This window comes from Carex rostrata, chromosome 17 (assembly GCF_964058835.1).
Source record: "Carex rostrata chromosome 17, lpCarRost1.2, whole genome shotgun sequence".
Classification (NCBI taxonomy): Eukaryota; Viridiplantae; Streptophyta; class Magnoliopsida; order Poales; family Cyperaceae; genus Carex; species Carex rostrata.
Genome location: NC_135934.1, coordinates 4,689,721 through 4,833,564, shown reverse-complemented (window position 1 = coordinate 4,833,564; position 143,844 = coordinate 4,689,721). Strand labels below are relative to the sequence as shown.

At 34.6% G+C, this 143,844-nt stretch overlaps 13 protein-coding genes, 1 long non-coding RNA gene, 1 other non-coding gene and 2 pseudogenes across 17 annotated transcripts; 6 read left to right on the top strand and 11 right to left on the bottom strand.

The window, feature by feature from the left end:
* Positions 1-9,239: 9,239 nt before the first annotated feature.
* Positions 9,240-10,463, bottom strand: LOC144568705 (uncharacterized). The gene has a single exon (XM_078319073.1). The coding sequence runs from the start codon at positions 10,461-10,463 to the stop codon at positions 9,240-9,242; it is 1,224 nt and encodes a 407-aa protein (XP_078175199.1).
* Positions 10,464-17,158: 6,695 nt separating this feature from the next.
* LOC144568704 (serine/threonine-protein phosphatase 7 long form homolog) lies at positions 17,159-18,188 on the top strand. The gene is made up of 4 exons (XM_078319071.1): positions 17,159-17,233; positions 17,320-17,521; positions 17,622-17,877; positions 17,957-18,188. The coding sequence occupies exons 1-4, from the start codon at positions 17,159-17,161 to the stop codon at positions 18,186-18,188; spliced, it is 765 nt and encodes a 254-aa protein (XP_078175197.1).
* A 12,342-nt stretch (positions 18,189-30,530) lies between these two features.
* Positions 30,531-33,543, top strand: LOC144568192 (E3 ubiquitin-protein ligase SINAT5-like). Its single transcript, XM_078318464.1, has 3 exons — positions 30,531-30,991; positions 31,925-32,311; positions 32,901-33,543. Exons 1-3 carry the CDS (start codon positions 30,734-30,736, stop codon positions 33,261-33,263), a joined length of 1,008 nt encoding a protein of 335 aa, XP_078174590.1. The 5' UTR covers positions 30,531-30,733; the 3' UTR covers positions 33,264-33,543.
* A 2,905-nt stretch (positions 33,544-36,448) lies between these two features.
* LOC144568061 (phosphatidylinositol 4-kinase gamma 4-like) lies at positions 36,449-39,225 on the top strand. Its single transcript, XM_078318292.1, has 3 exons — positions 36,449-36,610; positions 36,976-38,402; positions 38,632-39,225. Exons 2-3 carry the CDS (start codon positions 37,137-37,139, stop codon positions 39,007-39,009), a joined length of 1,644 nt encoding a protein of 547 aa, XP_078174418.1. The 5' UTR covers positions 36,449-36,610; positions 36,976-37,136; the 3' UTR covers positions 39,010-39,225.
* A 4,069-nt stretch (positions 39,226-43,294) lies between these two features.
* Positions 43,295-49,823, top strand: MCM6 (minichromosome maintenance (MCM2/3/5) family protein). The gene is made up of 18 exons (XM_078318423.1): positions 43,295-43,477; positions 43,587-43,739; positions 44,064-44,201; positions 44,379-44,541; positions 44,906-45,099; positions 45,374-45,569; positions 45,761-45,838; positions 46,320-46,549; positions 46,652-46,766; positions 46,857-46,931; positions 47,029-47,169; positions 47,630-47,833; positions 48,179-48,340; positions 48,427-48,482; positions 48,617-48,738; positions 48,990-49,121; positions 49,208-49,338; positions 49,452-49,823. Exons 1-18 carry the CDS (start codon positions 43,401-43,403, stop codon positions 49,596-49,598), a joined length of 2,514 nt encoding a protein of 837 aa, XP_078174549.1. The 5' UTR covers positions 43,295-43,400; the 3' UTR covers positions 49,599-49,823.
* Positions 49,824-50,337: 514 nt separating this feature from the next.
* Positions 50,338-51,812, bottom strand: LOC144568703 (peroxidase 45-like). Its single transcript, XM_078319070.1, has 4 exons — positions 51,414-51,812; positions 51,083-51,280; positions 50,833-50,992; positions 50,338-50,726 (listed from the first exon to the last, which is right to left on the bottom strand). Exons 1-4 carry the CDS (start codon positions 51,810-51,812, stop codon positions 50,338-50,340), a joined length of 1,146 nt encoding a protein of 381 aa, XP_078175196.1.
* Positions 51,813-56,790: 4,978 nt separating this feature from the next.
* Positions 56,791-58,333, bottom strand: LOC144568740 (peroxidase 45-like). Its single transcript, XM_078319115.1, has 3 exons — positions 57,894-58,333; positions 57,316-57,760; positions 56,791-57,204 (listed from the first exon to the last, which is right to left on the bottom strand). Exons 1-2 carry the CDS (start codon positions 58,317-58,319, stop codon positions 57,515-57,517), a joined length of 672 nt encoding a protein of 223 aa, XP_078175241.1. The 5' UTR covers positions 58,320-58,333; the 3' UTR covers positions 56,791-57,204; positions 57,316-57,514.
* LOC144568702 (peroxidase 12 pseudogene) lies at positions 56,816-57,370 on the bottom strand (annotated as a pseudogene).
* Positions 58,334-62,330: 3,997 nt separating the features above from the next.
* Positions 62,331-62,924, top strand: LOC144568700 (uncharacterized). Its single transcript, XM_078319069.1, has one exon. The coding sequence runs from the start codon at positions 62,331-62,333 to the stop codon at positions 62,922-62,924; it is 594 nt and encodes a 197-aa protein (XP_078175195.1).
* Positions 62,582-62,692, bottom strand: LOC144569017 (small nucleolar RNA R71). The gene has a single exon (XR_013515930.1). It is a non-coding gene; the product is annotated as a small nucleolar RNA R71 (small nucleolar RNA).
* A 5,791-nt stretch (positions 62,925-68,715) lies between the features above and the next one.
* LOC144568699 (peroxidase 12 pseudogene) lies at positions 68,716-69,271 on the bottom strand (annotated as a pseudogene).
* Positions 69,272-69,304: 33 nt separating this feature from the next.
* On the bottom strand, positions 69,305-70,194 carry LOC144568698 (peroxidase 45-like). Its single transcript, XM_078319067.1, has 2 exons — positions 69,796-70,194; positions 69,305-69,663 (listed from the first exon to the last, which is right to left on the bottom strand). Exons 1-2 carry the CDS (start codon positions 70,192-70,194, stop codon positions 69,430-69,432), a joined length of 633 nt encoding a protein of 210 aa, XP_078175193.1. The 3' UTR covers positions 69,305-69,429.
* A 2,817-nt stretch (positions 70,195-73,011) lies between these two features.
* On the bottom strand, positions 73,012-75,080 carry LOC144568523 (uncharacterized). The gene is made up of 3 exons (XR_013515677.1): positions 74,754-75,080; positions 74,485-74,552; positions 73,012-74,346 (listed from the first exon to the last, which is right to left on the bottom strand). It is a non-coding gene; the product is annotated as an uncharacterized LOC144568523 (long non-coding RNA).
* Positions 75,081-79,610: 4,530 nt separating this feature from the next.
* LOC144568697 (peroxidase 45-like) lies at positions 79,611-81,127 on the bottom strand. Its single transcript, XM_078319066.1, has 4 exons — positions 80,694-81,127; positions 80,360-80,557; positions 80,110-80,269; positions 79,611-79,999 (listed from the first exon to the last, which is right to left on the bottom strand). The coding sequence occupies exons 1-4, from the start codon at positions 81,117-81,119 to the stop codon at positions 79,611-79,613; spliced, it is 1,173 nt and encodes a 390-aa protein (XP_078175192.1). The 5' UTR covers positions 81,120-81,127.
* Positions 81,128-95,419: 14,292 nt separating this feature from the next.
* Positions 95,420-96,897, bottom strand: LOC144568696 (peroxidase 45-like). Its single transcript, XM_078319065.1, has 4 exons — positions 96,499-96,897; positions 96,169-96,366; positions 95,919-96,078; positions 95,420-95,808 (listed from the first exon to the last, which is right to left on the bottom strand). Exons 1-4 carry the CDS (start codon positions 96,895-96,897, stop codon positions 95,420-95,422), a joined length of 1,146 nt encoding a protein of 381 aa, XP_078175191.1.
* A 4,839-nt stretch (positions 96,898-101,736) lies between these two features.
* On the top strand, positions 101,737-110,823 carry LOC144568821 (pre-mRNA-processing factor 39-2-like). Of its 3 annotated transcripts, XM_078319216.1 has the most exons (15): positions 101,737-101,940; positions 102,275-102,342; positions 102,629-102,781; positions 103,358-103,455; positions 104,123-104,352; positions 104,917-105,084; positions 105,470-105,827; positions 106,380-106,523; positions 106,904-107,056; positions 107,450-107,566; positions 107,811-107,888; positions 107,968-108,117; positions 108,616-109,140; positions 109,658-109,990; positions 110,606-110,823. In XM_078319216.1, exons 3-15 carry the CDS (start codon positions 102,721-102,723, stop codon positions 110,651-110,653), a joined length of 2,463 nt encoding a protein of 820 aa, XP_078175342.1. In that variant the 5' UTR covers positions 101,737-101,940; positions 102,275-102,342; positions 102,629-102,720; the 3' UTR covers positions 110,654-110,823. The 3 variants fall into 3 exon arrangements, with proteins under 3 accessions (XP_078175342.1, XP_078175343.1, XP_078175344.1); XM_078319217.1 differs by lacking the exon at positions 102,275-102,342; XM_078319218.1 differs by lacking the exons at positions 102,275-102,342; positions 102,629-102,781.
* Positions 110,824-130,341: 19,518 nt separating this feature from the next.
* On the bottom strand, positions 130,342-133,022 carry PCAP1 (plasma-membrane associated cation-binding protein 1). The gene is made up of 5 exons (XM_078319219.1): positions 132,748-133,022; positions 132,071-132,226; positions 131,496-131,585; positions 131,101-131,188; positions 130,342-130,984 (listed from the first exon to the last, which is right to left on the bottom strand). Exons 2-5 carry the CDS (start codon positions 132,173-132,175, stop codon positions 130,665-130,667), a joined length of 603 nt encoding a protein of 200 aa, XP_078175345.1. The 5' UTR covers positions 132,176-132,226; positions 132,748-133,022; the 3' UTR covers positions 130,342-130,664.
* Positions 133,023-143,844: the final 10,822 nt, after the last annotated feature.

The following is a 143,844-nucleotide window of genomic DNA, read 5'->3' as shown; positions in this document are numbered from 1 at the left end:
TTGTTTTGAATTTGTTAGTTGTTGTAAATCAGATAATAATTTTGACACAGCAGTTGTTTCTTAAGGTTCGGTTGTAACAATTTTTAAAATTTTGATTTTTTTTTCAAATTTGGTTATGTTATCAGTTGAATATTTATTTATTAATTGGAATCTCAGTTTTTACATTAATTTTTAAAAAGATATGTATAGCGTATATCCGACTTCCATGATTAGTTCACTTAATATATATTTTTTAAATTTAATAATGCATCTTTTTTTTGCTCGTGTTGTTACTATGTAATAATCTAGAAATCAATAATACGATAATTTTATTATATATATTTTGTTCATGAATTGAATGATTAATAAAATGTCATTTTGTTGTCTTGTGTATTATTGTATTCAAGAATTATTTCTAGTTCATGACTGAAATTGTGAAAATTCATGATATAAATGACATATACTCTTAAAAGTCTCTAACCGAGATAATTAGTAGGAACACTAATTAACCGCTATAAGGTTAGTATGTGAATTAAAATATGGTAATGTTTTACAGATCATAGACAAGAGATGTCATTTTAATTACATAGATACATGTTACATAAATATAATATTTGACAGATCCGAATGAAACATTAAATGAAATTGTGTGCGTGTCATTAATAATTTTATTTAATATTAACTTCTAAAGTATATATTCTTCCCATCAAGCATAATCCAATTAGTGCTTGGCAAACTGAGATTTGGAGCATCGGAAGAGCATCTCCAGGTTGGCGCTGGCAGGGAGCCGTTTCTTCTCTGTTTAATTTGTTTGTTATGAGAAGGAAGATGCTATTGAATCGCATACACATGGAACATCATGAGCTGTGAGACTGCCCATTACTCGGTCTATATGAGCCGTGTGTACAACTTAGAGGCAACGCTATTCGCATGAGGCGCTTCCCATTTGAATTCAGCGATCCTATCCATTAGTTGAAGCAACAGGGGCCCAGCTGTCGGTTTAATGAGAGATATAGCTGCGCAGCCTTCACCTTTAACATTGCCGAAGCAATGATCAATTATTTAGTTCGGCCCATTAATAAAGCCCATTTCAATTTCAATTGATTTTATTTCCTTTCAAAGACAGGCAGTGTTTTAAAATGCGGCCGCATATATGTATGCGGTCAGCAGCCGTGTTCAGAATGTCCATGCGGTTTTTTCATGCGGTTTTTTCATTCGGCAGCATATGCGGTCCGAATATGCGATCATGCGGATTAAAAATGCGGTCATGCGGTCCGAATATACGGCCATGCAGTCTGAATATGCGGCCATGCGGACTGAAATATGGGGCCATGCGGTCTTCCCATGCGGTTTTGATAATTTGATTGTATTTTAATTAAAATTTATATTAAAAAATTGAAAAAATTTATTGTTGGTTATGTTATTATGTAAAAATAAATTCAAATATATGAATATATATATATATATAAAGAGTTAGGCTGGCGTGCTATGGATAGCATAGTGGCCTCTATGCTACGGCTCAATATTCAAGTTTTCAAAATCCAAACGGTCGATCTGAACCGTTCATCTTATTCTCCATAGCACCAAATTTTATAATTTTCTGAAATTTTTTACTATTTATTAAGCCACTTTGAAAATCGCTAATCCAACGGTTTTACTGTTTTGTGCAGCCACCGTTGTATCAACAATTTTGTAAAATACTTAATAAATAGTAAAAAAATTCAGAAAAATGTAAAATTTGGTCTCCAAGCAGATATTAATATGGAGAATAAGATGAACGGTTCGGATCGACCGTTTGAATTTTGAAAACTCGAATATTGACCCGTAGCATAGAGGCCACTATGCTATCCATAGCACCCCAGCCTAACTCTATATATATATATATATATATACGTGAATTTTTATTTTCAAATCCGCATGAAATTCCACATATGCGGTATGCAGTGGCCTTCCGCATGCATTAACAAAACCGCATTTTAAAACACTGAAAGACGTGAGTCTCCCTTATGATTTAAATATATGTATATTCTCAATTTCAAGCATAATGGATACATCCATTTCGTCATTTTATTTATTCTAAATGAACTCCAATGTTAAGGATCCTCAAACTTGTGCACCTAGCAGTTCATATTAAATGCTATGAGCACACTATGCCATGTGGCACCAATCAGAATTTACCGTTTCATCATAACTCTTCAACCATATTGAGTTAGAATATGTATAATATATCAAAATTCACGGTTTCACATGTAGAATATTACCATGAATTTTAAGATGCCATTATCAATTTATCTTAGAGAGCCTTAATGCATTTTTGGCATTTTTTCAAGCATTTTAACATTGTCAATTTCCATTTGTTTAATCCTGGCAACAATTTAGGGTACAACACTTCGGCAATTAGATCTATTATGTATGTTATGCTTTGTACACGTCCCGATGTTTCTTATGCTTTGAGTGCCACGAGAAGATACCATTCAGATCCAAATGAGGGTCACTGGACTAAGGATGTATTACATGTTTTCGGAGGTGAGAAAGCGCTTGTTGTATCTAGTTACACATATGCAAGCTTTCAAACTGATAGAGATGATTTCAGATTGCAATCTGCATTTGTATTTTATCTCAATGGAGAAGCTGTTAGTTAGAAGAGTTGCAAGCAGGATACAGTAGTCAATTCTACAACAAAAGCTAGGTATATTGTTGCTTTAGAAGCAGCAAAAGAGGCTGTTTGGATAAGGAAGTTCATTGTTGAACTTGGTGTGATTAAAAGTATTATAAATCCAGTGGATCTCTATTGGGATAATAATAGAGCAATCGCACAGGCTAAGGAGCCAAGACCACACCAAAAATCCAAACACATACTTGTTCGATTGATTGTGAATAGAGGTGATGTTAAAATATGAACGATAGCAACGGATGCAAATGTGGCAGATCCTTTGACTAAACCTCTATTGCAAGTTAAGCATGATATGCATACTGGAGCTATAGATATTAGATACATGAGTGATTGGCTCTAGTGATTATTGTTATGCTACATAGGTTGATGATTTAGATGTTTGTTTGTATATTTATATTTTATGAATAATATATTGTAATGTTCCTTGAATAATTTATTAGTTATTATTCATCATCAATTCGATAGAAAAAAAATAAAAATTAATAATAATAATCTCTAATTAAATAAAAAAAATATACATGTCTGATATGTTTAGTGTTATTTTTTTCAAATTAAGGACTTTGGAGAAAGACCTATTTAAAATTATGTCTAATATATATGTTTGATCAGCATAAAAATTTAGGAGGATCATTTTGATTCATGTGATCTTTTAAATTAATTAAGTTTAAATCTTTTACACAAATCTCAAAGTTGGTTGGACGTTTTTGATCCGATTTTGAATAAAATTGTCCAAAACCCAATTTCTTTGTTTCATGAATGATACAAGTGATAATATATCAAATATTCAAAATGTCAGATTTTAAATAATAACTTATGTTTAGGTTGTTGGTGAAGAATGAATTAATTTTTTAAGTGTTTAAGATTTCATTTGTGACAACAATAGAAGGGCTATTATGAAATTAAAAACTTTAGTGTTATGATTACAGAAGGTTTAAAATAATTCAACGAATAAATATCTTTTATAATTACATTTTTTTTGTCATGAATTCTTCTAATAAAATAAAAGCAGAAGAAAGTTGACATTCCAAAAAGATTTAAGACTTCATTTTACGCAAAAATTAGAGTTCAACATATATATCCACTTATGATTTAATACAATATAGCTAAAAAAATAAATTATTTTTTACAATGATTTGAACAAAACACACAAAAACTATGCACATCTTTATTTCACAATTATACAAATTAAAATTTACACTTTATATGCATATAAATCAACCACATGCATCTTGAGATTTCAACAGTAAAGAGGCCGAGTAATACCGCATTTACCCGGCACTTTTCTGACTTGATCAAAACTAACTCCCAGCCAAGGAAACACAGCATAGTGTCGGATATGACAAAAACATTTGTAATCGGCTCCTCTTGCGGCATGGCAACATTTAGGTGTTGGATGTGGCGGATTGGCACCTCTCACCGATGGCAAACATGCATTGATACCATCACGGTCCATCCCACAAAATATGAACCCCATACTATTATTGACTGTAAAACATAATAGTAATATTGACAAAAAAAACCAGCTTAAATGATGGTTGAAACTCCATATTGTATATTTGAAATTTTCAAATTGGATTCTGCTAGATCGTCTTAGGTTTGAAATTTTAGAATGAACAATATGAATTTATATATACTGCAAATGTTGGATACATGTATGGTGGTTGTAGTGTTGTGATTTTGTTAAAAATTTATAATTGCAATGTGTACATTTGTTACACGAGCGTAGCTAATTTTGTTGAGAAAAAAGTTAAAGACAAGGTTTTATCTTTTATTAATGAACGTACTTAATTTTAATTACAAATTATTTTAGTTCAAAATAATAGATAATATTATATTTTCTAAATTTAGAGTGTACATTTTTGTTCTGAATTTGTTAGTTGTTGTAAATCAGATAATAATTTTGACACAACAATTGTTTCTTAAGGTTCGGTTGTAACAATTTTTAAAATTTTGATTTTTTTTTCAAATTTGGTTATGTTATCAGTTGAATATTTATTTATTAATTGAAATCTCAGTTTTTACATTAATTTTCAAAAAGATATGTATAGCGTATGTCCGACTTCCATGATTAGTTCACTTAATATATATTTTTAAAATTTAATAATACATCTTCTTTTTGCTCGTGTTGTTACTATGTAATAATCTAGAAATCAATAATACGATAATTTTATCATATATATTTTGTTCATTAATTGAATTATTAATAAAATGTCATTTTGTTTTCTTGAGTATTATTGCATTAATGAATCATTTCTAGTTCATGACTGAAATTGTGAAACTTCATAATATAAATGATATATACTCTTGAAAGTCTCTAACCGAGGTAATTAGTATGAACACTAATTAACCGCTATAAGGTTAGTATGTGAATTAAAATATGGTGATGTTTTACAGAACATAAACAAGAGATGTCATTTTAATTACATAGATACATGTTACATAAATATGATATTTGACAAATCCGAATGAAATATTAAATGAAATTGTGTGCGTGTCATTAATAATTTTATTTAGTATTAACTTCTAAAGTATATTCTTCACATCAAGCATAATCCAATTAGTGCTTGACAAACTGAGATTTGGAGCATTGGAAGAGCATCTCCTGGTTGGCGCTGTCAGGGAGCCGTTTCTTCTCTGTTTAATTTGTTTGTTATGACAAGGAAGATGTTATCGAATCGCATAGACATGGAACATCATGAGCTGTGAGGCTGGCCATTACTCGGTCTATATGAACCGTGTGTACAACTTAAAGACAACGCTATTTGCATGAGGCGCTTCCCATTTGAATTCAGCGATCCTATCCGATTGGATGAAGCAACAGGGGCCCAGCTGTCGGTTTAATGAGAGATATAGCTGCGCCTTTAACATTGCCGAAGCTTTGATCAATTATTTAGTTCGGCCCATTAATAAAGCCCATTTCAATTCGAATTGATTTTATTTCCTTTCAAAGACGGGAGTCTCCCTTGTGATTTAAATATATGTATATTCTCCATTTCAAGCATAATGGATAATCCATTTCGTCATTTTATTTATTCTAAATGAACTCCAATGTTAAGGATCCCCAAACTTGTGCACCTAGCAGTTCATATTAAATGCTATGAGCACACTATGCCATGTGGCACCAATCAGAATTTACCGTTTCATCATAACTCTTCAACCATATTGAGTTAGAATATGTATAATATATCAAAATTCACGGTTTCACATGTAGAATATTACCATGAATTTTAAGATGCCATTATCAATTTATCTTAGAGAGCCTTAATGCATTTTTGGCATTTTTTCAAGCATTTTAACATTGTCAATTTCCATTTGTTTAATCCTGGCAACAATTTAGGGTACAACACTTCGGCAATTAGATCTATTATGTATGTTATGCTTTGTACACGTCCCGATGTTTCTTATGCTTTGAGTGCCACGAGAAGATACCATTCAGATCCAAATGAGGGTCACTGGACTAAGGATGTATTACATGTTTTCGGAGGTGAGAAAGCGCTTGTTGTATCTAGTTACACATATGCAAGCTTTCAAACTGATAGAGATGATTTCAGATTGCAATCTGCATTTGTATTTTATCTCAATGGAGAAGCTGTTAGTTAGAAGAGTTGCAAGCAGGATACAGTAGTCAATTCTACAACAAAAGCTAGGTATATTGTTGCTTTAGAAGCAGCAAAAGAGGCTGTTTGGATAAGGAAGTTCATTGTTGAACTTGGTGTGATTAAAAGTATTATAAATCCAGTGGATCTCTATTGGGATAATAATAGAGCAATCGCACAGGCTAAGGAGCCAAGACCACACCAAAAATCCAAACACATACTTGTTCGATTGATTGTGAATAGAGGTGATGTTAAAATATGAACGATAGCAACGGATGCAAATGTGGCAGATCCTTTGACTAAACCTCTATTGCAAGTTAAGCATGATATGCATACTGGAGCTATAGATATTAGATACATGAGTGATTGGCTCTAGTGATTATTGTTATGCTACATAGGTTGATGATTTAGATGTTTGTTTGTATATTTATATTTTATGAATAATATATTGTAATGTTCCTTGAATAATTTATTAGTTATTATTCATCATCAATTCGATAGAAAAAAAATAAAAATTAATAATAATAATCTCTAATTAAATAAAAAAAATATACATGTCTGATATGTTTAGTGTTATTTTTTTCAAATTAAGGACTTTGGAGAAAGACCTATTTAAAATTATGTCTAATATATATGTTTGATCAGCATAAAAATTTAGGAGGATCATTTTGATTCATGTGATCTTTTAAATTAATTAAGTTTAAATCTTTTACACAAATCTCAAAGTTGGTTGGACGTTTTTGATCCGATTTTGAATAAAATTGTCCAAAACCCAATTTCTTTGTTTCATGAATGATACAAGTGATAATATATCAAATATTCAAAATGTCAGATTTTAAATAATAACTTATGTTTAGGTTGTTGGTGAAGAATGAATTAATTTTTTAAGTGTTTAAGATTTCATTTGTGACAACAATAGAAGGGCTATTATGAAATTAAAAACTTTAGTGTTATGATTACAGAAGGTTTAAAATAATTCAACGAATAAATATCTTTTATAATTACATTTTTTTTGTCATGAATTCTTCTAATAAAATAAAAGCAGAAGAAAGTTGACATTCCAAAAAGATTTAAGACTTCATTTTACGCAAAAATTAGAGTTCAACATATATATCCACTTATGATTTAATACAACATAGCTAAAAAAATAAATTATTTTTTACAATGATTTGAACAAAACACACAAAAACTATGCACATCTTTATTTCACAATTATACAAATTAAAATTTACACTTTATATGCATATAAATTAACCACATGCATCTTGAGATTTCAACAGTAAAGAGGCCGAGTAATACCGCATTTACCCGGCACTTTTCTGACTTGATCAAAACTAACTCCCAGCCAAGGAAACACAGCATAGTGTCGGATATGACAAAAACATTTGTAATCGGCTCCTCTTGCGGCATGGCAACATTTAGGTGTTGGATGTGGCGGATTGGCACCTCTCACCGATGGCAAACATGCATTGATACCATCACGGTCCATCCCACAAAATATGAACCCCATACTATTATTGACTGTAAAACATAATAGTAATATTGACAAAAAAACCAGCTTAAATGATGGTTGAAACTCCATATTGTATATTTGAAATTTTCAAATTGGATTTTGCTAGATCGTCTTAGGTTTGGAATTTTAGAATGAGCAATATTTATTTATATATACTGCAAATGTTGGATACATGTATGGTGGTTGTACTGTTGTGAATTTGTTAAAAATTGATAATTGCAATGTGTAAGTTGGTTACATGAGCGTAGCTAATTTTGTTGAGAAAAAAGTTAAAGACATGATTTTATCTTTTATTAATGGATGTACTTAATTTTAATTACAAATTATTTTAGTTCAAAATAATAGAAATAATTATATTTTCTAAATTTAGAGTATGCATTTTTGTTCTGAATTTGTTAGTTGTTGTAAATCAAATAATAATTTTGACACAGCAGTTGTTTCTTAAGATTCGGTTGTAACAATTTTTAAAACTTTGATTTTTTTTTCAAGTTTGGTTATGTTATCAGTTAAATATTTAATTATTAATTGGAATCTCAGTTTTTACATTAATTTTCATAAGGATATGTATAGCGTATATCCAACTTCTATGATTAATTAACTTAATATATATTTTTAAATTTTAATAATACATCTTCTTTGTGCTCGTGTAACCAGTGCCGAGGAAGGTTTCAAGTATCACATAATGCTGTCAACTCCTATCACATATCGCTCGAAGATAGACTAACAATAGAGATAATGGCTGGGGAATGCCTTGATGAACTTTTTAAAAGGTAATATTATTTAATTTCCTTATTTATATCAGACAACTATACAATAGTAATGTAATTATTTTTGTCACAAATTAATTATTACACATCTTTTTAAAAATAAAAATAATATAAGTTCGTTGACCTTTTATCACACAAAAGTATCATACACATCTTTTTATTTTTATGATTTCTTCTCTAATAAATAGGTTCTTCCTAGAAAATCTTATGCCAAGTGTATGTTCACAATATAATTTTGTTTTTAAAATACAGTGAACGAAAGCTTCTTTTCGATGACGGATCTTTCACTTTGTGTTGCCAACAAAAGAAATATAGTAGATACGATTTGATACTAAAACACGGCTCTAGAATAAAATCAAAACTTCTATATTTAGGAAATTGAGGATACAAAATTATAACCTTTTACGTTAGAGCTTAGGATTAAAAAAAAATTAATATTATTCCAAATTCTCAATCAACATATATATGTTCATTATAATATTCCACCTCAAAATCAGTACAATAAAATTACAAAACTTCTTATTTCTGGAATTACCTATAAATTTCATTAATTGCATATTTTAATTTCAGTGCATCTTAATAATCATCACAAATTAATTTTTTTTTTTTTTGCAAAAATTTCACGCCCTTAGGCTTCACATTACCACATATTAATCAGTTACATCCATTACATAGATTTCGTAGATAACCTTTTCATCATAACGACATAATTAAAAATTAAAAGCTGGGTATGAATATCCAGTATAGCCTTCATCAAGTGTACTGCCACCCTTTGCTAAATAGTCAGCCAACCCATTGTGGCTTCGACCAATATGCAAACACTCGAAATCGTTCTCCTTTAATAAACCCCATATTTCCTGAATCTCTTTATAAGCTCTCCAATCTGCATCTAAAGGGGGTTGTTGCGCCATGCTTGTTTGAGCTAAAATTTGATTGTCTGTGAAAAAGGAACATGATTGAAGACCCAACCCTTTTACAAACAGTATAGCTTCCTTTAATGCTACAACCTCAGCTTGCAATGGACAGCAAACTGTACACGGTGCAGCCCTATAGCCTTTGAGCACACCATCCTCCTCCACCACGAAGCCAATTCCTCCCCTCCATGGCGGTTTCCATGAGCCATCGACCATACACCTATACACCTTTAGTGAGCTGCTCACTTGTGCACCTTCCTCTTCCACCCGAGCCCCCTTCTTCAAATGAGCCACTGCAACAATTCTAGCCTCCCTGCTAATCAGATTTAAAATTTGTTGAAATCTTTCAAACGTCGGAACTTTGCCTCCATATACCTTCTCATTACGGCATCTCCAAACAGCCCATGCCGTGTTCGCCATGTCAGTCCATGTCTCCTCTGACGAGTGATCAAATATCCATGTAAAGATCGAGGGAAGGTCACACGACAACCTATCTGTGCGAAGAGCTAAAGGACCACGAAGCCAGCAAGCTCTTGCGAACGGGCACATGAACAGCATGTGCAGCACATCTTCATCGTCATGTTGACACACAACACATGTAGGATCACCCCTCGAAGTTCTTGACGCTAAATTTTTTGCAAGTGGTAATGCTCCGTGCAGCAATTTCCAAATGAAGACTCGTATTCTAGGCAGGATAGAGCCTTTGCGCCACACCAATTTCCAAACCTTACTGCTTTGCATGTTGTGCCTTGGTGAGGTGATGTTCTTATAAGCTTGCTTGACTGAAAAGGCTCCTGTTGAAGAGTCAATAAAAACAAGACGGTCCTCCCCAGCACCATCCCTTGGTGGTTGGATATTTGTCAAAATTTGCAAGCAAACTTGGTGCCCGAAAATCTGAATTAAAAGTTCAGCATTCCAAGTACCTGTCCCCTCTATCACCAGGTCTCTAACGCACATACCTCTATTAGTCACTGTTTGCCGACTACTTTCCACAGCCCGTTCGAACCACGGCTGCACCATAGCATTACATTTCCTACCATCTCCTAAATTTCAAATTAACCTGGGCAACAAATTCTCTCTAGCTGCCATGATCGCTCTCCAACAAGAGGTGCAGTTGTATGTTCTTTTCGCTAGCCACAGTTCCGATCTCGGAATATATTTTGCCCGAGTAATACCAACCCACAAGGCATTATTTCCCGCAGCAATTTTCCAAAGCAATTTCATGATTAAAGCCTCATTCACCTTTGATAAATTTCTTATTCCTAAACCACCAAACTCCAAAGGAAGCTCAATTTTACTCCACGCGACATATGATAAGAATTTATCTTTATCCATTGCACCCCAAAAAAACCGTCTCATTAACCCTGTAATTTGTTTAATAACCGATTCGGGTAACCTATCCGTTGACATAAAATAAACCGGCAATGACTGGAGAACCGATTTTATCAAGATTACTCGACCCGCATGTGATAAAGTACGCCATTTCCATGCTTGCAATCTAGAGGATACCTTCTCAATCAAAAAATCATATGAGGCCCGAGAGGTTTCTACTGGAGCTCCTAGATATTTAATTTCCTCATTCTCTTCGCTCACCTCTAGGATATGTGAGATCTGAATTCTTATCTCATTTGGAGTGCACTCGCTGAACCATATACTACTCTTTTGAGGGCCAACTTTCTGACCCGAAACCAAGGAGAATCGGTCCAGTAGGAGCTTGATAGTCATAGCTTCATCACAAGTTGCTTCCCCAAATAATAAAAGATCATCCGCATAAACACAAGAGGTCAAAACTGTCGCTTGAGGAGCAAGTTTTAGCCCCCTCAGCAAGCCCACAGAAGCCAAGTTTTTAAGGGAGCGACAAAGTAAATCCATACCTAGAATGAAAAGATACGGGGAAAGAGCACAACCCTGTCGCAACCCACATTCTGGTTTGAAAAATCCATCACCAACACCATTCAACACCACCGAGAACTCGGCCGATCTAACACAGCCCATGATCCAGCTTATTAGTTTTTGAGGAAATCCATAAAGAGGCATAATCATTTCCAAATAGTCCCAATCCATTCTGCCAAACGCCTTGGATAAATCCACCTTTAAACAGAACCCTTTCTTATTAAAATTCCTTGATCGAAAAGAATGCAAGACTTCTCGTAATAAAATCACATTATCCGAGATATCCCTTCCCGGAACAAAAGCTGACTGTGCATACGAAATGCAATTACCAATAAACGGTTTTAACCTTGTGCTTATAATCTTGGAAATAACCTTGTAAATCACATTACAAACCGAAATAGGCCTAAAATGACCAACTTCAGTAGGGTCATTAACCTTTGGAATCAAAATTAAATTGGACATTGCAACTTGACTTGACATTATGCCCGAACCAAAGAAATCTTTTACCTCCTTTAGAACTGATGACCCAAAAATCTCCCAGTTATCTTGTAACACTTTAGCATTAAATCCATCAGGCCTGGGGGATTTGTTAGGCCCGAGTGACATTAGGGCCGTGAGAATTTCATGATCTGATGGGTCCGCCACCAATCTCAAATGTGCATCCAATGGTATTTGAGGCAAGGAATTTAACAGATCCTCATCATAAGCTGCTACCACATGTACCCTTTCACCTTTTGTAAAAATTGACCTGAAATGTGAGACAAATAAATTTCGAATTTTTTTTTCATCAGTCAACCAAGTGCCTTGCTCGGATAGTAGGGAATTTATGGTATTTCTTCTCTTCCTAGTTACCGCCGAGGCATGAAAATTTTTTGTGTTGTTGTCACTATATAGCGCCCACTTTAAACGAGAACGTTGATGCCAGTAGAACTCTTGCATGAGGAGGCACCTTTCATGTTGACTTTGTAACTCATTCTCTACTCCAGGCACTAACTGATCCGGTGGCATGGAGTTTAGCTCCAACATTTTCTTCTCACATTCCTTTAACATAGCATCAGGTGTCTTTATTTTTTGAACCCACTGTTTCACTTCACTTTTAAAAGACCGAACTACAACAGTCCAATCATCTCCTTGCCCTTGCACGGCCTTAGAACATACCTCCTTAAAATCATCCCTTACTCCCCACCAGTTCTCACATTTAAAGCCCGGCTTGCTTCTCTTTTTCGAAGGCTTAGTGCGAAGAAGAATCGGCAAATGATCGCTTTGAAACCGAGACAAATGAAACACTAGTGCATCCGGGTATTTCATTGTCCAAGCTAAGTTACCAAGAGCCCTATCCAATCTCTCCGACACATTTTCAAAACCGTCCTTCTTGTTCGACCACGTGTATGCCGGACCACTGTGGCCGAGGTCAATGAGGCCCGCTTGATGAATCCAAGCTCTAAAAGCTCTATTCGGGCACGACAACCGATCAACCCCACCCCATTTTTCTGAAACTGAAACAATTGCATTGAAATCTCCTATCAAACAAACTGGCCCTGCAAATTGAGATACATGTGAATAGAGATCATCCCATATGCGCAGGTTCCCGACCCGAGAAGGGTCACCATAAACCCCAATTAGCAACCATTCTTCAAGAGTACCCTTCTCAACAACTCTAGCAACTATCATATTCTTATTCATTTCAACAGAACTAATTTTAACATCCTCCCCCCACACTAACCATAGTCCACCCGACTGACCAACCGATGGAACCACTAATGCGTTGCACAAAGGAAGTTCTTGAATTCTTTCATTGGCCTTCACAAAATTACACCTTGTCTCAGAGATGAAAGCTATCTGTTCCTTTGTACAATGAAGGTAACGGCTTAACGTGGCTACTGTCGTGCCTCCACTACCCCGACAGTTCCACGACAAAATACTCATATATGGGGTGCCGGCGTGTCGGGCCCCGCCGGCTTAAGCCTTTTGTTTAGAATCGAGTAGTCATCCTCCTTGCCTATATTAACCATGCCTTCATCAATTAGCATCAGCTGATCACTTTTACCAGAGTTTGAGAAACCATCTTTCTCACTATTACTCTTAACAGAATTATTAAATGACCTTTTATGACCAACATTAAGAGCTGCTTTACTTGAGGTCGAACTATTAGGTACTGATTTTCTAGGCATACTCTTTTCAGTTACAAGTGAAGGGTTTAAGATCCACTCTCCCATCCTAGGAGACAAAATATCAACTGATTTAAATATGTTTTCCAAACCCGACCTCTGTGCCAACAACAAAAGCCGAGCATGATCCTTACATCCTGACATTTCATGGCCCAACTTACCACAAAAGAGACAAATTCGTGCTACTTTCTCATAAGAACAGTACACTTTTAGTTGCCCAAGAGTTGGATGTGTCACCTTGACATTATCCTTAACCGGTTCCCCTACCGGAAGTAGGATCTTAATCTTGACAAACCTTTTACCATTCATAAAACCTTTAACCGGTGCCGAAACCGGTGTCCCAATTTTCTCACCCATTATAATCAACCCTTCATCTTTAAAAGCAATAACTGGGAGATTTAAAAATAAAACCCAAACTGCTACCTTCTCAACAAGTTCTGGTTTTAACTCTAGTTCAGATGAAACCTGTCGAAGAGCCACAATATCTCCTCTATATGTCCAAGGCCCCCCTAATAGAGCATTTTGAACTTCTTATTGACTATTAAACTCCACCAGATAGCAATTTTTAACAACTTGACGCATGGATGTGGTTGGGTCAGCCCCCCAAGCAGTAATCATAGACCTTGCAAAAGGACCATCGTAAACTGTCCTGTCAGAGATAATGCGAGCCAATAGGCACAAGCTCCAGTCCGTGCTTGTAGTAGCCTTTTGCGGAATAGCAACCACATCTTTATCTAGGTCCTCTGTGCTAAGACCCACGAATTGTTGGATAAAAGCTTCATCATCCTCGGTGAGTAGAGACATCTCAGGTTTGATAGGAGTTTTCTTTGTATATTTGTGTGGTATATTTTCCTTGTGAACAGAGGAGTGATAGGGGATTAGAAAGGTGGATGGATGGGGTCCCAGAATTGATTTTGAATTCTTATTGGGTTTAGATGCAAAGTTTACAGCCACTCCTGTTTTCTGGGTCAAAATGGAAGAGGCCTTCACGAAATTCAGAGAATATTTCCTTTTCTCCCGCTTAATTTCTGCAACTTTGTGACACCTAAACTTGCCTTTTCTCAGGTCATTTTTTGGTTGAGTACTAGGATGCTCTGCCTTAGATTTAGCGACATGCGATCCACTTACCAAAACCTTCTCATTGCCTATGCCAGAATTCACGCAATTATGATCCTTCTCACAACCTGTGTCAATCTTTTGAGAAGAATTTGCATTGATTTCTTTCCTGATAGACCCCACTTTATTTGCTGACCCATAGAATTCAGAGCAAATGGAGAAAGAAATATCGGTTTCCTTTTTTTGAGAAAGATGCCCATTTTCCATGCAACTGGCTACATGTTTCCTTAAACAACAAATTGGAGAAAATGGTCCTGGTGCATAAATCCCATTTGTGGATCGCTGCTCTGACATAGGATGTGAGCTGCTATACTGTGCTAAGGAGCCAGGGCCGGGGTGAATTGTACTGAAGCGGTGATTGACGGGGGTAAGTAGAGTACCCTGCTTTTCGGTAAAACAGGGGAGGCACTCTGTTGAGAAGAGCACCTCATTGGATAGAAGGGATGGGTAGATAGGTAAAGAGCCTACCACTGATTGAGATAAGATGGGAACTGAACCTACATGTATTAGGCAGCCCTGATAAGATAGAGAAGGGAGGAGGAGCCAGGAGGGGGGCGAAGGGTGGAGCAGGGAGGCCATTTTCGCCTCAAGGTTCACTCATGTCATTCAAAGGACTTCACGTGAGTGCGTGTATCACAAATTAATTTGATCTTTCAGTTTATATAGGAACTAATGACTAGCTAGTTAATATGTATAAAACTTTATAATAATGGCTGCATATTTTTTTAATCAATATATTCGTTAGCGGCATTGCCGTCTAACCCTCAAAAGAAAAGAAAAAAATTCCTTGAGATTCAAAAGAGATAAAAAGAAATGCTGCTGGTGGCAAGTGACCGATTTTTTTATTTTTATCCAAAATTTAAATTAAATTTCAAAAATCAACCGAACCGGCTTCATTTTTCAAATTCTACCCAAACCGGTCAACCGTTAACCGGACCAAATTTCCGGTTAACGGTTAACCGGACTCTTTAAAATGGTCCGGTTAACCGTTAACCGGAAAATTGGTTTCGGTCCGGTTAACGGTTAACCGGTTTCATTGGTTCGGTTAACCGTTTAGCGGAAAGATTGGTTCGGTGAACCGTTAACCGGACCCGGGTTATTTATTTATTTTTTTTAGACGCGTGGGGGTCATGCCGATGGGGTATCGACACGTGGCAGATGGGATGGGTTCGGTGAACCGTTAACCGGACCCGGGTTTTTTTTTTTTTTTTTTTTTTAGACGCGTGGGGGTCATGCGATGTGGTGTCGACACGTGGCATATCCACTGTAGACCCGTGGCTGATGATTTTATAAGGGGGTAAGGTTTGAGAATGTTTTAGCATGGTGTTCGTTTGAGAAGCAGAGCAGAGATCATCCGACATCAGGTTTTTTTTTTTTCATAAGAAATAATTTTTTCAAATTACAGTGTACAATATACCAGGAACTAGTTTAATTAGGAAAGTGTTAAATAAGCCTTATTCCATATAAATAGAAATTAATAATTTTGTCGTTTACAAAAATGAATGATGCTTAATTGCTTATGCTGCTCATTGAATTTGCTTATCTTTTATTTATTTTATTATTAAAATAATAGTGTTGTCTAATGAATGATGTTCTTATTGTTAGTTAAAATAGATTGTGTCGGATTATATTTATGTTTTTGCACGAATATTGCTATGTTCTGAAAAGTTAATTTATGTAATTATTTATTCGGTTAATATTTTATTTAATTTTTAGTTACTAATAATAATTACTTAAGAATTTATATAATATGATATCTTTATTAATGACATCCGTCAAATTTGCAAAATCCCATCACCTGAAAAAAAAATATTAATTCAACATGATTCATCTTGTAAGAAGGTTCTTTGCTGAGCTAATGTCAAACTAATGTACAACCAATGAGCAATCAAGCCTTAAAACAATCAAGAAAGACTTTAATAATTTTGTCCTTTACAAAATAATTTTGTAAGTGCTAATATTTTAATTGTTTTGGTTCTTTTCCTAAAAATTTCATGTATTACTCCATGGAGAAATAATTAGAGATTATCATCAGATGTTGCATGTATTAAACTTGTTAGGTTGAATTTGAAAGATATTCAAAATTCAACCCAATTATCCTTAAAAATTCAACCCAATTAATGTAAAATTCCAAAATGGTGAAAAATAATTTAGAAACTTCCAAAATAGTGTAGAATAATTTAGAAAAGTTCCAAAATAGTTTAGAGTAATTTGTAAAATACCAAAATGGTGAAAAATAAATTAGGAAGTTGTAAAATAGTGTAGAATAATTTAGATAATTTTAAAGTGGTGCCCGAATAATTTAGAAAGTTCCAAAATAGTCGATAATAATTTAGAAAAGTTCAAAAACGGTCTAGAATAATTTAGAAAATTTTAAAATAGTGTAAAATAGTTTAGAAAATTTAGGTAATCCAAATTGGTTTAGAAATAATTAGAAACATCCAAAACGGTTTAGATTAGTTTAAAATTCTTGAAAATAATGAATTAACTTTGAATTAATTTTGTAGCATGGCAGACGAAATCAATGATGAAGTACCTATGGCGCGAGATACTTTTAGTGATCTGTTGTGGATACCTCATACCAGTCACAGGGTGTGTCAGGCTTCTGAGGAGGTAAGCAATTACTTATTTCTTTTTTTCTGACTTGTTCAGAAATATCATCTTGTTTTAATTTTGAATTTTTATTTTCGGTAATGTAGAAAAAGGAGGTTATAAACGTGAAGCACTACCGTTGCATGACCGCGTACCACGCTGCATACGCGCCATTCTTGATTCGATTGGGTTTATACCAGATTGCATGCATGCCTCACAAGAAAATCGATGCGGCGCTGATACACGGACTTGTGGAGCGGTGGCGTCCCGAGACACACACCTTTCATCTTCCCTTCGGAGAGATGACAGGTATTAACTTCGAAACCATTTCGAATAAATCTGTTCTTTGTGATAATTTACTGACAATTCAAATGAAGAAATTTATATTTTTTAATTTGATAAATTACAGTTACTTTGGAGGACGTCAGCTGTTTATGGGGTTTGCCCATTACGGGAGTCCCAGTGACAGGGACTACAGACGGGAGGAATGCAAAAGGCAGGCTCTTCGAATTGTTAGGAATCAAAGAGCATGAGCAGAGTGATCTTTTGAAAAAACGGGGGTCTGAGAGAAATGAAAAAAGCATGGAGTTGACTTTCCTCAAATCTAAGTTTCGTGAACGATTTGAGAATCTACCAGTAGAACGCGACGAGGATACGCTGAAGTGGTAAGTATATATATATATATCAATTTATCCGTTCTTTAGCCTATCAATAATGTACTCACCTTGTCTTGAATTTTGCTAGGTATGTCCGTGCATATATCTTGGACCTGATGTCGTCCAGTTTGTACCCAGACAGTGGCGGGGACGGGATACCGTTGTGGTATCTCGATCTAATTGTGGATTTGGACACGCCGGTACAGTACAATTGGGGTGGTGCAGTTCTTGCATATCTGTATCGGCATCTATGTCTCGCTACCGAGCCCGGGAGAGGATCTATGTATGGTCCGGTGATGCTTCTGCAGCACTGGTCATAGACCCGCTTTCCAGTTCTCCGGCCTGAGCCGCAAACTAAAAATTGGGAACCTATCTGGGGCGCTCCATCGCTTGATACATGCGCATCTTTTGCGTACAAATGGTGTTGTCCGCACAAATACGTGTCATCCTCCCACTTCAAGACCCAGGGTGCACGTATCCCGCGGGGCCAGTTTCAGAGTTTGACGGAGGATCATGTGAATTGGGAGCCGTACGGGAGGGTCTACAGCAAGCTCCCAACAGTGACCCAACAGGGAAGGGTATGTTTCAATCTATTTATTTATTTAGTTATGTGTTACCGTATTTATAAATTATAACTCACATTCTTGCTAAATTTATCAGCCCTACTACTTGTATCGCGGTCCACTGATATTTTATTGGATCATTGAGCATACCTATCCGGATCGCTGCATGCGCCAATTCGGATTGTTTCAAGAGATTCCAGTGCCAGAACCACTGAATAGGCACACGCATGTTGAGTTGCACAAGTAAGGTTTACTCACCGTCATTTTCCTTATTTATGTTACTTACCTTTGGGCGTTAAGTTCTTATAAAATTATGAACAGGTTGATGTTGGGCTCAAAGAAGAATGAGTCCTGGGCCACAAGACACGTGGAATATGTTCAGTTGGCTACTGCATATGAGGCGCAAGTAATCAGAGAAGGTCGCTCGTTTGACCAAAACGACCTTCCGCGTTATCGCAAGTGGTACCAGAAGATATGTATGGCATCTGTCTATCTGTTTAGTCAGCACGTGGAAGGAATGGATCGTACGAATTGGCTCCCCAGAGCAGAGCACGGGCCGAGTGGATACATTCCCAGCGGACCACTTGTCACTCGAACTGTAAATATTTTTAATTGCTATCCTCGTTGATTCAGTTATTTAAGACTCCTAATTGCTAAAATTGAAACTGTTTGTGTATAGGCATTGACTGGGATTGGAGAGTTGGCGCACGGCGTGAAGATGTTCTTTACCAAGGGGTGGCGAAAGCTTGGTAAAAAACTGATGAGAACCGGCTGGCGTCTCTGCTGTGACACAGGTTTCGGTCCACGTGCCCAGCAAATGATGGATGAGGCGGGGATTCCAGAAAACTGGGAAGCGATCCCATCGGACGAGCCTACTCCTATTGGGGCGTATCCATATCCAGAACCGCCTAGATTCGAAGGCCCAGATCCTTTTAAGGGTTGGTTATACGACGTCACCGAATGGAGAAAGTACATCTCACCAGAAGCATTTGCACCGGTAAATCCACCACATCCAGTCGCAGACCCCGGACAGGTAATTTGTAATTTTACTTAAAAAAATTGTCTTTAAACCACAACTTATCAAACTAAATTCTAATTATAGGTATCTCAGGATGAGGGGACGCAAGCTTGGAATCCGGACAGCCTTTTGCAGACGCATGGGCCGAGTTACAGCCTACATCAGAACGTTGATCTCGGGCAGGTATGTTTTTCGTTTTGAACAAGTATTTTTTTATGAATTACAATTATTTTTTTAGGAATTAAAGCTGTGTATGAATTTCAGGTGAATCAGGATCAGAGTGGATGCAATCCGTCTTGGGAGGATTATCAGAGACAAGGAATAGGCACAGGCAACATAGAAGATTTGTTGGATTTGCAGGAGCAGGCGGATATCGACATTGCACGACGAGTATCTATGGAGACTTTGCGGCAAGAGCACCCGAGGAATAGTTGGTTATTTGAAGGGCAACCTATCGATATTGGTGACGCAGGAGCATCCACATCCCATTCACGTCCACCTATAGATACTGTTGACGCAGAGGCATCCACATCCCATTCACGTCCATCCGATGGTACTGCAGGCGAGAGAAGTCCAGAAGAACAACTGGGAAGGGGTCGTAGGCGCCGCCGTGCGACCCGGCGCTTCACGTATGCAGATTATCCCGGCCACATGCCCGGCCTTTGATCTATTTACTTATCTTTTATCTATGTCTGTAAAAGTTATCTATTTTGGTTGTACTGCCCGTTAGATTTGGAACCAGTTGTTCAGCTTTAATTATTTTTATTTCCTTCTGTCTTTTAATTGGTATTCGAAACCATTATCTGTAACTTTAACCATTTCATCGTAACCGCCTCCTCTAAACTAAAATAGTTTTCAACACGTACAAATAAAATAGTTCTTAGCACATACAAATAAAATAGTTGAACTAAACTTAAATTGACAACCTACTTACTAACAATGCTAGCCAGTCTTTTTTATCACTCCCATAGGACGTGCTAGCCAGACCTTTTTATCTACAAAATCATCATCAGATATTTCAAAATAGTTGTTTTTCTTTTCCTCTGTCTTTTCTTTTCTTCGGTCTTGACAGTTATTTTTCTTTTCCTCGGTCTTTTCTCGATTGTTACTGTTCATCTTTATCGTCTACAATTTAAAAATCAGCAAATTAAAATAGTTCTCAACACATACAGAATGAATTAGTTCTAAACACATACAAATAAAATAACACACAAGTTAATTTCTACGACGCAGATTGAAATGTTGTCCGATGGTGCGCCAAACAGTTGTATTTGTTCTTGCCGGTTGCTCTGCCGCTGCTTGTGCCTGTCTTGTTGCATCCTCTACATGTAGTGTAGAGCATGTATTAAATTGTGAATTTAATTAAAACATGTATTTATAGTTGATTGATCAGCTATACCTGCAGCATTCCGATCAATTGTCTCACGATGAGGCTGGTGTCCGAGTCTCCGACCACGCATTCTGTCCATTTCCATCGGTATGCGGTCGTGTCGTCTCCGTCCTTTCTTGATCAGATCCGAATCAGGTATAATTTTTGGGCCATTATATGCAGGCCATTCACATTGGTTGCCTTTCGGTTCCCAATGTCCGCTCCATGTTTGTAACACTATTGACATACGGTACAAGGGGTTGACGTATAAATTTTCGTCATATCTCATTTCGCGGACAACTGCCATGAAATGAGAACATGGTATGCCGGTCAGTTGAGGCTTCTGACATTCACATTCAACCTTGTTGTTGTCCATAACAACAACCCTATAACCGAAATCCCTACGAGTATACTCAAGTCTCGGTTGATTACGCCTTGCTGGTATTTTTTCACCCTTAACCATGACCTCAAAAATACCATGTCTTCCACGATAAGGAATCACAGTCATGTTCCTTCCTTTTTCGATACGCTTTTGCAATAACTGGGTTACCCTTTCGGACCACACCTGACCATGCTGAAATCTCATTTGAGCTTTGCTCCATCGGTCAAAAAACCATTTATTCAACTTATAAAACGTGTCCTCCACGACCGCTGAAACCGGTAATCGCCGACTAATTTTGAACACGGCGTTCAGTGACTCTGACCCATTTGTTGTCATTATCCCCCATCGGTGACCTCCGTCCTCTGCTTGATACAACTTCTCCGGACATGGAAGCTCGTCTTCATCATTAGGGTTCCTCTTACCCACCTTGTTAAGGTAGTCGATAGCCTTCGGACAACCAATTTCAAAGTCTTGTAACATCTCCTGCAACCTCCTAGGTTTGCATTTGTTCACTCCAGCTATGAACCTATCGCTAACCTCTCTCTTACGCCCCACGTGCTTGTAGAGATTTTCGGCAACATGTTGAGAGCAATACCGGTGCACACATTGATCGGTAGTCTCATCCCACCCGAGATTTGGATCCTGGAACACGGCTTTAATTCCCAAATGTCTATCCGATATGACACAAAAGAATCGATTATCTCCAATTACTTCCAGCCTCAACCATCTCATAAAAAAACCCCAGTTGTCAGCACTTTCTTTCTCCACAATTGCAAAAGCCACTGGAAGTAATTGGTTTTCGGCATCGTACATACATGCCATCAGCAGCCTTCCTTGGTACCGTCCCGATATGAAACATGCATCGATACTAATAACTGGTCTGAGGAACGGTATCGTTGCAATACAAGCTCCAAATGCCCATGCCGCTCTGTGGAAAAGCCTGTCAGTTTCTCCATCAATCGGGGTCGAGATCACACAATACTTGGTTCCTGGATTGTTTCTTTTGATGGCTTCTAATAGTGGAATAAGCAAGTTGTACGAGTTCTCCCAACTCCCAAACAGATTTGCAATAGCAAGCTCACGGCCTCTCCATAATTTATTGTACTTGGGGGTTACCTTATTATATTTCTGCATGACGATATCTCGGATATGATTTATAGGAGAGCACACATCCCTTCTAATAGTCTTATCAATTGCAAGGGCAACCATCTCTGCTGTCAGCTGACAATGATCAGTACGTGTTGCTGATACTCTGCACGTATGAGGATACGCTTGTTTGGTAATAATCCAAGATTCTGAAAGACCGTTTTGCTTGGCGCATATCTTAAATTTACAAAAAACATCTCTGCACGCCACCTCGTAACGTCTGGGTTCACTTCTAAGAACCTTGCACTCACAGTTCTTATCGAGATGGAACTCATTGATTGCTATCCTTAGAGCCGTTTTTGACTCATAGACTACGCCCTTAGCCAACAGATTATCGAATGTTTTTTTTGAGCTGCCGAAAAAATCGACATCCGCAGGCCGAAAACCGGATATGTCATTGAAACTATCAACCGGATGTGTCATATTTTCTCGACCAGTTATCGGGTACTGTGATTGACGGGATTGTGTTTGACGAGACTTTGATTGCGACTGGCTGAGTGGTTCAATGTCATCGTCGGAACCCAATGACTCATCTGAGAGCATCTCATCTCCACTTTCCAAACTGTCAGAATCAATTGCATCCACAGGTACATGCGAATAATCACGTACCTGTCTACGGACCCGACTGGTATTGGGTCGGGGTCTAACTGGTAAATCCACAGAGTTTCGACTGGTACTGAGTCCAGGTATAACTGGTTGATCCACAGAGTTGCTAACGATACTGGGTCGGTGTCTCATTGGTACATCCACAGAGTGCCGACCGGTACTGGGTCGGGATCTAACTGGCATTGGGTCAGGATCCACAGGATTTCGACTTGTACTGGGTCGGGATCGAGGTTCAGGAATCTGACTGGTACAGTTCGGTTCCAATTCTACATATAACTCCAGAATTGGTAACCTTTGTGAAAAAGACGACACAACTCCTAACATGAATTCGAACGATTGTTGGTCCATTACCGGTACTAATTGATAGTCACGTTGTCCATCGGTGGACATATTAAACCTGGCTTGAATTTCCAGATTTGCTTGACTAGCATTGTACCCAACAAATTTATAAATCTCATTCTGAAGATAATCAAAATTGTGGTTCACGGTTAGCGGTACTGAGTATTTAGCTCGGGTACTGTAAAAGACCCCGTCATCATTGTATTTGATTTCCCCTCCAATAAAAATTTTCGCACAAATGGTTGTCATTTTTAGTTTCGATTGGTCTGGCAATTTAAAAAATAACAACATATAAGTAATTAAAACTTGTCTGGACCTCTAAAAATTATTCTATATCATTTTACATTATTCTAAATTATTGTAGACCATTTTGGATATTCCTAAATTATTCTACACCGTTTTGGAATGTTCTAAAAAATTATAAATTATTTCGACAATATTCTGAACCGTTTAAAATGAACTAATTAATTATATTATCAATTAAAATAAATAAAAAACAAAAAATACCTGAATCGAAGAGCCGATTGATCAGACAGTCAGAGCTCCGTAAGGATTCCTAAAACAATTCTAAATCATTTTAGAATTTTTTTGTCATATTCTAAACTATTTTGGAACCTTGGTAGCTACTACCAAGTTTTCAAAAAAAAAAGAATCCGTAATTTGTTATTAAATTAAATAATAAGTAACATTATTTCTCCATTACTTTTGATTTATATTTTTTATAACAATAATGAACAATTTGCCAATTTATTTTATTTACCACATGTTGGTCAAAAACAAAATTGCGGTACATATTGAATAACAATAATATATGCAAATATTACGGTTATAATATGTTGTATTTTGGTTGGATATTTTAATTTCTTCTTCTCCAGCAGACGAAATTTCAAAAATCGATAGTTAAAAAATAAACTTATATAATTTACAAATTAATTATAAAAAAAAATTACCTTCTTTTTTCTTCTTTTCTTCGGTTCGTATCTCAAACAGCGGTTTTTTTTTTTTTTCCTTTTCTTCCGTTCGTCTCTCAAACAACAATTTTTTTTTTTTGGTTTCATCTCTCTGTCGGACTTATATTTATAGAGCCGAAGCCATACACTTGGTTCGGTTAACCGTTAACCGAACCCTTGGTCCGCTAAACGGTTAACCGAACCCAAAGCCTTGGTCCGCTAAACGGTTAACCGAACCAAGGGTTCGCTAAACGGTTAACCGAACCAAGGGTTCGCTAAACCGTTAACCGAACCCTTGGTTCGGTTAACCGTTTAGCGGTTTGGGTAGATTTCAAATTTGAAATGCGGTTCGGTTGATTTTTGAAATTAAATTTAAATTTTGGATATAAATAAAAAAATCGGGGCAAGTGATATATACAAGGGAGTATTGTTGAAAATAAGAAATGATCTGAGTCACACATCATTGATAAAGAGACCAAGGATCAATCAAGAAAAACATATTAGTTCCTCTTATTATTTTAGAAATAGGTATAAAGTAGGTAAACAGTAAATACCAAAAACAGGAATAGTACCGTTGGTAAAGTAACGGTACAATAAAAGCTATGTTAGCCTTGTACAATTTAATAGAGCTAGGAATAATGTAAACAGTATAAGATCGAATGAAATATAATTTTCTCCTCATATCTCATAAAATCATCAGTTATATATTTGCAAATTAATAATCCGACATATATACAAATTTTATCAATACCGCATACACAGATTTGTTTGTATATTGAGTGTACAAATTATTTTGTTTAGTATGGTGATTACTGAAAAAAAAATTAACATTTTTTTTGAGAAAAAATATTTAAAATTATACACAGATTTTGTTTAGTATGCTCTGATTATTGGGAAAAAATATTTAAAATTTTAAACATTATTTTGTACAAAAAGCTTCAATTTAAATACAATATTATAGACAATCTATAAAACATAATAAAATTTGATATATGTTTACATCAAGTGACTTAATATTTCAATGGTCTGAAATTAACATTGCTTGATAAATCGCAAAACAATACCTAAATTGCATAAAATTTGACATTAGATTATTTATATGCCCAATAACCCGATTTTTTTATTTATATCCAAAAATTAAATTAAATTTCAAAAAATAACCGAACCGGATGTCAAATTTGAAATCTACCCAAACCGGTTAACCGTTAACCGGACCAAATTTCCGGTTAACGGTTAACCGGACCTTTTCAAAATGGTTCGGTTAACCATTAACCGGACCCAAACCATGGGTCCGGTTAACGGTTAACCGGATTCGTTGGTTCGCTGAACCGTTAACCGAACCCAATTTTTTTTTTTTTTTTTTTTTTTTTTTTTTTTTAAAACAGAAAATTTTAAATGCATATGTATATGTATTTTTTTATTTTATATGTATATGTATATGTGTATGTATATTTTTCTATAATTTTAAATTTCAGATTTGATTTACAAATTTTTTTTGTGTAAATTTGATAAATCTAAATACGAATTTTATTTTATATGTATATGTAGATTATATAGAATATATAGTGTTTAGGGTTTAGGGTTAGTGTATATAGATTATATAGAATATTAATAAAATAAATATTCCGACAGAATATATATAGTTTCTGCAACATCCAATTATTAAGGTCTAAAATAATAATAATAATAATAATAATAATAAGGTCTAAAATTATTTATATGAAAATATATATAATAAATTTCTGCAACAGAAAATTAATTAGGCCGAAAATTATATATGAATTCATATAAAATCATAGAAAATACCAACATAATACAATTTGTGCAACATATACACACATATAGTTTTTTGTACATGCAATCCCATCTTATCCTATCATATAACATATACTCAAGATCCAATACAACACATATAACACATAGTTCGGTCCTTCCCCTTTATTAGCCATGCAATCAACTTTTGGCCAAAATTCAGCAAGTTCGGCCCATTTTGCCAAAACGCATGGCTGTCATTGAGGTTGGACCGAATTTTTGTTCATCTTAAGTTGTATTAGATCCAATATAGCAAAAATAGAGATGCGCATGTGAGGCCTCTTGGGAGGTTAAAGGTCTCCAACTTTTGCATCTCCCATAAATTTTAATAATAGAGAATAATTATGAATTGATTCAAGAATAATAATTCTCAAAATTTATACGAACCAAAGAATTAAATAAAATTAATAATTCTCCGATTAAAATTAGTAATTAATCCCAAAAAAAAATTTACTCTCGGATTAATCCAAAATTCGTCCAAAATGAATTTCTCAGTTTAAATTAGTAACTGTATATTTCAAAAAAAGTAAAAAAAAGTAAAAAAAAAGTAAAAAAAATTGGTAACTGTATATTATTTATGTATATGTATATGTATATGTGTATGTGTATGTGTATGTGTATGTGTATTTTTCTATAATTTTAAATTTCATATTTGATTTACAAAAATTTTTGGTGTAAATTTGATAAATCTAAATACGAATTTTCATGTATATTTTCAATAGAAAAAAAAATTGAAAATTTTCTGTTTTAAAAAAAAGTAAAAAAAAAAAAAAAAAAAAAAAAAATGGGTTCGGTTAACGGTTCAGTGAACCAACGAATCCGGTTAACCGTTAACCGAACCCAAACCCTTGGTCCGCTAAACGGTTAACCGAACCAAGGGTTCGCTAAACGGTTAACCGAACCCTTGGTCCGCTAAACCGTTAACCGAACCTAGGGTCCGGTTAACCGTTTAGCGGTTTGGGTACTTTTAAAATTTGAAATGCGGTTCGGTTGATTTTTGAAATTCAATTTAATTTTTGGATAAAAATAAAAAAATCGGCCCAATAACACATCTACAAATTTATATCTAAATTTCTAGTTTTATTTGAAGTTTTTGAAAATTTATTCATAATTTGCTATGTATAGCATGTACTGCTACTCTTAGTTTATGATTGGCACTAGCTATGAAATAAAGTTGAGATCCAACCGAAATTTTTATTACTATCCAAAGAAAATATGGAATTTCAGAAACTACCCAGTTTTTTGTGTTATTTTGAAATCTACCCAAATTGCCTTTTTTTTTTTTGCTATTTTAGACTAAATTACAGCAAAAAAAAATTGCGGTTTTAGAATGAATTACTGCAAAAAAAATTTACGGTTTTAGAATTCCAAACAGTAAAAAAAAATTGCGGTTTAAAAAAAAACGTTATGATTTTTAGCGGTTTTAATTTGTTTTCGTATTTATCATTTTTTTATTTAAATAGAAGTATTTATAATTTATTTATTTTTTGTATTAAAATATTAGAAACATTTTACATATTTCTTTAAAAATAGATGGAATACTATATAATTTGATTTATTAGAAAGACTGCTACAAATAACTCAGATCAACATTTTCATGCTGAATTTTTTATTGCTATAAGAAAAATTAATATTTCTTTATGAGTTATTGGTAAAAAATAAAAATGATTGGATTATGAGTTATTGATTCTGATTTAAAGTCACTTCTAGGTAATACAGAAAATATTGTGATCCTTCTAGTACATTTAATTTCTAAAAAATTGTATTTATTTTGATAATTCTTTTTGAATAACAATCATTAAATAGCTTAATTTTTTGTTTTTTTTTTCAAAAATAGATACAACTTTTTAGAAATTAAATGTACTAGAAGGATGACAATATTTTTTGTATTTTCTTAGAAATGACTTTTGAACCAGGATCAATAACTCAGAATCCAAGCATTTTTATTATTTTCCAATAACACATAAAGAAATATATTATTTTTTGTTACAACCGCAAAAAATCCGACATGAAAATTTTTGATCCGGATTATTTGTAGTAGTATTTCTAATAAATCAAATTATATAGTATTTCATCTATTTTCAAAGAAATATATAAAATATTTCTAATATTTCAATACAAAAATAAATAAATTATAAATATTTCTATTTAAATAAAAATATAAAAAATGCAAGAATTTATAGTGGGTGTTTTTTTAATTACTGCAAAAAATTCCAAAACCGCCAAAAAGAATTGCGGTTTTAAACTGAATTACAGCAAAAAAAATTTGCGGTTTGGGTAGATTTCAAAAAAATAAAAAAATCTACATAGTTTCTGAAATTTTATATTTTTTTAATATTAATATTTCGGAGAACTATAGATTTATAATTTTTTGTCTTCTTTACATGACAAAGACATTGGTTATAAATTGTTAGATGCGATATTTTTTTTCCTACATGTATATAAAAAATAACACTTTTTACTCTCTTTATATGAATCAATGAGTTGAAAAACTAAACTTTAAAAATCATCCACATGAGTTTATTTTTACAAGTTTTTAATATCAATCAAAATAATTTAATTGAAATGATGTAATCTTTCACATGTGCATTGATCAAATAATATAGATCATATCTAACCGTTTTATTTTGATATTTTAGTTTTAAAACACAAGTTATTAAAGTTTTGAAAATGAAGACGAAGAAGAAACATTTGAACCCTCGTTAATAGTATGTGGACCATTAAATTGTGCTCATTAGTTGGTACCAAATCCGAATCCATTTAGTAATTAAAATAATTTGTAAAATCATATGATGAAAAGTCACTAAATGTTTTGGTACATATTTAAAATTTAGAGTTAGTACGTTTTTTTGTTTGTTTTACATTTATCATAAAGTCACTAAATTTTTACTGTTAAATATTTATATTATTTGATAAAAAGTCAAATCCACTATTAATAAAGAAAGAACACATCTATAATTTTAATTTCTTTACTTTAAATAATATTTTGTTAAGATATCAAAAGTACAAAAAAAGGAAAAATAAAAGAAACAAACGTTTGTTAATTTTTTTTTATTTTTTTATTTCCGGACTGGTTGCGCTCAGTCTAACACTCTGCAAAAGCTGTGCCACATGGGCGGACTCAGCATGTAGCAGGGACAACCGCTTTCGGATTTTGAGTTTTAGTGGTGATCTATTAGTACTGATTGATTTTGCTTCTTTTTTTTCTGAAATTTTTTTTGTACCCTATGAATGTTTGATTTGTTATCCGGGTTAAATTCAATGTTAAAATCAAAATAAATTTCTTGAATTATGATTGGTAATTAGAATTATAAGTTAAAGCATCAAAAATTACAAGTCAGGGCATTGGAAAATACAAGTCAAAGCATTGTTTATTTATCGAGTACCCAATTAGTTAATGGATTTAAATCCAATTAGCTATTTAAACCTTTTGATATTTTTTTACCCCCTGACGAAAATCATGGATCTGCCCCTGAGTGCCCAAGCGGTGGTGAGATAAGAAAAATGATCTGAGGCGATCGGGAAAGAAAAAAAAACTTTGTTTCTATCTTTTCTTGATGGGTATCGGAATAAGGTAACAGATCAGTCACGGGTGCCTTGTCCTCTTCGGTGATGGAAGGGCGAGTGGTCTCCCGTATGTGTATAGTAAGCGTACCTTCTATTTTTAGTTTGATGTTTATATATTGTTTTGAACTGTTTTATTTCTCTTGCTTATCTTTCTTCTTCTCTTTCTATTTAGATGTGACTTTCATGGACTGGTTAATTTAGTTTCCAGTCTGGTTTGATTCAATGCCTTCTCAGCTATGATATGCGTACAGAGGAAACTATCACTAGACTTTATCACTTCAATCAAGTAAGGATAATCAAATTTGTATCCACATGATACATATACCTGTGGTCTTCGGGGTAGGTCCGATGGCCATCGAGCCTACTTTGATTCAATGGGTCTAGTGACTATCCGATTGCATCAAGATTTGTGTACTCCGTATTAAAATTCGTACATGTCTGTATCAATTTCCTTGCACATAGATCTCAATGGTAATCCTAGGGCATTAGAGCTAATTGAACCTAACACTCTGTTTGGATTTGAATTAAGTTGGGTTTTAGTTGGGGCATTATATCAGATGGGGACATTTGAATTCTCGGGTGTTTGGATTAGAATCAACGGCGTTTGAATTCTTAAGGTCTTTTATATATGATTTGAACTGGTTGTGCTCGTATTAAAGCTGGATTTCCATGGGAAGCGAAGGGGTTTCAATTTAAATATGTTACTTAAAAGGAGTGACCAATGAGAAATCAAACATAGATTCATTGAAAAATTTCAAACGAGTAAAGATAAGTCGTAGACCACAAACCATGAAGAATTGGTGCGACTATTTATTGTATTGTCTCCAGTCCGTAAGGCTCCAGTCTTGTAAAAGTCCGTAAATACGAAAAAGGAGATCTGCAGTTTAAAAGAGCTGGAGAAGATTTAGTCAATCGGCCACCCTTCTGTTCGCTATTGCCGGGATACTCGGCCACAAGCAAAGGCCACACAAAATGAAATCTAAATAAGAAAATAAAGAAATTCGAAAAGAAAAGGGGAAAAGCGACTTCCTTCTCTTTTGTTCTACGCTCTCTTCTTTGATCGATCCATCGATCGATCGATCGATCGATCTCTTTCGTGATAGAAAGAAAGAGATGGATATGTTAGACAGCATCGAGTGCGTCTCGTCATCAGATGGGTTAGAGGAGGAGGAGACTTTGACGCACCTGCCACGCCATCCCTACCCCAAGTCAGGCGGCGTCGTGGCTGGAAATGTTGGAGTAAGCGGAGGGGGGAATGGAACCGGCGCTGGAGCAATCGCCGGAGGGCCGATGTTGCCTCCAGCGACCAGCGTGCATGAATTGCTTGAGTGCCCCGTCTGTACCAACTCCATGTACCCCCCGATTCATCAGGTTTGCGATCTTGTTTACACTTTGATTCTCTAATTCATGGCATTGGAAATTATTTAGGTTACGGAGGTTTGGTTTGGAGGAAGAATTTGAATAGCACATTCCAGGGAAAGGATTAGGGAAGGATACGTGTGATTGGCTTGTAATAAGGGGTTAGAGTATTTCCTTGATTTTGGACCATTTATTTTTTGCCTTGTTGGTCCCTTTGGCGTTCCTGTTAGTGTAGTTGTAATTTCATGGGATATTGTGTTTGATTCAAGAAAGCTCAAACCCTGCATCTAAGAAAGTCCCAGTATGGTGATACACAGAAGAGAGATTAAATGCAGGAATCATGAATTGAGGATGCAATGAGCAATGACTTATAATGTGATTATTAGATTTGGTCATTTGTCTGTTTCATGTTCTCTTATCAACAAAACTAAATTAGGTTTATTTGAACTGATAAGTATAGCTCACATTTTGTTCAACTTTCAGCAGCTGATGTTTAGTAATTCATTCTTAGATTCTTGTTATGTGACTACACTTCCTAATTGATTACCTTTTAAGGGGTCTTTCACTGTGCATTTTACTAGTATAGTTACAAATTTGCATTCTTCCATGTATCACATTTCAGAACAATTTATACCTTTATAAGCTACAAATCATTCCTTATTTAAGCTGTGACTGTATTTTGATTAACGAGGCTGTGTTTTGGCAGCTTTCTTTGATAATGCTTCTGCACCTTATATTTGTCAGAATATAGCTTGCTACAACACCCAATTAATTAACACCAGTTGGGATCTTTGAGGGCTCTTTTGAGAAAGAGTATTTCTATGGTAAAGTCATTCTGAGAACTGATATGTGGAATCCTCTGGGTTTGAATTCCCATAAAAAATTGAAAGCTATCTCAGCCATATGCTCAGTCACTGACAATTCAATGCATTCATCAATTCACAGTGCCAAAATGGCCACACTCTCTGTTCGACATGCAAGTCCCGGGTGCACAATCGGTGCCCTACCTGCCGACAGGAGCTTGGTGACATTCGCTGTTTGGCGTTGGAGAAAGTCGCTGAATCCCTGGAGCTTCCATGCAAGTACTACACACTGGGCTGCCCCGAGATATTCCCCTACTACAGCAAGCTGAAGCATGAGTCCCAGTGCAACTTCCGTCCGTACAACTGCCCCTATGCCGGATCTGAGTGCTCCATTATTGGCGACATCCCTTTCCTTGTTGCGCATCTGAGGGATGACCATAAGGTGGATATGCATAGTGGGTGTACATTTAATCATAGATATGTCAAGTCAAACCCGAGGGAGGTGGAGAACGCCACTTGGATGTTGACGGTGAGTTTTTTATTTTTTATTTATTCTCTTCCTGGTCATGTCTTTTCACAATGAACTTAAAGAGTATTTTCATCTGTGCACTGATGGAACTTTGAAACTATTGTGACAATCTCTGTTAAAACTACAAATTAATCATCCGTAGACTCCTGTTTATCCTGGTTTTTCAAATGTGCCTACATTCCAAACTTTCCCTCATTTCCTCATTTTTCACTATATTTTTGTTAAAAAGACGAATTCCCATCTTCTATAACATTGGCATGAGGGCTAAACTTTTTGGGTTTCCATGCTCACGACCACAATATGATTCTGGTTAGTGAGTACTTTTCCCAGGCTTTGCCGTGGCATTTAGTTCTTCAACCATCTAAATTGCGTTAAAAAAAAAAAAGATACACTGTGGTCATGACATTCTTACTTTCAGCAAATTCATAAGCAGACATTTGTAGTCATACTAGCTTACCACTGCCCAGTGTTTTATGTACATAATTTTATTGGAAGGTACATCCTACCAAATGCGAATTACCAGACTTGAAAAGGCAAAAAAAAAAAAAAAAAGAGCTTACACAAAAAGCTAATCTCTCTCTCTCTCTAGGTATTTCACTGCTTCGGTCAATATTTCTGCCTTCACTTTGAGGCCTTCCAGCTGGGCAACGCACCAGTATACATGGCATTCCTGCGTTTCATGGGAGACGAGAATGAGGCACGCAACTACAGCTATAGTCTGGAGGTTGGTGCAAATGGCCGCAAGATGGTCTGGGAGGGCACTCCCCGCAGCATACGCGACAGCCATCGCAAGGTACGGGATAGCCATGACGGCCTCATAATCCAGCGCAACATGGCCCTCTTCTTCTCTGGTGGTGACCGCAAGGAGCTTAAGCTGCGGGTCACGGGTCGGATCTGGAAGGAGCAGCCCAACCCTGATGGCGGCGTTTGCATCCCTAATCTGTGCAGTTGAAATGAAGGGTGTGTGTGTATGTTGTCGGGGGGGGGGGGGGGGGGGGGGGAGGTTTCGTAATGAGTTATTGTTTTCATGGTTGTATGTTGTTTATGTGCTGCTGTGAGTTTAAGGCTTCTGTGATTTTCCAAGATTTAAGTGTGCATCTTTCGGTCTGTTGCTGGGGTACCTGTGGGATTTTGTGCATATATATATGTTAGAGGTCACGTGTAATCAATGAAATATTAGTCCAATGCTGGTTGGTTCTCAGTTCGGGAAGGGAGCATTTTTCTGTATTCTGGTTCTCTCTCTTTTCGGCTTGTTACATTTTTTTTTTTAATTCTCCTGATAAAAACCAATTCAGGAATTGAGTTACCTTCGATGATTTTTTTTTTTTTAGAAAAAACTCAGTAGAGGACGGAGATGTTCCAAGTAAATAAATTACATCCAACTTTGCTCACTAACAAACAACACTCATCTGAAAACATCAATTGGAAAAAATGATGATGGAAAGCGCAACTCTCACCTTCGTTGATCTTAACATCCAATTAAACTCTACACTATAACACGGTGAAGAGTCAATGAGTGATTGCATAAGTATTTCCAAAGTGTCTGTTCCTGTCTTTCCACTTTGACTAAGTTATGATTTAGACGGTCGACGCATGACTTGGAAACAAACTTACAATCAGAAATCCCAACTGCTGTTCAAATTAGTTTGATTACGACGGTATTATAATAAAAGCTTGGATAACTTTTTGATCTAGAATGATCTCAAACGCACGGTCTAGATCCATTCAGTACGATTGCAGAGGATGAAAAATGACCCAAGATTTCATGGCGGTGCCAAACCTTTTACAAGCTAATTAAATTATTAAGTGGCTCTGTTGAGCTGCTCTTTAGTTTTCAAATCATTTGAGGCCCCAGCATCACATGATCATACCACTACCAGTCCTTTTCATTGAAATGTTAGTAAAATAAAAATTTCTCATTTATGGTTCATTAAACAAATCTTTCAAATATGTTACAGATACGTGCCGTACAATATAGTTTAATGTCATGTTTATTTTTTAGTACTTGAAATTTTCTAGAAAGAGGCTTAATTAAATGGAAAAAAAAAAAAAGATGACTCGTAGCATCGGATCCTTACCCTAGTCATATCGAATCAAAGCATCAGTTATAAAATCCAAAAATTCTAAACCGAACGGAGCTTTCTTACGTGTAGCATTTGGTCGGCTAATTATTTTAATAAAAACAATTCTCTTGTACTAAAATAAAAACCGAACTGTGGTTGGTTTTGGTTCCTCCCCTTTTCCCCAATTTCTGCTGGCCCAGGCCCCAGAGGAGCGGAGTGCGTATTCTCTGAGATATCTCATATTTTACGTGACCGACGTGTCCGGTGCCTATTCGGGGGATGACGTGGGGGCAGTATTATTTGAGCTTTGAGATTCGCGCAGAACGTATTGCAACGGTTAAGATTTTCCATAAAGTCAAGCAAAATATGAGATATCTCAGAGGATGCGAATTCAGAGAGTAGGGCGGCCAATGTAATCTGATTCTTTATGAATGCCAAGAAATTCAATGTGTAGTGAGTAATAGTTTCTTTATTTCTGAGATGAGTCTACCGACTCGCTTCAAAAACTAGCATTTTTCGTCTGCCTCATTGAATCCCTTCGATGAGAAAACGCGTGCGCTTTTGTTTTGATTGTTTCTTGTAGAACGGTCATTATCCTGTTCAAAATAGAGCGAAATAAGCCTAGGATTAAAAAAAAAGAGTTTCAAATAATGAAACGGTCAAAACGAGAGAGAGCGTATAGCCAGGGGTAAAACCGTAAAAGAGTAAAACCCGCGGGGCCCAGCTCTCTGGAAAGCAGGAATTGCGATGATACCAAGACTTTGAAGAGTAAATTCCGAGAACCTGCGCACCTGATAAAGATAACGGCGTTAATTAATTAACGGGACACGTCATCGATGTCCTCGTCTCTATCGGCTCTTCTCTCTCTATCATGACACGTCAGTACCTGTTGGTTTGCTCCTCAAGACATTGGAAATTCCAAAAATGTCCTTCGAAGTGGTTTTCCATTTGCAGATTTTGCCACGCATTGTCTGACATTTAAGCAGATTTTATATTGATATTTTAGTTATATTCGTATCTGTATGTGTCTTGATTTAATATTAAATTTGTATCTTTATTTATTTTAATATATGATTCATTATGTACTCCATAAGAAAAGAAATATTTCACACTAATAACAAATATAATTTACAGATAAAATGTCAAATGTGACATGTATGAAATATTGACCGTCATATACATGGTTATTTTAAAGCTTGTAGCAATTATTGTAATGCATGCAAAATATTAAATTTTATTCTCTGTTGCCTAAATTGCTTATTTGAGTTATGGCACTACATCAAATATTTAAGCTTATATCTTAGCTTAATCATCGTAGTCATGTATATTAAATCTAAAAATGCAAATTTTAAATTAAAATTTAACGAAAAAATTAGTCATCTTGTTATGCTTAAATAATACAATTTCAAAAAATCGGTGATGATTGTCACAACTACTAGAATAATTGATCGGAATCAAATTTGAATCGTTTGGTCTTCAATCAAATGCCTATAAAGCTAACTTGTTAATTTTTCAAATGAAGTAATGGATGACCATTTTACAATATGCATATGCAATTTATCTAGATTATAGATGAACATCTACAATTTTATTTTATTTTCAGTAACTATCTAATTATTTGTTATGGGTGTCCTCGTCAATAAATTATTAGCATAATTTATATCAATATAAAATCTTCACCTTTAATAATATACTAGTATTTTCACATGTAAGCAAATACAAACCCATGAAATTAAAAAAAAATGTCTATTGTTCGTATTTTTAAAGGTCAAAAACACCTTTTAATCTGTTTGCACCATTAGTTTGTGTTTTTCATCGGAAAAAAATAACAAAATCCTAAAATTGCGTAAAGGTTTTCCATTAAAAATTTAATTTATTCAATACAACTGTCATTATTAACAAATCAAATCTTATCTCAAATACAGTTTAATAAAAAAAAAAACACGAAATTTACTCGGTCCTATTTATTAGCAATTACTGATAAAGGGCATTTTAGTCATTCACCAATTCAATTGGTTGGGAATTGGACTTTTGTAGGAAACGCCGTTAAACCCAAAATCCCCAATTGGACTATGGTACGCTTATAAAATTAACAGATCTAGTCCATTAATCCCCTTCTGAAATGGTAGAAAGTTCTAGACTTCTAAACAGAAGAAGCAAATGAGAAATTCGATCGAAGAAGAATTCTAATCCCTCATTCCAGCCTTTGTTTATTTTCCGAGGTTACCTCTTGAAGGTGAGATCCTTTTGTTTTTGTTTTTTTTCCTTAATTGTTCAATTCTATGTAAGCAATCAAATTTAGGCAACTGGTTTTCTTGAAGCTTACGTTTAATTTTAGATGGAAATTTCGATTAAGAATATTTGAAGAAGTATTACTGGGGTTATGGATTTTTTATTATTCATCTACTAATTTCTTTACTGAAATTCTTGCTTCGATTGATTTCTGATCATATATCTATTAATTGCGCCATTTTTGAAAAAAAGATATTCTCTCATCTTGCCTAATTGACTGATATTTAATGTTGCAGCGACAATTGCTTTGTGCCTTTGATCTTTAGATAGCAAAAACTAAATATTAACTTAAAGATTTTCTATTTTCAGGTCTTGGTTCTCCTATTAATTTGAAGGAGAATCACATTTTCTTCAAGATGGCTTCAGCAATTTAGTAGAAAAGCTTCAAATTTTAGTTTCCCCTTTTCCTGGGGCTTTCCCAAAGAAAAGGAAAATCTTTGAGAAATTGCTTCCCATTTCAAAATCTAAAAATGTCATCTTCAGGTTTAACTCTGAGTCCCATGCCAATGGACCCAAGCAGATCCACCATTGGGTCTGGTTGTTACGGGTCAAACTGTCCCGAATCCATCTTGATTTTCCTCACTGTACCTGGTGTACGCATTATCCCTCTGCGGGTCCTTGAATCCGATTCAATTGCATCTATTAAGCTCCGCATCCAGAAATACAATGGCCTCTTTGTGAAAAACCAGAAATTAATCTTTGATGGCCGTGAATTGGCACGTAAAAACTGTCTCGTCAGTGAGTATGGTGTGTCAGATGGTGACTTTCTGCATCTTGTAATCCGTGTTTCCGAGTTGCGTGCAATTACGGTGAAGACATTTTCTGGGAGGGAGTTCCAATGTCAAGTGGAGAGAAATCGAAGCATTCGTTACATAAAGCACCAAATATTGAGTCAATTTGAGGGTTTGAATGATGTGGAAAATCATAGACTTGTCATTGATGGAGAAGAATTGGATGATGACAAGTTGGTGACTGACGTTTGCCCAAAAACCGAGGCTGTTATGCATCTATTGGTACGTAAATCTGTGAAGGTATCGACCAAGCCTGTTGAGAGGGATTTTGAACTCTCAGCTGTGGTACCAGAACAAGTTGAATCTGAACCTGCTTTGGTTGAACCTATTTTGGTAGATCCAAACATCAAATCACCTCTGGTTACTGCCATGATTCAGGCTACATATAATGGGTTGGAAAATGGAAATGAACCCGTTTTGTCGGCTGAAGGAACGGGCGGTGCTTATTTTATGAAAGACAGTTCAGGTCATGAGTATGTTGCGATCTTTAAGCCGATGGATGAAGAACCAATGGCCAAGAACAATCCACGAGGCCTTCCCTTATCCAAAGACGGAGAGGGATTAAAGAAAGGTACACGTGTAGGTGAAGGTGCTTTAAGAGAGGTGGCGGCCTATTTACTTGATCACCCTTTTGGAGACCAATTAGGGCTAGGGTTTGCTGGGGTGCCACCCACGACTCTTGTACGATGTGCCAATGTGGGGTTTAGTAGCGGTGGCAAGTCAAAAATTGGGTCTTTGCAAATGTTTGTGAAGAACTCAGGAAGTTGTGAGGATATTGGGCCTGGTTTGTTTCCTGTAGAGGAAGTGCATAAGATAGCTGTTTTGGATATGAGACTCGCTAATGCAGATCGCCATTCGGGTAATATTTTGTTGGTTAGGAAAGGAGGAGACGAAGCAGGTTTTGGGTTAGTTCCGATTGACCATGGCTACTGCTTGCCTGAAAGTGTAAGTACATCTAACTGGATTTTTTTTTTCGTGGAATTAACAGTTTCGGTCCGTGTCACGGATAATCTAGGACATAATTTCAGCATGGTACTATGTTAATACCGTTAGAAACCAAACTTATAATTGAAAACCTCCAAAGGGATGTTCTAGCACCTACAATTTTACTCCTTTATGCAAATAAAAGGAAATTGTTTTAAATTCACGCAACTAACTGATGTTTATACTGCAGTTCGAAGATTGCACATTTGAGTGGCTGTATTGGCCCCAATCACGGCAGGCATTCAGCACCGAAACCCTGAAGTACATAGAATCATTAGATGCCGAACAAGATATAAAGCTGCTGAAGTCTTACGGGTGGGACCTCTCTGTTGAGTGTGCTAGGGTTTTCCGCATCAGCACCATGCTCTTGAAGAAAGGTGCTGAGAGGGGCCTAACCGCATATGACATAGGGAATTTAATGTGTAGACCTACAGTGAAAAGGGTATCCAAAATTGAAGAAATTATCAAAGAGGCAAAGAATGTGGTTTTGCCGGAAAGCAGCGAAGCACTCTTCTTGGAAACGGTTTCGGAGGTCATGGATCAGTACCTTGACAAGATATGTGGGTAGATAGTTCTTTATGGGGAATAGGTTGTAATTAATTTGTAAGCAGCTTCTTATTCTGTTGACTTAGTTTCATGCATCTTGTAACAGGGACATTACTCTTCAGGTTAGTTTTTCTTTTCTTTTGTAGTTAAAAATCTTTAAAAAAAAATCTGCATTCTTTATCTCTGATTGAGAATTTGAGATTTAAACTGACTGTTTAATGAAAATTTGTTAATGTGACTCTTTTCCTTCATTAATCAATGTATTTTTGAACTGAGGCTATGGTGCTACATATAGTGCACATCGATTCATAATTTCATACTATGGATTCATATCATCATTTTTGAATTTCAAATGATGATATGAAATGTTCAATATGAAAATGTACTTGAATGTAAGATTTTAGAATTTTTTTTACTAATTTTTTTAAATTAGTAGAAAATCACTTGGTCTAAATAATGTGGACCGTTCGAAAGTAGTGACTTTTTATCTATTTATAAATATAGTGAATAAATTATAAAAAATATAAAATTTGGCTTCTAAATATATTTTCATATTTAGGACAGTTTGATTTGACTATTTAATCTTAAAAAATAGAGATATATATTAAATAGAGATATAAATATATAGTACATATCAATATGCGCTATGCATAATACTGTGCAGAGCGGTGGGTTAATTGACATTTTATTTTATTTTTCAGTTATTTTGTACTTATACATGATTTATAAAGTAAAATATTATTAAGGAGCATCATAATTGTATCTCAAACAAAATCCCCGAGAGTCCGAGAGTGTCCGTCAAGTAGTTTAACAAAAAAAAAATTTCAATGTTATCTAAATTTCATTTCCAGTGCTAATATTCAAACATTTAAAGCTTTGTTTATAACATTTTACAATGCTACTCGCAAGTATTTAAACTTATGTATGTAAGCATTAAAATTATAAATATATATAGTTTTAACTCCTAAGTCTTAACTATTTTTGTTTTCAAGCAAAAAACAGAAAGATTTCTTTCATCCACTTTTTTTTTTAAATTTTCTCTAATCATTCTCATCTATTTTTTTGACGATCCGTGATGAATTTTGCAAATCTAAAAATATAAACAATTTTTATCTGATTTTCTCTTTCAAATGAGATCCATAAAAAATAACTTTTGAATTATATTTGTTTTGAATTATATTTGTGTCGTAATTTTTCAACTAGTCTGAATTAACAAGTCTCCAAACGGAAGTGCAGAGGAAAGATTGATGCAGGTGAGGGACCGTTGCACGAAGTAGTATAGTACCTCCTCTTTATTAATCTGGAGACGAAATGCCATAGTAATTTCCCAGAAAGGTCGGCCAACTACCCACTCTCCTTTTTTATTTTTATTTTAAGAATGATGTTAGTATCAACTTAAATTTATTAAGATAATTGATAAGCGTAACTTAATTTATTAGATCAACTTCAAACGGCTAATTCAATAATAAATCGTTTTACTCGTGAATTATGTGCTGATATATTAAATTCGTTTATATTTAATTTAAATTTAGTATGAAGTTAGATGGTAAAAAAATAATAAAAGATACATTAAACCAATTTATAAACTTTTAATTTTTAACTGCTTGATTTTCTATTATATTTTGGAAAAAAAAGTTTAAATAATAAGGATCATGATAACAATCCCCGCAGGTCTATTCCTGCAAAAAACCTCGCACAAACTGCCAAAAAAGTCATGGGGGGACCGCTCAAATCATTAATACTCCGCAGAAACTGTTAGTGTTTAACTTGAAGCATCAAAGTATTTATCGTGGATTTGCAAAGTATTAATCCCTATGCAATGATCTCTATTTATAACTAAATAAATCAATCCATTAATTGTCCCCGCACAAAATTTCCTTTTTTTTTAATTGTCCCTGCACAACTGGGGACCATTAAATAAACAATCCCCTCATAAATACTTATCAGTTATCCTCGCACAAAATTTTCTTTTTTTTTAATTGTCCCTCACAACTGGGGACCATTAAATAAACAATCACATCACCCAATGATAAATATTTCTCATACATAATGATAAATACTTTATGTTACATAGATAAAAACTTCTCAGACATAATTGTAATTTTTCAGTAAAACATCAATGATAAATACTCTAAGACATAATGATAAATACTCTATGTTACAAAGATAAATATTTTATGTTATATAGATAAATACTTCTCAAACATAATTTCACTTACAGTAAAACATCAATGATAAATACTTTTAGATATAATGATAAATACTCTCATGTATAATGATAAATATTTTATGTTACATGGATAAATGCTTTATGTTACATAAATAAATACTTCTCAAACATAATTGCAACTTACAGTAAATATCAATGATAAATACTTTATGTTACATGAATAAATATTTCTCAGAAATAACAAATAAACATTTATTAACGGGGATTGTTATTAGATAACAGTATAATTAATGCGGGAATTGTTATTAGAGGAAAGCATAATTAATGCGGGAATTGGTATTAAATGACAGTCTAATTTAATGCGGGAATAAATGAAAATTTTTAGTAAAATAAGTGAGGGGATATATGACAGTTAAGGAAGAGAGAGAGTGCGGAGATAAATAGGAGAATGAGAAAATTAGTATAATTATTTAAATAATAAATATCCAGCTAGTCAATAAGTTTTAAAATTAAACTCATCAATGAGGCTGATGAGTTGCTTTCCAGGAAATGACTCCGCAGTATGCGATGGCTAAAGTGTAACTTGAGGTGATGTTGACTTCTGCCAAATATTAATGTTTTTTTTTTCTCTCTTCGAAAAATGACTCGACAGCGCTTTCCGTTCCATAGGATAGAATTGAAAACAGGTCAGACATTATCCGAATTCAGATTCATATTCAAAAATTAAATTCAGATAGCTGATATCTTAATATTCATATGAATAATATAATTTTAAATTTTAATTATCCGTATCTCAATAGTAAATATATATTATAAAATTTAATATACATATAAAAATATTTATTTATATATTTACGGATATATGATATTCCATCCATATCCGTATATCCGTATGTATATATCTAAAGTCCGATATGTATGAAAAACGATACATGTATAATTTTACCGCTATTCAATCTGTATCCGATCCGTTTTCACCTCTACAGTAGAATATGCGAAATGTTAGGTAACCGATCTTGGTAGGGGTGTCAATGGATACGATACAGGTAGCGTGGAAGCATTTTCATACCCATACTAACTAAGAATGAATTTATTCACATCCTACCCTTACTCATTAAGATTTTACCTTATTCTACCCTACCCTTATCCGTTAAAATTATCGGATAACAAAAATGTAGCAAGTGAATAACGAATAATACTATTATAATAATTAGTTTTATTATATTTTACAATTATAATATCAAAACTCATTTATTTCGTACATATGCAATAATATTACTAATAAAAAATAAAAATAAATATGCAATCAATTTCAACTAAATTGTATTTTTTTATAAAACAAGAGAATTCAAAAATAAAAATATATCTTCCGATAAATTTAATTATTTAATTAAAAAAAATATACAAATAAAAATAATATATTTAATACTTTTCTTACAACAAAAACAATACACTAAATAACAAATGTATTAACTAATTATTGCTTAAACATTATCATAATATTATATTTTATATAATTATCCTAATAGGATAACGGGCACGAAATAGGTTTTACCCGTATCTTTATCCGTTTAGCTAACGAAAAAAAACTCTTACTCATTCTCATACCCATATTCATATCCAATAAGCTAATAATTTTTTTTTTTATCCATATCTGTCTTATCAAATACGTTACGGACCGGATAAACGACTAAAAAGGTATCATTGACACCCCTAGGTCTGGCCGTCTGGGTGTCACGTCGGTAGAGGCATGTAACGGATATCAAATTTTGTTTTCTTAGAGTAAGGACTCTGGGCCTAATCATAACGGGCCTTGAATGGGCCTTCAGTAGGCTTTCTGCTCTATCAGATTCATCTCAGTCGAATAGACCCGTGCAATCATATCACCTAAGGTAACAGAATATTTCTGTTTAGAATTTGGACCATCCGATCAGAACACTCACGAATATTGAAGGACCCCACGCATTCCACTTCCACATCGGATCAGATTGGGCCGGATTTTGATCGGACAGTCCGGATCGAAACAGAAATATTCTGTTACCTCAGAGGATATGGACCGACAGACCCACAGTCATTTTGGCGCTAAAACCCTAGCTTCTTCTCCCGCCAAAATTCTCTCTACCTCAGAATCTCAGATCAAGTCGCCACAGAGAGAGAAAAGAGATAGAGAACGAGAGAGAGAAAGGACGGCCACTGCCAAGCTTTCAAATAAAAGAAGAGAAGAGATAGAGAGAGATTAAGAAATGGATGCCGCGGGCGATTTCTACACTGACGAGAAAGCTACGAGGGTGGAAGGCATCTTCCTAGAGTTTCTCAAAAGGTTCGCTCTTTCTCTAATTTGAGGTTCTTATATGTTTTTGGTTAGATCTGATGCATTTTGTGTGAAACATTCTTAGCTGATTCTTCTTTTCCTTTGAGTTTTGATCTAGATTTAGGCTCGATCCAAATGCATCTGATCCTCATTACGAGGCAGAGGTTGAGAGGATGCGGAACACTGAGTCAAATACCATGTTTATTGACTTTTCGCACGTGATGGAATTCCAAGATGTGCTCCAGAAGGCGATTGCTGAAGAATATCTCAGGTATGTCTTGTTTATTTCTATGTTCTGTTATATCCTATGTTTTGTTATCTGGTAACTCATGAATCCACCTGATATATGTATCAACTGATGGAGAGATTTTTACTTACGCACCTGTAATGTGAAGTCTTGACTTTGAAAGTTCTGTTGCCTGAAACAATCACTGAGATAATGCTAATTATTGTGGAAAAATAGTAATTTTATAAGATTCACGCTCACGCATGTGGTAGATATTATACAATTGGAGATACAGGCAGTTAAAACCAAATCATTTTTAAATTTTTTTCAATCTCAACAACTGTTTTATTTTTATTTTTCTTCAATCAGGTTTGAACCATACCTGCGCAAAGCTTGCAATAGATTCATACTTGGTCTCAAATCGGGTGAAAACCGACCTATCTTCTCAGACGACAGCCCTAATAAGGAGGTCAATGTTGCTTTCTACAACTTCCCATTGCTGAAGAAGTAACACTTCTTTATTTTTTTGATTAAATATAATATGGAAAAAGTTATTTATATCTATTGAGTAAAATTAAATAAGCTTCTTATTACCCTTATTACATTTTTTCTATCATTTTCCTGTACTAGAGTGGTAATCCTTGTCTATAACTAAGAAAGGTTTGCAATTACTTGTGTTGTCAGATTGAGGGAGCTGACAACAGCTGATATAGGGAAGTTGACATCTGTGATGGGAGTGGTGACTCGTACCAGCGAAGTACGACCCGAGCTTCTAGAAGCTACTTTCAAGTGCCTCGACTGTTCACAAACTGTGAAGAATGTTGAGCAGCAATTTAAGTACACAGAAGTATGCTTTCTTTCCATGTTCTTAACTTTTCTTTTTTCTTGCAAAGACGTTACTATTCCTGAGATACATAACTGAGAGAACCTGTCTCCTGATACAATGACTATAGTTCCAGTTATTGCTCTATTTAAGATCACTTTTACGGTTTTACCCAACATATATAGCTTCCCTCAACTGTAAAAATAGTAAGTACCAAGGCCAGTAGAATAAGGCTAGAAATGTTCAAACTTCAAACTTGTACCACTGCTATAGCAGTCAGTTATCTGCTTATACCTGTATTTGATGAGTACTTTTTCTGATTTTCACTCGGGAATATAAGCTCCTTGATATATCTGGCAATGATCTTGGAATCCTGTTTGTAATGCAGCCTATGATATGCATGAATGCGACGTGTCAAAACCGACGCAGGTGGGCCCTTCTGCGTCAGGAAAGCAAGTTCACTGACTGGCAGCGGGTTCATGTTCAAGAGACCTCCAAGGAGATTCCTGGGGGTTCTCTTCCCCGTTCGCTTGATATTATTTTGCGCCATGACATTGTGGAGAAAGCAAGAGCGGGCGACACGTAAGTACAACTAGGCCATATTTTTGATTGTCCAGGTTCATTTTTGTCACTGGATCACTACATTTAACTAGGCCATATTTTTAATATAGTGTTAATCGTGGTAGAGATGCACAATTGAATGTTCCCAATTTTGAGCGTATCTGATAAAGCTTTTTTTTTTCCAAAAAATGGAATGTTAGATGCTCTACAGAATTTTCTAACCACACTCGCACTTCCACCTCTTTTGCTTTTACTGTTAATTCTGAAGGTGTGATTGTTGGATAATATCGTGTAGGGTAATATTCACGGGGTCGGTGGTAGCGGTTCCAGATGTCATGGCATTGACCTCACCAGGAGAGAGGGCTGAGTGCAAGAGAGAGGGCCCACAAAGGAAAAATGCAGCAGGAGGTCAAGAAGGTGTCAGAGGCCTCAAAACTCTTGGGGTCAGAGATCTCTCCTATCGCCTCGCCTTTGTTGCCAACTCTGTTCAGGTAGTTTTGCATGTAGTTAACATTTCATTGTGATCTGTACAATAGTGAACTGAGACGTTACCAGAATGCTCATATAAGATGTAACGTATAAATGTATAATGGCATATTCAGTCAGTGTAATGATTTTGTTCTTTGGTCATATCTTCATTCTGAATATTTTCAGAATACATTTTCTAACATTTTCATGGCAGGTTGCTGACGACAGATCAGATGGTGACATCAGAGGTAGAGACATGGATGAAGATGACAGTGGGAGACCAAAATTCACTGTAAGTTTGAGAAACTGCTATAATAATATATAACTGCACACAAAAGAGGCAATATTTACAATTCAGCCTCAGTGGATAACTGCAAGCTTTAAATTGCTTTATTTGACAATTCTGACAAGATTGAAGGGCGTTTGGATGAACCTGGGGTTAGCGAGGTTAGCAGCTATCCCAAGAGTTAGGAATAGCTGCTAACCCGAGAGAGAGAGAGAGAGAGCATAGGGAGTTTCGGGTTATCGCTATTCCTGGGTTAGTGTTATTCCTCACCCATCCAAAAACAACCTTAGTTTTATTATTTTCGTAATAATTTTTGTCATTTTAAGTAAGTGGGTGAATTGAATGTTCCATTAAACAAAATTAAGTAACTTTTTTTACTTTTGCTCAGCATCAAACTGTTTACCTGCTTTCCCTTTTGTTTTATCCAGAGGATAATCTTAAATTTGATTATAGAGGAAGTTATAATTTGATTGTTAAATTATACCAGGATGAAGAAGAGAACGAAGTTTTGGCCATGAGAGACACCCCTGACTTCTTCAATAAATTAGTTGAGAGCATATGCCCGACTGTTTTTGGACATAAAGATGCAAAAAGAGCCATCCTTCTCATGCTTCTAGGTGGCGTGCACAAGACCACACATGAAGGGATCAACCTTAGGGGAGATATTAATGTTTGCATTGTTGGGGATCCTAGCTGTGCAAAATCCCAATTTTTGAAGTAACAACTCCTCTCCATCCAATGGCCATATATATGTAATTTCTTTCAGTAGTTTAGGATCCTTGAAATTGATGCTTATTTGAATTTGATTCTGTTGAATAGATATGCTGCGAATCTGGTTCCCAGATCTGTTTATACTTCTGGCAAGTCTTCCTCTGCTGCCGGTCTAACAGCGACTGTGGCAAAGGAGCCCGAGACAGGGGAGTTTTGCATTGAGGTGCAAATTTTAACTTAAGAATTTTGGAATGGATTTATCTTTTGAGTTTCTTGTTGGTCATAGTTGATCAGTTAAACTTGATTCTTGTAGGCTGGTGCACTTATGCTTGCTGACAATGGTATTTGTTGTATAGATGAGTTTGACAAGATGGATATAAGAGACCAGGTATCAAGAAAAATATCATATATATAATCTCGATTCTCTTGATGCTGACCCTCAAGTGGCATCTGCGCTAACCTAATTCATGGTTGCAATTCTAAAGGTTGCCATACATGAAGCAATGGAACAGCAAACAATCAGTATTACAAAAGCTGGCATACAAGCCACATTAAATGCGCGCACCTCAATTTTGGCAGCGGCAAATCCAACTGGAGGGCGTTATGACCGGTCAAAGCCTCTTAAAGTAAGCATTTCCTGATTTTAGTAATAGTTCTAATTAATTTCACTTGAAGCTTCATAGAGCAGACCAAATTACTTTACCCTCAAATGTCACCAATGTTCCTTAGTTTGTATAGTAAATTCTACCGATAAATTAAGGTTAGAAGACTATAAACAAGTAATTTCTATGTCGTCATTTCATTAATTTGTACAAATTAGAACCTAGCAGCTCGATTTTCTTAACTTGGTGTTGATTCAATTTGGGCTTGAAAAAGTCCAAGTGCTTGTTAGAGGTTGTGGTAAATTTGTCTCTCTACACAATTGTTTTACTGGATGCAAATATATTGGAAGGATGTTTAGATGCCAATGTTGGGTATTTGTTGCAAGTAAGATATTTTCAATGTTGTTTGCATATTCTGCATTATACTACAGTTACATGCAAGACAATTACCATAATATATTTCCTTTTCCTCATCCCATTGCAGTACAATGTGGCGCTGCCTCCTGCAATTCTCTCGAGGTTTGACCTTGTCTACATCATGATCGATGAACCTGATGAGATAAATGACTACAACATTGCACACCACATTGTCAGAGTTCATCAGAAGCGAGAAGAGGCACTCTCACCGGCATTTACAACAGCAGAAATAAAGCGATACATTACCTATGGAAAGACCATCAATCCAACGGTATTTGCTAACTGTTTATCATTTTTCCCCTCTGTCCCCCGTGACAGGCTGAAGATACAAAAATTTGGACTAAAGTGGTTTTATGTACTTTTGGTCTTCTATCTGGGTCCTAATATTTAATGCATCAATATTCCAGATCATTTGTACAGTAATAACAATCATAGCATGATTTTGAGCAAAATGCAAAATTTAGGGCCTATTTCATATTTTCTTGCTTAATTATTAGTTTTAAATTATGCAACCTTTGTACAATAATAATAGTCATCCATGATTGGGTAAAATATGAATTTGGGGCTTATTTTGATATTTTCTTGTTTAATCATTGATTTTGGATTATGCTACCAGCTAAGCGAGGAAGCTAGAAACTTGTTGGTTGAAAAATATGTGGTGCTTAGAAGAGGAGATTCAAATCCTGGCACAAAAGTTGCCTATAGGATGACAGTTAGGCAATTGGAGGCTTTGATTCGTCTCTCTGAGGCAATTGCACGGTGTCATCTGGACAAAGTCGTAAGTATTTTTGTTGTTCAATGTTTTACCTAAAATATTTGATAAAGTTTATCCGATTAATTTTTTCCTTGGTGATTACCTATCAGATTCTTCCAGCCCATGTGAGGATGGCAGTAGATTTGCTAAAGACCTCCATTATACGGTAACATATTCTTTACTTCTCATCTCAATCCTTAAATATATATTTCTTTATATCGTAGGTTGCTGTTCAAAGCTGTGCAGTGCTAGGTTTATCTCCTAAGTTATGATCTGATAACACCACTGGATCATATGCAGTGTTGAATCAAGTGAAGTTGATCTTTCTGACTTCCAAGACGAAGATGACTTTGCTGAGCCGCGCAATGAAGACATGGTTCAGCCTGAAAATGATGATGCGGGCCCCCCACCAGAAAATCAAGGTTTATAAAGTTTTTTGTTTTATATGAGGAATCATTTTCTCTGTTTAAACTAGTCCACCAAGCAACCCCAAGTAAACCCTCTTTGGTGTAGCATATGTTTTCTGACATACTATTGTTGGTCGGTTATACTGTCATGCACCTGGTTGCTACCTTTTTGTTTTGTGCGAGAGTTTTTGTTTTTTTGTCTTTTGGTGGGTTGGGGGTTACTACCATGTTTTCTGTAGCCAATATATTGGTGCTTGAAATTGCAGGTGAAGATCAAGAGCAAGGGAGTGAAGCCCCGCAAAAGAAAAAGTTGGTAATAACAGAAGAAGAATTCCAGAAGATCACTCATGCTCTTGTCATGCGCCTAAGGCAGCACGAAGAGGAGGTCATGCAAGATGGTATTATCAAAGCTTTTGTTATTGTATTGTTAAGCATTCTATTATCTCATCTAATGTTCACTAAATGTATCAAACAACGCAAATAGGTAGTGGATTGGCTGGGATGAAACAAAAGGATCTACTGACATGGTACATAGACGAGCAAAATAAGCAAGGGAAATACCAATCCACCGAGGAGGTAAAAGAAGAAGCCAAGCGCCTAAAAGCCATAGTAGAGGTATGAAATTGTACCACAAGAATTGCATTCTATGTATTCCAGTTTTGAGGTAAGTCACATCAGTTCTATGAGGAACCGTTATCTGTTTTGTAATTAAATGGGTCTAAGTGCAGAGGTTGATACAAAGAGAGGGACATCTGATTGTCATCGATGATGGTGCTAGCTCAGCAGCTGCCACAACTGGAGAGGCCAGTGGTGTGCCCAGAGTTTCTACAAACGAGAGGATCTTAGCCGTGGCCCCTAATTATGTCATTGATTGATTTGATTTATTAGATTAGCTTTAATCTGGCTTAAATTGTTGTCTTAGCTGAGGCAATTTGTTTTGAGTGGGGAAATTAGCATTGGTGTAGTTTCTTTCCCTCTTTTTTCTGATAGGCATCTGTATTTCATCTAATTTTTGTGTGATTACTTTAGTTTGTAATTTAGCTGGAATTCAAAGTAGACTAATGAGCCTTATATATTGGACGGAAGCTCCTGTTAAGTGATACTCCTGACCACACTCATCCTTACAATTATTTCGTTGAGAGAATCAGCTCTCCATGTACGTCTCAGGTTCAAAACCAAGATGAAGGATGGTTTGACACCCAAAAAAAAAAAAATTCAGATGTCATTCCTTGCGTTCTCTATTTTCTCATTAGCATATACATTTTTGTTAACTAATTGACATTGTAACGTAGAAAAACATGCTGAGAATGTAGCGAACACATGAAATATAAGTTCATTTTGTTAATTTACTATGCACAAGATAATTGTGAATGTATCAATTGTGTATCCCTAAAACAATATTAGCAACTTCTAATAAGGGAAAAGACGGAGAACATTTGTTCATTTGAACACAATTTTAAAATATTTGATTTATTGCATAAACCCTCATGTTGCTACATCCGATTTGAATCAACAAATTGTTAAAAACAAAAGTTTCCAAAGAAAAAAAAAAGGAAATGCAATGAATTAAGCAAACAACAATACAACAACGTGGTAAGCACAAATTAGGCTGAATTAATTAGGGAAGACACAATTCTTGCGGATCTCACCATTGGCAGCAGTCTTCACCCCGAGCCTTCCAAGCGTCACCATGGAGTCACTAAATGCTGTGAAGAATGCATTTTGATCCGCTGCAAATTTGTCCACTATGCCCTGTGAACTTGGATCAAAGTACAAGGCACTATCTGAGAAGAGGACACCCTTCTTTTGTTGCAGCATCAAGAAGTAATTATTGTCGAAACTTAACACAGATTGATCGAAGAATACAAAAGAATTGGGGTTCATAAATGAAGGGCATGTGCCTTGAAGTTGGCTAGCAAAACCGGGGTCCAAAAATGGGTCGACAGTCGGATAAAGACGGGGGTTGACAAAGAAACAGCTAGTAGCACCGAGTGTATGACCGCCTATAAATGAATAACTTAACAAGTTATCAGTTTTGCATAACAGTTCATTTGGTAGTAGCTTGTTCATTATACGGGTTGATTGGAAAAAAAAAAACAGATATTCGACCTGAAAGTGCAACCAAATCAGTTACGCTCAACCCTTGGGCAGAGAACCTCGTCATTAGTTGGGGTACATTTTCAGATGCCGAAGGAAGGTCGACATCACTAGCTCTTGCCCCCAATGCATCGTACCTTCCAAGCTCCACTTTCCATGTCGGGCCACCACTCTGCCACACAAAGCCCAGCTAATTAATCTCATATTTTGATTAAAAAAACATAGCATAGTAAAGTAATTCACTCAAATTAAATAACATTACCAGGAGAACTGCATCTCTAGCAGCAAGGGCTATAATATCTGCACAGGAGACCTTGTTTGTGCATTGTGGATCTGCATCCACCGCATTCTTTGCTTGGATGATTGTGTTGTACCCATCTACTCTTAAAAATTGATTCTCAGGATTGTGCCGCTCATCGTCATTACTTGGATTTGTGATCATAATTGAAGCATCACAGCCCTATAGTTGCAACGGCAGAAGAATTTATAGACATCACCAAATGTTATTATATATTGTGATAAAAAGCAAACATTTCTATTTTTTAAACTAAAAAATGAGAAGCATTTATAAAGCACATGAAGAATGAACTTACTGTAGCAAAACAATCATGAAAGAAGAGGCGTAGAGTGGCTGCTGCAGCTATTGGTGATGAGGCCATCATCCCTCTGACAGCACCTTGAACAAGGCTTTCTAGATTTGGGCATATGTTAGCATAGTAGTCCGTACTCAATTTCCCCGCTGTTTTGTTCTGTGAAGGTGCAGGTGCTGGTGCAGGCGTAGGCACGGCTGTAGGAGCAAGCGCTGGAGCATCTGAAGGAGAACCAGCTGGTGCATCTGTAGGAGCACCAGCTGGCGATTCGGTTGTCGTTGGTGGTGGAGGAGCGTAAGTATTATCCTTTGGCGGTGCATTGGCTCCTCCATTGGAAAAAGGGCACTCTGCCGCTGCTGCTACGAGGAGGGAAACTAAGATCAACAAATTGAGTGCTGTCATGGTTACTTAGTTCCCTCTGCACTCTGATGATTTATTAGATGGTATGGATGTGGTGTGTGTCAAAGCATCGGATTGTGTGTTTATATAGTGCTCACAAGAGGAGGGCTAGGCGTGTGGTTTCTACATACTTGCTCATTGTTTTGAGATAGGTACTCAATACTTAATTAGGAGGTGACATCCATGCACGTCTTCATTCCTTGTTCTAAGAATTGGTTCAAATAACGGTCTTGGTCTTGTTCAAACATATAACTTTTTATTTATTTTTTATTATATTCTTTAATCTTCTAGACTGTGCCAAACAGTTTCATTGTTTACAAAATTTGTATTACATAATTGGGTCTAATATTAATTAATCCCTTTAGCTCTCATTCGCTCATGATCCGTTTATAAACACGATCTCTCTCATTTTAAAATCACTCAAGAACTTATTTTGATTCCTCTTTTCTCATTAAAAGAGAACAAAAAGTAAATGAAAGAAAACATTTCTCTTGCGATTGAAACAATGAGATCCTTTTTGCAGGATTTCATGTGTTCAATTTTTGTTTTGTTTTTTTGTTCCTTTTTGTTTGAACAATTTATGACTCGGATGTTACTAAGAATAAATCTTTGTAATATAAAAAATAAATTATTTGGTATAGATACATACTGTATTAAATTTTTTTGTATCACACTGTTTGGTACTTTGTAAAGTTTTAATCTAATTTGCAACCATGAATAAGAACTAAAAATAGAATGATGTATTAAATTTTGATAGAAAACCATTGAAATTTTATATTCCAATTTCTTATGTAATGATGAATTATTTTTTCATAGAATCATATGATATATGAAAAGAGCCAAAATTAAGTATAAACCCCTGTATAAAGGGCAAGAAATGTTAGCAAAATAGCACCGTAATGAAAAACAAAGTTGCTTACTCTATTCTCTCTCCATATTCTTGTGTCTAACGTGCATATATAGATGTGCAGGGGCAGACCAAGAAATTGGGTCATTTGATGTGTAAATATGTAGGAATAGAAGAATATAGTGATTTAGAGGAATTGAAGAGAATAATGGACTAGATCTAGAAATGAGCGTCATTTGACGTGCTGTAAATAATATTTTATTTATCACTAAAATTAATCTTTGAGTAGGCATTTAAAACCACTAACCTAAAAAAAACTCATATGGTACATATTTTTGAAAAAAAAATATTCAAATTAATTAAATTATTAATTTAACAATATATATTTTATTGAAGTTATGTACAGTAAAATTTGTGTGTACCACAAAAGTCAGATGTATGTTCTCATACATCATCGTAATTAAGGCCATATTTCACAAAATAAAGTATTTTCAATTCTAATTAAACTATTAAAGTTGTTTATATGGTTGAGAGAATCAGCTCTCCGTGTACGTCTCAGGTTCAAAACCAAGATGAAGGATGGTTTGACACCCAACCTTTTATAAAATATATATATATATATATATATATATATATATATATATATATATATATATATATATATATATAGGAATATGCTTGCATGCTACGCGTATACGGGTGAGTAAATTGCTCATAACTCGTGAGCCGCTCATAACTCGCTCACTAAATGCTGACTTGAACTCGCTCATTTATCCGCTCACTTAAACTCGCTCATTAACAACTCGCTCATTTATTAAATGAGCGAGCATGAGCATGCCCCAACTCGCTCATAACTCGCTCATTTAAAATTTGCCACATCTAATCCCGCCGCCACATTCAATCCCAAATATTCATAGTTTATACACTTATTTATTTTTTTAAACAGACGCCTCAAAACAGTGTGCTGTTGTTAGTTTATGTTTTTGGATTTATGTTGGATTTTTATTAGTGCTGCTTTAGTTTTAGTTGATCGTTGTTTGTTGATGCTATTGTTAGTTTATGTTGTTAATATTCTATTTTTGTAATACCATTGATTTTTTTGTTATTATTCTATTTAATTGAATTATGACAATTTATTAAATTTTAGTACTCATAACTCGTGAGCCGCTCATAACTCGCTCATTTAAAACTCGCTCATTTCCGACTCGCTCATTTATTCGCTCACTTGAACTCGCTCATTTAACAACTCGCTCATTTATTAAATGAGCGAGCACGAGCATACCCTAACTCGCTCATGCTCGCTCATTACTCACCCCTATACGCGTAGCATAGCTCCCCTCCGTGCAACGACTCAATATTCGACTTTTTAAAATTCTAATGGTCGATCCGAACCGTTCATCTTGTTCTCCATATTAATATATGTTTGGAGACCAAATTTTATATTTTTTGGAATTTTTTTACTATTTTTTTAGATTTATTGAAAATTGCAGTTTTTTTATGGTCCAGATTTGCTAAAAACAGCGACTTTCAATAAATCTAAAAAAATAGTAAAAAATTCCAAAAAAAATGTAAAATTTGGTCTCCAAACATATATTAATATGGAGAACAAGATGAACGGTTCGGATCGACCGTTAGAATTTTGAAAAGTCAAATATTGAGCCGTTGCACGGAGGGGAGCTATGCTACACATAGCATGCTAGCATATTCCTATATATATATATATATATATATATATATATATAGAGAGAGAGAGAGAGAGAGAGAGAGAGAGAGATGGGCTATGGTGCATTGCAATGCATAGACATCCTTGTGTATTGGATTATAAATCACCGATTCAAAGTCCAAATGACTGATCCAAACCGTTTATCTTGTTCTCCATATTAATATGTACTTGGAGACCAAATTTTACATTTTTTGGAATTTTTTTACTATTTATTAAGAAACTATGAAAATTGCCGATCCGGTGGTCTAGAAAGTTTTACTGTTTTTACTGTTCATCCGGATTTTCAGATTTTCAAAGTGGCTTAACAAATAGTAAAAAAAATCCCAAAAAATGTAAAATTTGGTCTCCAAGCACATATTAATATGGAGAACAAGATGAATAGTTTGGATCGGTCATTTGGACTTTGAATCGGTGATTTATGGTCCAATGAACAAGGATGACTATGCATTGCAATGCACCATAGCCCATCTCTCTCTCTCTCTCTCTCTCTCTCTCTATATATATATATATATATATAAGAGTTCTAAATAGCGCGCTATAGCGTTTTTGGACTCTAAACGCTAAGCTATAGCATTAACACACGCTATTTGAGCTACGGACGCTATAGCGGTAATAGCGGTTCGCTATAGCGCATAGCGTATAGCGTAAATAGCGCGCGCTATGCAACATGAGCTGTTTTTTTTTTTCAATTTATATGGGCTTTAAAATAAATAAATGGTGAAGATATTGTTTAATTTTGATGAATATTACATTATATCAAATTCAGGTCCGCTATAATAATTTTTTCATTTTGCTCTTGGTTTTTTTTAACTGATGATAAATCAAATAAATAATTGCTAAATTATGGAAATTTTAGGGACTAACAATAATTTCTTCAAGGATCATCTGTTTATTTTACTAGAAGTATGAATTTTTTTTTTTTTCAATTTCTAGGTTATTTTGAAATTTAAATAGAAAAAAAGATAAATTATGTTATGATGTTGAAGATATTTTGAATAGAAAAAGATCGATAGTTTATAATATTAGTATTACTATGAATATTTTGAGTCGGAATTTGGACTTTGTATTGGTTCAATATGAATATTATAATTTTTTAATCAATTTGGTATTATTTATTGTTCTATGTAGGGGTGAAAACGGAGCGGATATTGAGCGGATAATGTTAATACCATATCCGCATCCGTCAGATAATGAGCGGATACGAATACGGATACGGATACGGATATTAAACGGATATCAAAATTCAAAACCAAATCCCCCTTAAACGGATATTGATACGGAACGGATAATCTACAGATACGAATTCGAATACGGATATAACACGAATAATTATCGGATAATTGAATCATATAAATTTTAAGATATAAATATTAATTAATACATTTAAAATATCAAAATAAATGAATAATGCCTATTACAGTATTACTGATTCAAAGTTTCAATCAATTTGGTTTTATTTTTTTAATGCATCATCAGATGGAAAGTTTGTCGCATTGAGTTGTCAAATAAACCTCAAGACGTAACGTTCCATTCATTTAAAATAAGCTTTTATTTATTATATTATAAACAAAAGCAAGGAAGCTGCTGCGGCAAGATGGGCTCTGGCCCAATTATTCAAATATCAAATAAAAAGGTGTCCGGATGGATTGTGATTAAGTCCCACAATCGAAAGAGAGAAGCGGATGCATCAGTATATAACTGCTTAGCGCTACAAAGCAAAGAAAATAATGAGAGAAGTGGGCGTGGCGCTGAGAGGAGAGGACAAATGGGTCGCGGATATCTGGCTCCGTTTATGAACTGCTGTTACCTATCCGAATCCGTATCCGGATCAGCTTTGCCTATTCAATTTATATCCGATTCGGATCCGGATGATTATCTGCTCCATAATCGGATCCGGATGATTATCTGCTCCGTTTAAAACGGGATTCGGATTATATACCGATATGGAGAGGATTTGAAATCGGATAATCCGACTCTATATTGGTTGATATCTGTGCAAGTTTCAGCTCTCCATGTACGTCTCAGGTTCAAAAATACTTGCTTTCTCTATTTTCTCATTAGCATATACATTTTGTTAACTAATTGACATTGTAACGTAGAAAAACATGCTGAGCATGTAGTGAACACATGAAATATAAATTCATTGTGTTTATTTATTATGCACAAGATAATTGTGAATGTACCAATTCAATTGTGTATCCCTAAAACAATATTAGCAACTTCTAATCAGGGAAAAGACCGAGAACATTTGTTCATTTGAACACAATTTTAAAATATCTGATTTGTTGCATAAACCCTCATGTTGCTACATATCCGATTTGAATAAACAAATTGTAAAAAAGCAACAGTTTCCAAAGAAAATAAAATAAAAAAAGGAAATGAAATGAATTAAGCAAACGACAATACAACAGCGTCGTAAACACAAATTAGGCTGCATTAATTAGGGAAGACACAATTCTTGCGGATCTCACCATTGGCAGCAGTCTTCACCCCGAGCCTTCCAAGCGTCACCATGGAGTCACTAAATGCTGTGAAGAATGCATTTTGATCCGCTGCAAATTTGTCCACTATGCCCTGTGAACTTGGATCAAAGTACAAGGCACTATCTGAGAAGAGGACACCCTTCTTTTGTTGCAGCATCAAGAAGTAGTTATTGTCGAAAGTTAACACGGATTGATCGAAGAATACAAAAGAATTGGGGTTCATAAATGAAGGGCATGTGCCTTGAAGTTGGCTAGCAAAACCGGGGTCCAAAAATGGGTCGACAGTCGGATAAAGACGGGGGTTGACAAAGAAACAGCTAGTAGCACCGAGTGTATGACCGCCTATAAATGAATAACTTAACAAGTTATCAGTTTTGCATCACAGTTCATTTGGTAGTAGCTTGTTCATTATATGGGTTGATTAAAAAAAAAAGAAGAGAACAGATATTCGACCTGAAAGTGCAACCAAATCAGTTACGCTCAACCCTTGGGCAGAGAACCTCGTCATTAGTTGGGGTACATTTTCGGATGCCGAAGGAAGGTCGACATCACTAGCTCTTGCCCCCAATGCATCGTACCTTCCAAGCTCCACTTTCCATGTCGGGCCACCACTCTGCCACACAAAGCCCAGCTAATTAATCTCATATTTTGATTAAAAAAACATAGCATAGTAAAGTTCACTCAAATTAAATAACATTACCAGGAGAACTGCATCTCTAGCAGCAAGGGCTATAATATCTGAACAGGAGACCTTGTTTGTGCATTGTGGATCTGCATCCACCGCATTCTTTGCTTGGATGATTGTGTTGTACCCATCTACTCTTAAAAATTGATTCTCAGGATTGTGCCGCTCATCGTCATTACTTGGATTTGTGATCATAATTGAAGCATCACAGCCCTATAGTTGCAACGGCAGAAGAATTTATAGACATCACCAAATGTTATTATATATTGTGATAAAAAGCAAACATTTATATTTTTTAAACTAAAACATGAGAAGCATTTGTAAAGCACATGAAGAATGAACTTACTGTAGCAAAACAATCATGAAAGAAGAGGCGTAGAGTGGCTGCTGCAGCTATTGGTGACGAGGCCATCATCCCTCTGACAGCACCTTGAACAAGGCTTTCAAGATTTGGGCATATGTTAGCATAGTAGTCCGTACTCAATTTCCCCGTTGTTTTGTTCTGTGAAGGTGCAGGTGCTGGTGCAGGCGTAGGCACGGCTGTAGGAGCAAGTGCTGGAGCATCTGAAGGAGAACCAGCTGGTGCATCTGTAGGAGCACCAGCTGGCGATTCGGTTGTCGTTGGTGGTGCAGGTGGCGCCCCACTATCTGGAGGTGGAGGAGCGTAAGTATTATCCTTTGGCGGTGCATTGACTCCGCCATTGGAAAAAGGGCACTCTGCTGCTGCTGCTACGAGGAGGGAAACTAAGATCAACAAATTGAGTGCCGTCATGGTTACTTAGTTCCCTCTGGACTCTGATGATTTATTAGATGGTATTCAAAGCATCGGATTGTGTGTTTATATAGTGCTCACAAGGGGAGGGCTAGGCGTGTGGTTTCTACATACTTGCTCATTGTTTTGAGATTGGTACTCAATTCTTAATTAGGAGGTGACATCCATGCACGTCTGCATTTCTTGTTCTAAGAATTGGTTCAAATAACGTTCTTGCTCTTGTTCAAACATATAACTTTTTTTTTAAATTTTTTATTATATTATTTAATCTTCTAGACTGTGCCAAACAGTTGCATTGTTTACAAAATTTGTATTACATAATTGGGTCTAATATTAATTAATCCCTTTAGCTCTCTTTCGCTCATGATCCGTTTATAAACACGATCTCTCTCATTTTAAAATCACTCAAGAACTTATTTTGATTCCTCTTTTCTCATTAAAAGAGAACAAAAGTAAATGAAAGAAAACATTTCTCTTGCGATTGAAACAATGAGATTCTTTTTGCAGGATTTCATGTGTTCAATTTTTGTTTTGTTTTTTTTTTGTTTCTTTTGGTCTGAACAATTTATAACTCGGATGTTACTAAGAATAAATCTTTGTAATATAAAAAATAAATTCTTTGGTACAGATACAGATTGTATTAATTTTTTTTGTATCACACAGTTTGGTACTTTGTAAAGTTTTAATCTAATTTGCAATCATAAATAAGAACCAAAAATAGAATGATGTATTAAATTTTGATAGAAAACCATTGAAATTTTATATTCCAATTTCTTATGTAATTATGAATTATTTTTTCATAGAATCATATGATATATGAAAAGAGCCAACATTAAGTATAAATCCTTCTATAAAGGGCAAAAGAAATGCTAGAAAAATGGCACCGCAATGAAAAACAAAGTTGCTTACTCTATTCTCTCTCTATATTCTTGTGTTTAACGTGCATAGATGTGCAGGGGCAGACCAAGAAATTGGGTCATTTGATGTGTAAATATATAGGAATAGAAGAATAGAGTGGTTTAGAAGAATTGAAGAGAATAATGGACTAGATCTAGAAATGAGCGCCATTTGACGTGTTGTAAATAACATTTTATTTATCAATAAAATATTTGAGTAGGCATTTAAATCCACTAACATAAAAAAACTCTTATGGTATATATTTAAAAAAAAAAATTCAAATTAACTAAATTATTAATTTAACAATATATATTTTATTGAAATTATGTATAGTTAAATTTGTGTGTACCACAAAAGTCAGATGTATGTTCTCATACATCATCGTAATTAAGGCCATATTTCACAAAATGAAATATTTTCAATTCTAATTAAACTATTAAAATTGTTTATATGGTTGAGAGAATCAGCTCTACGTGTACATCTCAGGTTCAAAACCAAGATGAAGGATGGTTTGACACCCAACCTCTTATAAAAATAATATATATATATATATTTATGTGTATGTATATATATATGAGGAGGGTTCCAATGCCTCATTTTTTTTATACCTCATCATACCTCATATTTTATATCTTCATTTTCTTCATATTCAAAGTCTAAATTGTCGATCTGAACCGTTCAACATAATATCCATACTAAAATATGATTAGGGATGAAATTTTATATTTTTTAGAATTTTTTTGCTATTTTTAAGATGGGTAGAAAATCACTGTTTTTTGAACGGTTCAAAAACAGTGATTTTGTACCTATCTTAAAAAATAGCAAAAAAAATCCAAAAAGTATGAAATTTCATATCCATGCATATTTTAGTATAAATATTTTATTGAACGGTTCCGATCGACAATTTGGACTTTGAAAACGAAATTATAAAATATGAGGTATGAAAAAAAAATGAGGCATTGGAACCCTCCTCTCTCTCTCTCTCTATATATATATATCTCTATTCTATTATTAAGCACGTTGGGTGTCCGATCCGCCGACGGCTACGATTGAAGTTGAAATTTCAGATTTAATCTCAGTCATTCAATTACATAATCTGTCTTTTTTTATTAAATGCATCTGAATAATGTGTAGAAGTCTAAATTTAACTAAAAATATACTCGCCACACGTACCGCCACATTGATAAGCCGAAATTGTATCTATTGAAACCTAGGGTTTGTTATGTAAATTAAGCCAAGTTTTGTTGAAATTAGGTTTAATTAGGTTAGAAATGTCCAAAAGTTTAAGTTACTTCCCTAGTTATGTTTATTTTGCAGGTAATCAAGTGCTTGGAGCTTAACGGAGCAAAACGGGTGATCTGTAGCAAGTCAACACGAAATTTGAAGCATCTTTCGCATTTATTGCGGACTGAAATGAAGTTATTGCGGGCCGCAACATTTTTAGACAGAGCCAGCTTCCAGACAGCATTTTCCGAACTTTTATTGCGGCCCGCAAGGACTTTTATTGCGGCCAGCAATGACCTCTCCAGATTTTTCTGCACAGTCTGTTAACTGCCTCCACTCATTGCGACCTGCAATTAGGTCGGTTCAGAGCCCGAATTTGCTATTTTTAGTTAGTTATTTCTAGGTTTTACAAGGGGTTATAAAAGGGGATCTGTAGAACAGATTAAGGACGGTTTTTTAGGCATAATTTCTAGTTTTGAACAAGGAAAAGCAAGGAAAAGCAAGGAAGAGAGAAGAAGGAAGGAGAGAACATCATTGATCAACCGGTTTTATTAATTTCTTTCCTTTGGAACTCTTTTATTCTTTTGATTTCATTTGTGCTTTAGCCATGACTGGCTAAGGGCTTTTCTAGGGTTGATTGGGGTTGTACTTGAAACTTTTGTTATGATTTAGTTGGTTTTATTTTATATATTCTTGTTCTTTGTTATGATCTATTCTTTATTTTAATTGATTGTGAAGACTTAATCGAAATCACATGAAACCCTAGGATTTGGTATTTGCAATTGAGAAATTGAATATTAGGTCCAGACCATAAGGAATAGGGTATTTGATAGGCTAAGTATTGAGAGGTGACGCTTGTCTTATACGGGTTTCACCTAATAGTTTAGAAAATTGTGCCAAGTACCGAGAGGTGAAAGATAGTTTTCTAGATCAATTGGGACAGTAAGAACTTAATGACTTTAGATTAGAGTAGCCAAGTACCGAGAGGTGACGTTTATTCTAATTGAAAGATGGTATTAATATAGAGATATCACTTTGTACCTACAACACCCAACTGTGCCTTCATAAATATAAGAACAAAATTTACAAACCAATTAGTCGTAACACTAGTGGATAGGAACCCTAAGAAACCCTAATTTCTCATACTTGTTAAAAATCAGATTTTGCTTTAAGACTTTAGTTTAATTCATTTTAATCGAAACCAAACCAACCTTTGAACAAACAAAAACCTTTTTATTTTCTTTTACTAAATTAAATTGTTAGGTTAGATTTGATATTCCAACTTGTCCCTGTGGAGACGATCCCTAAGTACTACTCGACAAGGTTGTACACTTGCAACCGAATTGAGCGTAAATTAGGATTTATTACTTGTATTGTAATAATCACATCAAGTTTTTGGCGCCGTTGCTGGGGACAACGGTGAATATTATTTTAGACCTAAGTAATTTAGTTAGTAATTGTTTAATTCCCTTTTGCTTTCTTTCTCTCTCATTTTTTTTTAGGTTGAAATCTGGCAGAGGAACCTCCAACCCCGAACGTCACAGATTTGGTTGAGTGGTTTTCTAGGCGAGGGTCAACCCATCTCTTCTACGAAAGAAGGAACAAACACCCAACAAGGGGACCTTTCTTGCACTTAAGTCCACGTCGGTTAGACATGTCGACCGGAGCCGAAGAAATTCGTTTTGAAAACCTTCAGCGGGAACGGGATCAGATGGCCGCTGAACTTCAACGTTTACGGGCAGCCGCTCTCGAAAGAGAAAACAATGAAGTAGCTGATGCCAACTCCCTTTGAGAGACTTTACAGCACCTAGGGCTGAGGAAATCCACCTTGGCTATACGGCACCTACTATCAATGCTGAAGAATACCAAATTCCGCCTGCATGGGTTAGCATGGTGCAGCGTAATCTGTTCCATGGTCTGCCTCACAAAGATGCCACACAACACTTAGCCAATTTTGAAGAAATCTGCAGTACAATTAAGGTACAAATTGTTTCTCCTGAAGATCTTAAAGTTATGGCTTTCACTTTTTCTCTTGTAGATAAGGCTAAAGGTTGGATAAGGGGACAACGGCCCGAGGACATGAATACTTGGCCTAAGGTGGCAAATGCTTTCCTCAACAAGTTCTTTCCGCCATCCAAAACGAACTCCTTGCGCCATCAAATCCACAATTTCCGACAGAAAGGAGATGAAACCATGAGCGAAGCATGGGAGAGGTTTCAAGAACTGCAGAGGTGCTGTCCACATCATGGTATCGAGGGGTGGAATTTATTGCAAATCTTCTATAACAGCCTCATGCCACAAGACAAATGTATGTTAGACGCAGCTGCTGGAGGTAGTCTCATGAATAAAGGGTCTGTGGATGGATACAAATTGGTGGATGACATGGCTCTCAACCAAAGCCAATGGCACAACCCTAGGGAGACACCTATGATCTTGCAGCGGGGAATGAAAGATGTGAATTCGAACCCGAACTTGGCTGCATAAATTGCCGCTTTGAATCGCAAAATTGATCAACTGAGCCTAAATTCGGTAAACAATTCTTTTCCTCTTCCTTGTTCAATTTGTGGTGGTACCGACCATCTAGCAATTAATTGTGGTGTAAGTAATGGGGGTAGTTTTGAGGAAGTTAATGCAATTAACCAAGGTAATTTTACACCAAATAGCAATCCTTACTCTAATACTTATAACCCCGGTTGAAGAAATCACCCAAACTTTTCGTGGAGACAAAATGACCAAAATACCCAAGGTAACCAAAATAACCAAGGTAACTCAAACTTTAATAGACCAAATCAAGGTTATGGTAACCAAGGGTATGGTTCTAATGCACAACCAAAATCCAATCTTGAATTAATGATGGAGGCATTCATGACAAGTCAAAACCAAAAGTTTGATGAATTGACCAAAAAGGTAGACATGTTGGCAACCCAAAATAAAATGCTTGAAAACCAAGTTGCACAACAAGCTACACAATTCTCCCGCCAACCGGGCACCCTTCCACCAAAACCTGAGAACAATCCCAGGGATGTCAAGGTAGTTAGGCACGTGCTTCGCAGCGGCATGCAATATGAGGATCCACCTATGCCAAAGGATGACTATGTACAGCCGCAGGGTGAAGAGACACGAAGCAGTGATGAGCACATCTCCACACATGAGGACTCCGCCTCAAAGGAAGCTACACCAATTGTACCAAGCGACCCTGACAAGCAAGCGAAACCATCTCAAGATGAGACGCCAAAGGTAAGTGTGCAGGTACCTCTCTACATCCCTCCTCATAAATACGCACATTTTCCTGGTAGGCTTAAGAATGAGAAAACTGACAAACAATTTGCTAAATTCCTTGAATTGTTGAAACAATTGCATGTGAATCTACCATTAACTGAGGTAATGACCCAAATGCCGGTTTACACCAAATTTTTCAAGGATATTCTTTCAAATAGGCATAAGCTTGAGGAAGTACAAATGGTAACCTTAGACTCAAACGGTAGTGCCATGGTAATGAATGAATTGCCTAAAAAGTTGGATGATCCGGGTAAATTTTCCATACCATGTTTCATAGGAAATGTCCAATTTAAACGTGCACTCTGTGATCTAGGGACAAGCGTAAGTCTTACGCCAAAGTCGGTATATGATAGGTTAGGTGTTGGGGAACTTAAGCCAACCAGAATATCTCTTCAATTGGCAGACCAATCGGTTAAGTTACCTCTACGAGTGGTAGAAGACTTGCCAATTCAAATTGGTAAATTCTTTGTACCAATAGACTTTTTTGTGGTTGACATGGATGAGGACACTCATACACCACTCTTGTTAGGAAGACCATTTCTCAATACGGCAAAAGCTGTGATTTATGTTCATGATGGAATTATAACAATGAACATTGGTGAAGAAAAATTGACATTCGATATCAAAAGATCTATGAGATATCTATCTAACGATCAAAGTGTTTTTAGTGTTGATATTCTTGACAGGTTAATAGATGAAGAGCTCATAAACAACTGGGAGAAGGGTTCCTTTGAGTATTGGATGGATCAGGAGTGCGAAAAAGCCAACAAAACGAGTTCTGCAGAACCTATTGCGGCCCAAAATGACATTTATTGCGGTCCGCAGCATCCTCAAACAGAACATCTGCTGAAACCAGAACCCATTGCGGCCCGCAATGAATCTATTGCGGCCCACAATGAACCCTTCCCAGATGACCTGACGCATATTCTGAGCCTGATTCTCCAAGTTTCAACTACTGAGATCCTTCCCAACTTTGCCGAAATCTCAGAGAATGACAAACTTGAGTCGGATGTGCAAAAGAAGTCGGTGGAAACATCTGAAACCGACAAATCTCGAGAAAATCAACGCAAAGCGGAGCAATGAGGAGGCTGTCCTCCCGATCCTCCATGCAAGCATTAAGGCGCACCACCACCACCTTCCGCCAATAGAGTAGTCCATGTTTCTTCTTATTTACTTTTGTTTATTTTTACGCATTGGGGACAATGCTTAATTTAAGCTTGGGGGATGGGAAGAAATTGTATCTTTTCATGCATGTTTTCAAAATTGTTTTTCAAAATTTTTAGGATTTATAACCCTGTTTTTACTTGACCATGAATAGGATTTGTGATTTTAAACTTAATTGCTTGAAATTGCAAATTTGTCAAGATGTTTTACGAGGTTATGAAAAATAGAGTCTTGCATAATTGAACTTAATTGTTTGAAAATGCATAAAGTATAAAATCAATTTTTTTTTTGTGTTAAAAGTTGGCAAAAATAAAACCCTTGATAAATTTGAGTGATTGTCAAAAATATTAAAAATTTTGATACAAATTTTAACGAGTTTTTAGGAATACCTTTGGAATAATTTGAAATAACTACATAATTTGGCAAAAAACTTTGTGGAAATAAAGGTTTAAGAAATTAGAAATTTAGGGATTTAAATTTATTTTTTTGAAAATGCAACTTGTTTGTGAAAAACGAATTTAGAAAGATCGGGATATCCATAGGTATGAATTAATGCCTAAGGATGTGTGTATTCATGATATTTTTGCAAAAATATTGAAAAATAGTCAAGTTGAAAATTTTCAAGAAAGACTTCGCTTGCTTATGTTACGGCGACATGACGTACTTGTAGCAATGAGTCATAGACACTTTGCTCCGCTAGTTTGCCCGATAAAGTAACCGAGTTTGCACTAACCCTGTGAGTTCGTGTCATGGAAGGGTTGAACCAAGAGCATGCGAATGCACTTTTGAATTAAAACGGTTGGGTATGGATTAGCTACCTATAACTAGCCGGTTTTGTTCTAAGGATAAAGATTTATAGTGTCATAAAATAAAACCAACAAAAGAAAAATAAAATTTTGCATATATCAACACACGAAGTCCGCGACTTTCTAACCTAAGTTTGATTCAAGCTTGGGGATTTTTCAAAGAATTTTCGCAAATAAGAATGCATTTTTTGTAACAAATTTAGATATCCGAAGTTTACAAATTCTAAACCTTTAAGGAAATAAAAGTTAGAGTAATTGAATTGTGGGGTGAAGCATGATTAGCCAAGGGTTGCACTTTAAATTTGTACAAAATTTACGTTGAGATTTTTAAATTTTGGCAAGATCATACAAATTTTTCTATTGAAGAATGTATATTTGATATGAGGTTAAAATAGAGATCGAATTGTAGTCCAAGTTTAGACTTGCTTGGGACAAGCAAGGACTAGGCTTGGGGGAATTTGATAAGCCGAAATTGTATCTATTGAAACCTAGGGTTTGTTATGTAAATTAAGCCAAGTTTTGTTGAAATTAGGTTTAATGAGGTTAGAAATGTCCAAAAGTTCAAGTTACTTCCATAGTTATGTTTATTTTGCAGGTAATCAAGTGCTTGGAGCTTAACGGAGCAAAACGGGTGATCTGTAGCAAGTCAACACGAAATTTGAAGGATCTTTCACATTTATTGCGGACTGAAATGAAGTTATTGCGGGCCGCAACATTATCAGACAGAGCCAGCTTCCAGACAGCATTTTCTGAACTTTTATTGCGGCCCGCAAGGACTTTTATTGCGGCCCGCAATGACCTCTCCAGATTTTTCTGCACAGTCCGTTAACTGCGTCGACTCATTGCGGCCCGCAATTAGGTCGGTTCAGAGCCCGAATTTGCTATTTTTAGTTAGTTATTTCTAGGTTTTACAAGGGGTTATAAAAGGGGATCTGTAGAACAGATTAAGGACGGTTTTTTAGGCAGAATTTCTAGTTTTGAACAAGGAAAAGCAAGGAAAAGCAAGGAAGAGAGAAGAAGGAAGGAGAGAACATCATTGATCAACCGGTTTTATTAATTTCTTTCCTTTGGAACTCTTTTATTCTTTTGATTTCATTTGTGCTTTAGCCATGACTGGCTAAGGGCTTTTCTAGGGTTGATTGGGGTTGTACTTGAAACTTTTGTTATGATTTAGTTGGTTTTATTTTATATATTCTTGTTCTTTGTTATGATCTATTCTTTATTTTAATTGATTGTGAAGACTTAATCGAAATCACATGAAACCCTAGGATTTGGTATTTGCAATTGAGAAATTGAATATTAGGTCCAGACCATAAGGAATAGGGTATTTGATAGGCTAAGTATTGAGAGGTGACGCTTGTCTTATACGGGTTTCACCTAATAGTTTAGAAAATTGTGCCAAGTACCGAGAGGTGAAAGATAGTTTTCTAGATCAATTGGGACAGTAAGAACTTAATGACTTTAGATTAGAGTAGCCAAGTACCGAGAGGTGACGTTTATTCTAATTGAAAGATAGTATTAATATAGAGATATCACTTTGTACCTACAACACCCAACTGTGCCTTCATAAATATAAGAATAAAATTTACAAACCAATTAGTCGTAACACTAGTGGATAGGAACCCTAAGAAACCCTAATTTCTCATACTTGTTAAAAATCAGATTTTGCTTTAAGACTTTAGTTTAATTCATTTTAATCGAAACCAAACCAACCTTTGAACAAACAAAAACATTTTTATTTTCTTTTACTAAATTAAATTGTTAGGTTAGATTTGATATTCCAACTTGTCCCTGTGGAGACGATCCCTAAGTACTACTCGACAAGGTTGTACACTTGCAACCGAATTGAGCGTAAATTAGGATTTATTACTTGTATTGTAATAATCACATCACACATGATGCATTACAATTAAAATTAAATAAACTCCAAAATTTAGCAATATAATATATTTCCTTATTTCTTCCTCTCCAATTTAGCGATATAATTATGTTTCCTTATTTCTTTAATTCCTTATTTATCTTCTATGTTTCTATAGCTATTGCCGTGAAAAATCTAGAAATATTATCAATTTTGTTTCTATACATATCAGGATATTTGATAACAAGTTATCTGGCTTTTAGCGATTTTTTTTTGTTTCCTTATTTCTCCTCTTCAGATATCTACATGCATCTTTTGCATCTTTTATTTGTATGAGAATACGTTGGCATATTCTTTTATTGTTAAATAATTATTTTTTATTAGTCTATTTTTCATGAAAATATGTTATTCCATATGAAATTTTTTTTTCTCTTATAATGTATTCCGTTGCAACGCACGGGAATGATACTAGTATATATATATGACACTTATGTTTGTGCAAGTTTCAACTCTCCATGTACGTCTCAGGTTCAAAAATACTTGCTTTCTCTATTTTCTCATTAGCTAATATATAATATAATACATGTATATATATGTATATGTATATGTACATATTTATACATATATACATATATACATATATTATAAAAAAAATTGTATATATGTATATGTATATGTGTATATGTATGTGTGTATGTGTATGTGTATCTGTGTATGTCTATGTTTATATGTATATATGTATATGTGTATGTATGTATGTATGTATGTATGTATGTATGTATTAGCATATACATTTTGTTAACTAATTGACATTGTAACGTAGAAAAACATGCTGAGCATGTAGTGAACACATGAAATATAAATTCATTGTGTTTATTTATTATGCACAAGATAATTCTGAATGTATCAATTCAATTGTGTATCCCTAAAACAATATTAGCAACTTCTAATCAGGGAAAAGACGGAGGAGAACATTTGTTCATTTGAACACAATTTTAAAATATCTGATTTATTGCATAAACCCTCATATATGTTGCTACATATCCGATTTGAATCAACAAATTAATTGTAAAAAAACAACAGTTTCCAAAGAAAATAAAATAAAAAAGGAAATGAAATGAATTAAGCAAACAACAATACAACAGCGTTGTAGCGTTGTAAGCACAAATTAATTAGGGAAGACACAATTCTTGCGGATCTCACCATTGGCAGCAGTCTTCACCCCGAGCCTTCCAAGCGTCACCATGGAGTCACTAAATGCTGTGAAGAATGCATTTTGATCCGCTGCAAATTTGTCCACTATGCTCCGTGAACTTGGATCAAAGTACAAGGCACTATCTGAGAAGAGGACACCCTTCTTTTGTTGCAGCATCAAGAAGTAGTTATTGTCAAAAGTTAACACGGATTGATCGAAGAATACAAAAGAATTGGGGTTCATAAATGAAGGGCATGTGCCTTGAAGTTGGCTAGCAAAACCGGGGTCCAAAAATGGGTCGACAGTGGGATAAAGACGGGGGTTGACAAAGAAACAGCTAGTAGCACCGAGTGTATGACCGCCTATAAATGAATAACTTAACAAGTTATCAGTTTTGCATCACAATTCATTTGGTAGTAGCTTGTTCATTATATGGGTTGAATAAAAAAAAAAGGAAGAGAACAGATATTCGACCTGAAAGTGCAACCAAATCAGTTACGCTCAACCCTTGGGCAGAGAACCTCGTCATTAGTTGGGGTACATTTTCAGATGCCGAAGGAAGGTCGACATCACTAGCTCTTGCCCCCAATGCATCGTACCTTCCAAGCTCCACTTTCCATGTCGGGCCACCACTCTGCCACACAAAGCCCAGCTAATTAATCTCATATTTTGATTAAAAAAACATAGCTAGTAAAGTAATTCACTCAAATTAAATAACATTACCAGGAGAACTGCATCTCTAGCAGCAAGGGCTATAATATCTGAACAGGAGACCTTGTTTGTGCATTGTGGATCTGCATCCACCGCATTCTTTGCTTGGATGATTGTGTTGTACCCATCTACTCTTAAAAATTGATTCTCAGGATTGTGCCGCTCATCGTCATTACTTGCATTTGTGATCATAATTGAAGCATCACAGCCCTATAGTTGCAACGCAGAAGAATTTATAGACATCACCAAATGTTATTATATATTGTGATAAAAAGCAAACATTTATATTATTTAAACTAAAACATGAGAAGCATTTGTAAAGCACATGAAGAATGAACTTACTGTAGCAAAACAATCATGAAAGAAGAGGCGTAGAGTGGCTGCTGCAGCTATTGGTGACGAGGCCATCATCCCTCTGACAGCACCTTGAACAAGGCTTTCAAGATTTGGGCATATGTTAGCGTAGTAGTCCGTACTCAATTTCCCCGCTGTTTTGTTCTGTGAAGGTGCAGGTGCTGGTGCAGGCGTAGGCACGGCTGTAGGAGCAAGCGCTGGAGCATCTGAAGGAGAACCAGCTGGTGCATCTGTAGGAGCACCAGCTGGCGATTCGGTTGTCGTTGGTGGTGGAGGAGCGTAAGTATTATCCTTTGGCGGTGCATTGGCTCCTCCATTGGAAAAAGGGCACTCTGCCGCTGCTGCTACGAGGAGGGAAACTAAGATCAACAAATTGAGTGCTGTCATGGTTACTTAGTTCCCTCTGCACTCTGATGATTTATTAGATGGTATGGATGTGGTGTGTGTCAAAGCATCGGATTGTGTGTTTATATAGTGCTCACAAGGGGAGGGCTAGGCGTGTGGTTTCTACATACTTGCTCATTGTTTTGAGATAGGTACTCAATACTTAATTAGGAGGTGACATCCATGCACGTCTTCATTCCTTGTTCTAAGAATTGGTTCAAATAACGGTCTTGGTCTTGTTCAAACATATAACTTTTTATTTATTTTTTATTATATTCTTTAATCTTCTAGACTGTGCCAAACAGTTTCATTGTTTACAAAATTTGTATTACATAATTGGGTCTAATATTAATTAATCCCTTTAGCTCTCATTCGCTCATGATCCGTTTATAAACACGATCTCTCTCATTTTAAAATCACTCAAGAACTTATTTTGATTCCTCTTTTCTCATTAAAAGAGAACAAAAAGTGCATAGATGTGCAAGGGCAGACCAAGAAATTGGGTCATTTGATGTGTAAATATGTAGGAATAGAAGAATATAGTGATTTAGAGGAATTGACGAGAATAATGAACTAGATCTAGAAATGAGCGCCATTTGACGTGCTGTAAATAAAATTTTATTTATCAATAAAATTAATCTTTGAGTAGGCATTTAAAGCCACTAACTTAAAAAAAACTCTTATGGTACATATTTTTTTTCAAAAATATTCAAATTAAGTAAATTATTAATTTAACAATATATATTTTATGGAAATTATGTACAGTAAAATTTGTGTGTACCACAAAAGTCAGATCTATGTTCTGATACATCATCATAATTAAGGCCATATTTCACAAAATGAAATATTTTCAATTCTAATTAAACTATTAAAGTTGTTTAAATGGTTGAGAGAATTAGCTCTCTGTGTACGTCTCAGGTTCAAAACCAAGATGAAGGATGGTTTGACACCCAACCTCTTATAAAATAGAGTGATGCTTCTATGGACATAAGGACCTATTTGTAAAATGAACATATTTTTATTTTCAAAGTTCAAAAAGTCAATCCGAACCGTTCATCTTGTTCTCCATATTAATATATGCTTGGAGACCAAATTTTTCATTTTTCTGAAATTTTTTACTATTTATTTAGATGGGTACAAAATTCAATGGTCTGAATTTGATATTTTTTGTACCCATCTTAATAAATAGTAAAAAAATTCGGAAAAATGTAAAATTTGGTCTCCAAGCACATATTAATATGGAGAACAAGATGAACGGTTCGGATCGACTGTTTGAACTTTGAAAATAAAAATATGTTCATTTTACAAATAGGTCCTTGTGTCCATAGAAGCCTTTGCCTATAAATATATATATATATATATATATATATATATATATATATATATATATAGAGGAGGGTTAAAATGCACCCTCCTTTTTGTGCTCCTAACGTGCACCCTCCCCTCGTATCTTCATTTTCAAAGTTCAAATAGTTGATTCGATCTTTCCAACGTGTTCTAAATTTTAAAATGTGCTTGGAGACCAAATTTTACATTTTTTAGAAATTTTTTACTATTTTTCAAGAATTTTTTATTAAACTAAACAATAATAAAAAATTCAGCAAAGTGATGATTTTAAAAAATTCTGAAAAAATAGTAAAAAAAATTTCAAAAAATGTAAAATTTGGTTTCGAAGCACATTTTAATATGAAGATAAAGAAATAGTAAAAAAATAGTAAAAAAATCGTTGTTTTTTGTGGTCCAGATTTGCTGAAAACAGGGATTTTCAATAAATCTAAAGAAATAGTAAAAAAATTAAAAAAAAAAATGTAAAATTTGGTCTCCAAACACATTAATATGGAGAACAAGATGAACGGTTCGGATCGACCGTTAGGATTTTGAAAATTAGAAATCAGAGCTGTTGCATGGAGGGGCTCTATGCTATGGATAGCATGCTAGCATATTCCTATATATATATATATATATAGTGGCTAATATCAAAACGTTTGCATCACGCCTCCCGTGCAACCAAGTCATTTTCTAATTTTTAAAGTCCAAATGATAAATCTAAACCGTTAGATGTGTTCTCCATATTAAAATGTGCTTGGAGACGAAATTTTACATTTTTTGGAATTTTTTTACTATTTATTAAGTCATTTTGAAAATCGCTGATCCAACGGTGGCTTCTGATTTTACTGTTCCAAACAGCTACCGTTGGATCAGCGATTTTCAAAGTGACTTAATAAATAGTAAACAAATTCCAAAAAATGTAAAATTTGGTCTCCAAGCACATTTTAATATAGAGAACACATCTAACGGTTTAGATTTATCATTTGGACTTTAAAAATCGGAAAATGACTTTGTTGCACGGGAGGCGTGGTGCAAACGTTTTGATATTAGCCACACACTCTCTCTCTTTCTCTCTATATATATATATACACTAGTATCGTGCTCGTGCATTGCAACGGAGACAATATTATAAGTATAAAAACAAATTCTCATCCAAAATAATATATTTTCATAAAAGCGGTACATGATTTGGATGGTTCAGCGCGCATGCATATATAAACCAATCGTCAATACATGACTTAAACCCTACCCACATGTTTTCCCCAAACTACTACCCTATCCACTCTAAATGAGTGATGAAACAAAAATTAGATATAATAACATAATAATTTTATACAAATATATGAAAGCATTGGACATACGAAACATAAATTAGGGCCTTGCTTTGCTTCTTCATACGCCACATGCTTTGCTTCTTCATACACCACAGCATGTAGCTCTTCAGAGCTTATGTCCCCAAGAATATTGCAAGGCAAGCTGCCAATAAATTAGCAGTCAGATATATGCATGTCTTTACAAAAAAAATGACAAGTGAGATGATGAATAAGATTACTAAAAAAAAAAAATTAAAAAAAATAGTGTTGTGTTTGTTGGTTCAAAGAATGTAACCATACACAATCTAATTGTACCTTCTAAGTCTGCACTACTACACATTTTAATCTGAAAGATTGGTATGTGACCAACAAATCAGGGTAGACAAATGAACCAAGTCATTTTTATTCAAACAAAAGCAGCTCTAAAATAACAGAACTGTTACACAGCTATACAACAAAACTTAGCTGACATTTATTTCCTAAGACAGGATCAACATAATGCAAACCATGCACTGGGGATACATTGCTACAAATTTCACGTGAATTTGGAGAATCAGTATATCAGTGTCGAGTTTCTGGTCCAACCTAGTATCCAAATCCTTAAAAGACACTTAAATAGCAGAACTTCTCACAAAAAAAATTGATGTATAGAAGATATATTACTCAGAATGACTCAGTTCATCTGTTTGGATCTCGCAGAGTGGAACTTTGATGCATATTACCAAGCATACTCTATAAATACACACTCTAACACTCAATACTCCTACATTACTCAAAATATTAAGAAAACTTCAATATAAAAGCATAATGAGTGACAAAGATGAAACTTACCAAGTTAATATTGGAGACAATCAAAACTTGGGGGAGAGAAAGTAACCGATATTTATATTTGACTTGATAAAAAAAATTCCAGTAGAGTTTCCAAAATGCCCTTTGATTCCAAATGTCTTCATTAACTTTGGATTTCCCATTTACGAAGAAGCACTTGTCAAATTCAATTATGTGAAATAAGTTATAACTCTTCTGCTCAATTCTAGCATAATACAATATACATCGCCGATATTTCAGATTTACTATTTGTGTAATGCATGATTACGGATATGCAATGTGCTAACTTGAGAAAGAATATTTGACATTAGCATACCAAACTGTGCAGATTTATTTGGATTTTATGCCTTTTCATATTTGCTAATAATAGTATTGCAACCAAAAAATGTTCACCTATAAAGTTCATTACATGGAACTTCATTGGAAATTTTACTATTTTTAAATTGAGTTACCTTCTGATAGGACCAAATTGACCAAATTCATCTTCTAAATGCTTCTCTTGAACTCTGTCATCCAAATTTCCAACAAAAACCTTTGACATCTTCTTCTATCTATGGCTGATAGCTTCCACTGCATTCATATGAAGTGCTCCTCTTTAGTCTTCTTAACGGGTGTCCAATTAGAGAAAACAGATCTTGCATAGTCCATATCCATTAAGACTCGTGGGTATGAACCTATTGCCGCCCTGCATAGTTGAACCCCCAATAAAAAATAAATCAAAGGAATCAATCAAATTCAATCTAAAGTTGATATAAGAGGTTAAGTCAGTAAATTAATGAGCTTCCCATTGTAAAGTATAATATCAGATGAAATCATGTTATACCTTAGTCTGCTGAAATGCTTTCTCTAACTGTCTGATCTGAATCCTTTGCTCTGAAATATACTCTGAATCTGATGAAGTACAAAGAAATATATAAAATTGTTGGTATCAAGCTAATCCACACCTTGTTTTGTCACTACTAAAATCAAAGATTTTGGAATGAATGGTCCCAACTCCCAACTAATACTGATACTCACCTAAAAATAAGAAACACTTATCAATTTGAATGTCTAGAAACAATTATCTTGATAAAATGACAGAAAAGTACATACATGAGCCATCCATCGGTAAATGTCATGTACGATCTGCAAATAATTAATTAAACACAGATATAAGTGGCACACCACTTGTTTGATAAAATGCCAAATCGTAATACAAAGAGAAGCGAAGAAGTTCCCTTCCACGTTTAGTGGTCTCCTCTTCCAAGCGAAGCCTGTGCCGGCAGCGACAACAAGACGGAATCGAACTGCGCTCCGTTCGTTCCTGTCCGAGCAAGTGCCACCAGCGTGATGGTCTGATCGGAGAACAGCGGAGAGGAGAGAGGGTGCCGGGTAGAGAGATCAACGGCGATTAGGTTTTCTTCTTTCCTTAGGAAGAACCGAAGAAGGGATGAGATTGGAGGACGGGTAAAAAAAAAAATCGTTGGTTCGCTTGGGAAAGGTGACTGGAGTTGGCAAAAGAATTTAGCCATGTGAGGCGGTTGCAGAATGAAAGTACGTGTGTCACTATGTGTAGCGGATGTATTTTGAACTAAATTTAGACTTCTACATATATAAAAGATATATTTAATCAAAGGAAGGCAAATTATTTGTTTAGATGGTTCAGATTCAATTCGAAACAAAAAGTAAATCAGGACCCTTGCAGAATCTAGACATTAAGCTCCTTAATAAGAAGGATATATATATATATATATATATATATATATATATATATATATATATATATATATATAGAGTTAGGCTGGGGTGCTATGGATAACATAGTGGTCTCCCGTGCTACGGCTCAATATTCGAGTTTTCAAAATTCAAACGGTCGATCCGAACCGTTCATCTTATTCTCCATATTAATATCTGCTTGGAGACCAAATTTTACATTTTTCTGAATTTTTTTACTATTTATTAAGTATTTTACAAAATTGTTGATCCAACGGTTTTACTGTTTTGTGCAGTCACCGTTGGATCAACAATTTTGTAAAATACTTAATAAATAGTAAAAAAATTCATAAAAATGTAAAATTTGGTCTCCGAGCAGATATTAATATGGAGAATAAGATGAACGGTTCGGATCGACCGTTTGAATTTTGAAAACTCGAATATTGAGCCGTAGCATAGAGGCCTATATGCTATCCATAGCACCCCAGCCTAACTCTATATATATAGAATAAGATGAACGGTTCGGATCGACCGTTTGAATTTTGAAAACTCGAATATTGAGCCGTAGCATAGAGGCCTCTATGCTATCCATAGCACCCCAGCCTAACTCTATATATATATATATATATATATATATATATATAGAGTAAGGCTTGGGTGCTATGGATAGCATAGAGGCCTCTATGCTACGGCTCAATATTTGAGTTTTCAAAATCCAAACGGTCGATCCGAACCGTTCATCTTATTCTCCATATTAATATCTGCTCGGAGACCAAATTTTATAATTTTCTGAATTTTTTTACTATTTATTAAGCCACTTTGAAAATCGCTAATCCAACGGTTTTACTGTTTTGTGCAGCCACCATTGGATCAACAATTTTGTAAAATACTTAATAAATAGTAAAAAAATTCAGAAAAATGTAAAATTTGGTCTCCAAGCAGATATTAATATGGAGAATAAGATGAACGGTTCGGATCGACTGTTTGGATTTTGAAAACTCAAATATTGAGCCGTAGCATAGAGGTCACTATGCTATCCATAGCACCCCAGCCTAACTCTATATATATATATATATATATATATATATAGGTTTTGGCTAATATGCTACGGGTAGCTAAGAGGCCTCCGTGCTACGGCTCGGATTTCGAGTTTTCAAAATCCTAACGGTCGATCCGAACCGTTCATCTTGTTCTCCAAGCACATATTAATATGGAGAACAAGATGAACGGTTCGGATCGACCGTTAGGATTTTGAAAACTCGAAATCCGAGCCGTAGCACGGAGGCCTCTTAGCTACCCGTAGCATATTAGCCAAAACCTATATATATATATATATATATATATATATATATATATATAGAGAGTTAGGCTGGGGTGCTATGGATAGCATAGTGGCCTCTATGCTACGGCTCAATATTCGAGTTTTCAAAATCCAAACGGTCGATCCGAACCGTTCATCTTATTCTCCATATTAATATCTGCTAGGAGACCAAATTTTATAATTTTCTGAATTTTTTTACTATTTATTAAGCCACTTTGAAAATCGCTAATCCAACGGTTTTACTGTTTTGTGCAGCCACCGTTGGATCAACAATTTTGTAAAATACTTAATAAATAATAAAAAAATTCAGAAAAATGTAAAATTTGGTCTCCAAGCAGATATTAATATGGAGAATAAGATGAACGGTTCGGATCGACCGTTTGGATTTTGAAAACTCGAATATTGAGCCGTAGCATAGAGGCCACTATGCTATCCATAGCACCCCAGCCTAACTCTATATATATATATATAGAGTACGGCTATGCTACTTCGCGAATTAAACATGTTGTTTTAATTCGCGCCTATATCTTTAGTTTCGAAGTCCAAATAGCCGATCCAAACCATTAGATGTTTAATCTATATTAAAATGTTCTTGGAGATCAAATTTTACATTTTTTGGAATTTTTTTACTATTTATTAAGATGGTTTGAAAATCGCTGTTTTTTAATGGTGCAAAATTTTAATAAAAACAGCGATTTTCAAACCATCTTAATAAATAGTAAAAAAATTCCAAAAAATATAAAATTTGATCTCCAAGCACATTTTAATATAGATTAAACATCTAACGGTTTGGATCAGCTATTTGGACTTCGAAACTAGAGATATGAGCGCGAATTAAAACAACCCGTTTCATTCGCAAAGTAGCGTAGCTTTACTCTATATATATATATATATATATATATATATATATATATATATATATATATGAAGGAATATGCTAGCATGCTATGCATAGCATAGAGCCCCTCCATGCAATGCCTTGGATTTCGACTTTTAAAAATCCTAACAGTCGATCCGAACAGTTCATCTTGTTCTCCATATTAATATGTGTTTGGGGACCAAATTTTACATTCTTTGGAATTTTTTTACTATTTCTTTAGATTTATTGAAAATCATTGTTTTCAGCAAATATGGACCATAAAAAAACAGCGATTTTCAATAAATCTAAAGAAATAGTAAAAAAATTCCAAAAAATGTAAAATTTGGTCTTCAAATACATATTAATATGGATAACAAGATGAACGGTTCGGATTGACCGTTAGGATTTTGAAAAATCGAAATCCAAGACGTTGCATGGAGGAGCTCTATGCTATGCATAGCATGCTAGCATATTCCTATATATGAATATGCTAGCATGCTATGTATAGCATAGAGCCCCTCCGTGCAACGGCTTGGATTTCGAGTTTTCAAAATCCTAACGGTCGATCCGAACCGTTCATCTTGTTCTCCATATTAATATGTGTTTGGAGATCAAATTTTACATTTTTTGGAATTTTTTTACTATTTCTTTAGATTGATTGAAAATCGCTGTTTTCAGCAAATCTGGACCATAAAAAAACAGCGATTTTCAATAAATCTAAAGAAATAGTAAAAAAATTCCAAAAAATGTAAAATTTGATCTCCAAACACATATTAATATGGAGAACAAGATGAACGGTTCGGATCGACCGTTAGAATTTTGAAAACTCAAAATCCGAGCCATTGCACAGAGGGGTTCTATGTTATGCATAGGATGCTAGCATGTTCCTGATCAAAGTTGTAGTTCCTGAACTTTGGAGCTACTAATTCGTTTTTCAATTTTCAAAGTTCAAAACGTCGATCCGAACCATTCAAGTTGATATCTATACTAAAATGTACTTGGAGACCAAATTTTATATTTTTCTGAATTTTTTTACTATTTATTAAGCCACTTTGAAAATCGTTGATCCAACGGCGACTTCTGATTTTAGTATAGAGATCAACTTGAACGGTTCGGATCGACGTTTTGAACTTTGAAAATTGAAAAACGATGAGGTTGGCTCAGATCAAAGTGGTAGTTCCTGAGCTTTGGTGCTACCAATTTGTTTTTCAATTTTCAAAGCTCAAAATGTCGATCTGAACCGTTCATCTTGTTCTCTATATTAATATGTGTTTGGAGACCAAATTTTACATTTTTCTGAATTTTTTTACTATTTATTAAGTATTTTACAAAATTGTTGATCCAACGGTGATTTAACAAAATAGTAAAATCAGCAGCCACCGCTGGATCAACAATTTTGTAAAATACTTAATAAATAGTAAAAAAATTCAGAAAAATGTAAAATTTGGTCTGCAAGAACATTTTAGTATAGAGATCAACTTGAACGGTTCGGATCGATGTTTTGAACTTTGAAAATTGAAAAACGAATTGGTAGTACCAAAGCTCAAGAACTAGCACTTTGATCTTAGCCAAGCGCGCGCTCTCTCTCTCTCTCTCTCTATATATATATATATATATATATATATTTGGCTCTGTGCAAGTTTCAGCTCTCCATGTACGTCTCAGGTTCAAAAATACTTGCTTTCTCTCTTTTCTCATTAGCATATACATTTTGTTAACTAATTGACAATGTAACGTAGAAAAACATGCTGAGCATGTAGTGAACGCATGAAATATAAATTCATTGTGTTTATTTATTATGCACAAGATAATTGTGAATGTACCAATTCAATTGTGTATCCCTAAAACAATATTAGCAACTTCTAATCAGGGAAAAGACGGAGAACATTTGTTCATTTGAACACAATTTTAAAATATCTGATTTATTGCATAAACCCTCATGTTGCTACATATCCGATTTGAATCAACAAATTGTAAAAAAACAACAGTTTCCAAAGAAAATAAAATAAAAAAGGAAATGAAATGAATTAATTAAACAACAATACAACAGCGTCGCGTAAACACAAATTAGGCTGAATTAATTAGGGAAGACACAATTCTTGCGGATCTCACCATTGGCAGCAGTCTTCACCCCGAGCCTTCCAAGCGTCACCATGGAGTCACTAAATGCTGTGAAGAATGCATTTTGATCCGCTGCAAATTTGTCCACTATGCTCTGTGAACTTGGATCAAAGTACAAGGCACTATCTGAGAAGAGGACACCCTTCTTTTGTTGCAGCATCAAGAAGTAGTTATTGTCGAAACTTAACACAGATTGATCGAAGAATACAAAAGAATTGGGGTTCATAAATGAAGGGCACGTGCCTTGAAGTTGGCTAGCAAAACCGGGGTCCAAAAATGGGTCGACAGTCGGATAAAGACGGGGGTTGACAAAGAAGCAGCTAGTAGCACCGAGTGTATGACCGCCTATAAATGAATAACTTAACAAGTTATCAGTTTTGCATCACAGTTCATTTGGTAGTAGCTTGTTCATTATATGGGTTGATTAAAACAAAAAAATAGAACAGATATTCGACCTGAAAGTGCAACCAAATCAGTTACGCTCAACCCTTGGGCAGAGAACCTCGTCATTAGTTGGGGTACATTTTCAGATGCCGAAGGAAGGTCGACATCGCTAGCTCTTGCCCCCAATGCATCGTACCTTCCAAGCTCCACTTTCCATGTCGGGCCACCACTCTGCCACACAAAGCCCAGCTAATTAATCTCATATTTTGATTAAAAAAACATAGCATAGTAAAGTAATTCACTCAAATTAAATAACATTACCAGGAGAACTGCATCTCTAGCAGCAAGGGCTATAATATCTGCACAGGAGACCTTGTTTGTGCATTGTGGATCTGCATCCACCGCATTCTTTGCTTGGATGATTGTGTTGTACCCATCTACTCTTAAAAATTGATTCTCAGGATTGTGCCGCTCATCGTCATTACTTGGATTTGTGATCATAATTGAAGCATCACAGCCCTATAGTTGCAACGCAGAAGAATTTATAGACATCACCAAATGTTATTATATATTGTGATAAAAAGCAAACATTTATATTATTTAAACTAAAACATGAGAAGCATGAATTTGTAAAGCACATGAAGAATGAACTTACTGTAGCAAAACAATCATGAAAGAAGAGGCGTAGAGTGGCTGCTGCAGCTATTGGTGACGAGGCCATCATCCCTCTGACAGCACCTTGAACAAGGCTTTCAAGATTTGGGCATATGTTAGCATAGTAGTCCGTACTCAATTTCCCTGCTGTTTTGTTCTGTGAAGGTGCAGGTGCTGGTGCAGGCGTAGGCACGGCTGTAGGAGCAAGCGCTGGAGCATCTGAAGGAGAACCAGCTGGTGCATCTGTAGGAGCACCAGCTGGCGATTCGGTTGTCGTTGGTGGTGCAGGTGGCGCCCCACTATCTGGAGGTGGAGGAGCGTAAGTATTATCCTTTGGCGGTGCATTGACTCCGCCATTGGAAAAAGGGCACTCTGCCGCTGCTGCTACGAGGACGGAAACTAAGATCAACAAATTGAGTGCCGTCATGGTTACTTAGTTCCCTCTGCACTCTGATGATTTATTAGATGGTATTCAAAGCATCGGATTGTGTGTTTATATAGTGCTCACAAGGGGAGGGCTAGGCGTGTGGTTTCTACATACTTGCTCATTGTTTTGAGATAGGTATACATTGGTCAATACTTAATTAGGAGGTGACATCCATGCACGTCTTCATTCCTTGTTCTAATAATTGGTTCAAATAACGGTCTTGCTCTTGTTCAAACAAGTAATTTTTTTTATTATATTATTTAATCTTCTAGACTGCGCCAAACAGTTGCATTGTTTACAAAATTTGTATTGTTAGATCTTAATCCAACGTTGAGCATATATGTGATATAATTATGAATTCTTTACTGTCATATATGATTATCACAATTAAAGTGATATAATATGGAATTAAGATATTAGACAATCTATTTATTCAATATGATGTGGTCCATAAGTGTGTAGAACAATTTGGGGCAAAGATCAAATCATTGATGACCCGATTCTGAGATTTGCAATTAAGAAAACTGCATTTGAGCCCAGTGCGGGTGGTCCACTCGCACTGGATCTGAGTGCACCCGCACTCAGGACTTAGCCAAATTATGGGAGGCTTTTGGGAGCCCAGTGCGGGTGGTTCACCCGCACTGGATCTAAGTGTGGACGCACTCAGGAGTTAGCCAATTTTTGGGAGCCTTTTGGTAGCCCAGTGCGGGTGGTTCACCCGCACTGGATCTGAGTGCGGACGCACTCACTACTTAGCCAATTTTTGGGAACTTCATAACAACGCAAGAAAAAGTCCGAGCGCAGTGCGGACGCACTGAGAACTTAATCGATTTTTTGGAAGTTCAATGCAGGAAAAGTCCGAGTGCAGTGCGGACGCACTGAGCTCTAGTGCGGATGAACCACCCTTACCGAGGACTTGGTCAATTTCAGAAGTCCTGTTTTGAGCCCAGTGTGGGTGGCTCACCCGCACTGAACCTGAGTGCGGACGCACTCAACTATTTTTGGGCTGAATTTTAAGGCGGTTACTTAGACACGTTTTGACCCAGTGCAGACGCACTGAATCCAGTGCGGGTGAACCACCCGCACTTGTGTCGCCAGAAGTGTATTACTATATATAGATGGGTCCTCAAGGCACAAGATGAACCAACTCAACTCAGAATTCTAAAAAGAGGTTATTCTTAGACAGAATTTTGAGAGTCTTCTCCATTCTTCCACCATCAAAGAATTGAGAGGAGAAATCCATTAGAAATTTGGAAATGATTTCTCAAGAGCGATCTTGTTGCTTTGGAAGACCTAATCTAAGATTCAACCAAAAGGGCGTGAAAGAAAAAGCTTGCAAGAGTCTTGTCTCGCGCTCACGGAGACGGTTGCTTCTCCAACCTAGGGTTTGATATTCCATGACAAACGACATGGAATCAGGTATTGTATTCCGCACTAAAGATTATGTTTTTGGGTCTCTTTGGCATAGAACGGTCTTAGGTTAAGGTGGGGATTGTTTCTTCTTCCCCGGAGTGTAAGTGTTTGACCCCTAGATGAGATGTAATTGTTTGATCTCTAGATAAGGCGTAATTGTTTGGTCTTTATGATTCCCAACAAGTATTACATAATTGGGTCTAATATTAATTAATCCCTTTAGCTCTCTTTTGCTCATGATCCGTTTATAAACACGATCTCTCTCATTTTAAAATCACTCAAGAACTTATTTTGATTCCCCTTTTCTCATTAAAAGAGAACAAAAAGTAAACACTACAGCAGAATTGATTTTCTGCGACCGGTATCAGCGACCGGTGCTAACGCCAGTCGCAGAAAATCAATTTCTCCTCCAAAAAAACGAATTTCATTCAAAGTCAGGCGACCAAATTTATCAGCGACCGGCGTCAAGACCGGTCGCTAATAGTTTTTTTTTTATTAATGCCGCTGAAATTTTGGAAAAAAAATGCGCGGCTAAAAAAAAATAAAACGCGCCATCCCGACGAAACCCTCTCCGCCAAAACCCTCTCCTCCAGTTCGTGCAAGAAAGGGGCTGCCTCCCTTCTTCTTCGTTGTCGCTGCCTACAAGCCCCACCCGGTCTCTCTCGCTGATCTCCATTCCTCTCCTCCCTAGCCTCAACCCCTCTTTCTCACTTCCGTTTAGGAAGGCGACTGCTAAAAAATGACGGCTCCGCCTCTCATGCTCCGATCCCGAGCTTTAGTTCGCAAGGCTTCCGCCTCTCTACGCGATTTCAATTGGTCTTGAGATGCCTCCAGTTGTTCGCCCAGTTCGTCGCACTTCCAGCATTCACAGGTTCGCTTCCCTCCGTCCCTCCCCACCTTCATCCGTTGAAGACCCTACAAACAAATCTCTCCTTTTCTTTTTTGTTCCTTTTAATTTTACCATTTGGAACTTATAACAAGTCCTAATTGTAGATTACCACTAATTTCGACGGGATTGTTATCATCGCTACCTCTTCAAAGTGCAATTGCCTCATGTCGTCTTAAATCAATCCTTTCAGCAGAATCACAGAGCTGGGGTTTGATTCCACAAGGTACGGTCTTGGTGAACATTTTTTAGAAAATTTGGATTAGCTGAATTAAACATCAGACTTTTTTCACAGATGGCAACTATTGGATCCATAATCTTGGTAATGCCCTCAGACTTGTTTAATGGGGGGGGGGGGGGGGGGGGGTTAGATTATGTTGGCAAGGTAATAAAAAGGTGAATTTGCAATTTACAATTAAGGCATGAGCATAGTGAATTTCTACTTTGCTATGGTTGATTTGGTCTGATTGGAGATAATTAACTTTATGGACATTGCTGCTGGTTCATGTATTATGGTGCCATAACTGTTTGTAAATTATGGATTTTAGATGGTAGAAATTTAATAAGGCCAAAATGAACGGATCGCTTAATTGTTACAAATGATTTTAATAATTCATTTTATTGGCATACTTTGGATAGCTCTGTCATTTTATTGGCTGCTGGTATGACTCCTGGTACGCTTCAGCTTTTGTTGCAGCTGGTATGGCTGCTGGTATTACCACTGGTACGTACTGAACCGACTTTGGTGCCCTCTGAAACAGCTTTGGTCTCATGTTATCTTCATTTTTGTACACAACACAATTGGATGCTGATACATCTATAAAACATATGCAAATGTCCTCATTTACCCAAAAAAAACAAATGTCCTCATCTATAAAACATATGCAAATGTCCTCATTTCTCGCAATAAGTCCTTGTTTGGTACCTTTTATTAATTGGTGTTACTATCGTTTGCATTTGTTAGATTCATGGCCGATCATCATGCTCAGAGAGAACTCACTGAAATCTATGTTTCACTACAAATGTAAGAAACATCTTTAGAAAATAAGTAAATTTGTAACTAATGGAGTTTATAACTTTGTAGAAAAATATCAATGTGTGTATATATATGTGATGTTTTTTATTTATGTTATATGATATCATATTGTATGTTAATATTGAATTGTTGTATGATATTTGATATTAAATTCGAATCGAGCTATTATGTATATTATGATTATTTGATATTATATTCGAATCGAGCTATTATTTGATATTATTGTTTGATAGTATTGTGAAAATGTGATATTTAGATAATGTGGTATTATTATTGTGTTATTTAGTAAAATTTGAATTATGTAAATGTGGAATTAATATGTTAATACCTACATTTTGCAACAAAAAAAAAACAAAAAAAAACAAAAAAAAACAACAGCGACCGGGTTTTGGGTATCAGCGACCGTATTTTGGATCGCAGATACCTTTTTCTGACGTCAGCGACAAAAAAAACTGGTCGCAGAAAAAATATCAGCGACCGGATGACGTCATTCAGCGACCAGATGACGTCATTCAGCGACCGGGGTATCTGCGACAATGCTTTCAGCGACCGGGGTATCAGCGACCGGAATCAGCTTTCTGCTACCGGGCTAACTATCAGCGACCGGCGACATAACTTTCTGCGACCGGAATTCCGGTCGCAGAAAATCAATTCTGCTGCATTTAAATGAAAGAAAACATTTCTCTTGCGATTGAAACAATGAGATTCTTTTTGCAGGATTTCATGTGTTCAATTTTTGTTTTGTTTTTTTTTTGTTTCTTTTGGTCTGAACAATTTATGACTCGGATGTTACTAAGAATAAATCTTTATAATATAAAAAAATAAATTCTTTGGTACAGAAACAGATTGTATTAAATTTTTTTGTATCACACAGTTTGGTACTTTATAAAGTTTTAATCTAATTTGCAATCATAAATAAGAACTAAAAATAGAATGATGTATTAAATTTTTATAGAAAACCATTGAAATTTTATATTCCAATTTCTTATGTAATTATGAATTATTTTTCATAGAATCATATGATATATGAAAAGAGCCAAAATTAAGTATAAACCCTTGTATAAAGGGCAAAAGAAATGATAGAAAAATGGCACCACAATGAAAAACAGAGTTGCTTACTCTATTCTCTCTCCATATTTTTGTGTCTAACGTGCATAGATGTGCAGGGGCAGACCAAGAAATTGGGTCATTTGATGTGTAAATATGTAGGAATAGAAGAATAGAGTGGTTTAGAAGAATTGAAGAGAATAATGAACTAGATCTAGAAATGAGCGCCATTTGACGTGCTGTAAATAACATTTTATTTATCAATAAAATATTTGAGTAGGCATTTAAAGCCACTAACATAAAAAAAAAACTCTTATGGTACATATTTTTGAAAAAAAAATTCAAATTAACTAAATTATTAATTTAACAATATATATTTTATTGAAATTATGTACAGTAAAATTTGTGTGTACCACAAAAGTCAGATGTATGTTCTCATACATCATTGTAATTAAGGCCATATTTCACAAAATGAAATATTTTCAATTCTAATTAAACTATTAAAATTGTTTATATGGTTGAGAGAATCAGCTCTCCGTGTATGTCTCAGGTTCAAAACCAAGATGAAGGATGGTTTGACACCCAACCTCTTATAAAAATAATATATATATAGAGCAAAATTAAGGTGTGATGTGCTCACCAAGAGAGATTGGTGAACACACCTCCAAATGGCTATCGGATTGATTCCGAACTACAAATCTAAACCGTTGAAATTCAAGTACTTCGTGAGTGATGCATGTACATAAAATATTTTAAAGTTTCGAATTCATTAAGTACATGGTCAAGCGGTCAAAACAATGATGAAAAATTAATACATAAAACATTTAAAAAAACAATTTATAAAATATTCATTGTTTTGACTGCTTGACCATGTGCTAAATGAATTCGAAACTTTAAAATTTTTGCATGTACATGCATCACTCACGAAGTACTTGGATTTCAACGGTTTAGATTCGTAGTTCGGAGTCAATCCGATAGTCATTTAGAGGTGTGCTCACCAACCCCTCTTGGTGAGCACATCACACCCTAGTTTTGCTCTCTCTCTCTCTCTATATATATATATAGTAATGCTACGCTACTTCATGAATTAAACCGCCTGTTTTAATTCACGTTTCTGACCCTCTGATCTGCTTCAAAAATAGTGCTGATCAGAGATGATAATATGTTAAAATTGCAGAACATGAGGCGTCGAGTTAAAAGGCCTTTAAATTTGAGTTCGCAAAATTCGGAACTGGAGCCTCCAATTGTCACCACAGACCCACCCAGCCCCGACCCAATCTTTCTCTCCGCGAAAACCTAAAGCGCCTAAGAGGTGACTGACAGCGGCTCCTCTTTCTCGACCAGCGACTCCTTCCGACCTCTCCGTGCGACTCCTTCTCGACCAATGACTCCTCCTCGTCCCTGTGCCAACCCTCCAGTGACAGCGGCAACTCTCTCTCTTTCTCTGTCATGCGATCCAACGACAACGGCACCAGAAGAGGGAAGCGATCGCCTATGGTGGTGTTATCACGTCAAGGGCATTAACCATCACCAAAAGTGTGCCCACCTCGTCGAGCAGTACCTCGATGCTGCATATGGGGTCGGCTGGGTCAAGGACTGTCGTCCCATGGAACTCCACAGTACCTCGATGCTTCTAAATCAGTTTATCAGACCTTATTTATCAAATTTGGGTTGTTATTGCATTGATCTGAAGTTTGAACTGATCTGATTTGGTCTGTTGATTGCAGGTCCTAAAAATTGGAATGCTATGGAGACTTTCTTGTCAGAAATTGGAATGCTATGGAGACGGAAAAGACTAAAACTAATTATTTGTGCATTACATTTAGGAGAAGAATGAACAGTTCTTAATAGAAAGAAATGTTATGTTTTTCATTTTAAGCTATGTATATGTATTATGTGAATGTTAGTGGGCAAAATTTGTTCTTTATGTTTATATTTTTTTAACTACTATTGAATGTTGTTGTGCTTTGTCTACTGAGAATGACGAAGATGTCTTGTGATGTAGATGTATTACTGTAAATACATTGTAATTTATTCTAAACATAAAATAATATACTCTTCAAATTTTTAAGGATAAAACTGGTAAACGGATTGTAATTTATAGATCATCAAATCCTATGGAGCAGTTTATAAGAATTCAAAAATATTAAGAAAGAGAGACTAATAAAAAGTTTTAATTGAAACATAATTGACATCTACAGTTACATTCACAAGTACTGTTACATAGTCTCAACTCTCAACACATGCACAAAATAATGTAATATTTGTTACTTATAAATTCACATGCACAAGTACTGTAATAAATTCACATCCTACTACATCTCTCTACATTGCATGTAATTTAAACATCAAAGAAGGCTCGCCAGTGCCGATACCCGCCCCCAATTATATATTCCCGATTTCAAGGCAAGCTCCTTGTACTCCACATCTATTTTCTCTAGAGTTTCTATATGCTCACTCATATAACTGCACATTACAAAAGAAAATATATAAATGAATAAATAAAATAAAGGATCAAATATAGTACATGAAGGTGGTATAACTTGCAAACGCAAAAAACAAGAAGATGACTAATCTTTGGGAAATACAGAATCTACACTCCAAAATGGCATTCATTTAGGGCTGTCAATGGATAGGATTCAGATCAGCTACTAGTATGATTTAAGTACGAATTCAATAAGAATTTACCACATGGATATCCATATCCATTTCAAAATTTGAGGATCCAAATCCGAATCCATACCCATTATCTTAGCGAATTTTGGATCGAGTTATCAAACTATAGTATCCATTGATAGCCCTCCTTTTACTTCTGTCTATGCATGTGTTAATTGAAACTTTCATCAAAACAAAAGGACAAAAAGTAAATAACTAAATTCATTACATGTTGATTCGTTATACAATTTAATTGACAGATCACCTGCTATGACCAGTATTAAAGTCTTTTTCTGCATTACCAAGAAAATCCATCTTATATTTTAATTACCGTTAAATTATAAGATTAAAATGAACCCCATATGGAAACTGCGAATTTGTATAGACGCCCTATTCTTCATGTTCAGTTTGATGTCTCCAAAACATATTTGTTGCTCATCAACACTTCATTGCCACACTTAAGGTAACAATTACAATTTCCTGATACTGGTACCAAAACATGGTATTCCTGAATAATCAGGGGTCTTTCAGACCTGTACCAATTATGCTATAATATTGAAAGATAGGTAAAGAAATTACAGACTGGTACTAACTGGTACCAGTGACTGGAGAAAGCCTTTTACTAAGCCTTCTAAACAAAAAAATCACTGGAATAAAAAAATTCAGTACATAAAAAAAAGAGGGAGAGAGAGAGAGAGAGAGAGAGAGAGAGAGAGAGAGAGAGAGCACCTGGCAAGAGACTTCGCGACTGAGAGAGGGGATGGCGACTGAGAGAGAAAAGCGACTGAGCGAGAGAGGGTAGAGCAACTGAGAGAGAGAAGCGACTGAGCGAGAGAAGCGACTGAGAGAGGCGCTGATCGCGACTAAACACTAGGCGCTGCTCTTTTCTTTTTCGCGTGAGAGAGGAGGAGAAACAGCGGGAGGGAGGTCTGGAGTTTAATTGCAGATCTCCATTTCATATTAATTAGGTAGGATATGCAAAGGGAGTTGAAATGGAGATGTCCAGTTCCGCCCTTTTTAGATCAGATCAGCACTATTTTTGAAGCAGATCAGAGAGTCAGAAACGTGAATTAAAACAGGCGGTTTAATTCATGAAGTAGCGTAGCATTACTCTATATATATATATATATATATTAAGGCTACCATACTTTGCAAAGTAAACAGCCTCTTGTGCTTTGCATTTTGATCCCTTAGATCTCTTTCAAGATTCGTGCAATAACAATCTGATCAGATCTCTGAATTTTCATTGCAAATTAAATGGGGGTGGAACTGGACCCTCTAGTTGAGAGATTTAGACCCCTCTTTCCTCTCGAAATGCTATCCTCTGCAGAGTTTTTTTCGTGCGGAGCTTTTAATCTGGTCCATTCGTTTGGATCGGACGAACTGTAATAAGGGTTCACCAAATTTTGAGTTTTTTTAAAATTCGGGCAAGATCTGATCTGGTTCGTCCAATTCGAAACGAACGGACCAGATTAAAAGCGTCGCACAGCTCCGCACAGAAAAACTCCGCAGAGGATATTTTCTCCTTTCCTCTCCCCGACCCTTCCCTTTCTTTCTCACGCAACCAGCGGTGATCAGCCGACCACCAAAAAAACCCCCACGCCTTCTCTCACCCGACCCAGCGGTGACCAGCGAAACCCCCGCGGCTCTCCCCTCCTTCTGTCACACGACTCCCCTCCTTCCCCCGAGGCCCGCAAGTGTTGTTCCAGCACCACCTAGGATTTCGGCCAGATCTAAGATTTCAAACCCTACTCTTTTGACACCACCGATCGGAAGAGGAAACCTGTTGAGAAATAGAAAAATAGAAATTATAGCCTCAGAATATTCATCATAGGCTGTAAATAGGAACAAATAAGGGCTAGCATCCATGATACAGCTGTGACAGCTATATTTGGTACCTAGCTTATAATTAGGATGTAATTAGGCAAAGAATCCAGTAATTGTAATTTAGGAAACTGCTCCAACGGCTAGTAGAATTAGGCTATAAATAATCATGTACAAAGAGCTTGTAACATCAGAAAATTAGTAATAAAAACTAATTATTCATCATTCTGTTTTTTTCTCAAATTTCCACATGGTATCAGAGCAGGATAAATCTTGACTCAAAAATTCTGCAACAACATAAAAAAGTTGCAGATAACAAAGAACTGCAACCAATTTTCAGAAAAAATTCACATCGCCAGCATCCATTCTGATCAAGTCTTACCAGCAACCAGAAACCAAAAATCCACTCAAAATCTCCAAGTTTTTCTGATTTACCAGCAACCAGAAATTCATCTCAAAGCATACCAATAACCAAGAAATCAACATGTCTCAATTCGACAACACTAACCTTACAACCATAACACTCAATGGCAACAGAAATTACATTCCCTGGTCCAGATCAGTAACGATTGGTCTCGGTGGCAAAGGAAAACTTGGCTTTGTCACTGGAACCAAAGAAAAACCCAAATCAGAAAAAACAATTGCAACTGCCGAAGAGACAGCAAAGATTGAAGAATGGGAGACCACCGATCAAATGATCATGACATGGCTACTCAGCACAATGGAACCTCATATTTCCAACGTACTCATGTACTCCAGCACATCAAAGGAGGTTTGGGACAAAGCCAAAAAAAGGTATGGTCAACAAAATTTTTTTGCTCATATCTTTAGCCTTAAACAAGAGCTTGCCCAAATTAAACAAAGTACCCAAAGCAATAATGAATTGGTGACCGAAATCATGTCAAAGTGGGAAGAACTCAATGTCTATCTCCCACCAACAACGGACAATTGAAACCTAAAAGAGATCCGAAAAAGATTTAATCTTTACGTACCTGGGAGCGCTTGATCCAAGTTATGAATCAATCAGGTCTCAAATCTTAGCATCAACCGAGATGCCAAGTTTTGATGATGTAGTAGCAAGAATTGAGCAAGAGCAATCGAGGCGGGCTCTCATGAACCCTCGGTAGTCCGAAAATCAAGACAACCAGGCATTTAAGGTACAACACCCAAACTCAAACCCTAGTTTTCGGGACACGGCCAAAGGGAAGGGAGCTTCGAGCATCGAGTAGTGCGACCATTGCAAGAAAGCAGGGCACAACCGTGACGGATGCTAGTTCCTCCATCCTCACCTCCGACCGGTCAGAGAGAAGGGCGACAGAGGAGGCAAATGGGGCGGCGGAAAAAAAGGAGAAGAAATTCGGTGGTTTTAGCAAGGGTGCGGACACGGGTGAAAGGACCAGAGATGACTCTGCTCAAGCAAATAGCCTAGGCGACTCCTCTGAATCTTCTGTGGCGCAGACGATGCAACTGAATCACTTGCTAACTCAACTGAACAATCTGTTGCAGCAACAGACCCCAGGTTTTGTATATTCTAACAATATTTTTAATTCACCCAAAATTAGCAGCTGTTTTAAAATTGCAAATATATGCCAAAATACAAATAGATGGATAATTGACTCAGGTGCAACCGACCACATGACATGGAATAAAAATAAATTGACCAATATTACACAAAATAAAGACCCTCAACATGTAATTGTTGCTAATGGAGATAAAGTCCAAATTCATGGTTATGGTACAACAAAGTTTCTTACAAAAGATGTGAAAAATATTTTATATTTGCCAGAGTTTAATTCAAATTTATTGTCAATTAGTAAAATAACTCAAGAATTGAATTGCAATGTTATATTCTCACCAAAGAAATTGACCTTTCAGGATCGAGAATCAGGGAAGAAGATTGGTGAGGGATGTTTGGAAAATGGTCTCTATTACCTTGATGAAAACACAAATAAATGTTATGTGTCATTAAATTTAGTAGATCGTGACAAATTGTTGCATTGGAGATTTGGTCATCCATCTGATCAAATTTTGAATAAACTTTTCTGTTATAAATTAGATTCAAAAAATTGTGATGTTTGTAAGTTTTCAAAACAATCTAGATTACTATTTCCTTTATCTACCAATAAGTCAGAAAAATGTTTTGATTTAATTCATTCTGATGTTTAGGGTCCAGCCCCTGTTGATTCTTATAACCATTTTAAATATTTTGTTACGTTTATTGATGACTTTTCTCGTACTACTTGGGTTTTTCTTTTAAAAGGAAAAAAAATGAAGTTTTTTCAAAATTTCAAGAATTTTATAATTTTATTGAAAATCAATATAATGCAAAACTTAAAATCTTTAGATCAGATAATGGAACAGAATATGTAAACAAAAATTTTATAGAATTTTTTAAACAAAAAGGAATTTTACACCAAACTACTTGTATTAATACTCCTGAGCAAAACGGAGTTTCAGAAAGAAAAAATCGACATTTACTTGAAGTCACTAGATCTCTTCTTTTTCAAACTAACGTTCCAAAATCTTATTGGTCAGATGTTGTATTAACTGCAACTTATCTCATAAACAGATTGCCAAGTGTCATGCTTAAAAACATGAGTCCTTTAGAAATTCTTAAGAATAGGAAAATAGATCTTGATCACATAAGAGTTTTTGGATGTACATGTTTCGTACACATAAAAAGACATGACAAGCTTGATAAAAATGCTGTTAAGACCATATTTTTAGGATACTCATCCCAAAAAAAGGGATATAAATGTTATGATCCAAAAAATCATAAACTTTATATCTCACGAGATGTATCATTTTTTGAAAATGAACCATACTACCAAACAAGTGAACAAGGAAATGCACAAGGTCAACCTGTCATATTGTCCCCAAATAATTGCATGTTTCCTGAAGAAACAAATCAAGAACAGGTTGAGCATATAGATGAATAACAAGTTGGCGAAACAAGTGCAATTCCTTCAGGGGGAGAAGAAGAAAGAAATGAGTCAAGTGAAGAACCAACTCAAGAAGAAGAAATTGTCTTAAGAAGTGAAGAACCAACTCAAGAAGAAAATAACTTGAGAAGAAAATCCACCCGACAAATTCGTCCTCCCGTCAAATTAAGGGATTATGTATCCCAACAGGTGATGTATCCAATTCAAGATTTCATTTCATATAATAGGGTATCTCCTGAATACCGAGCCTACTTGAGTAATATTACCAACCAAATGGAACCAACTAACTTTAGTGAAGCCAACCAAAGCCCAACTTGGCGTAAGGCTATGAAAGAAGAACTTCAAGCCTTAGAAAAAAATGACACATGAGATATTGTTAATTTACCAAAAAACAAAAAACCCGTAGGTTGCAAATGGGTATACAAAATCAAATACAATTGTGATGGTACAATTGAAAGGTACAAAGCTAGGTTAGTGGCCAAGGGATGTACTCAAACTTATGGTATTGACTACCAAGAGACTTTTGCACTTGTAGCAAAGATGAATACTGTTAGAATTTTCTATCAGTAGCCACCAACTTGGGATGGGATTTGTTTCAAATGGATGTGAAAAATGCATTCATTCAAGGGAATTTAGAAGAGGAAGTCTATATGACTCTTCCTCCGGGCCACAAAAATGAGTCTAACCCATCACAGGTGTGTAAATTAAAAAAGGCAATATATGGTCTGAAGCAATCTCCAAGAGCATGGTATGCCAAGCTAAGCTTTTCTCTTTTAAAGATTTTCTTTTTTAAAGTTTCGCTGATTCCTCTATGTTTATCAAGCATTTACAAAACACCACTATCATTATTCTTGTTTATGTAGATGACATTATCATCACTGGAAACAATAATGAGGAAATTAAAAGAGTTAAGCAATATTTAAAAAGAGAATTTGACATTAAGGACCTCGAAAAACTTTCATACTTTCTTGGAATAGAAATAGCCCACTCGAGTAAAGGATTATTTCTATCCCAAAGAAAATATGTTCTTGACCTGTTAAAAGAGACTGGTAAATTAGGAGCCAAACCAGCTAGTACTCCTATGGAGACAAATATTAAATTAGGAATTGAAGATGGTGAGACATTATCTGACATAGGCCAATATCAAAGGATGGTAGGAAAATTAATTTACCTTACAGTAACCAGACCTGATATTGCCTTTGCAGTTAGTGTCATAAGCCAATTTATGCATGCTCCACGTACCAGCCACTTGAGTGCAATTGATAGGATATTGAGGTATCTTAAAGGCACTCCAGGTCAAGGAATATGGATGAAGAAAAATAATTCTAACAATGTGGTTGGTTTTTCTGATGCAGATTGGGCTGGAAGTTGCGACAGAAAATCAACCATAGGATTTTGTACATTTGTAGGTGGCAACTTGGTCATTTGGAAAAGCAAGAAGCAGAATGTTGTGGCTAGATCAAGTGCAGAAGCAGAATATCGAGCCATGGCATCCACAACAAGTGAGCTTATCTGGATCAAGCAATTACTCAGTGACATGAAAATAGAGCATACAAGAACCATGCAAATGTACTGTGATAATCAAGCATATAGAGGTAGATTGTCACTTTGTCAGAGAAAAAGTGCAGTTAGGGGAAATAGAAACTCCATTTGTCAGAAGCAAAGAGCAACTGGCAGATATTTTCACAAAGGCACTCGACAAGACCAACCATCTGAACATACTCGACAAGTTGGGTTCAATAAATTTATTCGAACCCCACTTGAGGGGGAGTGTTGAGAAATAGAAAAATAGAAATGATAGCCTCAGAATATTCATCATAGGCTGTAAATAGGAACAAATAAGGGCTAGCATCCATGATACAGCTGTGACAACTATATTTGGTACCTAGCTTATAATTAGGATGTAATTAGGCAAAGAATCCAATAATTGTAATTTAGGAAACTGCTCCGATGGCTAGTACAATTAGGCTATAAATAATCATGTACAAAGAGCTTGTAACATCAGAAAATTAGTAATAAAAACTAATTATTCATCATTCTGTTTTTTTCTCAAATTTCCACAAAACCTCAACCCGACTATTTCGCAACCCTACTCTCTTGGCGCCACCTCAGATTTTTTTCTTAGATTTTGTTAACTAATTGACATTGTAACGTAGAAAAACATGCTGAGCATGTAGTGAACGCATGAAATATAAATTCATTGTGTTTATTTATTATGCACAAGATAATTGTGAATGTATCAATTCAATTGTGTATCCCTAAAACAATATTAGCAACTTCTAATCAGGGAAAAGACGGAGGAGAACATTTGTTCATTTGAACAATTTTTTAAAATATCTGATTTATTGCATAAACCCTCATATATGTTGCTACATATCCGATTTGAATGAACAAATTGTAAAAAAACAACAGTTTCCAAAGAAAATAAAATAAAAAAGGAAATGAAATGAATTAAGCAAACAACAATACAACAGCGTTGTAGCGTTGTAAGCACAAATTAATTAGGGAAGACACAATTCTTGCGGATCTCACCATTGGCAGCAGTCTTCACCCCGAGCCTTCCAAGCGTCACCATGGAGTCACTAAATGCTGTGAAGAATGCATTTTGATCCGCTGCAAATTTGTCCACTATGCTCTGTGAACTTGGATCAAAGTACAAGGCACTATCTGAGAAGAGGACACCCTTCTTTTGTTGCAGCATCAAGAAGTAGTTATTGTCGAAACTTAACACAGATTGATCGAAGAATACAAAAGAATTGGGGTTCATAAATGAAGGGCACGTGCCTTGAAGTTGGCTAGCAAAACCGGGGTCCAAAAATGGGTCGACAGTCGGATAAAGACGGGGGTTGACAAAGAAGCAGCTAGTAGCACCGAGTGTATGACCGCCTATAAATGAATAACTTAACAAGTTATCAGTTTTGCATCACAGTTCATTTGGTAGTAGCTTGTTCATTATATGGGTTGATTAAAACAAAAAAATAGAACAGATATTCGACCTGAAAGTGCAACCAAATCAGTTACGCTCAACCCTTGGGCAGAGAACCTCGTCATTAGTTGGGGTACATTTTCAGATGCCGAAGGAAGGTCGACATCGCTAGCTCTTGCCCCCAATGCATCGTACCTTCCAAGCTCCACTTTCCATGTCGGGCCACCACTCTGCCACACAAAGCCCAGCTAATTAATCTCATATTTTGATTAAAAAAACATAGCATAGTAAAGTAATTCACTCAAATTAAATAACATTACCAGGAGAACTGCATCTCTAGCAGCAAGGGCTATAATATCTGCACAGGAGACCTTGTTTGTGCATTGTGGATCTGCATCCACCGCATTCTTTGCTTGGATGATTGTGTTGTACCCATCTACTCTTAAAAATTGATTCTCAGGATTGTGCCGCTCATCGTCATTACTTGGATTTGTGATCATAATTGAAGCATCACAGCCCTATAGTTGCAACGCAGAAGAATTTATAGACATCACCAAATGTTATTAAATATTGTGATAAAAAGCAAACATTTATATTATTTAAACTAAAACATGAGAAGCATTTGTAAAGCACATGAAGAATGAACATACTGTAGCAAAACAATCATGAAAGAAGAGGCGTAGAGTGGCTGCTGCAGCTATTGGTGACGAGGCCATCATCCCTCTGACAGCACCTTGAACAAGGCTTTCAAGATTTGAGCATATGTTAGCATAGTAGTCCGTACTCAATTTCCCCGCTGTTTTGTTCTGTGAAGGTGCAGGTGCTGGTGCAGGCGTAGGCACGGCTGTAGGAGCAAGCGCTGGAGCATCTGAAGGAGAACCAGCTGGTGCATCTGTAGGAGCACCAGCTGGCGATTCGGTTGTCGTTGGTGGTGGAGGAGCGTAAGTATTATCCTTTGGCGGTGCATTGGCTCCTCCATTGGAAAAAGGGCACTCTGCCGCTGCTGCTACGAGGAGGGAAACTAAGATCAACAAATTGAGTGCTGTCATGGTTACTTAGTTCCCTCTGCACTCTGATGATTTATTAGATGGTATGGATGTGGTGTGTGTCAAAGCATCGGATTGTGTGTTTATATAGTGCTCACAAGGGGAGGGCTAGGCGTGTGGTTTCTACATACTTGCTCATTGTTTTGAGATAGGTATACATGCATTGGTCAATACTTAATTAGGAGGTGACATCCATGCACGTCTTCATTCCTTGTTCTAATAATTGGTTCAAATAACGGTCTTGCTCTTGTTCAAACAAGTAATTTTTTTATTATTATATTATTTAATCTTCTAGACTGTGCCAAACAGTTGCATTAATTGTTTACAAAATTGCAATTATTATGTATTTGATAATTGGGTCTAATATTAATCCCTTTAGCTCACTTTCTGTCATGATCCGTTTCTTTGGTAGAGATACAGTTTGGTGCTTTATAAAGTTTTAATCTAATTTGCAATCATAAATAAGAACTAAAGATTAAATGAAGTATTAAATTTTGATATAAAAACATTAAAATTTTTATATCCTTAAATTTCTTTTGTAATGATGAATTATTTTTTCATAGAATCATATAATATATGAAAAGCCAAAATTAAGTATAAACTCTTGTATAAAGGGCAAAATAAATGCTAGCAAAATAGCACAGCAATGAAAAACAGAGTTGCTAACTCTATTCTCTCTTCATATTCTTGTGTCTAACGTGCATAGATGTGCAGGGGCAGACCAAGAAATTGGGTCATTTGACGTGTAAATTTGTAGAAATAGAAGAATAGAGTGATTTAGAGGAATTGAAGAGAATAAAAGACTAGATCTAGGAATGAGCGCCATTTGACGTGCTGTAAATAACTTTTTTTATTTTATCAATGAAATTGTTAGTTGGCATTTAAAGCCACTAACTTTAAATAAACTCTTATGGTACATATTTTTGAAAAATATATTCAAATTAATTTAATTATTAATTTATATAATATATTTTTTTTTTGAAATTAAGTGTTGAGAACTTATTTAATTAGACGAAGGTTTGCGAAGTATTTTTATTTGTGTTTTTTATAAATTTAATTTGTATGTGTTGAGAACTATTTTAAGTTGTAGTATTCTAAAGTGTTGAGAACTTATTTAATGTTGCATATTATTAGTATTTTATTATGTTGCAGATTTTTTTTAATTAAATTGTAGATGAGAAGGATAGACAGTAACAATCGAGAAAAGAACGAGGAAAAGAAAAACAATTGTTCCCTCACTGGAAGAAAAAAAAAGGACTGTCCGAGATGTGTGCAGATAGAGGAATATTTTCAGTATGAAATATCTGATGATGATTTGTAGATAACCCCTACGGCTATGGTTTAAAAAAAAAGGTTGATCTTAATACAAATTGTGAATTTTTCCGATTTCTAATCAAGAAATCGGAAATTTTTTTGCCAGTTTGAGTACTTTTGAAAATACACTGCACGTTTGATTATTTAATTTTTTTTTGGATATAAATAAAACAATCGGCAAAGTTCACATAGCAAGAAAAATAAAACATCAAGATCTCCCGCTATAACAAAATCTCCTCCATTTATCTGATGGTCGAGAATCTCCTTAAAACAGTGATTTTGTATCTATTTAAAAAAATTAAAAAAATTCTAAAAAAATATAAAATTTGATCTCCAAGCATATTTTATTATGAAGATCATGTTGAGAGATTCGAATTGACTGTTCTGACTTTGAAAATAGAAATTAATGATGTGGAGTATATTGAAGTGCAAAATTATAGTGTATTTGAACCCTCCTCTTGCTAAAAGTATTCGACAATGAGAAATAAAATCTTTTAGTAAAACTTAAGGAAAATATCCGAGAAGGTGTAAAATATAGTACAAATTGAACACAAATTTCTCATAGGTTTATGTGACAACTATGATCTTTAGGCAAGCACAAATTGAACTTGTGCTCATTTATTTGAACCCGGTCCGTTCTCAATCTATAAGCTATTTTTTTTTTCTCTTTTATTGTTTTAATTAAAATCTTTGTTATTGCATTTAAACCGATCATATTTTTTTTAATTATTTCAGAAAATTGGATATGATAATGCTGCAGCTGTAGCTAAGAAGGCACATAAAGAAGGAACCACTCTTAAGGTAATGTATTAGTTGTATAATAGCAAAGATGAGAAGTTATTTCCAGTTTTCGATGTAGAAATAAGGTTAACTTAAATGAGTGAAGCTATGTTACTATGCATAGCACATAATGGTCCGTACTATGGATCAATTTTTTCATTTTAAATCAAATAATCGATCGGAACCATTCAACATGGTCCCCATATGATAATGTTCTTGTAGATCAAATTTTACGTTTTAAAGAATTTTTTTACTATATGTAGAAAATCACTTGATCTAAAAATTCTCTAGACCATTCAAAAGTAGTGATTTTCTACTTATTTAAAAAAATTAGTAAAAAGTTAGTAAAAACATCCTGAAAAATATAAAATTTAGTCTACAAGTACATTTACATATAGAGATCGTGTTGAACAGTTTAGATCGACTATTTAGACTTTGGAATCGCAAATATTTAGCTTCTTTTTACCATTTCTTGAACTGGAAATGACCCAAGAGTTATTTGTGCTTTTGTTTTGAAATAATTTTTCCGGAAGCTACATTAAATTTGGGAGTATTAACAGAGGAAGAATTTCACCAATATGTTTTGCCAGAGAAAATGATTGGTCGCACTGATTAATAAACATTCTTTCTCCAGGGAAATAACATAATTTTTTGGTGCCTAAATAAAGAGCCATTTTGAGAATTTTTTTGCTCCTGAAAATTCACATGGAGCATTTGTTTTGAGCTTTTTTTTTTCTTTTGATTTGCTGTACTAGGGCAAATATTTTGTTGGGATTAATAAAAACCAAGTATAAATTACTCTCCTTGGTAAATTTTTGACCAATTTTTGACAGTTATGAACTAGAGAAAATTAAATATGGAGCCTCAACTACTTAATTTGTCTCTAATTTTTGTTACTACTTTTTAATTCCCACTTGCTATATCATGAATTATTCTATTTTTTTTTCAACCATAAAACACCAAGAATTTAGCTTAATTAAATTTGGCTTTATGTGATTACTTGATTAATTAAATTTGGCTTAATTGATTATCAATTTCTATACATCCGAATATTATAATTTTTATGAATAAAAAATTTCCATCAATTGATCCCATTTAAGCTTAATGCCTCCGCCTCTGCTTGTGGATATTTCCTTTGAAATCATAATAACAATATTTATAATTAGTTGAAATAGAATTTTTTTTTTTTTTTGAAATCTTTGCAGAGATTATCAAGTTGTGAGCGGGACTCGAATTCTCGATCTTTGAATAACCTCAATTTTAAAACTTTTTTTTCTAATCAACTGTGCTACCGTCCCATCTTAGTTCAAATAGAAATTGATTATTGATTTGAGCCTCAGAATCGCCTCAAATTACTACTTTTTTTTTTTTTTTTTTTTAATTTCTGTGTTGTGAAATTGATTATTGATTTGAGCCTTGATTTGGCTTGTGTACTTGAATCAGTATTGCAAATAACGCATTATCGGACGAATTGGTATTACCAAGCGATTAATCGGGAATAATTGGCCATAATCAGTCGATTAATTGAGAAAATCCGTGATAATTTGATTACCACAAACAACTACTCTAAACGGACATTTTTTACAACACTAGTTTGAATTGCTATCAAAGGTCTTGTGAAGTAAACAAGAGCACAAATAGAACCGAAATTTTTAAATATACCATTATTCAAAAAATAATAAACCAAAACACCATTTTTCTGTGAAAATTATAAAAAATGACATGACCGCATCTCCTAGAAGCGGCCACTGTTTTGGTGGCCGCATCTACAGAAATCGACCACTATTTTGGACCGCCTTTATTGGCTGCAGCCATGGTCGCTTCTAGGGGATGCGGCCACCCCTCAGGCCTATAAATAGTGGTCACTGGTTTCATTTTTGGTCACAATTCCATTTGGTTGATCATACACCGATTGCAGTTTTGATTCGGAGTATGAGGACTAGGAGGGCGAGGCAGCCGTTCACTCCTTCTGACTATTAGGTTGTAGTATTAATTTTTTTTTTACTATAGTAATGTCAGATACTGTGATTTGTTATATCAGGATGCTTATTTTGTCAGATACAGTTTATTTATCGTACTATTCCACTTTTATCTTTTATCATTTTGGCGTCACAGTAAAATTTAAACGTAACGACATGTTAAATTCTTTCGACAAAAATAAAATATTTTCAAAATAAGAGGCAAAAAAACAATTACAACTATTTTTAAAAATTGTAAAATTCGGTCTCCAAGCACATTTCAATATGGAGATCGTGTTGAGCGGTTCGAATCGGTTGTTTGAATTTTCAAAATAAAAATATAGTACCATGGAGCAAAAACTTGTTTTACTCAATAGTTCATTTTAGCCCAACTCATCTAACAATATTGAATTTACTTCATAATTTGCCTGTAAGCTACGTTTGGATGCACTCTAGAATAGCTAGAATAGCTACTATTTGAGAATAGTAGATGAGAATAGTGATTTTTGGAAGAGTGTGAAAATAGTGTTGATGTGGTACTATTTGAAATAGCGAAAATGTTGTTTGGATTGAACATTTAGAATAGCAATGGAGGGATTGAACATTTGAGAGAGCACCAATTGCTATTCCGATTTTTTATAAGAATAGCAGAACAACGCTATTCTCGCTGTTCTGAATAATAATTGAGTATGTTTGAATGGATCGAAACAACGCTATTGTCAGTGCATCCAAGCATAAATGTCTAATTTACTCATTCTTTTAATTTCTTTCAAATGTACGTCCAACGAACACTCGTTCACGTCTCTCTAAAACAAAAACCCTAGTCGTCAATTCCAGTGCGACTCCGGTGTGCTCTCTCCTCCACCGACACCCTAGCACCGATTCCTCTCCCTGAGTGTCTCTCTCCAGTACTCGACCTCTCCCCTAGCGCCTCTCTTTAGCTCGCGCCTCCTCCTTACCTCTCTTGCATTTCCAAACCTCGACTCCATTACTGGTAAGCTCTCTCCCTCTCCATTGTTCTATCTAATTTTCTTAAATCTCATAGTTGCCTCTTTTCTAGTAGAAAATATTGAATATTATACGTCCAAGTAGTACAAACTTCAGTCACAGAGTCACACACGGCTTTCAAATTAAAATTGCAACTTTATTTCGGTTGAAATTTTATTTTCATTATCTATAACAGAAGAGTATACTACAACTTCGGGTTATAATTTCATTAGAAAACGGTTGCAAATTCTCCCATGCGCACAGCTCTCCCTCAAATTTTCTAAATAACCATTATCAATTTTTCTGAGGCTCTGACTGAAATTGCTCTCCTCTCTCTCAAGTATCTGAAGTTGGAAGCAACTTCGACTCTCTCTCTCCACTGAAGCAATAAAGATCAGAAATCAATGAGGTGAATTTTACCATAGTCGGGGAAGTGCAAAACTAGTTCTAATTGAACTGGTTTCGATTCATGCTCCCTCTATTATTTTCCAATTTGGTATTTTTTTATTTTCTAATTTGTAGTTGGATGAAAGTTTGAAAGTTCAAATTAGGTTTAAATTAGAAGTTAAAGAGAATTGCAATTTGTAAATTTGGAATTAATTAGAGTTAAATTTAGGGTTTAATTTGTAACCGATTAGTTAATGGGTTTGAATCTGATAAGCTATTTAAACCCGATTCTTGCCCTCCTCTGGCAGAAATCCTGCGTCCGCCCCTGCTAACACTGGAGAAATCGTAAGCTGGACCTGGTCTTTCTAGAGTTGCTACACCTGTTCCAAGAGTTCTCCTAATGGAGGAGGAATCTACAGCTGCTGAAAACGGTGCTTCTGACCACCCAATGGACAACTCCAGTTCGCTCTCTCTCTCTCTCTATATCTCTCTGAGTGTGTTGAGTGTAGGTGTTAAAGTGATTTGGGCCAATTTTTGTCAAAATCTGATACTTTATGTGATTTGAAGAAGAAATTCAAATAATACTTTTTTAGGACTGAAATGTTGCAATTTATTGGTTTATCAGTTTATTTGAGAAAAGATGCAAAACCCATTTTCATATTCAAAATATTTACACTTTACCCTTTTAAGTAATTAATTGGGAATTATTTTTGTTACATAACCATGTCTAGTAGATCAAATGCCTTGACCTGACAATCTTGATAATGTTTTGCCAAATTGGGCAATAGTTTTTCAAAAATAAAAAAAATGTTTATGTACACTTTTTAAGCTTGCCTATGAAATTTCAAGCAAATTAGAGTACTATTTGATTATTTATCATAGTTTAATTATAAACTGTTACAAATTTTAATTTTTCAGTAAAACATGGATCAAGTCTCATCATCTTTTATATACATGACATATAAGTATTGGAAAAGATGATAAATTAGCATACATGAGAGAATATTTAGTATACTTCTTAATTTTCTTCTTTTCAGTTTATACTATAGAAAAGCTGAGAGAAATGCTGGACAGTGCAAGCACGGATTTTGATGCATTAGTTTCACTGATCAGAGAAGTTGAGCATTCTTCGCTGGTAGTACCAGATTAGATTTATTGATTTATCTTGATCCAACTTTTTGCTTTTTAATGGCTAAATATGCTATTAAGTCCAGAACTTTATAACATTATTTTGTAGAGGTTGGCTAAGATCAAAGTGGTAGTTCCTGAGCTTTGGTGCTACCAATTCGTTTTTCAATTTTCAAAGTTCAAAATGTCGATCCGGACCGTTCAAGTTGTTCTCCATATTAAATTGTGCTTAGAGACCAAATTTTACATTTTTCTGAATTTTTTTACTATTTATTAAGCCACTTTGAAAATCGCAGATCCAACGGTGGCTTCTGATTTTACTGTTTTGTTAACCCACCATTGGATCAGTGATTTTCAAAGTGGCTTAATAAATAGTAAAAAAATTCAAAAAAATGTAAAATTTGGTCTCCAAGCACATTTTAATATAAAGATCAACTTGAACGGTTCAGATCGACATTTTGAACTTTGAAAATTGAAAAACGAATTGGTAGCACCAAAGCTCAAGAACTACCACTTTGATCTTAGCCAACCTCTTATTTTGTATTAGTAAACATCCTAGAACAATCCAAGTAACTTCCACTTTAGTACTTTACTTGCCGACTAAATAAAAAATTAGAAAAACAAAAAACATATCAGCATAAACCTAATTTATGAAATTTTGGTTTCATGTGCAGAATGACATTGGTGCTGTAGACCTAATTTATGATAAATTTCTACTGGAATTCCCCTTATGCTATGCATTTTGGGTCAAGTATGGAGCACATAAGTTGCGCCTATGTGAACCGAATGAGGTGGTACAAGTGTATGAAAGAGCGGTACAAGCATTGACCTTCTCTGTGGATCTGTGGTGTAATTATTGCACATTTGGTGCTCTCACATTTGATGATCCATCTGATATCAGAAGGTAAACTAAAGGGAAGAAGTACAATGGTTAAATTAGGGGTGTTCATTGGGTCAGTTCGGTGAAAACTGAATTAAAATAGCTTGTTTATTGGGTCAGTTCGGTTAAAACTGAATTAAAATAGTGAAATGAAAATTTTATTTGGTTTTCAAAAATCAAACCGAACCAACTTTAATTAAACTTGTCAACTGAATAAGAACCGAACCAAAAAACTGAAGTAAATTTTCGGTTTGTTTGGTTGAACTGAAAAAGGAGAGATTAAATTTCAAAAGGTCAAACTCAATAAATACACAAATACATTTAATAATCATAGAAATAAATATCAAGATATATATCAATTGAATTGAAATAAGAGAGATTAAACTGAACCAAAGTAATTCAAAAATTCAACCGAACTGAAACCATTTAAACTGAAAAACCGAACCATTTAATCCAAAATTTGTCTGTTTTATTGAAAACCAAATAAAGGGATCCATTGAACAGTGAACACCCCCTAGCATAACTTTATTGAGGGTCATTGATTGTTGTGTTCTTATTTGATTTATTACATTTTTTGGATAATTTCAGATTATTTGAGAGGGCCTTGTCTTTTGTTGGAAAGGATTATTTGTGCTACAAGATATGGGATAAATACATAGAGTTTGAGTATTCTCATAAACAGTGGCACCGGCTTGCAAATATATACATTCTCATCCTCAAATTCCCTACTAAGAAGTTACATGCATATTATGAGAGGTACATATCATTCTATGTATATACATTTCTTCTTTTGTTGGATATTTTTGAGTAAATACAAACATTTTTGTTTGTTTGTTTACAGCATACACTTATGTGTCAATCAAAGCATAAGTAATAAAAAATCACTGAACTGCCGCTAGCCTTTTCTTTTAAATTGAACAAAATTGCTTCCAAACTGTATGTCTACCAAAAAAATTTCTTTTTGGTATAGTTGGGAGCAAAATTGCCAATATTTACAAAAAATTTCAAATATGAGAACTGCCGGTTTATGTCCAACTATTAAGCATTATTCAGAAGGTCTTGTTATTTTTTTTTATTGAAAGGTCCCATTTCATATTTGCTTTCTAAAGAGGACTTGTTTATTTTCAAATAAGTGATTCAGTTTTAAGAAGCTAGCCTCTTTACTTGAAGAAGAAGCATCAATTCAAGGCATAGAATTTGTGTCACTGTCAAATCAAGACGGAGAAACAGTGAAGAATTTTGAAATTTCAGATATTTTGAGTGTAATTCAAGGTTTTACAGATGCCAACAGTCACAAAATGGATACTGACATGATAAAGAAATATTTGTGGGCTGGAGAGGAAATGTACAGGAGATCATGTGAAATTGAGAAGAATATAATTTGCTATGAGAACAATATAACAAGGCACTATTTTCATGTGAAACCGCTTGATGATTCTCAGCTTGAGAATTGGCACCGATATCTCGATTTTGTTGAGACACAAGGAGATTTGGATTGGGTATGAAAAAAATACTCTTTATTTCCAATTATGCCCCTGAACAGTGGCTATTTGCATGTGCATGTATATCCCTCAGAAGTCTTTTTCTCTTTATAATTTCATTTGAAGTGGGACATATGCATTAGTTATGACTTCTAATTGATATATGCATTTGATAACCTTTTGAAGAATGTTTATTATCAAATTGCAGTAGTTATTGAGAGGTTTAAAATGGGTTCGTCATGCCTTGTCTTTTTTTTTTAATAGAATAATGACAAAAAAATCCCAAAATTAAATAAAAGAAGTTTACTATTTGATATGATTTATACCATTTCTTTATGTGCATGTACTTCATTTTTCTCTTCACTTTGATGGGCATTGAGAGTTTGGAAAAAAAGAAATGCATATAAAATAGTCCACATTAATGGGATATTGACAAACCTCTTGATATTTTTTTTTCTTTTAAATTTTTTTATCAAGCGACTAATAAATGGAGGCATTTGAATCCTCCTCTATAGTTTACTACTTATTTCTAAAATATTTTTTGTTATTTTTATCTTTTTTTGTTGCTAGATGGTAAAGCTTTCTGAGAGATGTTTGATTCCATGTGCCAACTACCCTGAGTTTTGGATTCGGTACATGGATTTTGTACATGCACAAGGTGGGAAAGAAATTGCCAATAATGCCCTTGGCCGTTCACCCCCATTCTTCCAAAAGGTAATTTTATTTTCTCGAAGTATATAAATATTTTTTGCATGAGGGTTAGTGTACCGGCTTTTGTTGAATTGAAGTTGAGTAGGTATTAGGGAGAGTTTGGGGATTAAGCATTAAAGTGTTACCAAACACTATACCAGCGATTTTGTTGAAACATCAATTGGCACTGTGTATCTATACAAAATAGGTCATATCTTTTGTGCTACCTGCTGTAAGAGAATTAGGTGAGTAAATATGTAACACACATCATACTTTTTTTATACTAACTTATATTAGTATTAACCTGTAATTTGTACCATTTTTTTTGGTCAAATTATTTTTAAAATTTTCCTCTTTTTTTTTGAATGATAAACTGCCTTCTGTGAATTCTCATTTTGAGATAGAAAGTGCCAGCGTATCGCATGTACTGTGCAATGATGAAAGAGGAGTTGGGAAATTCGTTGAGTTCTTGCTCATTACTTCTCCATGATTTCAACCGTTTTTCTTCTAATTATATTAAAGATATTTACCGGGAGGCTAATTTGGAAAAGCGCAAGGTATTCCAACTAATTCAATTTTTTTTTTACCCCTAAACCAAATAAATAAAAAAACTTTATTCCAGAAAATAAGCCCATATTCTTCTCTATTCTAGTCTTAACCCTCTCTATTCTACTCTACTCTAGAATAAGGATCTCTATTCCAGATCTACATTCTTCTTATTCCCCTTAATCCTCCCAAAATCTGAAAAATATTACCCTATTCCCCTATTCTTACATATCTACTCTCTTTATTACCTCTATTCCCTCTATTTTGTTTTTTATTTGACCAAGAAGTAAAGATATTTTCATGCCTTCTGTTACTGTGCCAAGAACTTCTCATTTTTGCTGTTTTATTTTCTGTTCCTTTAATTTTCTTTTACTTATTTTCATTATTTTTTTTATTTATATCAGGGAAATATCAAGGGTGCTTTCGAGTTATATGAGAATGAAATTGAATATGCTGTAGAGAAAAAGAATGTTGAAGTTGCTTCAAGTCTTTACATTAACTTTGCACAATTCACATTTGCGGTATGGTACAGAACAAAAATTTAATTGTGAGGATTCAGCTGCTTTGAAAACCGTATGCCCCAATCATGCCTCCACATTGGAAAATAATTATAATTAAAATTTTAAAATTCAAATCATAAAATGAATCAGAGTTGTGATAGAAATTATAATATTTTAATTAATCCCCTTATAATCAGTTCATTTGAAGTCTTCTCTTTTACTATCTGTTCTGAATTATATTTCTTGCAATTTTTTGTTTTTATAGGCAACTGGTAGCAGGGATGCGGCTAGAGAAGTCTTTCTTAGGGGGATTAAACAAATGCCATGCAATTCTCTAATCAAAGTTCTGTGTAACTTGAAATAATTTATTACTATATTTTCATCTGTAAATTTTTCCTAGTAATGATTATTGAAACTTGTAGGGGTTGATTCAATTTGAGATGATTCATGGTGGGACCAGTCAGATACCGATTTTAGATTCAATAATATCTAATGTGATAGAACCTCGAACTGATGAATCTATGCCTTTATGCTATGAAGACCGTGAAGAGATCTCTATGTTGTTTTTTGATGTGAGTGCCCTTTTTTTTTAATATCCATTAGCTAATTATTCTTTTGTTTAAACAATAATTGAGGAGTGGGGCTATGGTACTTTGCCAAGCGCGTATTGGCTCGTACTATGGATTCATATATCTGTTTTCAAAGTTCAAATAGTCGATTTGAAATGCTCAACATGATCTTCATATAAAAAAGGTAGTTGAAGACGGATTTTACTTTTTTTTTTTGAATTGTTTTACTATTTGTTTAGTTGAAAATCACTACTTTTGGATGGTCCATAATTTTCAAAATAGGTGATTTCTACTTATTTTATAAAATAGTAAAAAAATTCTAAAATAATGTAAAATTTGATCTCCAAGTACATTTTCATATGAATGTCATGTTGAACAGTTCAGATTGACTGTTTGGACTTTGAAAACGAAAATATGGATCCATAGTACGGATCAATGTGCCCCTTTTAAAGTACCATAGCCTCACACTCATAATTGAGATAATCTTATTTTTGTGTACAGTTTGTAGACCTTTATGGAAAACCCGCACAGATCAGAAAGGTGTGGGCCCGCCACTGTGTACTTTTCCCGAAGGAATCACGAAATGCATACTCCCTAACTGATTCCACTAGCAATAAAAGAGCAAAATTAGAGAAAAATGAGTCCATTTTAGGAAAAAAGGAGGTGATTTTGCAACCGAATTTGGAATCAATAGTACTGCCAGAAACTCAAAATCCCGAATCAAAAACCAACTTTTCTGTTCCTGCGCCTGAGAATAATTTAAATAGCAATAACAGTATCGATCATAATAGTGATGTTGAGAAAACCGACCCGGTAAGAGCAAATCCAGAATCCGAAACTATAGACACGAAACCTGACGAGTCTTTGCAAATAAGCCCAATTCAGGGCGAATGCTCGAAGTCAGAAGTGGAATTGGGTCAAAATCGACCCGTTTCGAATCCAGACCTGGCAAGATCTAATAATCTGATACAGACTTCACAACCGTCATTTCAGACATTTCCTACAGGAGCCTTGGCACAATCTTTGGTTAGTGTTTTTGTGCATTTTGCACTTTCAACCTTGTTTTTTTTTTAATTTTAAGATTCTATTTGTCACATGTGCTTGCTTGTGCGAATATATAGCTCATAGCGTACCCATAACTGTAAAATCACATGTATTCTTTAATAGATGAGGGTTAATTTAATAGAAAAGCTCCCTATGTTTACATTTAACAGTTCTTTGGCCTATAACCCTCATTTTTTAGTTGGCAACAGTGAATTTAAAAATTTCCATCTAAATTATTGTGAAAACTATATTATGTTCTCATTAGACAAGTGATTAGAGTTAGAATTTTAGAGAGGTATGATGAACAATAGGAGGAACAAATTTGGAGGGACCTTGGAGAAATTACCTTGGTCTGAGCTCTAGAGTTTAGGTTTTAGGGTTTAGCATTTAGGATTTAGGGAATGCTCATGCTAGTAATGGGTTTTTGTAATTTTCAAAACACTAGCAACCCCTACTCATATAAACTGAATCCAGTTGAACTAACAAAACAAAATGACAGAATGGAGGTGTCCAATCAGGGCAAGTGTGTCCATCTCAGATGTGGCAACACAACCAAAACCAACTACAACAGATGTACTATTGCCTCCAGTTACAGCAACAGCAGTTACAGCAACAGGTTTTACAGAAAAATCAGTTGCAGTCAAATCATTCCTCGCCTAGCAACAACTCGTTGCAGGAGAAGCAACAGCAGTTGCAGCAACAGATGATTTATTACCAGCAAATGTACCAGATGTATTTGCAGCAGTCGATGCAAGTTCAACAGCAACAGCAGCAGCATTGGTACCAGTTTCAGCAACAGCAGATGGCACTGGCCAATGCACCTCACTCTCAGGTCTTTAGTTTTTATGTTGTTTATTGTTTTTCTTTTATTTAAAAACATTTTTATTCAAGTGAGGCTATGGTACTATGAATAGCGTAGGTTAGTCCGTACTACAGATCAATTTTTTTGCTTTCAAAGTCCAAATAGTCGATCGAAACCGTTCAACATGATTTCCATATGAAAATGTACAAATTTTACATTTTTTTAGATATCTTTTACTATTTTTAAAATAGATAGAAAATCACTTGATCTAAAGATTCTGGACCATTAAAAAGTAGTGACATTCTACCTATCTAAATAAAATAGTAAATAAATTCTAAAAAATGTAAAATTTAGTCTCTAAAAAACGAAGATATTAAAAAGTAGTGATCATTTTGAACGGTTCAGATTAACTGTTTGGATTTTGAAAACGAAGACATTGATCCATAGTACGGACCAATGTGCGCTATCCATAGTATCATAGCCAATTTGCAAACAAGCAGTAGTCTAACCAAGGAAAGGAGATACCTCAGGTTTTTGCATAATTTTTTAATTAATTTGTGTAAAAATTAAACTAAATTTATAGGGTATGACACTTGAGTTAATTCAAATTTTGTATGAATTTTATGTTCTTTCAATTGTTTGCAGGATAAAGAGCAGCTAGCATCTTCGCATCCGTCAACTCCTATCAAATAATATTTGTTTTTATGTTTTTTTTGAACTGGATGTGTGAGGCAATCAGTGGCTGCTTTTTTTTTTATGCTTTTTTTTTTTTTTTCTTGATAGATCTAATGGACTAGGTTGTAGTTTAGATGGAATTTGATGAAATATATTCTTGTTTTGGAGATGATTTATCAAATTGCATAGTGTTATTTCAAAGTTGTGTCAATTTGTGCTTTCTAACATTGAAGTTTTGACTTTGTACAGTGCACAGGATATAGAATCAAAACAGCATTGCATATAGAGGTTTAATGGGCGGGCGGGTACGGGTACCCCGGGTATACCCGGGACGGGTACTGGTACGTCTCGGGTACGGGTAGGACGGGTACAAGGGTATACGGGTACGGGTATGGTCGGGTATATTTTTCAAAAATCATACCCTACCCGTCCTATACCCGTACCCGTGTACCCTTGACGGGTAGGGCGGGTATGGGTATTTTTTTTTTTTTTGCTGTTTTTTTTTTTCTGGTTTTTTTTTCTGGTTTTTTTTTCTGGTTTTTTGTTGGTTTTTTTCTGGTTTTTTGTTGGTTTATTCTGTTTTTTTTCTGGGAGGGAAAAACAGAATTTTTGAATTTTGAATTCGGATGAACAGTACTCGGGTATCGGGTACGGGTACTCGGGTACGGGTATAGTCGGGTACGGGTAAACTCGGGTAGGGTATGGTCGGGTATTGGTCCAAAAAAACGGGTCCGGTCCGGTTTATGCCGGTACCCGCGTACCCGAGTACCCGAGTACCCGAGTACCCGACCCATACCCGGGCTCGGGCACGGGTACCCCGGGTGGCGGGCACGGGCGGGTATGGTCGGGTATACCCGACCCGGGTATTGTTAATCCACTAATTGCATATGCTTAGTGCGCTGCATGAAGCCAAAACTACTCCGTTAAGATATTTACCCAGATTTGCACTTTTAAATAATAATAACACAAGACAAACAATATCAAATTTTAACATTAAAATATCAGAAGTATCTTAGTGTTAAATTTTACATGATGGTTTATCATAACAAATTTTAAATTGGGTATTCAAAATCAGTAATTTGCAATTACTTTTGTAATTGACATGGTAGGCATCTTTTGAGAGAGAGATTATCAAAGACAATTTGTTTAACACCAAAATGTAACCCCAAATGTACTCATGTTCATGAAATAAAGAAGCTCAATTGGAAATTTCTTATTTTCTGTTGGAATTTTGAAATTTTCTTTTTTGCTTGATCAGTTCTGTTGAATTTTTTTCTCTGATTTTTGCATCTCTAATTTTTGCATTTTGCTTTGATAATAAAAAAAGCTTGAACGGATTTTTAAATAAAATCAAATAAAGAACCTTTGTGCAATTTTTGCATGTTTGCCCACCTAAAATCACTTGCATATCTAATCTGAAATAAATAAAGTGTTTTTACATTGATATTTACAATCACGTGGTGCTTTTCTTTGACTACAATAAGACATCCTTTTGATTGTTATTACAATCGCCACGTGACAATCACGTGACAACAACCCCCTTGCACTTTAGTTTTTAATTAGCTTCATCAATTAATCTTGTGTTTTAAGATTTGAGAATCTTTATTGGGCCTTGATTCTCAGTCAGGCCACCGGCCCACTGTCAGAGAAGAGAAAGGAATTCATTATCACCGAAGATACATTATTTTTTTGGGTTTGAATTTGATCCGTTCATTACATATTAGCATGAATCTTAAAGGATCCATGTGCATTAAAAGTTTGACGGGATTGGTCCAGATTATGATCAGACAGTCTGGATTGAAACTCAAATGGTGAGGTAATGCAGAGGATCTAGACTCGAAGTTAGTATACTGAGTTAAAATTTTAATATTGGGTTATACTGTATATAATCTTGTGTAAATAGGAAAAATAGCAACGGCTATAATTTTGTCTAAATAGGAAATTGCAACGGCTATATTATAATATAGTGAGCAAAGAAAAGATGCCATGGAACCCGAGGACAGGAGAATGTCGCTAGCTACCAAATTCAATCAATCTGACGAAGAAAAGATAGCAGCAAACAACACACTCAAACCAGAGCACCAGGTGCCGTTTTTTTTATTAATCGAAAATAAATAAATAAAATATCGTTAAAGGAGATTGTTTTGCAGAAAATTCGATAGCTAGGTAGAACGGATTGGTTTAAAATTAACTAAATTTTAACTAAATGGAGGAAAAAAAATCAGGGACGGTAAAAATATTCCCGTCCGACCGCAAAAAAAAAAAAAAAAAAAAAAAAAAGCCCTGGGATGGAGTAGATTGTACCGTCCAGGAGTGGGAAAAAAATGATTCGAAGTGATTCTATTGATGATTGTTATTAGAAGGCAGATTCATATTTAGAAGACAGATTCATTTTTAATTAATTTTCATAAGGCCAAACCCCCTTTCAACAATTCAAATTTTCCAATAGAATAATCAACAGAGGTCAACAGGAATTTCATTGGTACCGATTACCAATTGACAGAACAACAATCAACAATAGAGGTCGGACGGGACAATCCACTCTATCCCGTTTTCTTTTTTTCTTTTTTCTTTTTTTTTCTTTTTTGACAGTTGGACGGAAAAGTTTTTACCATCTTCATTTTTTCCTCTGTTTAGTTAAAGTTTATTTAATTAGAAGTTGGATTAGTGAGACAGGATAAACTGTCCCGTCCTGTAGGACGGGATAATCCAACCCGTTCTATCTAGATATCGAAATTACCGCAAAACTATCTCCTTTAACGATATTTTATTTATTTATTTTCTATTAATAAAAAAACGGCACCAGGTGTGATCACTGTCATCTATGATCATAAATCTATATTAATTAGTTACCATGGATGAGAGTTGAGAGTTATGTTTTTGAATGCCACATTTTTTTACAATTATCTAAACTTTTTGTGATTCTTTTATTAATATGATTGACTGTCTAACTAATCGAAAACAAGAATTACTATAAATAAGTTGGTGTAAATTGGCAATAATAGAGAAGTTGATGACATAAATGTCGAAATATTCCGAGAACATCAAATAAATAACACAGAATATAGAGAGAGAATAGAGTAAGCGACTCTGCTTTTTTTAATTGTGGTGCTATTATGAATGCCTATCCTCTGCATTAACTCAAAAATGAATCTTTTGAGTTAAATGAATTTCAACCGTCTGATTTTAAACGAAGCCAATCTGGCCCCTGCTTATGATATAGGGAGCCCTTTAATATTAATGCGGATCTAGTCTGTACGAATCTTAAAACAAATTGGATGGTTAGAATTCATTAACTCAAAAGATTCCCTTTTGAGTTAATGCAGAGGATACAAATTCGCTCTATTATGCCATTTCTTTTGCCCTTTATACAAGGGTTTATACTTAATTTTGGCTCTTTTAATATATTATATGATTCTATGAAAAAATAATTCGTCATAAATTTAAGAATATAAAATTTAATACATCATTCTATTTTTAGTTCTTATTTATTTTTGCAAATTAGATTAAAACTTTTTAAAGTATCAAACTGTATCTATACCAATTTTTTTTCTCTTTAGAATACTAGACAGGCTGTCGAGTTACAGATACGACTAATGAAAATAATAAAACCACCTCAACGCTGATCCTCAATTCTAAAATCCCTTCCTGTTTTGAGCATTTCTATCTTGCATACTATAGTTACAAACTCCATGCAACTTATCATTTAATATAATCAAATGAGGGTATGACCCTTATTTTTCCTCAAAAAAAAAAAAAAAAAAAAAACCTTCCTGTTGAACAGAATTTTAACCAAAGGTCTCCCTCAGTCTCACTGACAATATTACATAGTTACATCCCAAGATGACTGGTCCCACTTTAATCCCTTGAAAAATTAAGTTGTTTCTCTGTCGCCAGATCTACCAACATGTATAGATCCAACGGCATAACCATTCCTTTATGCTTACAAAGACTTATTCTTAGTAACATCCGAGTCATAAATTGTTCAGACCAAAAGGAACAAAAAAACAAAACAAAAATTGAACAAATGAAATCCTGCAAAAGAGGATCTGAAGTGATTGTTTCAATCACAAGAGAAATGTTTTCTTTCTTTTACTTTTTATTCTCTTTTAATGATAAAAGAGAAACCAAAGTAAGTTAATGAGTGATTTTTATATGAGAGAGATCGTGTTTATAAACCGATCATAAGAGAGAGAGAGCTAAAGGGATTAATATCTAATTAATTACACCCAATTATGTAATACATAGTAATTGCAAATTTTGTAAACAATGCAACTGTTTGGCACAGTCTAGAAGATTAATTAAATAATATAAAAAAGAAGAAGTTATATGTTTGAACAAGAGCAAGACCGTTATTTGAACCAATTCTTAGAACAAGGAATGAAGACGTGCATGGATGTCACCTCCTAATTAAGTATTGAGTACCTATCTCAAACAATGAGCAAGTATGTAGAAACCACACGCCTAGCCCTCCCCTTGTGAGCACTATATAAACACACAATCCGATGCTTTGACACACACCACATCCATACCATCTAATAAATCATCAGAGTACAGAGGGAACTAAGTAACCATGACGGCACTCAATTTGTTGATCTTAGTTTCCCTCCTCATAGCAGCAGCAGCAGAGTGCCCTTTTTCCAATGGAGGAGCCAATGCACCGCCAAAGGATAATACTTACGCTCCTCCACCACCAACGACAACCGAATCGCCAGCTGGTGCTCCTACAGATGCACCAGCTGGTTCTCCTTCAGATGCTCCAGCGCTTGCTCCTACAGCCGTGCCTACGCCTGCACCAGCACCTGCACCTTCACAGAACAAAACAGCGGGGAAATTGAGTACGGACTACTACGCTAACATATGCCCAAATCTTGAAAGCCTTGTTCAAGGTGCTGTCAGAGGGATGATGGCCTCGTCACCAATAGCTGCAGCAGCCACTCTACGCCTCTTCTTTCATGATTGTTTTGCTACAGTAAGTTCATTCTTCATGTGCTTTACAAATGCTTCTCATGTTTTAGTTTAAATAATATAAATGTTTGTTTTTTATCACAATATATAATAACATTTGGTGATGTCTATAAATTCTTCTGCGTTGCAACTATAGGGCTGCGATGCTTCAATTATGATCACAAATCCAAGTAATGACGATGAGCGGCACAATCCTGAGAATCAATTTTTAAGAGTAGATGGGTACAACACAATCATCCAAGCAAAGAATGCGGTGGATGCGGATCCACAATGCACAAACAAGGTCTCCTGTGCAGATATTATAGCCCTTGCTGCTAGAGATGCAGTTCTCCTGGTAATGTTATTTAATTTGAGTGAATTACTTTACTATGCTATGTTTTTTTAATCAAAATATGAGATTAATTAGCTGGGCTTTGTGCGGCAGAGTGGTGGCCCAACATGGAAAGTGGAGCTTGGAAGGTACGATGCATTGGGGGCAAGAGCTAGTGATGTCGACCTTCCTTCGGCATCCGAAAATGTACCCCAACTAATGACGAGGTTCTCTGCCCAAGGGTTGAGCGTAACTGATTTGGTTGCACTTTCAGGTCGAATATCTGTTCTCTTCCTTTTTTTTTTAATCAACCCATATAATGAACAAGCTACTACCAAATGAATTGTGATGCAAAACTGATAACTTGTTAAGTTATTCATTTATAGGCGGTCATACACTCGGTGCTACTAGCTGTTTCTTTGTCAACCCCCGTCTTTATCCGACTGTCGACCCATTTTTGGACCCCGGTTTTGCTAGCCAACTTCAAGGCACATGCCCTTCATTTATGAACCCCAGTTCTTTTGTATTCTTCGATCAATCCGTGTTAACTTTTGACAATAACTACTTCTTGATGCTGCAACAAAAGAAGGGTGTCCTCTTCTCAGATAGTGTCTTGTACTTTGATCCAAGTTCACAGAGCATAGTGGACAAATTTGCAGCAGATCAAAATGCATTCTTCACAGCATTTAGTGACTCAATGGTGACGCTTGGAAGGCTCGGGGTGAAGACTGCTGCCAATGGTGAGATCCGCAAGAATTGTGTCTTCCCTAATTAATGGAGCTTGTTCTTTGTGTTGTACCTTTGTACTGTTGTTTGACTAATTGGTTGCATTTCCGTTTATTATTTTATTTTCTTTGGGAACTATAATTTTTGTTATTTGTTAATTCAAATCGGATGTAGCAACATGAGAGTTTTTACAATAAATCAGATATTTAAATTTTTTGTGTTGATCGAAATGACCGATGTTCACCGACTTCTCGCTGATTATATGTTGGAAATTTTGGTTTAGACAGAACAAGATTGATACATTCAATCATCTTATGTATATTGAGTTGAACAAAATTAATATATATTTCAAGTGTTCACTACATGCTCAGCATGTTTTTCTACGTTATAATGGCAATTAGCTTACCAAAATGTACAGAAAAACAAAATGTATATATATGAGAAACTAATTAGGAATGTCATCTAAAACTTAGCACAGACATCAACCAAAAAATTGATAGGAAAAGAGAGTGGTAAGGAGATATCAATCAAACGTATGTGAAACAGAGAGTGAGAGAGGGTGTGCATACGGAAAATAAACGGTTATGTGCCTTGCTTCCTATTTTCTAGACTTGTGCTTTTCTACTCTTTTAAGTTATCCATACAATCATACATCTATCAGTTTTATCCATTTACCTGTATCGATATCTGTTTTCTCATCACACGATTCTCTCTAGTAAAACGCCCAAGTCCAAAAAGAGCTCTAAGCCCAAATAATTAATTTCCTAATTAATGGAGTTTGTTCTAAGACCAAAAAAGAGCTCTAACCTGCTTTATGCTATTTAATTTCTAGTTTTTTGGCTTTCTAAAATAATAAAATTTTCAAAACAACTACAAAACAGTTTGAATGGGGACAATTGAGTCACAAGGGAGAGTGGGAAGGGGAGAGCCAGAAATGGATTCGCCGGGCGTCTTCCTTGAATTTCTCATAAATGTCCATTCTCATCTCTAACTTGAGGTTGTTCAATTCTATGTATCTGGTTAGATCTGATGTATTATTGTATGTAAAATACTCTTTAGCTGAATCTTCTTTTTATCTAAGATTTGTTTATCTAGGTTTAAGGTATAATCTAATACCATGTTCATCGATTGCTCCCGCGTGTTGGAACTCACTTATGTGCCCCAAAGGGCGATCACGGGAGGAATATTGTAGGTATTTCTTATTTCGCTCTAAATGGTTTGCTATATCTTAGGTTTTGTTATCTGGGTAATTGTTGAATCCACATGATATGTGTAATGTGTTTCACTTGATGTAGAGAGTTTTACTTGCCTTAATGATATTTTACATAAATATCTTGATTTTCAAGGTTCTCATGCCTGGAAAAAATATACTCATAGGATTACCATTATGCCATTATGGTTAGATATGTTCAATTTGGTATATCATGATCTGCATTTGAGAATAAAATCCTTGATTAGGATTTGTTCTGACAGTTAGTTATGATGTCTTGTTTGTAATGCAGCCTATATTATGCATGAATATGCAGCATGTCAAAACTGATGCAGGTGGGCCCTTCTGCATCAGGAGATCAGGTACGATGACTGACAGTGGGCCCACATGCAAGAGGCCTCGAAGCAGAATCCTGGGCCTCTCTTCCCTGTTCGCATGATATTATCTTGTTCCGGTACATTGTCGAGAAAATAATAGCTGGCAACACACAAGTGATAACTTCCCTTTTCTTATATTTTTTTTTTGTTAAAATTGTAGAAGTCCATATTTTATCTACTATGTGCAGCAAAATCCCATCTACAATTCTTTGGTTTTCGAGTCTTGTTGGTCATAGTTTATTAGTTGAACTTGATTCTTGTAGGACAGTGCACTTATACTTGCTGACAATGGGATATGTTGCATAAATGGGTTTGACAAGATGGATATAAAAGACCAGGTAAGAAAGGAAATATCATAATTTATAATCTCAATTCTTCTATATGCTTTAATTCAAATGGTGTATGGATTAACCTAATCCACAATTGCAATTCTTAAGGTTGCCATATACATGAACCAACCGAACTGCAGCGAATAATCAGCATTACAAAGTGGTAAATTAATCCAAGATGGGGGGCGATATTGACTAATCAAAGGCTCTTGATGTAAACATTCTCTGATTTTAGTTCTAGTTTTAGTTAACTTCACTTATATATTTTGCATATTGGACTATATAAACCAAATTACTTTACTCACAATTGACACCAATATTTCTTTATTTAGTATAGTACACTCAACTAGTCTGGAGATATGACGATAATACCCCTATATTTTTTTGGTATTGAGCCATTATACCGTCAGTTCATTACCAATTTATACAAATTAGAACCTTGAATAGTTGCATCTCAATCTCCTTAATATGGAGTTTGTTGTTTTCGGAGTTTAAAAACTCTGTGCTTATTAAAGGAAGGGGTAAATTTGTTTCTCTATAGAAATATAGAAATGGTTTTCTGTGCGCCAATATAATGGAACGCTGTTTACCTGCCAATGGTTGTTATCTGTTCCAAGTATGATATAATTTCAATTGCAGTTATTCATTTGATCTTGTCTGCAAAATGATGGATCGATGAGCCTAATCATGAGATAACTGATTACAACATTGCACACCACATTGTCAGAGTTCACCAGAAGCGTTTAGTGTCACAGGAGAGAATCTGCATCGCTCAAATTGATCCGATGTCAAAGGAAATGCTTAGGCAAATGTTGGCCCAAACAGCCCAATTTATCCTTCCCTTACCCGCTGCACTTTAGGCTACAAAATCGGGTCTGTTGACACTTCTTTTTTTAAGGTTAGCGAGCAAGGCTCACCAACATTTGTATTAAAGAAAAAAAAAAATGTACAATATTTTTATTACAAGTTACTTATCCTGGTTTCTCTAACTGACCCTCCCTATTACAATGTGAATATTACTCCTATTAATATACAATACTCTGATGAAAAATTAGCTTTCCCCAATATGTGCTGTTTAAGTGCCCTCCATCGATCTACTGACAAATTTATGCTTCGGTCTCATGTATTAATTGATTCACTCTTTTTATTTCTTTCGCAAACGTTCTTCTCCTTTCTCTCTACAGGAACCAAGTTCCTTCCGCCTACGTTACATTCTATTTAATTCGTTCCTCTCCGCTCTCCGGTCTGTTGACACTTTAGAGTTTAGACTACCAAATTTGATCCGATTGATTTAAAGTGTTAGATTAGCATTGACATTTGTGCAGAGTATTAAAATTATAAACCATCTCGAAAATTTAAACTAAGATTTTTTGTTTTTTTTTTTTTTTGTGACGATTCAAACAGTCTAGATTAAACATAGGACCTAATCGGATCTCCTATGCTCCCAATTAGGGTTGTAAACAAATCAAACTGAATCGAATTTACTCAGTTTGAGTTTGAGTTTGAATAATATTCAAATCGAACTGGTTTAATTTATTTCGAATCAAACTAATTTCAAATCAAATTAATTGTGAACTACACATTTTTCGAATCGAAGTCAATCGAATTACGAACTACAATTTTTTTTTTGACAACCATAGTTATATCGGTAGTTTATGTATAAGTTTTCTTCTCGCAGAACAAAATTCACACGGTTTTCTTTTACCTTTCACGAATTCACACTAATGAATTATGGGCCAGTTTAAGATTTCCTTACCTTTTACTCTGCTGATTGATTACAGTCACGACATGGATCTAGTCAAATGAAACTTATTCCATTATTAATTTGTTACGCTGCTGAAACATTTTTCTATTATAAGTTATTGTTATATTAATAATTTTAAGCTGTGATATAAGTTTGGTTCCTGCATTATTAAAAATTAATAGTTGAATCCATTAGTTGCATTATTTGAGATTCGAACCTAAATAGTCCGCAAATCAATTTCGAACGAATTATACTCAATTTGAGTTTAATTTGAATAAAATTCAAACTGAACTGATTTGATTTGTTTCAGAACAAACTAATTTCTAATCGAATTAAACTCAAATCAAATCATAGAATTACGAATTCTTTTTCCACTCCTACTCCCAATCTAAAGACTAAAGTGTCCATTGGAGTTGTGTACCACGGAAATAAATCTGCTGTGATTCTAAAGAATCACAGAACCCTGCGATTCCACATCAATAACGCTTCCAGAAGAGCACGCATATAAGCGCACCCCCGGTTTTTGAATATTCCCCCACTTTGGATTAATTTTATTTGATCCATCCAATTAAATATCTAACGCCATGCACTGATGCACAATAATAATTTCTGCAGTTACGTACTAAATCCAATATTAGAACTTTGAAACTTTGACAACAAATAAAAAAATCTTATTGATGATTATAAATTTATGTAATTTTTACAACGGAGCTCCTCTAATTCGCATGCATAAATCTAAAAAAACATTTTGAAATGCAACAATTTACAAACTATAATCAACTGGATGCCATATGATAAAGCAATTTAATATTGACCTGAATTCATACTACTGATTATAAAAAATATATCATATAATAGAGAATTAAGTCTAATTAAGTTATTAAAAAAGGCTAATATCAAAACGTTTGTTCTTGAGTCGTGGTGCAATCAATTGGTTTTCTATTTTTCAAAGTTCAAATGGTCGATCCAAACCGTTAGATGTGATCTCTATATTAGAATGTGCTTGGATACCAAAATTTTGCATTTTTTTAGAATTTTTTTACTATTTATTAAGTCAGTTTTAAAATTGCAGATTTTAATAAACATTGAAAAATTTCTGGATCATATATTGAAAACAACGATTTTAAAAGTGGCTTAATAAATAGTAAAAAAGTTTCAAAAAATATATAATTTAGTCTCCAAGCACATTTTATTATAGACTAAATGTTGAACTGTTTGAATCGATTGTTTAAACTTTGAAAATGTATAAACTGAATCATTTGTTCCACGACCTAGGAACAAACGTTTTGATATTAGCCAACTTCCCTCTCCCTCTCCCTCTCTGTATATATGACATATATTTCAGGTCTTCAAAATGAAGTAGATGAACAACTTCAATTTGAAACCAAAACCAAAATAAGATTTAACAAAGTTGACATGTCAAAGCAATATATACAATTGCGCTGACATCCTATCGAATGCAATTGAGTCAAAATGTCAGAAAATTGGACTCCACTTGATTGGAGAGACGAATGATTTTATCAGAAGAGGAATATTATATTATTAGACACATGCTCTTTCTTATTTTATTTTATCTTTTTTTATAAAATATTTAACAAAAGAACTTGTATTTTTTTTTTACTGAAGTTCCTGAATATATCGTAATATCATAATATTTAACAATTGTTATTTCATAAATACTTAAATTTAGAAATATTACAAATCAGGTAAGGCTCCATCGGCCCTTGAAACATGTACAACATGGTAGCATTAAATATATGCATATAGTGACATGTCATGTTTAGGGGTACAATGTGTCTATCTGTATTCGGCATCTATGACGTACCGTGCTAACATGTTGTAAAAAATAAGAAGTATCGTGCCCTGTTGTGTCAAATAATATTAAAATCAGACACAACATAGATACTAATACGGTACATACTATTCATGTTTAGATGTCTAAATTGGAGTGAGTCTATATATGGTACTATGCATATTACGATTTGTTACCGTGTTATGGCTCTATATTCGAGTTTTTAAATCATAATGGTCGATCCGAACCGTTCATCTTGTTCTCCATATTAATATGTGTTTGGAGACCAAATTTTACATTTTTTGGAAATTTTTTACTATTTTTTTAGATAGGTAGAAAATCAAATATCTGAATAGTGCAGAATTTTTTAGATCAAGTGATTTTCTACATAGCACCCAAGCCTTAGCTCTATATATATATATAGAGAGAGAGCTAGGCTACGGTGAGTTGCGAAGTAAAGCGACTATTTTATTTACGCTTATATTTTGCGATTTTAAAGTTCAAAACGTCGATCCGAACCGTTCATCTTGTTCACCATATTGAAATGTGCTTGGAGACCAAATTTTACATTTTTTGGAATTTTTTTACTATTTATTAAGCAATTTTGAAAGTCGCTGATCTGATGGTCCAGAAAATTTTACTGTTTTCACTGTTCACAGCAAAACAGCAATTTTCAAAAATGCTTAATAAATAGCAAAAAAATTCCAAAAAATGTAAAATTTGGTCTCCAAGCACATTTCAATATGGATTAAACATTTAACGGTTCGGATCGGTCATTTGGACTTTCAAAATAAAAATACAGCGTGAAGTAGAAACGCGTTTTACTTCGCAACTCACCGTAGCCCACCTCTCTATATATATATATAGATAGAGAGAGAGAGAGAGAGAGAGTAAAGCTAGGGTGTGATGTGCTCACCAAGAGAGCTTGGTGAGCACAACTTCAAAAGTATATCGGATCGACGTCAAACGTCGAATCCAAACCGTTGAAATCCATGTACTTCATGGGTGATGCATATACAAGCAAAATTTTAAAAGTTTCAAGTTTATTTGCTACATGGTCAAGCGGTCAAAGAAATAATAAAAATTGAATATATAAAACAACTTATAAATTAACTTAATAAAATGTTCATTTCTTTGACCGCTTGACAGTGTAGCAAATAAACTCGAAACTTTCAAAATTTTGCATGCACATGCATCACTCATGAAGCACATGGATTTCAACGGTTTGGATTCAACATTTGAAGTCGATCCGATGAACTTTTGGAGTCGTGCTCACCAAACTCTCTTGGTAAGCACATCACACCCTAGCTTTACTCATATATATGTATATATATATATATATATATATAGGGTCTGTCTAAATTGTTGCTGGTAGCATTTCAGCAGAGGTGCTGCCGGGGCTATATTTAGCCGTGTGATGTCCAAAAAATAAATCCAAACCGTTAGATGTTTAATCTATATTATAATCTACTTGGAGACCAAATTTTACATTTTTTGAAATTTGTTTACTATTTATTAAGCTGGTTTGAAAACCGCTGTTTTCAATGCTGCAGAAATTTACTGAAAACAGCAGTTTTCAAACCAGCTTAATAAATAGTAAAAAAAATCCAAAAAATATAAAATTTGGTCTCCAAGTAGATTATAATATAGATTAAACATCTAACGGTTTGAATTTATTATTTGGACATCACACGGCTAAATATAGACCCGACAGTACTTGGGCAGAACTGCTGTCAGCAGCAATTTAGCCGGACTCTTTATACATAGAACGTATATCAGAAGCCCATTGTTTTTAGGCTATTAATTGCCATCTCTTGACTTTATGTGTGTCTGTTTGAAACATAGCTGTCTGTGTCAAACATACAGAGATTGTGTCCCAGCTTTAGCAAGGCCAACAACATGCCAATCTCTTCTTTTGACAAATCAATGTATAACAGCTAAGAGGCCATGTGACGTGCATAACACCACTGGACTTGTCTCATGTTTATTTTTAAAGGAATATTTCATTAACACCCCAAACAAATGTATATCCAATCTCTCTCATGTGTTTCTTCATTCTTCCTTCAAAACAAACAAAATTCTTTGGTCATGTAACAAATACAACAATGTTTTTTTTATCTAAGAGGATGCATGTTTAAAATTATGATAAATTTTTTTCTTATAGATATTAAATAATTAAATAGCTTGACATCTAATGCATCTTTACTTAAAAAAAATATATGTCACAGGCTTATCATAAAATATATAAAATGTTGGACACTTCTGCATATTCTTAAATTTAATTATATTCTAACGTTGCTCCTCTTTTTCTTCAAGCTTGATTGCTTACTGCCTAGATTATATGTTGACATCAAATTTATTCAATATTAATTAAGGACTACGGCTAACACAATATGCTAAGATATTGTCATGCATTTATGTGGGAGTTCATAAACTCAAAATTCAATTTCACATTAGGATAAATTTTTAACTTTAATTTGCATCTCGTGCTAAAAAAAAATTGTTTGATATAACTGGGAAAACCAACCAACCAAATGTCAAAATCAAGCAAAAAAATTACAATTAATTATGTTCTTTGTAGTTTAGTTATAGTTTGATTGTCTATATCAAATTAGACGGAATTAATTATATCAAATTTAGAGTAGAACTAGGGTGTTCTTAAATTCACGAAGTTCCTTTGTGAATTTAAGTCTAAAACTTATTGAATTTATTTCAAACGATAAATTCAAACCATTGATTCTACCTTACGAGTGATGCATCTACATACAAAAAATTTAAAATTTAAAATTAATTTTGGACAGAGTTAAGTGGTAAAAATTAAAAAAATTCTTCTATCTAGAGTATGCATAATAATTCTGACAATATTGAACCTTTCAAGGGGTTTAGGTGAAATATATATTTTAAAAAAAATATGAATAATGGAAATCTATTTTTTAGTTTGTAAACCGGAAATATGCACCTGGATGGGAATTTGGAGTGGGGGCGCATCTCCAATCAATCCAGCTATGATATATCATGTATCCAAGTTGGTGGGGTATTAATTTATTTAATCAAATCTCATACCATACAATTAGATTATACTATATAAAACCGTCATACGTATCCACCGTGTATATATATATATATTCCTTCTGTTCTGATAAGTGGCGGCGCAATTCTAGGGATTCTAACTTCAATTTTGTCTCAGCAGCTTTTGATTGGCTATATATGGTTGGTTGGATTAATTAGATTTTTTAACATCTAAGGTCTGATAGTTAGCAAATTTGATTAGAATCTTTTTAATTTAATAATATGTGTACATTAATTCATCAAGATTAATAAGTTTGTGTTTCAAAATATGCAAGAAATTTAAGTGTTTTAATTAGGGGAGCGAAGGGATTCAATGGGTATCAGATTAAATTTGCTCTAATGTTAATTTAATTTGATGTACCCGTCCATAAATTTTTTTTTAAAAATTAAATTTAAACAATTGTCTAAATTAAAGAATAATTATACTAATTCCCTCACCCTTGTCCCCTCTTTTTCCCCGCACTCTCTCTCCTCAATATTAACTTCCTTAACAGTTTTTATCCCCTATTTATTCTGCTAATAATTTTCATTTATCTCCGCATTAAATTAGACTGTCATTTAATAACAATCTCTGCATTAATTATGATGTCCTCTAATAACAATCTCCGCATTAATTATATTGTCCCAAAATAACAATCCCTGCATTAATTATACTTTGCTTTAATAACAATTCCCGCTAACATAAAGTATTTATCCATGTAACATAAAATATTTATCCATATAACATAAAGTATTTATCATTATGCTTGAGAAATATTTATCATTGATGTTTTATTAAAAGTTGCAGCTATGTATGTGAAGTATTTATCCATGTAACATAAAATATTTATCATTATGTCTGAGAAGTATTTATCCATGTAACATAAAGTATTTATTCATGTAACATAAAATATTTATTATTATGCTTGAGAAGTATTTATCATTGATGTTTTACTAAAAGTTGCAGTTATGTCTAAGAAGTATTTATCCATGTATCATAAAATATTTATCATTATGCTTGAGAAATATTTATCATTGATGTTTTACTAAAAATTGCAGCTATGTATGTGAAGTATTTATCCATGTAGCATAAAGTATTTATCATTATGCTTGAGAAGTATTTATCATTGATGTTTTACTAAAAATTGCAGCTATGTCTGTGAAGTATTTATCCATGTAACATAAAGTATTTATCATTATGTCTAAGAAGTATTTATTTAATGGTCTCCAGTTGTGCGGGGACAATCCAAAAAAAAAAAAATTGTACGGGAATAACTGACAAGTATTTATGAGGTGATTGTTTATTTAATGGTCCCTATTTGTGCGGGGACAATTCAAAAGAAAAAAAAAATTTGTGCAGGGACAATTGATGGATTGATTTATTCAGTCATAAATAGAGATCATTGCATAGGGATTAATACTTTGCAAATTCAAGATAAATACTTTGATGCTTCAAGTTAAATACTAACAGTTTCTGCGGATTATTAATGATTGAGCGGTCCTCCCATGACTTTTTTGACAGTTTGTGCGGAATTTTTTGCGGGATTGAGACTGCGGGAATTGTTATCAGGATCCTAAATTAAATTAGCTGATACCCATCCACGCAAACTCATTCATTTGACTAATTTGGTCAGTGCACAACAAGGAGTCATGGATTAAATCTCTTGATTTTAACGGTGTGCCAAAAAGAGGAAACAAATTGAGCTGTGGCAATCTTGCATATCAAATCAAATTATCAAATTAAAAGGTAGTCCAATAAAAATTCTATCTGTTTTTTTTTTAAGGTCAGTTGGTCAGGAGTCAGCTGACAAATATAAAAAGGTATTTATATACCCGGCAAGTTTTTTTTTTCAATCCTACACTTCTACGCTTATAAATAAAATACATCAAATGAAAAAAAATCTTTCTGTTGATTGATCAAACACAATAATTAAGAAACTGAACAATTGAAATATTTAATAGACCAGCTTTGTTTGATCTGATGAACCTTACTTTAATTAATTAATGGTGTTTCGTTTCAAGATATTTTTGTTCTTATGGGACCCAAGATAAAATAAAATTATGAAATTTATACAAACACGCTATTAGTAATAGAGACAACAATATATAGTAATATAATTTGCTACAATCATTATACCCATCTTATGAGTTCTCTTCTGCAATCATTTTAAAGTGACTAAGGTCGTTGGTGTATACATATATATAGAGTTAGGCTGGGGTGCTATGGATAGCATAGTGGCCTCTATGCTACGGCTCAATATTCGAGTTTTCAAAATTCAAACGGTCAATCCGAACCGTTCATCTTATTCTCCATATTAATATCTGCTTGGAGACCAAATTTTACATTTTTCTGAATTTTTTTACTATTTATTAAGTATTTTACAAAATTGTTGATCCAACGGTGGCTGCACAAAACAGTAAAACCGTTGGATTAGCGATTTTCAAAATGGCTTAATAAATAGTAAAATAATTCAGAAAATTATAAAATTTGGTCTCCAAGCAGATATTAATATGGAGAATAAGATGAACGGTTCGGATCGATTGTTTGGATTTTGAAAACTCGAATATTGAGCCGTAGCATAGAGGCCACTATGCTATCCATAGCACCCCAGCCTAACTCCATATATATATATATATATATATATATATATATATATATAGAGAGAGAGAGAGAGAGAGAGGTTGGCTAAGATCAAAGTGGTAGTTCTTGAGCTTTGGTGCTACCAATTCGTTTTTCAATTTTCAAAGTTCAAAACGTCGATTCAAACCGTTCAAGTTGTTCTCCATATTAAATTGTGCTTGGAGACCAAATTTTACATTTTTCTGAATTTGTTTACTATTTATTAAGCCACTTTGAAAATCGTTGATCCAACGGTGGCTTAACAAAATAGTAAAATTAGAAGCCACCGTTGGATCAGCTGTTTTCAAAGTGGATTAATAAATAGTAAACAAATTCAGAAAAATATAAAATTTGGTCTCCAAGCACAATTTCATATGGAGAACAACTTGAACGGTTCGGATCGATGTTTTGAAATTTGAAAATTGAAAAACGAATTGGTAGCACCAAAGCTCAGGAACTACCACTTTGATCTTAGCCAACCTCTCTCTCTCTCTCTCTCTCTATATATATATATATATATATATATATATTACCATCAAATTAATCCATTGAACTATATTAATTTTAAAATATTTTTCATATTTTCTGTTATGGTAAGTGCATTATTTTCTGTCTTCTCTGATTTTAAAATTTGGAGGCAATTCCAACAAAAATAAAGATGAAATATGTTACTATCAGTCACAAATTTTGGATAAACATATCTAGAGAAGTCAAGTCAAAAATATGACGGTCAAACAATGAGTAAGCAAAAATATATACAGATATGATAGGAAGGAGGTGTGTGTGTATATATATATATATATATATATATATATATATATATAATTAATAGATTTGGATGCATCTATTACCTCATGGTATAGATGCATCTAGAGGCCAAGAATAATTCCGTGCAACACAAATTAATCTTGGTTGCATCTTTATCCATTCAAGACTAATTTCAAGAGGTTGAATTATATTAAGACTAAATGTTGGAAGTTAAGACAAATTTATTTGCTTAGCCTCTAAGTATTATTTAAGTTTTCTTTCAATGCCTTTTTCTCTTCTTTTCTTATAGATGATCATTCACTTTTTAACTTTATTTTGTTCCTTTTGTGAGACCTTTGATGGAGAAGATATTTGAAAGAATTTTCATTGATGTCTTTATCTGACAGGGATTGACATTTCTACTGTAAGAGTAAGCATCACTGAATTCATTAAAACGACAACAAAATAGCAAAAAGAAAGGGGAAAAAAATTAGATGGTCCATAGGCTATATTTGTCGATGAAAAATTTCATAAATACCTTATAAAAATACTCTTTTATAAAACATGCCCAACTCATTAATCATAATGTTTTTCTAAATTTTCATAACATCAACTTTATCTTAACTCAAGAAATAAAGTAGTTACATGATTTATTATTGCTATGATTGTTAATATATATTATAATTTTGTGTTTGCAATATTATGCTCTATTGATCCTAATAATTTATTACTTAGCTTTCTTAGAATAAACGTAGATAAAAATATTAAAAATTAATAAAACATTGATCCATCAAATAATTAATTAAATAAGCATCAATAGCTTGATCAAGATCCTTCACCACCCCCTCACCATCATGGGCTCCACCACATTCAATTCAATGATACCATATTGCCACCTGTTTTCTCACTAACCGTTCCTATATAACCAACCATATTATCATCATCAAACTATATTATAAAATGGGTAATGATGTGAAACATTACATAGTGAGCCTAGAAAAGAATGTTCTTATGAAACCAAATTGTTTTTTTTTTATTAGTGGAATAGTAGTACTTAGTTGCGTGAGTTAGAATAATTTCTCTTGTGGGATTAAGCTCATGTCCCTTTCTCTCATTTCTGGATAAGCCTCAATTGATTAATTAATTTTTGTCTTCAAATGTATAATTTCCATGTAATTGCTACCGTATTAATTAGATATATATCCAAACTGTGCTAGATATAGCTGTATATATCTAGTTACGTGCCTTCATGATCTCTTTAATTATAATGATATCTATGATATGCAATTTGACAGAAAAATTAATTAAATAAAATAACATGTCTTCTACCTAGCTGAGAGCGCTGTGTACAATTTTATTTTATTTTTATGTATGCATATATAGTAATATTTTTCCTTCAACAAGTTCTGTTCTTTTGATTTAGAAACTATTTCAAAAAGCATATACATCATATATATGAAATTGATACACAAAGTTTAATTATAAATTTATTCCTTTAAGTTTGAAACTTATATGTAAAATTACCTGAAAAAGATGTCCATGCATGGTTCTATATATATTAATTATACCAACCCACCCCAGCCGAGTTTATTATACAAGTATATGTCTTATATATGAATATATGTCACCAAATCTATCACAGTGATACAGATTATATCCATCAATTCATAGCTTGACAGATGAATGACATTGACTACACACACACACACACACACACACATGTTTCAATAGTTAAATGTAACAAAACTCAAACCAACCGAATATAATTAAATAGAGGTTGTTGCAATGATTGGAACTGATTTAATCATAACAAATAAAATTAATGGCAATAGAAATAACAAAGATCTTTTATACAACTAATCAAAGTACTTTAATTTCTGTTCATGATCAATCCCAAAACTGATATTAATAATTAACAAGGCCCCAAAACTCACACTACACAGTTCTTATAAACAATAATTAAACCATAATTTTACATCTTAAAAAACCCAAACTCAAAAGTACATACAGAATAAATATAATGCCCAAAGGAGAAAATTAAAAAAGAAAGAAAAGAATAATAAATTGACGATATAGCACAATGCATGCAAGGCACTTACAATAATGAAACCATACACTTGATGCCTTGGTATCAAAATCCAATTTAGGGTTTTCTGGTTTACTGTTTAGCAGGCTCAGCAGCTGGCTCCTCCTTAGGAGCTTTAGGTTCAGCTGGTGCTGAGGTCTCCGTCTCGGTCTTGACCTCTTCCTCCTTTTTGACCTCCTCAGCTGTCGAGGTTTCTTCCTTTTTCTCTTCTGTAGTGGTGGTCTCCACCTCTCTTGTTGTCTCGGTTTTCTCGGCTTCTTTTTCTTCAACCTTCGGCTCCTCTTTCGGGACGAATGTCGCCACTTTGCCAAACAAGAAAAGGATGGGTCCGGATAACAAGGCGGGGCCGGACTTGGTAACTGCCTCACTCACTGCTTGTGCACCAGGGAACTCTGAAATATATTATTACAGAATTAGCATTCAGATCATCTCAGTTGAAAGTTTGAAATTAATATGTGAGATTTTGTTGTTATAATTTGAATGTGTACATGTGAAAATGCATGCTTACCAATTTTAGCCAAGTCCTCAAGAAATTTGGGGACGACGGTTGCGTACTTCCTTCCGATCTTGCTGCTCTTGCTAGTGGTGACCAAATGCTGCAATAACACATTAAAACCAATAAGCACTTGTGCATAACAAAATGAGGCCTTGATATTATCATATTGTGTGCATAATTTGCCGTGAATTTAACTACAATTTATCCTTGATGTATAATCAAACAAATACTAATTATAAAAGTGCTTCTCAATTTTTAATTTTATTTGTGCCAAAATTATAAAACGACCAGAGTGGCACCTCAATACAAAAGCACATGTCTGTCAGTTAAGAACAGAGAGACAGCACACATTTTACACAAAAAGACAAATATTTTGAAAATTTTCAAATATTTACAAATAGTTTTACCTTGATCTCAGCGGGGGCAGCTTCATAAACTTCCAAAACTTTGGGCTCCAACTCAACCTTTTTCTCATCAATCTCCTTTCCAATATCCTCCTGTGTCCATCATACCAACCAAAAATATTTTTAAGTCAATTTACATACACAAGTATTCTACAAGATATCCTACATATGAACCTTTATTTTATCTTCATATGATAAAATAAAAAAAATCATATTAAATAAAAGTCACTTTTTTGGTAGTACTTATATATAAGATCAAAAAAAGGGTAGTACTGTTGGGGGGTAAATTGACCATTCATGCCCTTACAAACCATCATATTCCTTTTTTTTTTTAGGTTCTTACTGAACTCATTTAAGAAAGAAGGAAACAAAATACATGTACTATTCTAGCAAAAAGGGATGAAAATATACTTTGTTTTTTTCATATACAACAAGAACACCTTTTTTGACGTTGTACTGAACACATATTAATTAATATGCTATTATTAAAATATAGGTTGTCAAAATTTATGGCCTTAACTAGCTTATTAACAAAATTAATAAATAAACAGATAATACAACTAAAAAAAATATAATACCTTATTGAAGGATTTAATGAATTCAGCGGCAGCAGCCTTCTTGCCATCTTTATCAAACAAGGCCTTAAGAGCAGGAGCAACTCTAGTTTTCCATGTGGTAGTCATCTTGATTTTGTTTTAGGTGCTGTCTAACCTTCTTTAATTAATCTTTTCCACCTAACAAAATATAGATTTGAAAGGTTCGTTATATTTTAAAGGAAAAAAAAAATTGTACAGCAAAAGATGACCTACTTATTAAAGGACTTGCTATGGTAAACAAATAAAGATTGTTAGCAATTTTGCTCTTGACATAACCTTCATCAAAATTTTATGATCCTGTTGCACGTACCAGTAGGAACATAACCCATTTATGTCTTACCAGTGGAACCCATATGTGTACCGGTTGGACTTCTTCAGCAAAATATATGATCCTATTGCATGTACCTATAGGTACGTACATAACCCATGTATGACTGGCCAGTGGGACCCACATGTGTATCGGTTGGACTACTTCATGAATTTAACCCCCTATATAGTTTCTCCCTTTTCAATCATGTGATATAACTAGGAAGTAGAAACATATCCATGGATAACCAAAAACCAATAAATAAATTATAAAACACAATCATGACAAACAAAAAAAAAAAGACCCCAAAAAGGATATTGATTACTGAACAAAACAAAACATGAGAACTTACAGAGAGATTCACACTTGATCCCTGTCTTCTTGCTTCTCAAATGGAGAGGAGACGGAGAAGAGAAGGAAGTAGCAGCGATGTTTATCTGAGCAGCGAGAGCAGAGGGGCCACGATGCTTAGGAGGAGATATATAACGCAATTTTCTGAAAGAGGTCTCGAAGTTGGAGATTATTTACGAGAAAAACCAGGGGAGCTGCCACCAATGATTGCGCTGAGAGAAGGGGTAGATTCATGAAATGGACGGACTGGATGAGTGGCTGGTTTTGCCCCCACCTCAGATTTGTGAATTGGCATGGAGGACGTGCTAGCTGGCACAAGTAGGGTTTAGTTGCAGAGGTTTTTGACTCGGATCCTTTGTGGCAGGGATCTCTGTGACGTCAGCACACTCAAATTGCAAGAACAAGCTTTAATGTGTTCTAGAAAAAAAATGCAGGGATCTATTCTATTTTCTGTGTGCTGTGTTTTTAAAAAATATTAGTAGTTTGATCATTTTTATATATTTATCTAAATTTATATTTGTGATTTGGTAAATAAAGTAGATGGTGAATGTTGTCAGCTAATGATGCAATTAATCTCTTATTTATCAAGCTAGAAATCACGTCGAATATCGGTATTTGTGAGATACTAGGGCATTTGCAATTAGATATGATAGTAAAACATGTTAACAAAAGATCGCAAGAATTTTCACTTGATAATAACTAAAAGAATCTTATTAAGGATATTTTAGATCTAATCAGTTCTGGTCCAAAAGCTTAACAATAATGCATGCATTTGAGAATAAGTCTACTTTCCAGAAGTTTTTGTAATAATTGAAATATGAGGTGTCAAATTAGTTTCTCGAATTACTATTTTTAGTAATAATTGAAATTCTAAATTAAGTAAACTAAAAAGTAAGTCTTAAGTTTACTTTCGAGAATTTTTTGTATATTTGCAGAGAAGAATATTCCATATCCATTTTTTTTATGCTAATAGCATAAAAACTGATCCAAATAAAGTATATAGGAAAAACTGATGACCAACAATAATTTCATTAATAATTCAAAATCTAAACTTCGAACAAAAATGTGAACAAAAATAGAACAAGAGCAACAATCTACTTCTATCGTTTCAAATTTAAAATTTAAATTATTACTAGAAAAGGAGTGGTCATCATGACAGAGAATCAAAAATATAGAATTAATTACATCTCTTCTCTTACCTGATCGACTTAAAAGTTTGGTTATACTTGATCATGTTGAGTTTAATTTTGTCAAAATCTCCATAATTCTTGTCAAATTGATCATTTTTTTTTGTATTTTGTACATGGTCTTTTTTAAATTTTGTGTACCGTTATAACGCTGCACACGCTAGACCATATGGTTTTTGCCATAAATACTCTCTGATAGATATAGTCAGGACCAGCTAGGCATTTTTTTTTTGGGGCCAAGACATTCGGCATGGGGCCCACATAAAAGATTTATTAGCTCCAAACTGCAAAGTAGCGTGAGCTCCTCAAATACGCTTTGTTGACAACCAATCAAATACCTTGGCAAGAATAAGGCGAAATTCACTGTCTTAAATTTAAGAGCGAATCAAATCCTTTAATCAAATAATAAATTTATAATCAAATAGAATCCGTATAAACATGAAGCATAGAGGGGCCAGGGGCAGTCTAATTTGCTGTCAGCCTGTCATGTACCCACCACACCACCACCCTGTGCTTTTCTTGAAAGAAACCACACCTTGTATTATATTTTTGGATAATTATGTATATTAGGAGAGATTGTTTTGTTTGCTGGACATGGTCCAAACCGAGTCAGGTGTAACATAGAAGTTGTTAGATATTCGACCGAGTCAGAATTAACGAGTTGGTTCGTTTTCAGCTCAATTCAAGAACAAGCGAGCTTTTTATAAATTCATCTCGAACGAGTCATGAGCTACAAGTTATTTTGACACCTCTAATTTATTGTCTTAAATTGGAAGGAGAATCAAATCAAATAAATAAACCTGTAATCAAATAGAATCCATATAATTGTATAAACATGAAGCATAGAGGGGCAATCCGCAATCTAATTTGCTGTCATGTACGGCGTACCCACCACACCACCACCCTGTGTTTTTGTTTGTTTTTTTGAAAGAAACCACCTTGTATTGTATTTTCTGGATAAATTAAATATGCATATTTGGAGAGGTGGTTTAATTTGTTTGCTAGACATGGTCCACCATGCTATTCTGTGGACCGATAAGCAAAGTTGACAAGTTACTAGAAAAGCAATATATAATTACATGAAGGATTTTTCGCAGTGTTAGGTAGGCCTATCAATAGTAAAATTGCCAAACAATATATTTACTTTCAGATATGCAAAAGGTTCAAGTCTATAATCATTTATTAAATGTTTAACAATTTATTTTCTTATTGTATCCCGCCAGATTGTAAATTAAACTACTTCCATATGAACGCATATTGTAAATATCACTATGAATTATTATATTTAAATGGTATAGATAATTATGTAATTAAAGTATTTATCTGGAAAACTCAAGAAGCTCTGCACCACTGATAGGCCTAAATTATATACATATTCGATTTGATTTTTATCACAAAATAATACCAAATATCTTGTATTTTGAATATAAAGTGAATATAATACATCTTGGATCAAGTTACTGCGTTTGTTTAGTTTTAATTTGTAGGAAATGAAGAAAAATGAAGAAAACCGAAGGAAACTGCTTATTGCGGACACACGGTTTGTGATATGGCCAAAATAAGTACTTAGATGAATTTCTGGACGCGCGCCAATTTTAAAAAGATATAATAAGCTATACATCAAAATCTGTGCGGATGCACGGATATCGATGCGGACGCACGGATCGCGATGCAGCCGCACTCTGGTTGCACAGGAAAAGTCCGAGCCTAGTGCGGATCTCGATGCAACCGCAGTGCGGGTGGTTCAGACGCAGTGCGGATCCTAGCGCGGATGATACTGTAGCAGTGCGGACGCACTGTAGCACTGTAGCAGATGGTGAAGACGCAGTGCGGATCCTAGTGCGGATGGTACTGTAGCAGTGCGGGTGGCCTGGTCCGCACTGTAGCAGAACACATAACTGGAGCCTGATCTTAAAATAGCCATAACTTTTGACTCGTAACTCCGATTTAGGATTGCGACCACTTTTTGGAAAGCTAGGAAGAAGATCTATAGCATGAGAAACTAAAAAAGGAAATTTGGAGTCAGTTGGACGCACAAAACTCGCAGACAGCCAAAATTGCACGTTTTCAACACAGTTTCTATTTTTGGCGCACCAAGGACACGTTTTTACAGCCAAATGTGGACAATACAATCCTGGAAAACAATCCAAATATAACACCCACTAACTCCACTTCCTAGCCTCTTAATTGGGCATGATCATTGGCTATAAAAGAGGGGGTTTATTCTCCATTCAAGGGATCTCTTCCGATCTCTTTCGGATCTCTCACATCTCTTCCTCTTTCATTTTCTCTCTATACACAATACTTAGCGATAAATTCTGGAGAAAAGGAAAGCTTTCAAGCAAGGAGAAGAATGGTTTCCTGAGCAAGAAGTCGGCAAGATAGAGGTTTTTGATTTGTCAAAGGGTGTAATTACTTCCTTTATTTCATTTCTTCTTACTTTGCCAATTTTTGTAATGGATCTCTCCATGAGGGAGTAGTTCTCTCTCTAGGGGTTTAGGTCAATGCATGAACTTGTTTAATTGTATCTTATTCGGTTATTTGTTTCTATTATGATTGTTTTATGAGATTTGATTGTTAATTTCTGTGATTTATTCTTTATGAATTTCATTAGTACTTGAATTATAGTTCACCTGGCTAGGTTTATTGAATCAAAGTAGCTTGAAATCATGTTATATCATGTCTTTCCGCTTTAGTTTATTAAAATTCTAGCATTGGTCTAGGTAAGGAAAGTACTAATTGAAACCATAAACATACATATTAGGATTTGGATTAGAAGCGACCGTACTTTGATATCCATAACCGGAACTATAGAAATTAAGGGTTAGGGTTTGGTGAAGAACGACCGTGAAGTCAAACCCCTACTTGGGACACCTTAGAACAAATATTGTGAAATACTTTGAATTATGTGTATTAAAAATCCCTCTAGGTAGTGACAGCCCTAGAAATCGAGGAACATTAATCCGTTCACCCAAAGTATTTGTATCAATATTTGTTCCAAAGGCTAACACAACTTAGGTTAGAAACCCCATCAAATCATACATGAATTCAAACAAACACCGAATAGATAGAATTAGCAAGGAATTGTAGACCGAATACCCCTAGATCTTCTCATCTAGAAAGCAATCCAATCTTTCTTTTTCATTCATTTACTTTTATTGTTTTAAACTCTCTATTCGGGTATTGAACCCAAATTTAGGAATTGTTAGAACAAACCCCCCAATTTACTTTTATTGCACTTTACTTTCCTTTTATTTTCTGAAATTTATTAGTAAAGTTTAAACTAAGTTTTTATCGTACTCCCTGTGGTTCGATACCTCAAATACTACTTTGATAGAATTGTGCACTTGCAATTTAACTCAAACGTGTGTTGAAGGTTTAAAAAGTACATCTTTGTACTGAAACTTTGCACCATACCCTTTGGCCGCATCAACCACAAGTAAAAATGATGCACAAGCAGGGCCGGTCCTGAAGATTTTGGGGCCCGGGGCGGATGAAAATTTTGGACTCTATATATATACCAGTGTTGTAAAAAACGGTCTTAACAGCCGATTATATGCATGTTTAATCATTAACGACGGTTAAACTGCTATGAATACACTTATCGAAGGTCTATTAATGAATTTTTCTTATTAATCGGCCAATTATTCTCGATTATTCTCAATTATTCTGTTTATTCTCGTTTGATCGCCCATTTATTTTTATTTATTCCAGTGATTATTTATTTTTACATTTTTTTCTGTTACTATGTGATAATAAATTTCATAAACATATATTGCAGTTTTATTTGTGCTTGGCTATACATCTAATTTTTTTATATATGTTTTTTCTTCTTACCTATTTTGAATTAATTGATTAATTCCTCTATTATTTATATACCATATATTTTTCTTACTTACTGATGTAATTTTTTCTTGTACATGTTCATATATTTAATTAAGTTGTTATTACAAACTAAATTTAGTGATTTTATGTTTGAATGTTTCATGTCTTTCAAATACTATATTATTAGTATTTGAAAACGCTTAATTCTCAAATTTATTTTTTCATTAAATAAATGTGTTACTTACACGTGCAAAGTGCGCGTGTATTATTAAGCGTAGTGTCATGTTATAATAATAGAGCTAAGTTAAATTAAGTTTATTTGATAAGTTTGATGAGTTAAATAAATTATTTAAAAAAAAATTAAGAATATATACACATAATATGAAAATACAAAATTATCTGCATAATTATGGTTAATCGGCCGCATACCGATTAATCGCTTGACGATATCTCGTTCGTTCGACAAGCGCATACCATTATTTACAATACTTATAAGTATTGTTATTGATATGCCAATAAATCATAACAATTTATAAAAAAGTTTGAACCCTTTTATATATTCAAAGTTTGGGCTCTAATATTTTATTTATTTTTAATATATATAGATTAATTTTTTTTTTATATATACAAAATATTTTTTTTTTCTTTTGGGGCCCCTTGAATCTTGAGGCCCGGGGCGGTCGCCCTGGCTGCCCAGCCCCAGGGCCGGCCCTGTGCACAAGTAGTGTGCTTTATTTTAGTGTTATAATGGCCGAAATTTTTATTTGTAGCAAAAAAAAAAAGAAAAAAGAAATAAATCAAAACATTTTAGATTTGGGGGATTTTCATATTTATTCGGGCCACACTGCCAATCTACAGTTCATTTATGGGGGGCGCAGATTGGCTTAGAGGTCCCCAAAAGTACAAAAAAATGCACTGTAATATTGAATATATTTAAGTTTTGGAGGACCTCTAAGCACAAAAAATGGGCTGCAAATGTTGGGTTTTGTGGAACGGTTCAAACCCATTTAATTAGCTTAAGCTGCGGAAAGAGTAAAACAAAAAAAAAAATTTACATCTAACTTAAGCTACGGATTAAATGAATCAAGAAGATTCGTTTAATCCTATTTAGAGATCTACTCCATAATTGATTTCCTAAAACATTAAATCTATTTACAAATTAAATAGATTAATATAACAATTTATACCTTGATTCCAAATCTCAGTTGAAATGCAGACCGAGCGAGTAGAGCCTCACCAGGGATGGAATCGACTCGCAGTATCACACGTGTGATACCTCTATTGGTTATCCACCAGGACTAACCGGAGAGCGATTTACTTCTTCTGCCAGAAATACCGTAAATCGCGGAATTCTGTAGAAACACTATTCACCGAGAAAATGATGAAATAAATATATTTGTGTCCCGAAGTAACTCGGTTTTGCTTAAAAGCTAAACCGCAGGATTACACAAAATATATTATTTCCTAATCTCGAAATAACCGAAATCAATGAAGAGAGAAAAACCGATTAACGAAGTAATCAGATTAACACGTGAATTAGTGAGTCTTTCTCTCTACCCCTACCCCTCTATTTATAGAGTTTTGAGGAGGTTCGCAAAAGACCGAAATACCCCTCAAAACAAATCTATTTACCAAAAGCCCTTGACACCTCATCCTTTTATCATGTGAAATGACCAAAATACCCTTGCCACCTCACATGACACATGTCAACACATGGGAAGTCGGCACCAAGGTAAAAAGACCATTTTACCCTTGGTCCATTAAGGCATGAATAGTGTTGGGCTTTGACTTTTGGGCTTTTAATTTTAATTAAGGCTTTGATTATTTTGGGCTTTTAAATCCATAATTCAAACCCATAATTAACAAATTAAAATCCAAATCAAATATATATAATTGTCATATACAATTATATTTCTTTTCGGTTGTTGTTCGGTAACTTTTATACAACGTAACGTGTACGTTTATAAATTAACCGTTGTTTCTGCTTGTCATTCTAAATGACATTTATAATTTAATTATATCACGTATAATTAATTATAACCATCTTAATATTAATTATAATCAATTTATAATTAATCAGTAAGATTCTCCGAGTAGCTCCTATATGGTGTGACCCAATAGGATCTGTGTTATGTTGGTAAACAGAGTTAAAACTGTTTTAACTTCTGTTAGTCATGGGTGGCATCTGTCAACACATCATGACCATCCAATTATATAGATGATGCTGTACTGTACAATATCACGATTCAGTAAACAATTTACTTGTGTCAGTTCTTCTGTCTCATAGCTATCAGATCAATTTTAAGGTAGATATGTGTCATCCTTGTTAACTGTATCTTTTCTTGATCTTGAGTAGATTATCAAATATAATTACTCTTGTAATTATACTGCATGCAGATAATCTAACTTTACCAAGGGGCCCAGTGATGCTATAGCTCGTATAGAGATACGAGGGACAAGTAGTATTCTTGGTAGACTATCACTTCCTCAGCTAAGTTATACATATGGAAATGCTACCGTTATGGCTGCTTTTTACGGACAGCGTTAGATAACACTCACTCATATATATTTCTTAGTGGGAACGATAAATACCTCATACTGTAGAACTTTGACACTGAATGAAAACATAAATGACACGAACACAATTCTATTTAATGTTTCATTCGGGGTCTGTCAAATACCATGTTCCTAGAACATGTATCTATGTGATTAAAATGACATCTCGTGTCAGGTGGTTTGTAAAACTTAACCATCTTTTAATCCACATACTAACCTTATAGCGGTAATTAGTGTTCCTGCTAATTACCTTGGTCAGTGACCTTTTAAGAGTATATATTATCTATATTATGGAGTTTCACAATTTCAGTCATGAACTCGAAATGATCCACAAATGCAATAATACTCAAGGCAACAAAATGATATATAAATAAACATTCAATTCATGAACAAAGCTTTATGATTAACTTATCGTATTATTGACTTCTAGATTATTACAAACTAGCAGCAAATTGGTTGTGCGGCCCGTATAAATGTGGAAATCCCTCAAATCTAGGTTGTTTTTTTATTTATTTATTTTTTTATTATGCTCTTAATAAAAATTTCGGGTTATAATGGACTTGGTCTGGGTTGTACAATTGTGATGAATTTGTATCGGAATTGTATAATCTAAAACTAACATGATCTTTTTGACACCCTTGATGATATCAGCTGGTCTATCTAATTAATGTGTTGATTCAATTTTCCCTTCTAAATAAAACACTGGAAAAAATATATATGGTGATTCCAGCCTGAAATAAAACTAAATACTTTGATATAATCATATAATAGTTGTCAAAACAAATATACCATATAATTTGATATAATAGATGTCAATCTAATAAACCAAGTTACCTATGCATGATTTTAGTGATCAAACATTAGTCTAGCAGCGATATGTACTAGACCTGGTCTATCAACAATTTTAGGCTGGGGAGTCAACCCCTTAATTATAACATTTTCTTAGTGCTGATTAAGGTTTGTTTAGACTAATTAAATACAGACTATTAAAACAGCTAAACAAATGAAGGCTGCAATAGTCTATATAGACAGGGGTTGAGACTTGAGACTTCCTAATGAAGGCCCACATGACAGCCATGATTGGCTGTCAGAATTAATGGAGGCTACACAACTATACCCATTAAATTAATTTAAGAACATATATACTTCTATTTTTCAAATATTATTTCATTTTCTAATTAAGAACATTTTTGGAAATTTAAGAAAATTAACAGACTTTGCCATCAATCTGGCATACGTGGTTTGCACATCCTACCAATATAATTGCATCCTCTCCCGTCTCAAAAATCATTTTATGTCCATTGCATTTTAAATTTAAGCTGGTGTTGTTGTGTTAAGCGATTGTATTTTTTTATATTATATATATATTTTCATGTTGCTGTGTTTAGTTATTACTTAATGTTCAATCTGTCTAGCTAAAACTTAGCATATATAATATTTTCTATGAATGAAGCATAAATTTCAAATTATAGTATTTTTCCGAGTTGGATTAATTAATTTGAAGCCTTCTAGTGAACCAATAGGTTTTTATGTCTTTTTTTTTTCTTTAGATTTGCCATGTGTAATATTTCATGGCAAGTATATTGCACTTGCACACCATAACTTTATATAACTAGTTAATTATATTCAATGGCCGTCTACCATTTTATTGAAATGGAGATGATTTTGTCCCGGCAGCAATAGGAACTATATACCAAAACATGGCCTAGATGTAGAGAGATTGATGTTCTGTATAACAGTTGACACTGTGAAATTAATTATGAAATATGAAATATCATTATTTTATATTGGGCCAATAGTCTTTATGTTTATGTAGTACATGTAACATATGCTAGTGCTTGGATAGCAACACAAAGCGCCACAAAGTTAAGACCACAGCAAAACATATTTGGTTCAAATATGAACAAAATAATCCTTAAATTAATAACTTAAATTGGTGGTGTCAAAAAAAAAAAAAACTAACTTATCTGCATAACTTATCTGCATGCATGTTTATTTTTAAGTTTATTTTCAGAATTTTAGGATTCATAACTATGTTTTTACTTGACCTTGAGTAGGATTTGTGAAAATTGAACTTTATTGTTTGAGATTACAAATTTGTCAAGATGTTTTATGTAGTTATGAAAAATAGAGTCTTGCATAATTGGACTTAATTGTTTGAAAATGCATAAAGTATAAAATCATATTTACATTTTCGTGTTAAAAATTGGCAAAAAGAAAAAAATTCTGGATAAATTTGAGTGATTGACAAAACATTAGGAAGTTTAGTGCGAATTTTTATGATTATTTAGGAATACCCTTGAAGTGATTGGAAATAACCACATAATTTGGCGAAAAACTTTGTGGAAATAAAGGTTTACGAAAATGAAAACTTAGGGATTTAAATTCGTTTTTGAAAATACAACTTGTTTGTGAAAAATGAATTTAGAAAGATCGTGATATCTATAGGTATAATTTAATGCCTAAGGATGTGTGTATTCATGATATTTTGCAAAAATATTGAAAAATTGTTTAAAATTTTAAAATTTTATAGAAAAAAGATTCCGCTTGCTTATGTTACGGCGACATGACGTACTTGTAGCAATGAATCATTGACACTTTGCTCCGCTAGTTTGCCCGATAAAGTGACCGGGTTCACACTAAACATGTGAGTTCATGTCATGGAAGGGTTGAACCAAGAGCAATGCAAAATGCACTTTTGAATTAAAACGGTTGGGTACGGTTAACTACTTATAACTAACCGGTTTTGTTCTAAGGATAAAGAATTATAGTGTCATAGGATAAAAAAGCAACAAAAGAAGAAAGAGATTTTGTAAAAATTCAACACACGAAGTCCTCGAATTTCTAGCCTAAGCTTGTTTCAAGCTTGGGGGAATTTGAATTTTCGAAAAATAAGTATGAAGTTTTCATAACGGGATTAGATGCTCAAGGTTTACAAATTCTAGGTCTTTATGGAAATAAAAGTTAGAGTAAGCAAATTGTGGGGTGAATCATGATTAACCAAGGGTTGAACTTTAGATTTGTAAAGATTTACGTTAAGGTTTCTAACTTTTGTCAAGATCATACAACTTTTTCTTAGAATTTCTGGAAGAAATGAATACTTGATATGAGGGTTAACTTAAAGATTGAATTGTGATCCAAGTTTAAATATTGCTTGAGGACAAGCAAAGGTTCAAGCTTGGGGGAATTTGATAAGTATAAATTATATACACATTTGATCTACATTTTATCATAAAAATAACCTCAAACATCTTGTATTTGTAATATAAAGTGATTTAAATACACCTAGAATCAATATATTACGGTTGTTTGGCTTTTCATTGCAGGAAATGATGAAAAATGGCGAAAATACCCTCCAGTGCGGATTAACTCATCCGCAGTGCGGATCAGAGCAACCGCACTGAGTACTTAACCAAATTTCCAACCTTCAAGCGCTGCGCAGGAAAAAGTCCGAGCCTAGTGCGGATAAACTTCCACCCGCAGTGCGGATTAGCCCAGCCGCATCCAATACTTAGCCGAATTTCAGAACC

Bases quoted from the DNA above. Each gene is read 5' to 3' on its own strand.
- LOC144568705 (XM_078319073.1), bottom strand. From the start codon at position 10,463: ATGGTGCAGCCGTGGTTCGAACGGGCTGTGGAAAGTAGTCGGCAAACA.
- LOC144568704 (XM_078319071.1), top strand. From the start codon at position 17,159: ATGGCGCGAGATACTTTTAGTGATCTGTTGTGGATACCTCATACCAGT. The intron at 17,234-17,319 runs GTAAGCAATTAC...TCGGTAATGTAG, and splicing joins TGTGTCAGGCTTCTGAGGAG to AAAAAGGAGGTTATAAACGT. The intron at 17,878-17,956 runs GTAAGTATATAT...GAATTTTGCTAG, and splicing joins GACGAGGATACGCTGAAGTG to GTATGTCCGTGCATATATCT.
- LOC144568192 (XM_078318464.1), top strand. From the start codon at position 30,734: ATGGATATGTTAGACAGCATCGAGTGCGTCTCGTCATCAGATGGGTTA. The intron at 30,992-31,924 runs GTTTGCGATCTT...ATCAATTCACAG, and splicing joins TGTACCCCCCGATTCATCAG to TGCCAAAATGGCCACACTCT. The intron at 32,312-32,900 runs GTGAGTTTTTTA...CTCTCTCTCTAG, and splicing joins ACGCCACTTGGATGTTGACG to GTATTTCACTGCTTCGGTCA.
- LOC144568061 (XM_078318292.1), top strand. From the start codon at position 37,137: ATGTCATCTTCAGGTTTAACTCTGAGTCCCATGCCAATGGACCCAAGC. The intron at 38,403-38,631 runs GTAAGTACATCT...TTTATACTGCAG, and splicing joins GCTACTGCTTGCCTGAAAGT to TTCGAAGATTGCACATTTGA.
- MCM6 (XM_078318423.1), top strand. From the start codon at position 43,401: ATGGATGCCGCGGGCGATTTCTACACTGACGAGAAAGCTACGAGGGTG. The intron at 46,932-47,028 runs GTATCAAGAAAA...GCAATTCTAAAG, and splicing joins AGATGGATATAAGAGACCAG to GTTGCCATACATGAAGCAAT. The intron at 49,339-49,451 runs GTATGAAATTGT...GTCTAAGTGCAG, and splicing joins GCCTAAAAGCCATAGTAGAG to AGGTTGATACAAAGAGAGGG.
- LOC144568703 (XM_078319070.1), bottom strand. From the start codon at position 51,812: ATGACAGCACTCAATTTGTTGATCTTAGTTTCCCTCCTCGTAGCAGCA. The intron at 50,993-51,082 runs GTAATGTTATTT...TTTGTGTGGCAG, and splicing joins CTAGAGATGCAGTTCTCCTG to AGTGGTGGCCCGACATGGAA. The intron at 50,727-50,832 runs GTCGAATATCTG...ATTCATTTATAG, and splicing joins TGATTTGGTTGCACTTTCAG to GCGGTCATACACTCGGTGCT.
- LOC144568740 (XM_078319115.1), bottom strand. From the start codon at position 58,319: ATGACGGCACTCAATTTGTTGATCTTAGTTTCCCTCCTCGTAGCAGCA. The intron at 57,761-57,893 runs GTAAGTTCATTC...TTGCAACTATAG, and splicing joins TTCATGATTGTTTTGCTACA to GGCTGTGATGCTTCAATTAT.
- LOC144568700 (XM_078319069.1), top strand. From the start codon at position 62,331: ATGGTGCAGCGTAATCTGTTCCATGGTCTGCCTCACAAAGATGCCACA.
- LOC144568698 (XM_078319067.1), bottom strand. From the start codon at position 70,194: ATGACAGCACTCAATTTGTTGATCTTAGTTTCCCTCCTCGTAGCAGCA. The intron at 69,664-69,795 runs GTAAGTTCATTC...TTGCAACTATAG, and splicing joins TTCATGATTGTTTTGCTACA to GGCTGTGATGCTTCAATTAT.
- LOC144568697 (XM_078319066.1), bottom strand. From the start codon at position 81,119: ATGACGGCACTCAATTTGTTGATCTTAGTTTCCGTCCTCGTAGCAGCA. The intron at 80,558-80,693 runs GTAAGTTCATTC...TTGCAACTATAG, and splicing joins TTCATGATTGTTTTGCTACA to GGCTGTGATGCTTCAATTAT. The intron at 80,000-80,109 runs GTCGAATATCTG...ATTCATTTATAG, and splicing joins TGATTTGGTTGCACTTTCAG to GCGGTCATACACTCGGTGCT.
- LOC144568696 (XM_078319065.1), bottom strand. From the start codon at position 96,897: ATGACAGCACTCAATTTGTTGATCTTAGTTTCCCTCCTCGTAGCAGCA. The intron at 96,367-96,498 runs GTATGTTCATTC...TTGCAACTATAG, and splicing joins TTCATGATTGTTTTGCTACA to GGCTGTGATGCTTCAATTAT. The intron at 95,809-95,918 runs GTCGAATATCTG...ATTCATTTATAG, and splicing joins TGATTTGGTTGCACTTTCAG to GCGGTCATACACTCGGTGCT.
- LOC144568821 (XM_078319217.1), top strand. From the start codon at position 102,721: ATGGAGGAGGAATCTACAGCTGCTGAAAACGGTGCTTCTGACCACCCA. The intron at 102,782-103,357 runs GTTCGCTCTCTC...TCTTCTTTTCAG, and splicing joins CCACCCAATGGACAACTCCA to TTTATACTATAGAAAAGCTG. The intron at 105,828-106,379 runs GTATGAAAAAAA...TTTTGTTGCTAG, and splicing joins CACAAGGAGATTTGGATTGG to ATGGTAAAGCTTTCTGAGAG.
- PCAP1 (XM_078319219.1), bottom strand. From the start codon at position 132,175: ATGACTACCACATGGAAAACTAGAGTTGCTCCTGCTCTTAAGGCCTTG. The intron at 131,586-132,070 runs GTATTATATTTT...TGATGGACACAG, and splicing joins TCATTAAATCCTTCAATAAG to GAGGATATTGGAAAGGAGAT. The intron at 130,985-131,100 runs GTAAGCATGCAT...AATATATTTCAG, and splicing joins TGAGGACTTGGCTAAAATTG to AGTTCCCTGGTGCACAAGCA.